General features: G+C 45.0%; 1 protein-coding gene and 1 long non-coding RNA gene across 4 annotated transcripts in view; one reads left to right on the top strand and one right to left on the bottom strand.

The window, feature by feature from the left end:
- Positions 1-7,849, bottom strand: part of ATF3 (activating transcription factor 3) — a 13,877-nt gene extending 6,028 nt beyond the window's left edge. The window contains exons 1-3 of one of the 3 annotated variants that reach the window (XM_070473906.1): positions 7,680-7,847; positions 1,460-1,502; positions 1,259-1,372 (exon numbers count right to left, since the gene is read on the bottom strand). In XM_070473906.1, the coding sequence (XP_070330007.1) occupies positions 1,259-1,372; positions 1,460-1,498 (153 nt within the window). In that variant the 5' untranslated portion in view covers positions 1,499-1,502; positions 7,680-7,847. Of the gene's footprint in view, positions 1-1,258; positions 1,503-7,679 lie in introns of all 3 variants that reach the window. The other 2 variants (XM_020870050.2, XM_070473907.1) reach the window with 2 other exon arrangements.
- A 43,468-nt stretch (positions 7,850-51,317) lies between these two features.
- Positions 51,318-117,110, top strand: LOC110150561 (uncharacterized). The gene is made up of 3 exons (XR_002317792.2): positions 51,318-51,634; positions 107,775-107,922; positions 116,526-117,110. It is a non-coding gene; the product is annotated as an uncharacterized lncRNA (long non-coding RNA).
- The last annotated feature ends 27,069 nt before the right edge of the window (positions 117,111-144,179 follow it).

The raw sequence follows: 144,179 nt of genomic DNA, 5'->3' as shown, positions 1-144,179 counted from the left end.
CCAGACACACAGGATGCCTACAGGGTTGTGAATTACAGTCACCACCAAGGAGACCAGAACACTCAACTAGGCCATTAGGTGCATCCTCTTCCCTCTAGAAAAGTCCACTTGTTAAACTGATCTAAGATCAGAAGATGACTGGATGAACACAGAAGCAGAGTGGATGAGAGGCTTTAAGGAGTGTTTCCATAAAGAGGCCAGCTTCTTCCTTGGGACAGCCCTCCACATATCCTTCCAAAATGCTTTCTTTCTTTCCATGGGCCCCACTACTTCCATGGCATCTTGTTATCCCAAGGTATTGTTTAAAATTATTTTTTGTTGGAGTAAAGCCACTTCTGTTATCTCAAGATATTTAATTAGAAAAAATTTTTTTAAATTTTTTCCTTGAGGGTCCCATGTTTCACTGTCCAGTGTTGAACTGAGCACCAGTGACCTCCTCTGAGGTTAATTAGGGTACAGCCAATGCCCGTTAATAATGTCTTATGGATACAGCATCATATAGCATCATCTTGCCTACCAGTCACTGGATGCTAACTCTCAGCCAGGCCCTCTGCTAGACTCTTAACAAATGCCATCTTATTTAATCCCTTGGATCAATTCTACGGAGGAGACATTATTACCCCCTCTACCTCCCTTTTTAGAATCATAAAAGATTCCCCCCAACTTCCTTCTAAACTCAGTTCTTTTCTGGCTAGGTCCACTACCTCTTGCCCAAAGGCACTGATCATTGCAGATAAGTGGGCCAGAAACATTCCCATCTTGCACCCAGGAGGGCAAGGCCAACAGAACAGCGGAGACCTCAGCTCCGAAGTCCTTGAGAGCCACCCCAGCATCGCCAGCAACCACCTCCCAAACTTCTCAGCACGCGGCTATTACCCCGGCGTCTTATAAAAGGTTGCCAAGTGGAGAACCGCACAGGTGTCAGAGACAGAAGTGAACTTTGGTCAGAACCTGTAACAAGGCAGTGAGCATGGCTGGCTGGTCCTTGCTCGACAGTCTGAGTTCTTGTCGTGTTGAAAACCATCACTGCACTCTCTGCTTCTTCAGAACAACTGGGCACAGACGGGGATCTCCTACAGATTCATGGCTTTCCATACCCTCCACACACTGATGGCTTCCAACACTATCTCCAACCCTGACTCTCCTCTAAGCTCCAGGCCCAATATCCAACCGTGGCCCCCTGCCTACAGCATGCCTGGCGCAGGCGAGGTGTGTGACAGGTAAGCGCGGGAAGAACGGCACCCCTGGGAGAACCCACCTCGGCTTTGGTGACTGACATCTCGAGGGGCCTGCCGCTGACGGTGACCGAGTCCAGCGCCGAGGACATCCGGTGGCAGAGGTGCTTGTTCTGGATGGCGAACCTCAGCTCTTCCTTGACAAAGGGTGTCAGATTAGCAAAATCCTCAAACACCAGTGACCCAGGAGGGGACAGGCAGGGGACGATGGCAGAGGCACTGACTTCCGAGGCAGAGACCTGGCCTGGGTGTTGAAGCATCATTTTGCTGAAAAGACACATGGAAACCCAAACTACTTCAAGGATCTGGGGGCTTGGGATCAAGTCCCCCCACCCTCACCTCCGCACCTGCAACCTCCAATACCCAAGTCCCACCTCCCACCGCCAGGGGAAGGTCCCATTAGCCCTCGGGTTTCTGCTTTGTTTTCATTTCACACCACCATGTCTTAAGTAAAACAGGTTCTTAAAATACGCAGTTCAGTGACGTGGATAAAATGCCTGGTTGAGGTTTATAAGGGGTGGCGTTTCAGGCTATTCTGAATTCACAGGAGCTGTTAGTGTTGGCTGGTGTGCATATATGCAAAAGTAGCCTCAAACAGTCCTGAAAGAGGAAGCGCATTAAAAAAAAAAATCAGAGAGACTCTTATGTAACCCCATGTGCAGCCTCTTTTTTCAAAAAGAAACTCGGACGGTATCTGAAACCAAGTAGAATCTATCTGTGAGTGGTAAGTAAAAGCAAGGAACGGGGAGCTTGAGTTCAGGAAACCTCTGAAGCCTCTCCCTGGGCAGTCGGATCCGAGTCCGCGAGTGAGGACAGTCACGGAGGCGGGTGTGCTGTTTCACCCCAGCTGAAGAGGGACCGGGGCGTGGGAATTCAGGTCACCCCTCAAGGTTAGTATTGGGGAAGCAAAAGACCCCAGAGCAAAGAAAAGTGAGGCGCTCAGAATGTGGACTTTTTTTGAGGAAGTGTTCAGCCCTGTGATGGTTGGAGGGGTGTGGCTGGGAGCACAGGGGGCTAGGACTGGATCTGGCATTAGGGAGCAGTGTGAGACCTGAGCTTAGCCTCCATCTGACAATCGTCTGGGAGCCCCTGCCGCATCGGCTCAGAGTCCCGCTATGGATCTTTCCAGAACCTGACCCTGGCTCTGGCTGTTCCCAATGCCTGCCGACCGCTGGAGACCATCTGACTGAATACGTGAAATAGGTGAGAGGCGGTCAAGGTCAAATCAAATGGCCTCTGAGGTCCCATCTATCTCCATCATTCTACAGCCCAGGGAACCCCAAGGGAAAAGGTGCGGGGAAGGGGCAGAAATAACGGGTCCACGGTTCCAGTTTGCAACAGCCCTCCGTAAATCTCTCCCTGCCAAATACTCCCTCCAGGAGTGGGCAAGCCCCTCATCCCTGCAGTCACTTCTGCAGGGGCGATGAATGTGGATATTGTCAGGGTGGGCGGTGCCCTTGGAGCACCCCTCTCCATGTGGGAACCTACGGTCATTAGCCACATCCCACCAGACAAGAAGCCCTTTGGCAAGCTGCTAACGTTTCCCAAGTGCCTCCTTCATACCAGAAACCTTACGTGCACTATCTCACTTCACCTTCATGAGAACCCTCTTAGGTCCCAGTCCCACTGTAGAGACGAGGTGACTAACATTTAGACAAGCTAAACAATTTGGCCAAAGTCACAGAGCTAGTAGGCGGCAGCATCAGGATTTAGAATGAAGTCTGACTCCAGAACTCATGCCCCCACTTTACAGAATATAGCATATGATTCTTTATGTTGCAAAAGCAAACAAAAAACCAGAGCACAGTTTTCTCGGGGGTTGAGAGCAGGTGTGGGGACGGGGGGAGGGCCCTGGAGCTGAAGGGATGGACAAGGAGACGAAACAAAAAGCTACGGAAAGCTTGAACTCTGAGATGAATTCCTGAGCTTTCTCTGCCTGGGTGCACACTCGGGCTGCCCCCTGAATTCAGGGAGTGTGTGTTAGGGCATCTTTTATCCACAAAATTCCCAGACGGGTCAGAACGTCAAGACTAGAGGCCCATTTCCTCCTCTGTCATCACTCTACCTCCCAGAACCTTCTCTCTCCTCTGTGAGAAAGAGGGCTAGTAACAATCACCCTATTTTCCCAGAGAATTGGGCAAGGCGTTGACGAAAGAATACCTGAATATGCTCTGGGAAAACATAATGCAACTAGGAAATATGTTATTACTGGGCCTCCCAGGGATCTTTCCAACCCAGGGCTGGCTCTGAGGGGGTCCAGGTAGATGGGTGGCTGGTCACTCTCTCTGATCTCAAACACTTAGTGAATAGAACACCCTGACCTCTACATCCCCCAGTGGATCCAAGATCCACTGATGGAGGCAAGAATTTCAGGTCAACAAATACCATCATTGTTGACTATCCAAAGAAACCCAGGAAATGTATGAACTGACTAATTCTCTCCCAGCCACATGTCATGAATCAGAACTGATGCTCTCCTATCAATTTAATCCCATAATCTTAGGATGTTGGGAGGAGACTTTTCTGGCAGGTACTAACCTCTGAGAAGCCAGCTTTCCAAAGCCAGAAAGACTTAAGATCCTCCCAGGCGTTTGTGTTTTCCCTACCTTTCCAACTTTATTAAAAACCCAATAGTTCAGGAATGGAATTCAGAGCTACCACTGGGCTGGCCTTTGTTTGGAGAATTGCACGGCTTGCTTCCACACAGGCAGTTTGAATTCCACTGCAGTTGAGTGTGGCTCCATTTTACCTCCCAAGTTTATTAATGAGCTTTCAGGGCTTGACGTCTGCTGTTTCGGTCTTTTTCTCCCTTCTCAGTATAAAGTCAGCAGTCCTGATGAAAGAAACTCAAGAATGCCAGTGGTATGCAATGTCTTTACGAAAAGCATTGGGTGGGCTTCCATGAAGATGCAAACTGGTTGTGAAAATGTTTAAAAGCTTTTCAGAAAGTAAAGCAATGGTATCTGTAGAGATTTGGGCTTTTCCTGCACTCGGTTAATATTCAGCTTCTTGAGATACTTTCTTTCAGTGTCCTATTTTTTTGCCTTTTCATACTGTTCATGGGGTTCTCAAGGTAGAATATTGACGTGGTTTGCCATTCCCTCCTCCAGCGGACCATGTTTTGTCAGAACTCTCCACTGTGACCCATCCATCTTGGGTGGCCCTGATGCTGGGAAAGATCGAAGGTGTGAGGAGAAGGGGACGACAGAGGATGAGATGGTTGGATGGCATCACTGACATGAGTTTGAGTAAACTCTGGAAGTTGGTGATGGACAGGGAAGCCTGGCATGCTGCAGTCCATGGGGTCACAAAGAGTCGGACACAACTGAGCGACTGACCTCAACTGAGACACTTTCTAGTTTTTTGTTGCCTTGTTCTCTTAAAAGTGTGATAAGCCTAGACTCAGCTGTGTCCCTGAGAAGAAAAATGAAGGTAAAGCTTCAGTTTTTCAGAAAGTTGAGACCCTTGAACATCTCCGTTTGGAGAAAAACATTTCAGAGGATTTTCTGAGCTGACTTTCTATATTGATCTTAAAATTGTCCAGACTTGTTACAAAGAACCTGCATTTGGCTTCTGCATCATTATCTCTAGTCAAAAATCGTGTCATATCATCAGTAGTTTCATCATTTTCAAGAAAGTGAAACTTTACTCATCTATGTCTCTGACTGGAAATTCAGCTCCCAGATTTTATTTCCTAGTAGCTGCTACTACATTGAATTTTCACTTTTAATTTTCATCTTTTTCCCACTAAGCACTGCTTGTAAAACATAGTAGGGAGCCAGTTCTTTCACTAACTTCCTATCTTGGTCTTTCTCCTAGCCCACTGGAAGTGGGCACATAGACACTGCAGTTGTAGGTGGAAGACTAGGCATCACGACAGAGATGATGCTTGCAGGCCTACCTACTACCATTCACAGGCTGAGCGCTCAGTGCTATGTTTCCTGGACCTCAGTCACCTTGTCTGTAAAGAGAGACCAGTACTGACTGCCCCAGTCCCTTCACAGAGCTGTCAGGAAGACCAAACGTGAAGGTGGATTTACACACATCCTGGGAAGCCATTATTACTGTGATGTGATCCACTTTCCCCCATTTCAAGGGGGTGGGGGTGGGGGCTCGTAATGTTCCTGTTAATGAAATTAGGTCCTATTAATCAGAAATTAACTGGAGCCCTTAAGAAACTCAACTCAGTCACAGCTTCTCTTGCACTCTGATTGACCTCTGGGCTCTGACACATCAGATCAATTCCACCCCACTCTGTGCTGGCACCAGCTTGTCTCCACTGGTCTTAAGTACTTGAGAAATAGCCAGCTCTCACACATGAAGCCATTTCTGGTTTGGTGTCCTGGCTGTGTACTTCCTCCTCCCCGGGCCGAGTAACACTTGGAACCACTGACCCTGTCCCCTGCCCAGCCCATCTGAAAAAGGAAGAAATCATGAGCTCTGTACAGTGGGATAGACACCCAAAACTAGAGTCATTTAAGTCAGATATTCATTTTGCAACGGAGTAAAATGGGGTCCAGAAAGGTAAAGTGACTTGCCCAAGGTCACCATAAAGCTGGTGAGTGGCCCGGCCCAGGTCAAGCTGTTGACCTGCTGTTCATTTTGCTCCATCACCAACAGAAATTCACCATCGTGAGGATCAACCAAGAAGGCAAATGGAGAAGAGAGCCAATGGCCAGGTAGATGAAGGGTCAACAGCCTGAGGAGCCTGTGCCCACAAGAGAGGAGGCTTTGATAGGATTAAGACAGGGAAGGAGTATGGGGATGGGGGAGGAGAATAATTGAGAGAAAAGACCAAGGGGGAGAGAGAGAATGGTGGGGTTAAGACAGGAAGGATCCAGAGGCTGCCACAGGTGCTGGGTGCTGTATTTTATCTACACTGTGCCCCTGGAGTGCTTCCTGCAGTGCTGTCTCTGAGACCATTTAGACAGTAACAACAGCAACCCAGCCGGGTCTTCATTCAGATAATCCTTACAGCAACAGCTTACCTGTTGCAGTGTTATTCTACAACAAAGGGGAACTGCAAAACAAGGGGACAGTCATACCAATTTCTCTTTCATTTAAACTGAAAGAGAGGGAGGCCCCCGAACAGATGTGACTGTCAGCCACACTGAAATAGATGCATTCAGAGAGCACCCACATTTTCTAGTGCCCAGCTTATTTTTTTCTGGCTCTATTAAGGGGTGAGCAACTCCTTCACAGGAAAGGAAGCCTACTGTGATTTGGTAATTAAATTAGGGGAAAGAAAACGGTTAGGAGGAAAGGAAGTAATCTGAAAATGGGGTAGGGGGAGCAGAGAAGGAGAACCATCCAGTGGAAAGCACCTTGGGAAGGGAAGAGATGCCCCGTACAGAAGTCCTTTTCCCCTCACTGCCTCAGAGGCTGGCCCCTCCTAGGTCGCTTTTCTTTCAGTTAACACCACTCTAGAATCTGAAAACCTTTATCCAGAAAGGACCAATGGTTACCCGGTCCAACTAGCACCTTGTGCTCGCAAACAGGCGGAGCGGCCAGGAGCCTCTATATGGCCACACCTCCCCGCTGGGGATGCTGAGGCTCCAAGACACTAAAGGCAGTGCAAGTTTCAGGGTCCCGGGCCCCTGGATCACAGATCCCATCCCTCAAAGATCTCAACTGGCTTCGCACTCTCGCTTTCCCTCCTTCCCCCCATGTGGGTCTCTCCGGATGAAAAGCAGAGAAATCCGCGAACCGCCAGAGGAAGAGACCAGAACTGGAGTCACAGGTACGAGAGAAAAGCGTGTGAGAAACTTGGAACAAGAAGTCTCCGGCACCTGTACCCGGCGCGCGCTCTCCGCCTTCTGCCCCAGGGCAGCGACAAGAGCGCGCGCCACCTCTTAAAACTTACCCAACTAACTTTCGCCGCTGGCTACCGGCGCGGTCCTACGGCCCCGCGCTCCGGGGAGGGCAGGGCGACCCCCAGCGGCCGCGCCCGCGACCCCGGCTCGCCCATTCCTTCCCCATTCATTCCGTTCCGCCCCTGGGGCAGCCGCTCCGCGAGCCCCGGCCTCCGCGCATCTCGGGAAAGCTGGGCTCAGGAGTAGCAAGTGTCCGCGCACCGAGCCAGGGATGGAGCCGGCTGGCGAGCCCGATCGGCTCGGCCACTCTGAGCACCCACCGATCTGAGCCCCTCGATCGCGCCCGGAGAGTAAGTAAACGCGAGGGCGGCGAGGAGCTGTGCTCCGACGCCAGCGGACGACCTCTCAGTTGCCAGGAACGTTTCGCGCCCCGAGTCAAAAGAGAAAGTTCTTTGCGAGAAACTTTCTAAAGCTCGGAGGAGCAGCGGTGGCTGGGAGAGAGATTCAGCCAGAGTTCTTTCGAAGCTAGAAGCTGAGGGGCAGGTGCCGGGGGGGGTGGGCACGGGGGTCGGGGACTGGTTACTAGAGGGGCTCAAAGATAATCAAAGCAAGCCATCGTCGCCGCGCTCACCTCCTGTATCCACTCGGGGCGGCCAGGGTCCGGAGGGCGGGCAGGCTCGGGGTGGGGTCTGGCTGGCTGGCTAGCTGCGGGGCCGGCTGGCGAGCACAGGGGGGCTCACGACCGGCGCGCGGGCTGGCGGGTCCGCTGGGGCGGCGGCGCAGGGTGAGCGCTGTGCAGTGCGCGCCTCTCTGCGTGCGACTGTGGCTGGCAGCGTGTTGCATCACCCGTTTTATAGCCCTCGGGCTGGCGGCGCGCCCGTACACTCTGGGTTAGCAATCCCAGGCTGACGTAATGCTATTAATAGCTTCCCCGGCGAACCAGCAGAACTAGGCTGGGCCTGAGGGCGGGAGGGGAGAGCGGGGGGCGGGGGAGGGGCCAAGGAGGAGGAGGGGAGAAGGGGGACCGGTGATGCAAGCTCTGGGAGGAGCCGGCCGCGACGAGCTCTCCCGGGACGCACGCACCCGCCCGCCCTCTCGCTCCATATCAGGACCGGAGCCGCCCGGGCTGGCCGCCAGATGTGCGCACTCCAGGCATGAGCCAATGGTGCCCGAGCCAGCGGCATGACTCCACCGCGCTGGCATCTCTCCCTCCGCTAGGCTCGGGGGGGGGGCGGGGGGCGGTGAGGTCGGAGAGGTGGGTCCTGGACGCTGCCCAGACTAGGTGAGACTGGGAAGCTAGAAACGACCTTTCTCTGAAATGCGTGGTCATTTTCTGGAGCTTCGGGAAAGTACACCCCCTCCCCTTCGCTTCCCCGTCAAAAGCCTCCCTTTCAAGTAGGGGACGGGGTCCGAAGAGAAGTGTCATTTCCCCAGTGTGGGAGAAGAGCTCAGAGGCGCCCTACGGTGAATCCACACCGTTACCCGCCGGGGGTGACCTCTGCGGCCGGGACCGTGAGAAGATCGACTTGTCAGCGACCGGCGGGCACGGTGCGCCCACGCCCGGGACTCGCAGACACCCTACATGGGCGCACACGCGGAACCGCCTCCCGGCGGCTTGGGAACCCGACGCTGAGGCCAGGGCGAGCGGCAGGGAATCTTTTTTTTAACAGCCAGAAAGCGTTTGAAATTGAGAGTGAAACGAACAAGCCCGTGAAGAGATGAGCGACCTGGAAAATCAGAGTCCCCTCAGAGAAGGGCTAAAAAGTAAGGTTGAAGCCTAGAGACTAGGAAGAAAAGTAAAGAGAAGGTGCTTTGGTCTACTCGGGCCGGGCCATGCGGGCGTCGCCCGGCTTTCTGGCAGTGTTGCGGGAAAATACACCTTCGGCTTTCGCGTGTTTTCCTGAGCCCAGAGAGGATCGCGCGGGGACCCAACCGCCCGGGCTGGAGACGCGTTAACCGCATCGCAAATTAGGCCCTGCAGCAGAAATCCTTTTCTCACTAAAGTCGGGAGGCGGGAAGGGCGGGATCTCGCGGCCCATTCTCGAGCCGAATCTTCATCAGAACTGGATCTGAATCTTAAAATCGAGTTTCCAGTTCTGATTCCCCGACCCCAGCTGTCTAGGACCAGAGACCTTCTCAACTGCTCATGGACGAATGTGGGTGGAAGCGAATGTGGCCAGTTCTGTTTGGCACCTGCGGGAGAGGGAGATCTGCGCGCCCGTGGGGTTTAGGGGTACCTGATTGCACCTGCCTTTAGGGAGAGAGAGAGACGGTCCAGGGTCCTAGTGTGGCAATTTGGGGTAGGAACTAGAAGGCTCTAGGAGCACAGACCGCTCCCACAGCCCCGCCCCACTCGGCTGTTAACAGCCGTGATGGAAGGGCCTCTCTGTGTCTATCTCCCTCCTTTACACAGAGTCCCGCACCCGAGGGGGCTCGGCCCGTCTCCCCAGCCTCTCCGATTGCCCAGAAGCTTGGGATAGATACCCTCAGAGCTATAGGTAAAGCTGAGCCCCCAGCACCCTGATTCCTCTCCCCAGAACCAGAGCCTCATCGGGACACACACCCGCCCCCCAAGCTTCGGGGCCCAGGACCCCGCGGAGAGCGGCCTTGGAGGTCGCCCCCAAACCCCAACCCCACTTCCGCCCCCGGCCCGTCGGGTAGCCTGGAGGTCCTACGCAGGGTCCTAGGGGATGCCTCTTAGGACCTCAGCGAATTTCCAGCGAAGTCGCGCGGGAAGCGTGGGGCCGTTGTTTTTGCTTTACTTTTCACCCAGGTAACGGACTTCCCGGCCCCACCTCCAAGCCCCCACACCCCGCCCTCCTGCCCACGCACCCGCAGGTAGACCCGGGGCGGCCAGGTAAACCCCGGGCGTGTCCTAATAGCCCGTAGAACACCGCGAGAGCAGGAGGAAGGGCGTTTGCAAATTTGCATGAAAGTCATTTGAGCGCCTCTGCATATCTTTTCTAGCTGCTCGTCCACTGCCCTCGAGTGACCGCCACCCTTATAAAGCGAAACAAGGAGATGGGGGAGAACCCGTGAAAGCTACCCGCTCCCGCCGCCCCCCCCCCCCCCCAGTTTTTTTTCCCCTTTGTGAAATGCCTACAGAAATCTTTAACCAGTTTACATTTTAAACTAGGAATCCATTAATACACCCAAGCCAGATTTGTGGAGGTTTATGTCCTGTCGTTAAGAGGAAATTCAGCTTGGAGCGTAGGTAAACAAACAGCCAGACCAGCCTCCGCAACACAATACCACAGAAGGGTAATTAAGCAAGAAAAGTCCACAACCCCAGGTCGGTTTATTTTTATTACCATGGTACCTCCCGCTTCTCTCGCTAAACCTGCTTCATTCTAATAATTCTTGGTTCTGAATACCCAAGTCACACCTGGGTAGAAACGCTGTCAGCTGTTCGCAGAAGTCTGAGCGTCGCCCTCCCACGGAAACTCGAAAAGCGATAAGAATCTTGACAGAGAAGTCGGTCCACCCCCTTGTGAATGAAGCTCTTATCCAAGGAAAACAAAAACGACTGCTGCGCGCCTCCCTGCCCCCAGCCCCCAGGAGGACTTCGAAACCTGCCTGGGTGGAGAGAAACACCGGGGAAAGAGCCGGGGAAGGGGACAGCCCCAGGGTGTGTGCCCCAGTGGGGTGATGATACCTGAGTTCTCTGCGTCCTCAGTTTACCCTGACTTTGAACCCACCCGTGTATCATCTAGGGGAGGGGCAGGAGAGGATTCTCAGACCACAGGGCTTCTCTGCACAAGGCAAAGAATGCCTGTCCCCTCCCTGAGAAGGAAGCCTGGGTAGAGTTATGTCAGGGGTTAATCCTAAATGAAAGAGGGTTAAGCAGAGACTTGAATACTGCTGAGGTTTTACGCTGGAGAAAACGCCTGGGGAATCCACATTCAGAACCAGCCCCAGTATGTTTTGCTGAGTGAGATAAGAATTGGAAACTTCATGTTGGGGCAAGTGCAAAAGGAAGGGGAAAAAGTTAAAAGGGGAGGGGATGGAACTAGGCAGCTAAAAACAGCCCACTGTGGCAACCAAATCTAAACATCAAAACATTTGCAGGGAGCCAAAAGAGAGGAGGGAAAAAAAGCTCAAGAGATATTTAAAGGTTTTAGCAGTTTCTTTAGTCCAGGGAATAGTCCCTTCCCACTCCTTCCCCCACCCTCCATTATTCTTCTTCAAACCTCCAGATTTTATCTGCTCACAGCTCTAGAGAGCCAAGTGAAAGGCGAGGGAAAGAGCACTCGGAGCCCTCTCCTTCTGGCCCAGCCCACTTCTGCACCTCAGGAAGGGAGTTCTGTTCTTCTCTCTTCTGCTTTCCAAAACCCACACTTTCTATAAAGTGGATTTGCCTGGGGAATTACTAACATAAGAGTCTTCTCCCTCAGGAAACACGAGGAGGCATCATATCCTGGGCTCTGAAATGTGGCAGGTGGCGCTTTGATTCGGGATTCAGCCCATCATCTTGTGGCACGTCTTCAGCCGTGTCGTCTTGGATAAGTCATTTCACTCTCTGCCTAAGTTTTGTCAGCTGAAAAACGGCCCTTATAATGGCATCTAACACATAAGGATCCCCTGAGGATGGGATGCACAGCCAGTCTTCGGTAGTGGTATCATTAATTACCAATCAAGGGAGGCATTCTGGGGAAACCCCTGAGTCTCTCCCAGAGCCCATTCTATCTCCCTGTCTGTGCGCTCAGTCGCTTCAGTCGTGTCCGAGTCTTTGCGGCCCCATGGGCTGTCGCCCGCCTGGCTCCTCCGTCCATGGGACTCTGCAGGCAAGAGTACTGGAGTGGGTTGCCATGCCCTCCTCCAGGGCATCTTCCCGACCCAGGGATCAAACCCAGGTCTCAACATTGCAGGCAGATTCTTCTACCATCTGAGCTACTAGGAAAGCCCTTCTGTCTGCCTAGTCAGTGGCAGAATTGTGGATGAAGCTGAGCTACATCCAGGAAATGACCATCTTCAGGGGAGCGGGGCTAGGATGCCTCAAAGAAAACAATAAGAGCAATCCCCGCTTTCCATCCACACATTTTCCTTCCTTTCTCCTCCTCTTCCTCCTCCTTCTCTCCCTTAACATTTCCAAGGAGTATTTCCAAGGAGTTTTACCCACGACTTGGTGCCTTGCTAGCTAGGAGGGGCTGTGAGAGGAGTATCCAAGGCAGAGATTGCATCTTTGGGGAACTTCTGGTATGTAGTCCATCTTTTGTGCCATAGACACCCACTTTGGACCACAGGACCAAAGCCTAGGTAGCAGCTTTTTGCACCCAAGAGTGGGGATCCTGGAGCCCTGGGACACCTGAGTCCCTGAACTCTGAGGATTATCAGGATGTGGGAGACCCGGGACCCAGTCGAAGTTTCCCCTCCAGCCAATGGCGTGACTTAGTGCAAGCCATAAACACTTCTTCCATGTTCCAGTTTATAAAATTTAGTTCATACTTACTATCAGCTGAAGGAGGAAATGGCAACCCGCTCCAGTATTCTTGCCTGGAGAATCACATGGACAGAGGAGCCTGGTGGGGTTACAGTCTATGGGGTAGTACGGAGCAGGACATGACTGAAGCGACTTAACACACACTCATTGACTCTTTAATATTGACTCCCTCCAAATTGTTGTAAGAAGCAGTGAGATAGGGCTTCTCTGGTGACACAGTGGTAAAGAATCCGCTTGCCAGTGCAGGAGACACCTGGGCCGGGAAGATCCCACATACCGCGGGACAGCTGAACCCATGTGCTGCAGCCGCTGAAGCCCGGATGCTCTAGAGCCTGTGCTTCGCAATCACAGAAGGCACCGCAGTGAGAAGCTCTTGCACCTCAACTAGAGAATAGCCCCTCTTGCCACAACTAGAGGAAAGCCCACACAGCAATGAAGACCCAGCACAGCCAAAACTGAATAAATAAATATTTTACAAAAGAAGCAGTGAGATAGTAGCTGTGAAAAGTCATTTGAAAATAATTTAAAAAATCGTACTTTAAAAAATTCCTTTGGGGAATTTAGTATAATATTTTTTTAATCATTATGAAAATTTGGGAAATGAGCAACAGAAAAAGATTACCCATCATCTCAGCATTATTAGCAGTTTGGTGTGTTTCCCTCTGGTCTTCTTTCTCATGCATATGATTTTTAAAAACATAATTGTGATTGGGATTGCAAGCAATGTTGAAATTTGCTCTTTTGCTTATTAAGCTGAATTGAATATGGTCTTTATTACCATAATTATTTCTTTTCAAAAGTGTTGTTCATTTTATTGTGAAATGCAGCACACACACAGATGATTATAGAACATATATACTCATTTTAATAGTAAAACTTCAAGGACCTATCATTTGAGTAAAGAAGTAGCCCACCAGATCAAGTCCTTAGAAGCCCCCATGCCACCATTCCTGATTATGCCTGCCTCTCTCTACTTCCCAGAGGTCACTGCTATCTTGTTACCATAATTTTTAATGGCCGGTGGTGGTGATATGATTTATTTAGTCATTCCCCTACCTTTAGCAGAGTGCTGCTAGAGTGCTGTATACAGTTAGCAATAGATTTAAATCTTTATTATGGGGAGAGGCATCAGATTCCATCATTGTCCAGGTTGCTTGCACGGAGTTAGAGAAGGGTCTTCATTTCTATCTTCAAGTGCTACACGAGGCGTAGTGGAGGATGGAAGGATCCCGAATGATCGTGATTACCAGTGCATTTTTCTTGGTTCTTAAGCATCCAAACAAAAAACTCCTGTAGGCACTTTTCCCATGACGCATCTCCTTAATCCTTCCACTCACTACATTGGGCTTCCCAGGTGGTGCTTGTGGTAAAGAACCCAGCTGCCAATGCAGGAGACGTAAGAGACGCAGGTTCAATCCCTGGGTTGGGAGGATCCCCTGGAGGAGGGCATGGCAACCCGCTCCAGTATTCTTGCCTGGAGAATCGCATGGACAGAGGAGCCCGGCAGGCTATGGTCCATAGGGTTGTAAAGAGTCAGAAACGACTGAAACGACTTGAGACACACGCACGCTCACTTCTTTGCCAGCTCCTTTATTTTCTGTGTATCCACCTTAGAATAGACAGTCGGGTCTGTGGCATGTGTGAGTGGCACAGAGGCAGAACAGCTGGGGCAACTGTGCCTTCCGGGCAATTGCTCCCTGTGGCACAGATCGCACCTCAGCACTGGCATCTCTATGCCAGCTCGGCAGCATGGGAGACATGAGTGATGCCAGGTAAGCGGCCACTGGAGCAGGTTCCCGGAGTCTGGTGGCACTGATTTTCCAAACTACAAAACACCAGCGCCAAAGAGACCTTGGAAATCATCTGCTTCCATCAAACCGGGCATGAGCTTGTCATGTCTTCACTGTTGGGCACCAGAAGCAGGCAGTAGATAGAAGGCATCTTGCTGGAGGGCATCTGTCTTAATTAATACGTGCCTCAAATATTGTTTTATATGAAACAAATGTGGGTATGTTGAATTTAAATATGTTGCACAAGAATTTTTAAGGAAAGGAAGAAGACATCAAATACATTTTGGGCTTGGGATGGGCTATCAAAAGTTAAACTCCTAGGACCCTGGGGGGGATTAGATCCCTCTCTTAAGTGCCTTTAAATATAAAGTAATATGAGCAAAGGCTGTTGTGTGGTGTTCACAGTGTTCCGGACTATGGGCTAAGCCCTTTATTTGTAGTTAATGGCTGTCATCCTCATAACAGCCCTATTAGGTAATTACTGCGGACATCTCCGTTTTGTAGATGAGGACACTGAAGCACAGACAGGGTAAATAATTGACAGAGGTTGCACAGCTAGTGAATGTTAGAGCAGGATTTGAGCTCAAGTAGGCTGGCTCCCAACTGGGCTTCCCTTGTGGCTCAGCTGGTGAAGAATCTGCCTGCAATGTGGGAGACCTGGGTTTGATCCCTGGGTTGGGAAGATCCCCTGGAGAAAGGAAAGGCTACCCACTCCAGTATCCTGGCATGGAGAATTCTGTGGATTGTATAGTCCATGGGTTGCAAAGAGACGGACACAACTGAGAGACTTTCACTTACCTTAGGCTGGTTCCCAAGTCGGGGTGCTTGACCATGACACCTACTGCCTCTCAGCAAATGCTCACAGGAACACTTGGGGAGCTCTGACAAGGTTCAGTGCCCTGATTGGATGCGGTGGGATGTTGGACTCACAGAAGAAAAGTGGCTCTGGTACGAACCATAAGTCGTTTTTATTTTATTGAAATATAGTTGATTTACAGTGCTGGGTGAATATCTGCTGTGTGGCTGTGATCCAGTTACGTATATTCTTTTTTCATATTCTTTTCCATCATGGTTTATCACAGGATATTGAATGTAGTTCCCTGTGCTATACAGTGAAGTGAAAGTGAAAGTCCCTCAGTCGTGTCCAACTCTTTGCAACCCCATGGACTTTGGAATCCAGGGGATTCTCCAGGCCAGAATACTGAAGTGGGCAGCCGTTCCCTTCTCCAGGAGATCTTCCCAACCCAGGGATCGAACCCTGGTCTCCCACAATGCAGGCGGATTCTTTACCAGCTGACCCACCACATGGTAGGACCTTGTTTATCCATTCTATATATATTAGTTTGACTCTGCTGATCCCACACGCCTCATCCTTCCCTCCCCCACCCCCTACCCCCTTGGCAACCACAAGTCTATTCTCTGTGTCTGTGAGTCTGTTTCTCTTCCATAGACATGTTCATTTATGTCGTATTTTAGATTCCACGTATAAGTGATATCATATAGCATTTGTCTTTCTCTGGATTATTTCTCTTAGTGTGCAGAATCATAAATTCTTACACCAGAAGGAAGCTTAACAGAAGGCTTCTGAGCTCTCTGCTTGCCCTTTGCCCCAGAAGATGCTCCATTTGCTAAGATGGGGTCAAGGTAAAGAACAGCTGCTTGTGAGAGGGATGGGCAACCTTTTGGGGGCATCCTGACTGACCACGTGCAACATCCCCGGAGCTGAAAGGTGAGTGGTAGAGGGGTGGGAGGCAGGGGGACTGTTTTCCTTCCCTTGCCTTACTCGTAAAGCCTACACATCATAAAGAACCCTGATACATCAGAAATGTCTAGAACCCGATGAAAAACGCCATCTGTCAGGTTGACTTACCGACTGATTTTAAAAGAAGTAAAAAAATCAATGGGAGGCTAGGTCATATTTAGCAATTACTATATACTGAGCACATGCTGTGTGCCAGACACAATGGTAAGCACTTTAAAAAATATCCAGTATCTTATTTCATCCCTGTAATAACCCCGTGAGGCAGGTATTATTATTTCAGCTTTATTGATGAGGAAACCAAAGCTCAGAAAGGTTGAATCTTAGGCACTTAACTCAAACACAGGTCTAATTCCCTTCAGAACTTCTGCTAACTTCCACTACCACCCAAATCTTAGAGAGTTTTAGAATGTGCTCATTTTCCTTTAGCTTTGCCTCTCTTGTTGAAAAACCTTCCCCCCCACCCACCCAAGTCTTGTTGAATGCCTGGAACCTTCTAGTTTTGACCTTACCGCACTCCTAAAGTCTCAGAAGTCTCCCACGTGACAAATTCCAGATCCCTGTGCCCTCGTGATACTATCCTGTCTGCCAAATTTGCAATTATTCCATAATTTGCTTTAACCACAAACACAAGCCCGGCTATTGACTGAGTAAACGGAGTAGGGCTTTTCGGACTTTTGTTCCGTTTCCCAAAATGTGATGAACTGAGATCATCTGATGATGAACTTGTACTTGAAACTGGAGTGGCTGAGGGTGGAGTGAGTCACTCCGGTGAGTTTTATACCTACCAGTCAATCCTTCAGATTCTGTCCTATTGCCAGATCATGTGCTCAGCAGTATGTTTAGACATCTTGGGATTACAAGGGCAATGCCAGAGTATCCTTTGCCCTTGAGGAGTCTAAAATCTTGTTTAGGTGGCAAACGAAGATGCCTGAAACAGTATCCAGCACATAGCGGTTGTTTATTTCAGCAGACGTTTAATGGGTACTTAACGATGTGCTGGGTGGTATGATGAGAGCTGCAGATACCCGGTACTGCTGCCCTGCCTGGAAGATGCCCACAGCTCATGGACAGACAGATTTGGACAACAGGTAAAGCTGATGTCATAAGGGCTAAAGTGGGGCAGGAAAGCTCTGCCCAGGAGATCTGGCAAAGGCTGATGGACAAAGTGACTTTTGAGCTCAGATGTTGAAGCTGAGCATTTTCTGGGCAGGGAGGAGGGCAGCATTCCAGGCATAGAGAGAAGCAGAGGCAGAGGCGGCGGGTGCCAGGAAGTCAGAGACGAGTGTGCCCTGCTCGTCTGTCTGTTCATCCCCAGCTCCTGGCACTGTTTCATACGCAGACTTGGCACACAGTAGATGTGTGTGCCATGAGTGAAAACACAGAATTGTGAAAACCCATAGCAGGTTTGGAGAATGGTGAAGCAGCTGTTGAACAGGCATGTGCGTGGAGGGGAAGGGGATTGGGAGCCAGTGGGTGGGGAGCAGTGTGACCGGCCTTGAAGGTTGTAATAATCAGTTTGGATTGTGTCCCAGGACAGAAGGGGAGAGGTGGGTCACAGGGTCTTTCGACAGTGGATAGACACGGCAAATGCTGTTTAGGAAAACGGCTGGTATAGGACTGGGTTGGGGGGGGACTGGGTGGGAGAGGAGGCTGCAGGCAGAGGCATCGGAAAGCCGCAACTGGTCAGGATGGAAGGCCAGATGAACCGAGGAGATGGTGGCACCCCGCTGTTGTGTCTTGTTCATCCGAAATAAAAATTATCCACAAACCATAACGCCCTTATGTGTACTGAAGGTGAACTCACTGTTAGTCCCCTCTTTCCATTGCAAAGTTGAAGTTCCTTCATGAATGTGGCACTTATCCCCTTTGGAGGGCTGTCCCTCACTTGCACGTGCTTGAGCTCAGCCGCTAAGTCTTGTCTGACTCTTTGCAACCCCATGAACTACATGTAGCCATCAGGCTTCTCTGTCCAGGGGATTCTCCAGGCAAAAATACTGGAGGGAGTTGCCATTTCCTTCTCCAGAGGATCTTCCCCACCCAGGGACTGAGTCCAAGTCTCTCACCTCACTTATATAAATATAGTGGTATAAATTTTGAATTTTTTGACAGTTTTTCAATTCTCTGATCTTAAGCTCTATGTCTACAGTCAATGATGATGATGACCACGATGGGGATGTGACACTTTAAAAGCCCCCTTTTTCCTGATGTTATTTTCTGTTGACTGAGGATTCTACAGAAGAGACACCTGCCCGGCTGCATGAAAGTTAGTCATCAAGGAAGCCCCATGTTATCTCTGCCAGCCTGGGACACACCTCCTGCCCAGGCAGATTATCTCTTTCTCTCAATTTCCAGCTCATAGTCTTGGCCTCTGTTTTCTGACCTGAAAATTTGCCACAGCCACATAAGATTACTGTGGGCAATAAATTCATTGACTTATTCATCAAATATTTCTCAAATGCCTGCTTCATGCCATGTGTTGTTCAAGGTGCTAGGAAGGCAAGAAAGAACAAGGCAGACAAAGGCACCACATGTGGCATTTAGCAGATACCTGAACATTGATTTATCTTTTTACATTTAATTTAAAGTAAAATAAGGCCAGTATGGAAACTCAAAAGGATTCTCAATTCAGAAGAACCAATGTTGTCTCCATCACACTTTTTTAAGAAGAATTAGGCAACAAAATACTGACCTTTACCAGCTCATTGTCTATGTGTTGGAAGGAAGCCAACACCTCTTTTTCCCCTTTCATTTTGGCCTCGAAAGGGGAGAGGCTGGGAGGATGGGGACCATGTATTTTCATTCTTCCATAGAAAGCTTTAGTTTTAACTTTCACATTCCCCACAGCACACCTCTGCTTTGGCTCTGCTACATGTCCTGACATGTAGAACTAAAGGAAACACGAAATGAAAATGAAACAGTGTTCTACCTGAGTCACTGTCTGTGTTTCTCCTTTATCACCAAAGCAATGCACTCCCACACAATTGAGACTGGTTCTATTTAGATTTAAAAACGTCATCTTTGTAATTAAAGCACACTACTATTGCTATAAAGTAAACAATTGGAAAACACGTTCTTAGAAACATCTCTCTGATTCATAAATACTTGGATCGTGAAGTCACAGAGGTGGAATGCTAACCTTGGTAACACGCTGATGATAAGGATCAGTAGATGCTAATATTACACAGTGAAAAGTTAGCCTTAGTCTGGAGCAGAAGAATAAGGTGGAAAATTGGGCAGTTATTTTGTAAGGATCATTTGGAATATAGGTTTTAAAAATACTTTTTCTCTAAGGTTGCAATTCACTTGGCTTGTATCTATTAATTCATTTAAGGAATACTTATTGAGTGCCAACCTCCTGACTTGCCACTCCAGGTCCTTCTCTGCCCCTCTTTCCAGCTCAGCTGGGGTCACTCCCACCAGCACTATCCATCCCAACCACTTGAGGTGCTAGTAGTTTCAGCTTTTCACTGAGACTTTCACATCACTACGTTGTTGCTTATGCTGACCCTTCTGCCTGGAATTTCCTCCTTTTTCCCACAACGCAGCCCTCTCTGCCTGGAAAATTGCTATTGTGTTTTATCTTTCAAAATCCAGTTCCAAAGTCACTTTCTCATGTAAGTATTTTTAGTCCCAACTAGGATGAGCTATGAATTTGTAATTTAAACGAAAGCATGGATCTCCTTGTTCAAAAATGATTAAGAATTTCAAACTGTGACAGCGGAGCTTTAAGCGTGGAACCTTTAAAGAGTGGGATGGCAGATCACACATTCATGGAGCCAGCCCTGGTAACATTTATTCTGTGTTTCCATAATTCTTAGTCGATACTGTTGTTTCTTGGCCATTCAACATCTATCCACCTCAATTTAGGTTTCCTAGTTTTCTTCTGGGAAAGCCACGCCCCTTGCCAAGGGCCACGGTGATTGGTCCAGGAACCGGCTCAGGACCCAATCAGAGCTAAGGAACTGTTGGGAACGGTTGACTGAGGCAACTCGGAGACTCACTCCCTTTCCTGCCAGACTTGAATGTATCAGTGAGAATCGTGGGGGACAGCTCTGAGCCAGAGGTTGCTGGGGTTGTCACATGGAGCAGGAGATAGAGAATGTGAGAGGCTGTGCAGTAAGGTGGGCCTCCAGTCACAGGTACCAAGCACTTTTCAGTTATCTGAGCCAGTAAATCCCTCCTTTTTGCCTAAGCCATTTGGAATTGGGTTTTCTGACACCTGCAAACAAGAATCCCAGGGAAACACATCTATTTGGTTCTTATACATTTGTGTATGTGTTCCCTTACTGCTTATGAGTTCCTTGGGAGCAAGAAGCTCGTTTGTTTCATCTTACCATCCCTGGGTGCTTGGGGTGGTATTGAAAGGATGAAATATCCTTTCAAGTTGAAAACGAGTAGAACGATTGTGATAGTGGATGGAGAAACCACAGTTAGTCACCTCATCTTTATTACTCTGATTTTTGTTGTGAAATCGAAGTGAAGTGAAAGTCACTCGATCGTGTCTGACTCTTTTTGACTCCACGGAGCGTACAGTCCAAGGAATTTTCCAGGTCAGAATAGTGGAGTGGGTAGCCATTCCCTTGTCCAGGGGATCTTCCCAATCCAAGGATTGAACCCAGATCTCCCACATTGCAAGCAGATTCTTTACCAGCCAAGCCACAAGGGAAGCCCAAGAATACTGGAGTGGGTAGCTTATCCCTTCTCCAGGGGATCTTCTTGACCCAGGAATTGAACTGGGGTCTCTTGCATTGCAGGCAGATTCTTTACCAACTGAGCTATCAGGGAAGCCTGTGTTTGTGGCACTGTGTACTTCCACTTAGTTTAGTACATGCTGAGTCCAGATGACCCAGTGATAAGTTGATGGATTAATTCTGCTCACAGGTGCCGACAACACTGTTTTCTCTCTCCTCAGGTAGGGGCTTATGAAGGACCTACACCCATTAGCCCCTGTGTATCCCATACAACTCTGGAAAGGGACCTGGGAAGGGAGAGTTATCTCTGTTGTACAGACTAGAATTGAAGGAAGAGCCTGGGCAGTTTTGTCAAAATCTAGAGCATCGCTGTCCAATACGATAGCCGCCTGCTGCAGGTGGCCATCAACCACTTGAATGTGGCTCATTCAGACAAAGATGTGCTGGAAGTGTAAAACGCACACTGGATTTTGAAGACTTAGGACAAAAAAAAAAAAAGAATGTAGAACAGCACATTAATTTTTACGTTAGTTGCACATCAGAATGACACTTTAAATACATTGAGTGAAATAAAATGCATTGTTGAAATGAATGTCACTCATCTAATTTTACTTTTATTAATGTGGCTACTAGAAAATTAAAAATCATCTATGCGGCTCACATTCATGGTTCGTATTTTATTTCTCTGGGATAGCTGATCGAGAGCTAGCATCCTGCCTCCTGCTCTGTTTCTATCTATAGACTCAAGCTCTCCTCTTTCTCTGGCCACCCTCATCTGAGGCTCGTCTGCCCCACTGTCTCTCCTCTGCCTTCTCCCTCCTTGATCCTCCATCCTTTCTCCCTAACGGGACAGAATGTGTAAGAGGCAGACTGACTTTTAAGCCTGATGCTTGTTGCTTTCTACTAATTTTTAAGGGCACAGAATAAGCACTACATGAACTTTGAAAAGTTATTAAGGTTGTTTTGTTTCATTTTTTAAAGAATATTCTCTGGACATTTACTTTGAAAAAATAATTTAACCTATATTTAATTTTAAAAGAAAAGTAACAAACACAAGCTGGGAAGTTACAATAAAACATATTCTAATCCTTGCCAATCTTTCCTTAAATTTGTGAAGCATGTAGGCTCCCTGGGATGGGTCTTGGCCTGCGGCATCATTTCCCCAGCTCCCGTCTGCAAGGTCTGCTGTCTGCCACTGAGCCCTAAACTAGAGGAAACAGAGTTCAACTCCGGGAAGAGGGCTAGAATAGACAGAAGGAATGTTTACTCTCATGAGAGCTTAACCATTAGCACAGGCTATCAAGACAGCCGAGAGGACTTGTTTCAGGTAGGTCTGTGTGGCTCTGAGTGTGCATCCATTTGTAGGCAACTCAAGGACTAACGGAAAATAGAGAGCTGTCCTGGGTGTAATCTGAGAGCTCAAGAGTTCCAGGAGTGGCTATTCAGTATCACAGACGGAGCAGGACTACTGGGAGCTTTGAAAATCTACAGAACAAATAAACAACAGCTCTCGGCTGAGCCCGGTGACTAAAACCACACACTCAGAGAGACATAGATACGCATGCTTAAGATCCCTTACAAAGACTTGAGAACACTAGCTTTTTTGAGGGGGAAACACTAATTTTTAAATGCCATATTATCAATGAGAAGGTCAGGCTGGCAGCACCTGAACCCACTGATCTTAGGGGTATCCCTAGAAGTGGGACTGCCAGACACCAGGCACCTCTTGCTGTGATGTACTAGGAAGCACACAGCGCATCAAGGGAACTGAACCAGAATCTAATAATACCTTAGATCTGACCACTGGTTTTCAGGATAGGGGACAGAGGAAATGATTAAATGATGCTATGAGGATGCAATCAGCAAAAGTCAGAATGGAGGAAATTCTATGAGTCAAATGACCTTGTTTCTTCAACAAATAAATAGCATGAAAAAAAAACAAAGGAGGAATTATCATAGATTAAAAGAGACTGGAAAGACTTATCAGCAACACATGGACTTTTGACGCCTGATTCAAACTGTAAATAACAGTTCAAGAGATAATTTTGGAACAAGGAACATAGCACAGCCTAGCTCATCAGATGACTGTTAAAATCAGTGTTCATTTTGTTAGGTATGTTGTGATTATTATTTTAAAAGTCCTCGTCAGTCTGAAAAAGTAATGAAATTCTGATACATATTACAGCATGGATGAACCCTGAAAACATGATGCTAAGTGAAATGAGCCCGACATAAAAGGACGAATAGTGTTTGATTTCAGTCATATGAGCTGTGTAGAACAGGTAAATTCACAGGGGCAAAAAGTAAAACAGAAGTTACCAGGGGCTCTGGAGAAGGGAGAATGAGCTGTTGTTCAATGGATATGAAATTTCAGTGTAGGATGATAGTGTTTTGCAGATGGATGGTGGTGATGTTTCCACAGTAATGTGAATGCCAATGGATCGTGTGCTTAAAAATGGATAAAATGGCAAAGTTATATTTGTGTACTTTACCACATTTTTTAAAAAGTACTTATTTATTAAAGATATACCCTAAGGGATTTCCTTCGTGGTCTAATGTTTAAGACCCAGTGCTTCTGCTGCAGGGGGTGTGGGTTCGATCCCTGGTCGGGGAACCAAGATCCCACATGCCATGCGGCATGGCTAAAAGATTAAAAAAAAAAAAAAAAAAAGATACACCCTGAGATACCCATGTTCTAAGATGCTCCTACTCTCCCTTCCCCTCTCCCATTAAAAACATGTGGAAGGCTCCAACTAATAAAAATAAATGAAAAAAAAACCATGTGGAAGGATAGATAAATAAGACTGGCAAAATATTAATCATTGTTAAGGCTGGGTAATGGGATGTATGAGGATCTGTAAGTACATGCTTGAAAAAGTCACACCATTAAAAAAATTTTTTTTAAATGTCTAGCTCTCAAGAATAAAAGAATACAGTGCAAATCTGTCAGCAAATGTAACTGGGCCCAGCTTGATTGGAAAGGCACCCGCCACGGACTGGGAGCAGGGCTCTGGAGAGCCTCTTCTGCCGAATCCCCTGGGATGCTCCATAGGACATCAGTGTCTAAGGAGTGCTGGCTCTTTCAAGGCTGCATCCCTCAGTGACAGTGTTCTCCTGACCTCTGCCCTTGGCGGGACACCTAATACCTTTCTCAACCAGATTGATAAGCGTCTAGATTATATTTTTTCCACAAGCATAAGCCAAGATATTGCTTTAGATTTTTCCTTGCCACAGTGGCCTAGTGATAATTGCTGAATATAAAGAACCTCTATTGAGCAAGAGGATGATACCAGCTGTTAAAAACACTTGGGAGGAGCCCTTGTTGCCTAAGGTCCCCGAAAATGCTTCACGGGAGAGGTTGCCTTAAAGAAAGTGAGTCTTGTAGACATACCCTTAAGACAATGGAGAAAGGCATTCCAGATAGAGGAATCAGGATCTACCAAGGCCTGGGGGCCCAGAGGAGAATGTCTCCAGGTGCAGGGACCCAGGAGGGAAGAAGAGGCTGGAAAAACTAGCTGGCATCAGATGGCAGATGCTTTTATATGTCTTGCTAGGAATTTCATCCTTTCAATAAACTGAGAGCCTACTAAGGGGCACATTCTTTGCAAAGACGAGCCATGCCCATTTCCTCCTAAGAAGTTTGATTGAGAAGAAAGATGATGAAGGGAAATGATTACCCAGTGTACAGCCTGGGACATCTGGCTGTAGGGTCCAGAGTGATGAGTTACACATTGACTCTCTAATCCTCCTCCACCCAGCTTTGCACGTATGGGTGGGACCAGGGCAAGTAAGAGACACCTGCTTAGACATTAAAAGAAGATTCCAGGCTATAAATAGAGCCTGATACAAGGAACCAGGTTCATAATAAAGAGAAGTTTCTCACTCTGTACACCTCTCCTCTTTATATAAGCAGTCAGCTCCTGTAGCCAGAAGTAAGAGCAACGAAAATCATCCTGCTCTCTGAATGTTGCCCATAGCCAATGGCAACTTCCTAAGTCTCTCAACAAGAGACCCATTAAGCTTATATTACCATTTAAAGAAGTGTCTGGAAAGTGTGTGGTTTTTGAAGGAATAGTGACACATGGCCATTGCAAAATGAACGTTTGTAGTTTGGGCTCCTGTGTTCACACTGAATTCAACTTTTAAAAATGTGTGCTTCTTCCATTAAAAAGAATGAAATAATGACATTTGCAACAACATGAATGGAAAACCATGCTGTCATGCTGAATGAAGTAATCAGACAGAGAAGGAGAAATATCACATGACATCCCTTATATGTGGAATCTAAAAAGAAGTGATACAAATGAACTTACAAAACAGAAACAGATTCACAGACTTAGAGAAGGAACTTATGGTTGCCCGAAGGGGAAGGATGGAGGGAAGAGATAGGGAGTTTGGGATGGATATGTACACACTGCTGTATTTAAATAGGTAACCATTGAGAACCTACTGTACAGTACATGGAACTCTGCTAGATATTATGTGGTAGCCTGGATGGGAGGGGAATTTGGGGGAGAATAGATACATGTAAATATGTGGCTGAGTCCCTTCACCTGAACCTATTACAACATTGTTAATCAGCTATACTCCAATATAAAATGAAAGGTTTAAAAAACCTTAAAAAATGTGTGCTTCTACATTTCCCTCTTTTAACATTTTTAACATTGAAGTAAGTTATGCACAAGATGAAAAATTTTTCCAATAGTTTGGGAGTGTTTTTAAAGAAAAGCAATAGTGTTCACACTGATACTCAGGCCATTTTTCAGAGACTACTATTTTCACTTGCCTGTCTTAAAAATTATTTTCAAAAATCATTCAAGTTTTTTGAAAAGCCAATTTCTTGGTCAGTTTAAGACACTGACTCTTGTTGACTCCTCTACATAAAATACGAGGATGTAAGCTTCCTACTTCCTGCCCCCAGCTTTCTGATTTATAATTTAATTCTATTGGTTCCCTTTGTACACTGATACATGCTTACTCCTCCAGTTTCTCTTCCACCTATGCAGTACCGTTTAACCCTCTGCAGCATAAGCTGAGGGTATTAGCCCAGTTCCCGTCTTTCAGCCTCTCTCTTCTCCTTCCCATTATCTGCTATCTGTGCCTTTACCTTTACATCCAGAAGGAAAGCATCTATAGTCAGCTCTGTCACCATCATAAGTCATCCTTGCCTTGTGGATAGTTTAACTTCAAGGGTGAAAAGCTAATAGATAGGGTTTATTGCAACTATGTAAATTAGGATTATAGATCTTCCTTAATTTATGCTGGGGTTACATCCCAATAAACCCCATCATTAGTTGAAAATATCCTAAGTCAAAAATGCATTTAATACACCTAACTTACCAAACATTGTAGCTTAACCTCACCACTCTTAAAAATGATCAGAACACATACATTAGCTTTCAGTTGGGCAAAATTGTCTAACACAAAGCCAATTTTATAACCAAGGGTTGAATATCTCATGTAATACAGTGAACACTGTACTGAAAGTGAAAAACGGAATGGTTTTAAGTGTATCAGCTGTTTACCCTGGTGATCATGTTGCTAAATAGGAGGTGCAGCTCTCACTGCCCCTCCCCAGGATTCGGACAGAGTGTATGCTGGTATCACTAGTCGGAGAAAAGATAACAATTTAAACTTTGAAATATGGTTTCTATGGAATGCATATTACTGTCAAACCATCATCAAGTTGAACAGTTGTTACATAGAACCATCATAAGCCGACACTGTCTGTACTGATGCCCGGGACCTGCTAGTATTATATTTCCTTCTCTGCTTGCTCAGAATCACCACCTCTCTGCCACTAAACGGAAAACATGCTTAGTCAAACCAGTCGCCTGGGTGATCTCTTTTGCTCAAAGTGATGCTATGTTTATCTGGCTTCAAGTTCAGACAATCACTTAAAAAAAATATAACCATGTTTACACTTTTTTGAAAAGGAAGCTATCGATCAACTTTGAAGACAACTAAAATGTGGCATTATTTTGAGCATTTGAAGGAGGGATTATGTGGATGGTGGAGGAAGAGAACTACATCCAAAATGTCCAGAGTTGGAATCAATACATAACGTCCAAAAAACAGAAAAATACGGAAGTTAGCAGAATAAGCATATTATTTATAAATACAGAGAAGAAATGGCTAAAAGAATGGAAAATAATTGCCTTTGGGGAATAGAAGTCAGGGATGGGGTTGCCTGAGCTGGGAGACTTGCATTTTTCATTTTGCAGCCTTGTAGTATTGTTGGACTTTTAAAACTTTGTACATGTATTACTTTGATAAGAATTACAATTACATTTGAAAAAAGAGTAATTATCCCTCTCATCTCACTTTCAAGATAGTGCTGACCCAATCGCAGGTGAGAGAGAGGTGCTGAAAAGAGGATGTAGGTGCTCTTTTGCGTAGGGGGGAGCCAAATGGCCTGGTGGTGATGCCCCAGGGTGATGTGATGGATTCTTCACTGGAAGACCTCGATGTTAACCCTGTCTTTTCTCCAATGTCCCTCTGATGGGGTCTGTCTGTGAGCAGGGTAGGAACTGGTATCAAGCACCCCAAAGTTTAGAATGTGCATAGCCTCACTGAAGCTGCTAATTTTCATCCAAGTCCATGCCCTGCCTGGAATCTTCATGTCCTGAGCCTCCCGAGTTTCAATTTTCCTTTAAAAGAAACTTCTCAGGGTGGGACGGTAGTCACCTGGTTTCTGGAGGTCAGATAAATTACTTAGGGGGTGATCCTCTTGATTCACATTTGTAAGTTATCTCCCTGGTTTCAGCCTCACCCCTCACTCTTACTCCAGCTAACTGGTGCCCCCAGATGCTGAGCCTCACAGAGGTCTGTAGAGAGACCTCCACCCCCACAACCGCCACTCAATAAGCACCTCACTTGCGCTCCTTCTGCTCTGCTAAGTTAATTCACTTCAGTTGCTCAGTCATGTCCAACTCTTTGTGATCCCATGAACCACAGCACGCCAGGCCTCCCTGTCCATCACCAACTCCCGGAATCCACCCAAACCCATGTCCATTGAGTTGGTGATGCCATCCAACCACCTCATCCTCTGTCGTCCCCTTCTCCTCCTGCCCTCAATCTTTCCCAGCATCAGGGTCTTTTCCAATGAGTCAGCTCTTCGTATCAGGTGGCCAAAGTATTGGAGTTTCAGCTTCAAAATCAGTCCTTTCAATGAACACCCAGGACTGATCTCCTTTAGGATGGACTGGTTGGATCTCCTTGCAGTCCAAGGGACTCCAACACCACAGTTCAAAAGCATCAATTCTTCTGCGCTTAACTTTCTTTATAGTCCAACTCTCACATGTGCCAAAAAATTGTCCCATCCCACGCCCATTCTCTGTCTTCCACAATTCTGCTGATATCTCTGTTGTTATCTATTATCCTGTCCTTTCTGTCCTTATAAGTTAATGCAATTTTTAAAAATCCCTTTGGTGTTATTTTCAAAGTGTTTGTGGAGAGAGAGAGAATGGAGATTGCCCAGTTATTTTTGAATGAGCAATGAGTGAATGAATGGTTAATGGTTAACTAAGTTGCAATTGACTTTAAAGCAGAAAGGCTGGGTTTTATTTACCATTTTCCCACTCTCTGTTATGAGTTTACATCCTAGGGTATCACCCTGTAAGCAGTACTCTGTCCCTCAGCCAATAGCTACTTCCTTGAGCCGACCCCGTAGGCTTCTAAACGTGTGGGTTGGTCACAAGAGGCCCAGGCTAGAGACTGTGGTTTGTGTCATGTAACCCACTCCCAAGGCAGCAACCCCAACTTCTGCAAAAATCCAGTTAAAGTCAGTTGTTTGGAAGGCAAAACATATTTTTCTATAGAAACAATATAATAAAGGAATATTCTAGCTTCCAGGCCAGCTTTCTTAAGCTCATAGGTATGAATATTCATTATTTATTAATGTACTCATGCCCCAAATTTATTGAACACCAGTTATGTGTGATTTGAGAACTATATTGTCACCATAAGATCTTGTCAAACACAGTCTTTTAAATACATCGCTTTGCTCAATTTTTGGAAGTTTTTAACTTCCAGATGGTCGCCCCTTTCCCAAACATAACCCTCTTCCTCTGTCCTTCCCCCAGCTCACCCCCCTCACCTTAAGAGAAAGAAGCGCAGCCGGAGTCAAAGTCAGTGCAAACGTTCATTTGTCAGACGGAAGGTCCCCAGTGATGCTCGCTGCACCCAGGGGGCTCCTGTGCCCAGGGAGGGCCCTTCTAGAAAGTAATCGTCATGCTTTCTCCAGGGTATTGCAGGGACTTGGGTGAAATTGGGAATAAGCTTTTTATCAGCTATCTTTGAGATTTCTGAGTCTTTAGCACTGACATGAACAAAGAGTCCATTTTTTAAGGCTTATGGCTAATAACCGATGGTTATTTTTTGCCTTCCCATAAAACACAAAGGTGATTGGAGCTTGTGGCCAGTGCGACACTTGGTGTGTTGATTTCACTCCTGGCTCTCAGAGAGCAGTGCTCTCACTCAGGAGGAGAGGGGACGACTACTTCGCAGGGGACATTTGAAACTGTCACCAAACTAAGTTCTTTGGCACCTTCTCCAAGGTTATTCTGGGCAGGAGTTATCCTCCAAGATAGAAAACTCATACTGATATGAGTACCATCTGAAACCCTGTACCACCAACTCTGTATCATCAACTCTGCACCATCAACTATGTACTGTAGTCCAAGAACAGTATTCCTGCCCACTGACCTGCCCCTACCCCAGATAAAACTCTGCCAGCTCGGGACAGAAGAAAGAATCAGGAGACGGAGAAATGGGGATGCTGCCTTGTTGGGTCTCCCTCCATCTCCAGTCAGGTTCCAGGCTCAGCAAATCAGAGAAACCCGATGAAAAATTGGGTAACCTCAGAAACAAGAAGACTTGCACCCCTACCATAAGTAACTTCCCAGCGAAGCCTGTGTGTGAGGGTAAGGAGGTGTGGCTGAGTGATGCATAGAGCACGGGCCCAGAACAGACTCATGGCGTGGTGCGGGAAGAGTCGCCAAGACCCTCCTGCCCACAGGCAGGACCCAGGAGAGTCGAGAGAGGCTGGAGAACCAGGAAGTTTGGGAAAAGGAAGATGCCAGAGACCATGGGAGGCCACAACAAGACTTGGATCTTTTGGGAGGAAGCCAGGGCGATGAATGCCAATGATCAGTGGCTAAGGGAATCCTACCCCTTAGCAAAATCAATATTTTGAGAGACATGAGGGCAGAGTGCAAAATTTGACCAAGTGGATAATCTGAAATTGTTCCATAATCATTAAGCTGAGCAAGTTTATGCCAAGAAGACTAGATTATGTTTCTTGTGACAAAGAAATTAATAATTACAAAATGTAATTGACTACATTTTACACCTATAAGTATGTAGCCTATAAAATTTGCTCCTGCTTCACCAACAAGTAGATTTAAAAAATCACACATCTTCATAGATTCTCTGGGGGAAACAGGCAGGTGGTACAGCAGAGGCTGAGAGGGAGCATCTGTGCTGGATGGGGTGGGATGCTGAGGGCCCTGTAAAGAAGGCTCTGTTTAAGGCGCAGCATGAAGGATGAGAAGGAGCCAGCCACACGGAAAGGTGTAAGAGTGCTCCAGGCAGAGGGAGCAGCACAAGCCGAGGTCCTGAGGCAGGAGAGAGGTCGGCTGTTTGAGGAACCGCAGGAAGTTCCGGGTGACGAGCGTGGTGAGCAAGGGAGGGAGCAAGGTGAGTTTGGAGTGGTGCAGAAGCAGGCGGATCCAGCTGGGCCTTCAAGTGCTTCTGTTGTTAGCAGCCCCAAAGCCGCCGCAAACAGAAGTCCTTCCTCAACCCATGGCTTCACTCAGAAGCCTCCTTCTTTCCGCACTCTGCTTGCGGGCCTGCCTCACACAGAGGCCCTTCTCCCCTGTGCCTCTGGAGGCCTCCCTGGTCCTCAGAACAGACCTTCCCCTGGAGAGCTTTCTTCACCTCCCCTTGTTGGTATCTGGCAGGTCAGAGAGGGGACACCGTCAGATGGTCAAAGGGCTTAAAAACGGGCCGACTCCTCAGTCTCCCTCCCAGACATTCTCATACAGGAGGCCTGGATGGGGCCCTGCCATCTATACAATTAACCAGCTCCTACAAGAGTTTGATGCAGGAGACCCGGAAGCTGCAACTGAAGAGACTCCAGGTGAAAGACAGAGGTCAGATTTAGGCAGGAAGAAGTCAGAGGGGCAACGTAAAGAAGTTTTGACTCTAGAGCAGTGAGAGAGTTAATTTTCTGTGTCACCGTGACTGGACTACACACTGCCCAGATATTTGGTCAAAACGTTATTCTGGATGTTGTGAGATGAACTTAACATTTTAATCAACAGACTGAGTAAAGCAGATTGCTCTACTAACTTGGGTGGGCCTTTTCCAATCAGTTGAAGTCCTTTGTGTTAAGACTTGAACAGAAACATCAGCCCTTCCTGGGTCTCAAGCCTGTTGGCCTTCAGACTGGAACCATACCATCAGCTCTCCTGGGTCTTCAGCTTGTTGACTGCTGATCTGAGAACTTGTCAGTTTCTATGATTGCATGAGTCAATTCCTTATAATAAATCTCTCTCTCTTGCTCCCTCTCTCTCCCTCCTATAGGTTCTGTTTCACTAGAGAACCCCAACTAATACAGATAGTAACAGTTGTTGTCTCTTTTCAGGGTGCTCAGAACTTTGTAACACAGTGGGGAAAACTAGCCTGATGGTAAACATTGTTAAGAAATTTTGTTGCGAGAAATTGAAAAGTATAATGTGACATGAGACTTGAAAAAATAATTACAGCTACTATTTATGAGTACCCTCTGGTAAGGTTTTACCTCCTCCTCCTTGTACTTATGTAACGTCTGGCTTTCTTGCATGTATAATCGCCACGAGGGCAGAGATACTGTTTCGGTCACCACCGCGTCTGCAAGAGAGAGCCTGGCACACAGTAGGTGCTTGCTAAATACTTGTTGACTCCGTCAGTCGATTTATTCCTCATCTTCACAGCAACGCCACAGGCTCAGGACTGCGATTTCCATTTTTAAAAAAAGCAAACCGATGCTCAGCTTGAGCTCTCTGATTACAACACCCCACCCCCATCCCTTCCATCCATGTCTGCCTGCTCTGGGCCCAGTGAAGATGACCTCTACGGAGAGATAACCTGGGCTTCTGGCCAGAGAAGGAGAGGCCAAGGTTAAGACCTCTGTTCCAGTGTACGGTTCCGACAGTGACTCTGTCCTCTGGGGCTGTGGCTCGTCAGGTGGCCCCCCTATTTTATGGTCTTTCAACAGGATCCAATAAAATCTTCCCTCCCTTGCCCAGCAGGCCTGGGTCGGGGGAGGGCGGATCGGCTTCCTGCTAGTACCATTTCCCTGTCCTTCCGCCTCCCCTGTTGGCTGCCTTAATGCTGCGGTGCCTCAGGTAATATTCCCTCGTTAAACTCTCCGCAGTTAAACCCCGTGTCTGTGCAATTCATTTTCCTGCTGGGATCCTGACTGATGAAGAGAAATTTGTAACAAAACTCAAAGGTGGTGGAGACAGTATTTCAACTGAGGTGTGTCTAGCTCAGAAGCCTGTTTTCATTTTGTTTTACCTCACAACCTCTACTCCCCTCTCAGAAATGGATTAAGGATGAGCCTACCCCCATAACACCCTGTAATCTCTTCTAGAACAGTCTAGGAACCTGGCATTCTTTAGACCTCCCTCTTCCCAGAGAGGCATACTGGTGGTGTGGAAGTAGGGCTTAGCCTTCTGTGGCCCCAGGAGCCTGAATTTGAATCCAAGCTCTGCCAGGAGCTATGTGACTCTGAGCAAGGGGGCTTCAGTTCTCTGAGCCTCTGTTTCCCGATTTGCAAAGTGGGGCCATGCACAGCAGGAGGGAGTGAGGAGTGAATCGACCCCCCCCCCCTCCCCGGGTACTTACACCACCAGCTCAGAAAAGTAGGTGTCTCCTACCTCTCCCCAGTCCCGGTCTTGTGGCCTGAACACGTCCCTGAAATCATTCAGCCTCTTTTTTTTAGGTTAAAAAAAAATGCTGCTCAATCGCTGCAGGGAAGCTGTCAGGGGTTTTGACTGCCAACAAAATACGGGCCTGTTTCAGAAGGAGGAGTCCAGAGACTCGGACTCAGGAGACAGATCTTTTCTTCCAAGCTTTCTTTCAGGCATTTAGTTTTGACTCTCCTGTGACATGGCCCAAGGTGAATCTCATGACCAGTGTGTTTCTTCTCCAGCGCTAATGACAGTGACTAAAATAGGGCATTATGGGGCCAGCCCACACAGCCCTCCCCCAGAGAAGTTCTAGAGGTTGCATTGCTTTACAAGGGTGCAGTGGGTTTGAGACCCATTGGTTGGCGATCCTGTTCTCTTTATAAGCCTCACAATGTGTAATTGAAAACACATTCATGCAAGCTCACTAGTATCGAGTTTGGGCAGAGGCTGGCCAACTTCTTTCCTGGTGACAGTGCAAAGTGAGGCTTAAAAAAAAGTGAGGTGAGGTGGGTAAGGGCTGCCAGGTAAAGCACAGGATGCCCAAGTAAACCTGAATTTCAGATAAACAGCAAAAAGTTTTTAGTTTAAGTATATCCTATATGCTATGGCAACCCACTCCAGTATTCTTGCCTGGATAATCCCCACGGACAGAGGAGCCTGGCGGGCTGCAGTCCATGGGGTTGCAAAGAGTCAGACATGACTAAGCAATTCAGCATGCATGCTTGCGCTATGTGGGATACACTAAAAAGTCTTCATTTGTATCTCAAATTCCCATTTACGTGGGTGTTGTGTGTTTTTATTCACTAAATCAGGAAGCCCTGTGGGGTGGGGAAGAGAGATGTTTCGCTAGCCTAAGAGAACGTTGTTTTCTGGCTCCTCATACACATTCTAGAAGCTCTCTTTTAGTCAAAAATCACTGTGCTTTTTATAACTTGTTCTATAGAAAGATGACTCTATGTAACATTTTATTAGCTGAGTATCTCAAATTCCCACTTGAGTATCTCAAAATTTCATAGAATTTTCCAGGCAGGGAATACTGGAGTGGGTTGCCAATTCCTTCTCCAGGGGATCTTCCCAACCCAGGGATGGGACCCCTATCTCTGGTGTTTGATGCATTAGCAGGCAGATTCTTTACCACTGAGCCACTTAGGAAGTCCATATAAGCAGAGAATCACAGTGAGGAAGACTTTTGTGACTTGAACAGGAAAGCAAGCCATATTTTGTTTATGTTGATTATTTCCCTCAAATCATTAACAATTATATCATGAAGTTTAATATTTATAGCAGAGCAAACATCTATGGAATGACAAGTACTTTTTGCCTTTTAAATTCAATGAGGCATGCTTCCATTGGTAAAAACAACAACAGAGATAACAGCAAAGAAACAAAAGTCCACCCCATCCAGAAGAGATGCCTTGGGCCATATGCCCTTTTCTCAGGGCACTGCTAAACCTTTTGCAGATATCAACTCAGAACTGACTTGTGTAGTCTTTGTCCCGCATTCTTAGTTCTCTTGTTCTCCACCTTGAGGGAACATTGGGGAACAAGTTAGGAAGTTAGGGGTTCTCCACCCCAGGCCGCACACCACCATCTGCCCCAGAAACCCAGGACCAAGCATCACCCTCAGAGGGCATTTCCTGTTGGGGCCAGCAGGCCCACACATTGTGTCGGTCCCTGCTGGCATCACTGAGTCACCGAGGCATGTGATAATGTTGCGTGTCATCATGCAAAAATTAAATTATGTTCAGGTCAAAAGTTTTGTCTTCCCATTTCCATGAAGAGCACCATGACACTTCTGAAAATAGTGTTAGTGTCCTAAGGATTCTAGACAAATGTCACAGTTTTCTCAGAAAGTTGGAAGACTGCAACTGTGGGATAATTACTGGCTTTTAATGTGCCTGTCCTCAGTAGTGAAAATAAAGTACAATTATCATATTTACATACTAAACTGAATATTGGGGAACAGTAGGGGGCAAAAAAGAGGATCCGCCCCTCAATAGTTCAAAATCTTTGGAGAGGAGGGATACAGGTAAGTAATTGTGTCATCGGGATAGCCTGGATTACTTAGGTAACAAACAACTCTAAACATCTCAGTGCCTTAAAAACAATTACTTTGTTTCTCGTTCACACTACATATCCATCAAGTGCAGATCCGCTCTATTATTCTCACTCTGAAACCCAGGCTGACAAAGCTGGACACCATCTGCGCAGAGCGCTGCCATCCAACCATGGATGTTCCTTTTATAAAAGAGGAATTCTGGGCTTAGGATGATTAACTGACTTAGCTAGGCAAGGAGCAGAGGCATCCTGAAACCAAGGTCTTTAAACTCTTACACCAGTGTCCCTTCTCTTCTATTGACACAAGTTATCCCTGTATTAGATTGACCATGCTCCAGGGGGACCGGGAATAAACAAAGTCCCAGGTTCAACTCCAAAATTTTAGTCATGTTTACAGTATACTGGGGCTTCCCCAGTGGCTAAGGGGTAAAGAATCTGGCTGTAATGCAGGCCACAGCATACGTGGGTTCGATCCCTGGGTTGGGAAGTTCCCCTGGAGAAGGACATAGCAACCCACTTGAGTATTCTTGCTGGGAGAATCCCATGGACAGAGGAGCCTGGCAGGCTACAGTGCATAGGGTCAAAAAGAGTGGGACACAACTGAAATGACTTAGCATGAACACATGCACGACATGTTAGTCATCATTCATTCATTCAGCTTACTATATGTTGGCATTATCTCACGCACTGAGTATACAGTGCTGACCAAAATACATACAGTCCCTCTCCTTATGGAGCTTATGATTTTATGATGGGGAAGTACATGGAGTCCCTGATGCTGGGAAAGATTGAGAAGAGAAGAGGGTGTCAGAGGATGAGATAAGTAGATGGCATCACCGATGCAATGGCCATGAACTTGGGCAAACACCCAGAGATGGTGAGGGACAGGGAGACCTGGCGTACGTGAGGTTGCAAAGAGTCGGACACAACTGGCAATTGAACGACAACAAGTACATGGAATTCACTTTCCCAAACTTGGGAAGAGAGGCTGAGGTTGCAGGGAGTTGCCTGGGCTCTAACTGCTGGAAGTTGCAGGCCTAGGGGTGTAGGAGGATGCAGACATGGCCTGCTGCTTGGGAATGAGGCAGTGATTGGATCTGCTGTGACCTTGTCATTGCCATATAGCCGTGACCCTGAAGTGCCAGCAGAAACTCTGGTTTGAAGCCGAGAAGTGGAGGACTGAGTGGGAGAACTGAGTGGAACTGAGTGGAAGAAAAGGGAAGGATGAGTGAAGAAGAGAGAGAAAGAAAATGGAAACAAAACAAACACGACTTCCACCTGAAATGAGCCTGCACATTCAATTCCAAAATACATGGAGAAATTTAATGCTCAGAAAGACAGTCAATGACGTCGATAATCAGGACAAGATTTTATTCCACATTGAAACAAACTTTATAAATCACCCCAACAAAGACTTTAGAATAAGTACATCTAAGGTATCTAAAGAGATGGATAAAAAAGATTAGGAAATTATAAAACAAACTAGATAAAAACAACACCAGGTTTATTATTGTTTTTAAAGACTCAACTAGAAATCTCAGAAATGAATAATGTAATCATTGAAATTTAAGATGCCCTGGATGAGAAAATTTATGGTCTGAGTAAAGTTAAAGAGCACAGTAGTAAGGTGGAAAGGGTGCCAGGAACACACCCAGAGTCCAGGCAGAGAAAAAGAAAGTATTCAGAGGTGTGGAGGATTGATTAAGAGACACTCATTGACCATTATCTAAGGGGAATCCGGAAGGAAAAGCAAGGAGGGGACAGTCAAGCAATATTTAAAGATCATTCTGAGACATATTCAGACTTGAAGATCTCAAATCAAAATTACATTTGAGTACCAAGCATGGAAATAAGAATAAATTCATACCTAAACACATGGTAGCAAAATTTCAGAACATTAAGGAAAAAGATAGTCCAGAGTTAATAGAGATAAAAGATGAATTAACCTGCAAAGGAATGAAAACTAGTCTGATGGCAGCCTTCTCATGACAACAATAGATACTAGAAGACAACAAATATGTTCCAAGTGAAGAGAGAAAGTAATTGTCAATCCAGAATTCAATATCCTGAGAAAGACATTTCTGACAAGCCAAGACCAAGGGTTTACCCATCACTGTCCGTCACTAAAAGAACTACTAAACTAAACTTTAGTAAATATAGGCAGCTATTGATTGCAAAAAAAAAAAAAAAAAACACCAAAAAAACCCTTTTTTAAAATATTTAAAAAGAGTGAAATTACAACTCTGAAACAAAAATAACAAGATAGGAAGCAGGATTCATCAGCTTACTAAAAAGTGCTGGGACATGAATGGAAATCTAGAAAGATGGTACAGATGAGCCTGTTTTCTGGGCAGGAATAGAGACACAGGCTCAGAGAATGGACATGTGGACACAGAGAGGGAACAGGAGGGTGAGACAAATTGGGAGAATAGGATTAACATATATACACTACTGTTTTACTGTGTAAAACAGCTAGTGGGAAGCTGCTGGAGGCACAGGAGCCCAGCTCATCCCACCTAGAGGGGTGGGAGGGTGTGGGGGTGGGCTCAAAGGGAGGAGATGAGTGTATACACACAGCTGATTCATGTTGTTGTGCAGAAGAAACTAACACAATATTGTAAAGCAATTATCCTCCAATTAAAAAAAAAAGAGGAAAAAAAGTATTGGGGCCTTTGTTGTAGTCAAAAGAACAATGGATACATAATACCATAAAAATATATTCAGTAAATAAAGTGATCAACTTAAGAAAAAAGGAACAGCAGAAAAATCTAAACTAGAACTACGAAAATCATAAATATAAGAGGAAAAATTAAATAAATATTATTTAGGGAGGATGAATAAAACCCAAAGTTGATTTCTTGAAACAACTTATAGAAATAGACAAACCTTGAGCAAAACTGGAAAATGGGGGGAAAAAAAATTAAACCCCACAAACAGAAAATTGGAATAAAAAGAGGTTAGAAATAGATTCAATGGAGATGGGGAAATCTGTAAAATAATGCTATTAAAAACTTGATACCAATAAATATGGAAATGTGGAAGAAATGGGTAATTTTTAAGAAAAAACAAATTTTGGTAATTTATTCAGATGAAATCAGAATAAAACCTTAGCTAATAAATAAATTGTTAATCAAAAGGTTTCCATCTTTCAAAGAAACAAGGCCCAAATAGTTTTACCAGATCTTCAAAAATATAAACACTGTTTAGAAACAAACAAACAAACAAAAAAAACTGTTTCAGAGAATGAGGGGGGAAGAAGGAAGAACATTATTTAACTTATTTTTTTTGAGATACTAAAGTCAGACAAGTAAAGTACAAGTAAAGAAAAATTTATTTAATCTCATTTTTCATGTAGATATAAAATCTTAAGAAAACATCATGACCAAATAGGACTTAGTCTGAAATTGAAAGTATAATTTGAAATTACAAGTCCTACTAAAGGTTAAAAGAGACAAAAAGTCTTTTCCTTTATTTTTTTATCTTAGTGTCATTTTGATAAGTGCAGAAAAGACATTTCATGGAATGCAGAATTCATTTGTGGTTAAAGAAAAATGTTTGCAAGCTAGGTATAGAAGTTAACTTTCTTTACCTGACAAAGCCTATATATGAAAATTTTACAAATATTATACCAGCTGGTTATATTTTAGAGGGATGTCCACTAAGTCAAGAATAACATAAGGATACCAGTTATAAGCCTGTATTCAGCTTAGTACTAAGGGTCTTGACTGGTCTTCTTTGCAATAGCAAAGAAAGGAGGGAGACAGAGACCAGAAGAGAAAGAAAACTGTTTTTGTTTGTAGAAAATGTAATTGCTTAAATAAAAAATTCAAGAAGATTCACAGAGAAGTTCTTAGAGTTAAAAGGTGTTCAGCAAGGATGCTAGATAAAAAGATCACACAAAATTAATATCATTCTTAGCAGCAGTCACTAATTAGAAATTATGATAGGAAAAAAAGAATTCTATCCACCATAGTAGAAATTATGTGACACTTAGCATTAAATTTATTAAAACAAGTGCAAGACCTCTGTGAAAAAAATTATAAAAGCATTATTGAACAATATAAAGACCTAAATAAATTTAGAGAAATACCATGTTCATTGTTTAGAGTATTCAGTAACATGAAAATATCAATTTTCTCCATATAGATTTATGGGCTTACAGCAATTTTAACTTTAAAAATCCTCAGGATGTGTGTTTATTTGTGTGTGATTCTTAATAATTCTGAAATTCTTGTGAAAGGGACAAGAAGAATCAAGACAACTTTGAAGAAGAGGGTAGAGAGATTTGTCTTATTAGATATTTTGATATTTTAAAAGACCATGATGATATTGGCCCAGAGGACAGATAAATAGATGAATGGAACAGAACAAAATCCCAGGAATAATCTATACACATGAGGAAACTCTCTGTACATCACAAAACAATGGGGGGAAATGGTGGGACTGAGAAAACTGGTTACCCATGTGGGTGAAAGGAGAAAACAGACTCCTACTCACCCAGCCATAAAGACTAAAGACCTAAATGTGAAAACAAGCTTGCAACTTTGAGAAGAAAATATAGGAAAATACATTTATTGTCACCAAGAAGGGAAAGACCACTTATATAATATACAAACATACAAACAACCAAGTAAGAGGGATATATTTGATTACATTAAATCAAAAGATTATGCACAAGAAAAAAAGACATATAAACACAATAGAAAGAAATTATAAAACAGGAGAAGGTATTTGCAATGCATACAACCATAAATAGGGGATAGTCTAAGAAGCAGTAATTACACAAGCTGAATTCTTTGATCACAGGGCAATAACACTATTAATAAAAAGAAATTACAACAAAATAACAATTAAAGTATAAGATCATGGCAGTTAGAAGCTAACTAAAATAAGAACACACCATATTAAAATTTATGAAATGTTATTAAAGTATCCTGAAAGATAAAATCATGGTCTTCAAGTTTTCATTATCTTCAAGGAAGGGTAAAATGAAAGCTTTCAGTCCAAGGATTTAACAACAACAACAACAAAAATAAAAACCCCCTAAAGTCAAGAGAAAGGAAAAAATAAAGGCAACAAGTTTAATGAGTTAGAATATAGGAAAATTTATAAAATTAATTCAAGGGCTTATTTAAAAAGCAATAGACAAACTTTAGAGAAAGTAAAGAAAGGAAAAACTTGCAAATAATAAAATAGAAATATAAAGAAGGGATTTAACATCATATGAGGAAATAGTTTAAACAAAAGATAACACTTAGCAAAATTGTAAGTTATGAATTTTAACTTAGATGAAATCATTTTCTGTAAATACACATATTGCAAAAATTGGAAATATTAAGCCTAAATACATTTAATCACACTGAAGAAACTAAGGGAAGAAAAGATGGAGAGAATTCCCTCCTGAGAAAAAATGTCTAGGCCTAGAAAACTGTATAGGGAAAATCTTTCAGATCTGAAGGATTAGGTAATTACTATGCTTCAATAATCATTTAAAAACATTGAAAGATGTGGAACATGTATCTAATTTACTTCACAAAGATAACCCTGATGTCAAAACCTAAAAAAGACAACTCAAAAAAAGAAAATAATGAATCTATATAAATTATGAACATAGAGAACAGATCCAAGCACAGAGTATCAAGAGAATAACCCCTAAAGGATTTAACCTAGAGTGAAAAGGTTTTATGTCTTAATATTCGAAAAAATCCAACAGTATAATATATCACATCCATCAGTTTAAAAAGAAAATCCAAATGAGATTCTCAACAGATGCAGAAAAGACAACTAGTCCTTATTTTAAAATGACCAGAAATTTAAGGACTCCTTAACAATAACAAAATATTTATTTCAAACAATCAAAACCACCTGTGAGAATCAAACACTAAGATAATAGTATTAAAATCAGGAACAAAGCAGGGATACAGTTCATTGCCAATTTTATTTGATTTTTAATTGGAAGGAAGTTCTCACCAATTAAACTGTATATATCCTAGCAGAAAACTGCTAAATGAACAAAAGAGACACAAAAGTCAGTAGCTTTTCTACATAGAAATGCTACCCAGTTAGAAGGTATAATTTAAAAAAATCAAACTACAGTAGCAAAAATGAGCAATGGTGGCATTGAAAACCTCTATTAAATTCCTTGGGATAGTTTTAATGAGAAAGTAAAGGATCTATACAATAAAAACTACAAAATGTTACTGACAAATACAGAAGAGAATTTGAATATTGTTCCATGGCAATAATGTCAGTATTTTTCAAATTAGTTTGTATCTCAATATACTTTCAATAAAAATTTCATAGATTCTTTTCAAAATTTGATATTATCACTATAATGTTTACTGAAAGAATAACTAGGTATAAATAGCAAAGAAAATGTTGAACATGGAAAGGAATGATGAGACAGTGGCCCTGCCATGTATTAAACGATTTTAAAAAGCAGGTGTAAATAAAATGGTGTGGAACTGACAAAAGAACAAATATATAAATGTACAAATCAATTGCACAGGATAGATATTCTGAAACGATGTTAACCACAAGAGCTTAATCTACAATAAACACAGCATTGCAAGTCAGTAGGGAAAAATTATTTAATAAACTATGCTGGGTTAACTATTAAGAAAAAATAAATTTAGAGATTTAGATGGCTCAGTAGTTAAGAATCCACTTGCAAAGCAGGAGACATGGCAGAAGCCATGGGTTCAATCCCTGGATCAGGAAGATCCCCTGGAGAAGGTAATAGCAACCCACTCCTATATTCTTGCCTGCTAAATCCCATGGACAGAGGAGCCTGGTGCGCTACAGTCCATGGAGATGCAAAGAGTAGGACATGGCTTAGCAACTGAGCACATAATAAAAATAACATTAGATGGATAAATAGGTAAATATATATAAATACAAAATCATTAAAACTAAAAAGACTAGAAGCACATAAAAAAGTTTAAGTCATCAAGGAAATGTAAATTGTAACTATAATAAGCCACCACTGCACACCCAACAGAAAATGGCTAACATGAAAAAGACTGACAACATCAAAAGTTGACGAGAATACAGAGCAACTGAAACTCTGATGCGTTGTTGGTGGGAGTATAAAATGATACAACTACTTTGGAAAGAAGTCTGGCAGTTTCTTATAAAACTAAATATGTGTATGTCCTCTGACTCAGCAATTCCACCCCTAGGTATTTCCCCCAAAGAAATGAAAGCATATATTCACGCTGTATGCTGTGTTTAGTCACTCAGTCGTGTCCAACTCTTTGTGACCCCATTGATTGTAATCTGCCAGGCTCCTCCATCCATGGAATTCTACAGGCGAAAATTCTAGAGTGGGTTACCATGCCCTCCTCTAGGGGATCTTCCCAACCCAGGAATCAAACCCAGGTATCCCACATCACAGGCAGATTCTTTACGTTCTAAGCTACCAGGGAAGCCCATATTGACACTATGACTCAGCAATTCCACCTCTAGGTATTTCCCCAAAGGAAAGGGAAAGCATATGCCCATAAAAGTGCGTGTATAAGAATGTTCATAATGGCCCCAAACTGGAAATACTTCAGATATCCGTCAGTAGAGGATGGACACGCAAACTGTAATATAGACACATAATGAAATATTACTCTTGACAACCGAAAGAAACTCTTGGAACACACCAACACAGATGAATTTTTTAAATATCATGTTGAGTGAAACAAACTTTACACAAAAGAGTCCATGCTGTATGATTCCATTCATATAAAGTTCTAAACCAGGCAAAACTAACTGACAGAGAAGAAACCAAACACTGTGGTTGCCTTTGGTATAAAGTGGGAGTAAGGATTTATGGGGGAGGGACACTGGGCAACTTTCTGGATGATATTAATTTCTTTCTATACATATTTTAATAGTTTAATTTGGATAAAATTCACATGCCATACAATTCACCCATTTAAAATGTACAATCCACTGATTGACATATTATGTGAATATATTAATGATTAACATATATTCATCAATATGTGCAACCACCAGCTTAAAGAGAAATCGTACCCTTTGAATTTTTAAATCTTTGTAGATTTATGCATTTTCATTCGTCAAAACTCAACGAATAATCCACTTAAGATTTGAGAATTTCACTGTAAATATGTATATAAACTTTATCTCTAAAACTTTTTTATTAGAGGGAAATATGAAATAAATTTCAGAGTTGTATGTGGGAAGAGTCATTCTTCAGAAAAGAAAATATTGATAGATCTGAGCCACTAAGGAAGCCCTGATTACTTTAAACCCAAAAATCTTTGTGTGTCAAAAACATATAAACATAACCAAAACTAAATGCAAATATCAAGCCAGAGATTATCTTTTTAAAAACTATTAGAAAAGGAGGGTTTTGTCCATATATTTGATATATGTGCAAAACATTCCAAATCATTGCAAGTATTGAGCTACCAACAGATATAAGGGCAAAGACTCTGAACACAAAGTTCATAAACTGCAAATAAAACATAACAAACATGGGGGAAATTTCTTCTTGTTTACAGAAATTTAAAATTATATCAGGAGCAATATACACATCAAAGGGCCTAGGACTTGTATGCCTTTTGATTTATTTTCCTTTGAGAAATATATTTATTCTCCTTTGAGAAGAGATATTTAATGTGAATAAGAACAGTTATGCACAAGGATTTAGCTACAAGAATGTTTATTGCAGCATCATTTGTAACACTGACAAATCTGGTGTTACACAAGTGTTTAATACAGTGTTAATTAAATAAGTTACAGTACAATACATTAAAATAACTTAGCACTCCTGCACAACCTTGTGAAATGATGTTGTAAAATACTTAACGGTGTGGGAATATGTTTACATCTTGAGTTAAGAAAAAAAGGAAAAAATAAATAAATAAATTTTTTTTAAAAAAGGAAAAAAGGCCAAAACTTCCTTGATCCTGTTAGGTTAACCCATTCCCTTGTATCCATGCTGTGGACACACAGGCATCTGGTTCCTATCAACTTTTCTTGTTCCCCATTTCCCTTTGGAAGCTGTTCTGGGAAGAAAAAATAGGCTAGTCTCAGAATTGGGGGAAAAAAAGATATTTAAAAAAATAAAAAGAGAAAGTGTAAAATACTGTTTTGGTTAACCTTTTTTTTTTTTTTTACATTTTAAATTGGGAAAAAGTATATAGTTACATGATCAGAAATTGAAACAGTCAAAAAAGGCATATGATGAAAATTCTCTGTCCAGTCCCAGGAGACTTAATTAGCTTTTCTTATCTTCTTCTAGATATATTTTTTAAGGAAGACATCTATTAAAAGGAACAAACAAAAAATAAGGAAGAGAAAAGAAGGAAGGGAGGGAAGGAAAGAAGGGGAAAAAATATAAAGGGAGAACATGGGAGGAAACTGTGCATTAGTCGCTCAGTCGTGTCCGACTCTTTGCGACCCGATTGACTGTAGCCCACCAGGCTCCTTTGTCCATGGGATTCTCCAGGCAAGAGTACTGGAGTGGGTTGCCATTTCCTTCTCCAAATGGGGGGAAATTAGCATGACTTTATTCTATGAGGGGTCTAAACAGCCCAAGTTTATTTTAGAATATATGTTAAACATTTGGACCTCAAATGTTCAACAACTTGCTACTAACTTAACAACTCTACTACATGAACATTAAATCATTTACAAATATTTATAAAATATATCAAGATCAAAAGTGAAGAGTCTTTTTGCTTGAGAAGCCTTAATGTATAGGGACTGTGTCATCCAACCCCACATTAGGGTTCCCAGCCTGGCAAGCATTAGTGTACCAAACAATGGAGTAGGAGGTGTGAGATCAGGCTGTCCTGGATATGTGGCTCTGACTGAAAGAGCAGTGGGGGTTCAGAACCTTAGGTGCACCCTGCAATCCGGATTTACCATGTTGGAGAGCATGCCTAGGGCAGCAAATGACAGGCACTGGCAGCCCACAGGTTTTCCTTCCTGGCATCATCTTCAGATGTTCGGGATAGGACCATATGTCCTGACCCTCTTTTACAACCATTTTTGGATTGATTAGTCATGAATAAACTGGTTTATATTTACTGCTTGAAGTAAGCCTAAGACTATTATGTCCATGGGTGGGGAGAGGAGAAATCAGTTAATGCAGAGAGTCCACAAAACACACAGCTGGGCCTCTCACTGAGGGCAGGTTAGGGTTCCTAGTGTAGTTCTTTGCTGGGGGCCACCCCCTTTTTTTCCATGATGCAAATGTAGAATATTCAAAGGTAGGGTAGTCAAGGGATGAGATTTGATAGACTGATTTTTACTGCTTCATCAAGGACATCCCAAAGTGAACAGGAGGATTTCTGTGTATGATTAAGCTTGCTAGCTTAAAAATAATTAACAATTTATTTGCAAACAATTTATTTATACATGAGCTTATAATTAGTTTAAGACGTGTTCTTTTTGACATTAAAAACAACCACCACCACCACCTTTAATGACCTCTTACCATGTGAATGACACTTGGTTAGAAACCCTTAGACATTTTAAAGGATGAGACGAAATGTTTTGCAGAGAAAGCAACATGGAAGCTAGAACAGAAGGACAGAATTAACTGAGGGATGGCGGCATGGGGGAAAAGAAGGAGAGGAGGCCAAGGAGATGAAGCAGGAATGGGAAGAACAAGAGAACGAGCTATCCTTGAAGCCCCAACAGATCTGGAAATCTGTTCTTGTCTGTATGAACAGGCAAGCGAATGTTTTTCCCATTGGGGGAGAAAAATAGCAGAATTAATCTTTCCTAAAAATTTCTTCTTTTATACCTTCAAGCATGTATCTGAGTGGAACTTGTATTTCCCAAGCGTTTATCCAGTCCAACTATGTATCTTTCACCTGCCATCACAATGCCTCCGACTAAGTTGGCCCCATTGTTCTTATGCCTGCAGTGATGACCTCAGTTCAAGATTCAGCAGGTGAAATTAAACCCGACAGTTCTCCTGATGCACGTCTAATACAGAAACAAAATGACTGCCTTGTTTTTGAGAGAGCCTTTTCCAAAAGAGTTTGAGAGTGGAGTACTGTACTTCCATCTGATTTCAGTGGGTAGCCCCGAGGAGGTGAGCAGTTACTTTTCCTTATTAGAGCTGGTGTGTCAGTAGACAAGTCTATTTGCTGAGGGCCCCCCCACCCCCACCCCCAGCCCTGGGCAGAAGGAACTAAAGGCAGGAAGATCAAGGCAAGAAGACCAAATAAACAGAAGAGCAGAGCTCTCAAGTTGAAAGCTCTTATTAATTCTGCAAACACTTATTGAGTACTTACTATGGGCAAGTTCCAGGTCAGACACGGGGTTGGGGTGGGGGGCGGGTACAGCAGACAGACTCTGTTCCTGCCCTCCCAGAGCTCAAGGTTCATCTTCTCCGGTAGGCAGAACAAGTGTTATTCACTTTCCCATTATGAGACCGGGAAACTGAGGCAGAGGGCAGACATAGGTCTGGATCACAACCAGAGCTCAACTTTTCTCTCCGGAGGTCTAAACAGTCGGCTAACAGAACTCAACTGGCTGTCAAACTTTTCTCTTACTAATTACACAAAGCTGCTTTAAGAAAGTATTCACTTCACCACGGGCTTCTGCTCTGCATCTTTAATATTCAGGAAATGATTTGTGCCCCTATTCCTGTCTTAGAAGAACTAGCCTATTTTTCACACAACTTTAGAATTGTTATTATTATTAATGCTGGTAATTAATCAGCTTTAAGAAATAATTTGCTGAAATCTTTAAATCCATCTTTCCTTAGAGTTGGTCATATGAAAACTAAGACTGTGAAAAAGCTTTAAAGAAAACTTTTAATACAAAATGATCAGGCATCCAGGTATTCATCTAAAAAATGCTCCATCTGGACCCTTCTTCAGGGAAATCTGCGTTCACCTGCCTTTCAAGAAATCTGAATCCTTTCCAAGGAAGAGGAGCCCAGAAAGGTTCTTTTTCCTGAGAGCATTTTCCTTATTCCTTTACTCCCTTCAGCTGTTAGCAGCAGCTGGTGCCCTCAGCGTGCTGAAGTGCTGCCTTGTAAACATTCTCTCTAATACCTCGCATTACTCATAGTTTGAAAATCACTTTGACTCCCGAAACGTAATTATGTTAATGTCAGATGAGTCAGCAGGGGGACCACACGCTGCTCCTATGGCAGTCACGCCTCCTGCCAGCCTCTCAGCTCCTGAGGCTTGGGGGGGGGGGGGGGGGGTTGCGGGCAAAGGGGCAGAATTTAAAAAGAGAGAAACCCCCTTTCGGGGAGGAGAGAAGAGAAATGAATGCTTATGGCTCAAAGAACAGCTTCAAAGAGTGGCTGATTTCATTTTAGCTGCAACATGAAAGGGAGAGTCGGAATAAAATCGCTAACCCTAGGTTAATCCTTTTACGTGAAGAATAAACAAGAATTTGGCGAGTTTCCTCTAGATGAGCTGTAATTTTTCCCGCCAGGATGGGTTGAGACAGGTCACTCTGGTGAATACACAGTCGTGATGGTATTTCCAGGGCTCCCCTGGACCTGTTTTCACACCCGTAGGAGGTGATGCCGGACAGCCCAGGAGGAGCACAGAGGACGCAGGACCATCATCCCGGGACAGCCAGAGGAAATCCGTGGCCCCGGACGCTGCCCGGCTCCCCTGGGCCTTTTAGCTTTGGCGCTGTGCCCACTGGGGAAGCGTGACCCCCCTCGGACTAGAGTTTGCAGCCACTCTCTTGGGCTGCGCTCAGCATCACTTACAAGCTCTGGATTGTTTCCCATCCCCTAGCTGCTGGGAAATGAAGAGGAACTGAGTAGCACCAGGTTGGAGGTTTTTTGGGGCCTCGGTAACCACACTGCCACGGCCCCCTGCTCTAGTCCTGGTCACAGCCCAGCCCGCCGGCAACCCCAGCGTCCCCTCTCAGCCTACCTTCCCTCTCTGAACTCAGGAAATCATTTAAATACATGTTTACAGTGCCTCCCTCCCGAGAAGGCTTCCAGGTTCCTTATCTCACCCCCGTCTCATGATAATGCCTATTTTATAAGTGGGGAAACAGAGGTCAGGGAAGGGGTGTCCTTGTGCAAGGTCACACAGTGAGGGACAGAGTCACACACTCAGACCGTGGGCCCCTTTCTGCTCTGCCAACAGAGAGCCGGGGAGTCCATACCTAGAGGACTGGACAATGCCAGTTAGGCTTAAAGGACCCCAAGAGTATGTATGATTTTACAGCCAAGTAAGATTCTTAGTTGGCTGTAATCTACAGAGAGCCAGTGACCTGCCCAAGGTCACAGGCTCAGAAAGTGACAGGAGAAGCTGCCAGACAGGGTCTCCTGACCCCTGATCCAGGGTTTTTTCCCTCTGGCCTCATTATTTCGTCACTCTGGACTTACCCCAGGTTAGACCTGGGAAGAGTCTGTTTTCCACAGTTAATCTAGACATCTACACTGCTGATTTAAAAAAAAAAACAAAACATTCTATTCCTAAAGCACAAGGCCCCACAAGAGGCAAAGATGTCAAGGAGGAGAATTCACTGGAAGGAAAGGGTTAACCGCATCCAGTGGCTTCCCCAGATGGTATGACTGATCAATACCCCAGATTAACTACGGCAATGATCAGTAGTACCCTCAAACCGTGGCTTCATCCAGGTTCATTTCAAAGGCATTTCAACATTGCCTTCATTTGACCCCACTGTAGTTACATAACCTATGGGGGGTAAAATGCTCAATCTAACCTAGAGATTCTTCAGCACCCTCACTCTAGGCCTTCTGATCCCCTACCCTTGGACCACTCCTTTGGGTGACATAGAGGTATCATGGGACTGGTGCATGGAACTCACTTTCCAACTTCTGTCCAGGGTGAGGTTGACCTTGGCCATGCTGGGTATGCCCCCCGAGCTAGAGGTTTCCTGACCAAACACCTTTCTGCCATGGCATTTCCCCTGCTTGGCCCCAAAGACAAAGAAAAGTCAAGACTCACATTTTGAGGTGGGTGCCGAAAATCCTTAGGGAGCTGCGGAACACCCTGTTTAGAGGAGGATTTCTCCTCGGCATGTCTCCCCTTCTGGTGCCATCCAATTTATCCTTGAGGCATGGTTGGTCGAGAAGAGCTGACTCCGCCCCCTGCCCCCCAAAGCAACCAACAGCTGTTACTATATTGAGTGGCAATATGATGTCATATCATAGGTGACTAACTCATCGAGCCTTCTCTGCGAGCCATCAGCTAAATATGACAGACTTCCATCATCCTGACCTTTTCACGGGAGAAAGCTGAGTGAGGGGCTTGAGGCTGCCTCTCAGGGCTCAAGTCCATGCCTGGCACTCCGTGGCCAGCATCTGTGACCGAGCATGTGAGCACACACATGTCCAGCCCCATACACAGGTGCCCTTCCTGGGAGAAGGTCACTTTCACCCCAGATGACTTTCCTCCACTGGCCTGACTTTGAAACTAGTAGCCATCACGATGTTTAACAATCAGAATCATTAGGCAAAGAATTGGGGAGGGGTCTGTATATGTTTACTTGTATAACCTAAGTACTGAGTTAGACATTTTACATAGAGTTTTTCATTTAATTTTCCAAGTGCTCTGAGGGAGACAACACAATCCTGTGGAGTTAGAGAAACTGAGGTCAGAGGGGTTAAGGACTTTCCCAAAGTTGCAGAGCTGATCGTGGTGGGGCTCAGACTCCAGCCCAAGTCTCTGTGACCCCAGGATGGACTGAACTCTACATACAGAAGAGTATCATCACCTTACCTGAGTTTTTTTTTTAAAAGACTTTATTTTGTATAGCAGTTATGCATTTACAGCAAAACTGAGCAGAAAGTACAGAGTTTTTCCCATGTGCCCCTTATCCACCCTCACCTACACTCTCCTCAACTTAGATGGACCAGAACGGTATATTTGTTACAACTGATGAACCTACACTGACATACCATAATCCCCAAAGTCCAGTTTACATTACAGTTCACTCTTGGCGATGCACATTCTGTGGGTTTGGACAAATGTATGATGACATGTATACATCACTGGATATCATAGAGTAGATTCACTGTCCTAAAAATCCTCTGTGCTCCCCCAATTCATCCCTCCCTCCCTTCTAACCCTTTGCAAGCACTCACATTTTTACCGTCTTCATGGCTTTGTCTTTTCCAGAATGTCATATAATTGCAATCACACAGTATGTAGTCTTTATAGGTTGCCTCCTTTGACTTAGTGATATGCATTTACTGTTCTTCTGTGTCTTTTCATAGTTCTCTTTATTTTTGGTGTTTAATAATATTCCATTGTCTGGAAGTACCACCATTTATCTGTCCATTCACCTGTTGAATCACCTAGCTTTAAAAAGTTCATTCTGTGTGTGCGTGCTTAGTCGCTCAGACTCTTTGCAACCCCATAGACTGCAGCCCGCCAGGCTCCTCTGTCCATGGGATTCTCCAGGCAAGAGCACTGCAGAGGGTCGCCATTCCCTTCTCCAGGGGATCTTCCCGACCTAAAAATCTCCCGTGTCTCCTGCACTGCAGGCAGATTCTCTACCCGCTGAACCATTCATTCTGCTGTGTTTCGCATTAAAAACAGAGATAGCCACAGAAACTGGTCTTTGTCTCCTGGACCTCCTACCTGCTCCTCACTACTGCCACCCACATGCACCCGTCAGGGGGTGCCACTTTGGTCCCCCTTGCTGCGCATCACTTCGCAGCCAGAACAAGCACTAAGGCAATCTGGGGAGCGCTCACACATGCACACAGCCAAAGCTTCTCACATCCCCGTCTTCCTTCAGCCCAGTGTTCGTCCTCCAGCCTCCAACGCAGTCATTCCTAACATGTCTCGCCAGTTATCAAACGGGTTTTCTTTCCTTTTTTCAATTCCAACCATCCAACCACTCAAAAGTATTTACTGAGCACCTCCTATATGTCGGTCTTAGATGGAAAGTCTCTAGAGGACACTGAACGTGTTTATGTAAATTTGCATGCAGTCATATCTATCACAGCGCCCAGCGCCATGAACAAAGACTGTTTGCTGGGGTGTGTGTGTGTGTGAGTGCGGAGACAAAAACAAAAGCAAACACAATGACTAAAAATAAGCCTGTGAGACCATCTGAGTTAGCATCATCCAATTATAATATAATTATATTGATTATATTTTACATTATAATTAAAAAACTATTGTTATATTCATAATAAAAGCCCTTACATAGCACTTTCTATGTTTTGGTATGTTTTTGTTGTTTAGTCGCTAAGTCGTCACCGACTCATTTGTGACCCCCGTGGACTGTAGCCTGCCAGGCAAATCCATGAGATTTCCCAGACAAGAATACTGGAGTGGGTTGCCATTTCCTTCTCCAAAGGGTCTTCCCAACCCACAGATTGAACCCATGTCTCCTGCACTGGCAGGCGGATTCTCTACCACTGAACCACCAGGGAAGCCCTCTAGTACTTTTACATAGATGGTAAACCTCCTTGTTGCCTGAAAACGCTGTATAAGCGGAAATAAAAATAGATTAAAGAAAGTTTCAAATAAATTTCTGGAGGGCAGATCTATAACACGTTAGTAAAGTGGAGTTAGGAATAACCAGGACGCATTCTTAACCAATGAGGATGACATCACAAAGGGCAAGTGCCATAATCCCGCCCAACCATCTTAGTGGCTCCACTGGAGGCTGGTGCTCAAGGGAGGCAGAGCTCAGGGTTAACCCTGCAGCCACTGCTAACGGGTCATCGAGGACCTGGGTGTACCGAGCCCCTGGGCTTCCGCTGTGCTGGGAGCCTGCCAGTGGCTCCCTACACCACTACGCCCACTTCTGTGCCATTCTGTTTCTCCCCCACAAAAGAAGTGCTTTGTTTTGTATCATCCACTGAGTCACCGGCACGGTTGGGAACAGACCCAGGATCCCTGCTCCTTTCTTTGCTGGGGCTGTCTGCTGGAGATCACACTCCTTCCAGGTCAGTGGCCAATTACACTGATGGTTCTTAACAACATTTAATGGGGTTTGGGGGCATAGGAAAATGATGGGAAGTAAAGGCTGGGAGATAAAATAATCAAAACCTGAAATGACACACAACATCTTGATTACTGAAGGTTTAAAAATGGCAGTCCAACTCACTGTTGTTCTCATTCCACTGGGAAATGCGCCTAAGTTGGCTCCGATGGTAAAGAATCTGCCTGCAGTGCGGGAGGCCCAGGTGTGATCCCTGGGTCCGGAAGGTCCCCATGCACATTTATGTTCACCGTTTCACCTGAGACTCCTAACAGAGGCGTGAACCGTGAAAGAAGCAGTGAGCTGCTAATCAAGTGACTAGGACTCTCTACATAACAGGCCATGTGGCCCCGGGCAGGTCACTTCACCCAGGCCTCAGTTCCCTAGCTGTAAAACAGGGGCTGGCCTGGTTGGCCTGAAGGTCCCCTACTGCTCTAAGCTTCCACATCTGCATGTCCAGCCCCAGTACAGAGGGAGAGCTGGCCAGCTGAGGCTGCCTGTGGTTTTCTCCATCTTCTCCCAAGGCTGCCATGGGAGACACACAAGGTGTTCGGTCAGAGGCTCCAGAAGAACCCGGAGAACAGGAAGAGCGGTGGGCAGTGACTTCATCAGCCTGATGGAGGGGCCGGGAGCAGGGCACTCAAAGATGAGAGCTGGGTGGTGGGGGGAGACTGGGTTTGAGGGGAGAGAGGTCAGTTCTAAACGTCTCTGGGGGGTGAGCCGGGGGAGGAAGGTACCCCTGATAGACCTGGCAGGGGTGCCCTGAGGATGGGCCTGTGACGCTCAGCCAACGACCAGTAACGACCGTCAGAAGATGCCAGTGACAGCGGCTCGCCGCCCGCCTCCACTTCCAGGACACAGGCAGCAGCGTTTGGCTCAGAACTGCACGAAGCTGTTGTCTCCTTCCGTCTTGGCATGACGACGCTGTTTCAGTAGGAATCGCTGCTTTACAGAGAGGAGATGATGATGCAGGAGGAACAAGGTATTTCTTCAGCACTGGGGCAGAAGGACACTGGCGTGCCGGACCAGGACGCATTAAGCGGGATGCCCTCTCTAGTATCCAGAAAGAAAACAGAGCCAAGGGTAGGCGTGGCAGGGCTGGGACTCGGGTGTGGTGAGCGAGGTGCCTCGAGTGCAAACCTCAAGGAGGTGCCCGCTCTCGGGGCCCCGCAAGTACAGGAAGGACTCCCTCACCTACCCTCATCTGGGTCAGGCCCTGAGGTCTTGCCCTCGTGTATCCGCAGGCTGGGGTTACTTGTGGGTTACCTGTTCAGAGGCATTAGAATTCCGTTAAAGGGGAAAAACTACTCTCCAGGACTCAGTACACCCAGAATAAAACATACGTATCACAGCCCACCTTCGTCACCAAAAACACTGACTTGGGAGTGACTTTCAGGTTGCTGTTCCTTAAGCTGTGTAGCCTAGGGAAACATGCTTAATCCTGTGCCCGGATTTCCTCCCTCATCCGTAAAATGGGGACAATAACAACCACCTCAGAGAGAAGAGAGAGTTAAAAAGAGCGGAGGGAGGATTACGAACAAACCTGCCACACACCTCAGTGGACTGTTAGTCCCCAGTGAGATGGTGATCGAGCTCAATGGCGAAGGACGGGACGGGGTTCCGGCCTCCGGGAACGTCCACAGGCAACATTAGCCTAAAAGGAGGGGTAGATACCTGTTCACAAAGTTCATATCCAGAGTTTCTTGTTCCAGGTCACACACCTAACAAGAGAATTTGGACACAGTCAAAAAATACTGATAAAACAGCCAAGGTGGCCCAAGTTGATGAGTTATAGACAGGCATTCAAACCACAGCCTTTCTCTGTCAGCAGAGGTGTAAGTGAAGGGGTAGGCAGTGACGAGCCATGGAAAATTCCTGACTTTTGGGTCAAGAGCAGACTCTGGTTAATCAAGGAGGACTTCCAGGAGGAGGTTCTGGGGCTTCTGGGCGCCTCCAATGAGGCTCAGTTGCTTTCCTTTTTTTCATTCCTATCTCAGCAATCACTTTCTCTCAGTACAAAGGGATATAAAACGGGCTCCGACTCTACGGGTGGGTGAGCGGAGTCATCGCCCCACATCTTTCACGATCCGAGGCCTGGTCCCTTTAAGGCATCGAAACTCAGTGAACATTCTAGGCTGGCCCCGCGGCCTTCCCGAGGCGCGCTGACGTCACCCTTCGGGGAAGCGGCTGACGTCAGCGCGTCCTCTGCGGGTGGGGGCGGGGCCGTGACTCACTCGGGCCGCGCCCCTGGCCCCCGTGCGCCGGGTGCACGTGAGCGCGCCCCGCGCTCGCCTAATTTTAGCTCCGGCAGCCCCCGTGGGGTCGGGTGAGGTTAAGGCCGGCAGAGGGGACGCGGGGGCTGGGGGCGCGGTTCTGTCGGTCCCTTGCTGGCCCTCCATCGGTTCTTCTGGAGGATGGGTCCCGGCCCGAGTTGCTGGAGTGCTGGCGATTGCGAGCCCAGTCCTGAGCTTGGCGTAGGCGCTCAATAAACAGAATCGGGGTTCCCTCTGGATGCGACGCGGCACTTCCTAGAGAGGGCCAGGGTTCTGGAAGGTTACCTGGGGGCTGAAGTCAGAGCAGGAGCAGGGCTCGGGCGTCAGCCGGCCAATCGCCTGGCCTCTCTGAGTGGACCCCGGGCTTGGCCGGTGTGGCCAACAGCTGGTGGCGGTGGTGGGGTGGGCAGGGAGGAAAGGCGGCCGGGACCCTCAGGGAGCAGCCGCGCTGGAGTCAGTGACAGCGGTAGGGACGGTGCCCTCAGTGGTGTGGTGGCCATCTAGGGGTCGGGCTAAGTACAGAGGCCTCAAGTTGAGGAGGCAGCGGAGATGCTCAAAAACCCAGATGCTCCATCCCGAGCCCCGGAGTACCCAGGTGACCTTGCTGGAATCAGATGAAAGCTTCATTTTAAAGAAAGTGCCCGACACCTTGTGAAATCGATACTCTCCTGTTCTTTGGGAGGTGGGGGACCGACACGAGGGACTTGAGTTTGAGTAAGTTCCAGGAGTAGGTGATGGACAGGGAAGCCTGGCGTGCTGCAGTCCATTGGGTTGCAAAGAGTCGGACACGACTGAGGGACTGAACTGAACTGGGGGGTAGCTCTGGAAAGAGGCTCTGTCATCATAAAGTGAACAGCAATTTTGACTTTTGAACAGTGGTCTGCTGTTCCTCAGTGGACCTGCATTCTTGTTGGCGTGGCATCCTCAGATTTCACAGGGATTGTCTCTTGTTCAATCGCCAAGTTGTGTCTGACTCTTTGAGACCCTGTGGACTGCAGCACGCCAGGCTTCCCTGCGTCCTTCACCATCTCCTGGAGTTTGTAGGCAGCTTGTAAAACTATTTAAGGTTCCTTTGACCTTGTTAGGTGAGGGGTCTTAGATGTTACAAAAGAATATTAAATAGAATGATAAACTGAGAATGTCAAATGGTGGTAGGGGAACTTTTTCTAATTGTTGGATCATTCGAATTTACATATCAGGTTGTTAAATGCTATAACCTTAAAAAAAAAAAAAACTTTGCCTATGTCCTTTTCTTAGAAATGGTGGAAAGTTAGTTGTGGAATAAAAGTAGCCTTGAGGATTGTAACATGAATGAATGACAAATTTGTAAATCAGATACGTAATTTTCATTTTTTTTCCCCAAGAAATACCACTTAGGCTTTGGTAAATTGGAGATTTTTTCAGATATAAATATGGAAACTGCAGGAGTGTTTATTCCCTATTCACTATCCATCTTAACAGTTTAGAAAGGACTAGCGGTTTACAGTCTTCACAACTGAATACATCCAGAGGTATGCATAGTGTTTTATATTGTTCTTATAGCAACAGAAGTTTCTTTGTCCTAATTTTGGACGGTTGCTACCACATATTCCTCAATGGTGCCTATTTGGGACTTCATTGAGCAGGTGTCAGTCTTGATGAATCATGGTCTCAGACTGAGCTAATTTCGCTTTGTGTGAGGTTATTGTTGTGTGTGTATATAATATATAAGAACCTGAACGTCAAGTTTTTCACGTTCAGACGTTAAGGTTTTTAGTCTGGAAACAGTTCTTGCTTTAAAATTACTTCACCTTGAAATGGCCCACGTGCGTCCTGAAGACAGCCTTTAGCGTTTCTGTGAAGTCTTCCCTGCCCCCACGTGTCCCCGCTTGCTTTGAGTCCTCAGCTCTTCAGGTGTTCCCTGTGGCCTGACTGTTCACTTTCTGGTTTGTTTCTCCTGCTAGACTAAACTTTTGGGTCCAATGAACTAGTGTCTCTCTGTATCTCTGGCATTTTGAATAGGGCTGGCATGTAGTAAGAGCCACACTGGTGGTGGTTTGTTCCATTGAATAAATGTGAGTTTTCCAAATCAAATCGCACATGTTGGGAGGTTTTGTTTTGTTTTAAATAGCTGAGAGGATATGGCGATGGACCTATCTTGCTGTTGTAGGGCAATCAGTTCCTTTCTTTTCCAGGTCCGCTCTAACCTCTCCCCTAGCACCACCACCACCACCCACGAGCGAGAAGCCAAGGAAAATAAAACCAACAACCAGACTCTACATTATTTTGAGATCTCAATAGTATGCTGTACTTCTAGAGTCAAGATGATAGAACCTTGGCTCTCCCGGCCAGAACTAATCCGCACACTGGCATTAGTCAGGTTCTTTTCACAGAGGAGTTGGCCAGTCTTTACTCTTAAAAAAAATGGGAATTTTAGGACCTCTGCTGTGACTGTGGACAGCTAAGACTGGTTGGTGAATGGAATGTTTACATTTGAAACAGAATGGGTTTCTGCACAATGATGCTTAATGCTTACCCTTAGAAAGGATTTAAGAATATAAAATGAAGATAATGTACTTATTCTCTTTCTAAGGTCAAAGGGAGGGGATTTTTACAGTAAAGTTTTACTAGCCAAAACTCTTAGCAAACTGGAATTGATGTCAGACACTGAATTTTACAGAAGGCTGACAGCAAAATAAGTTGCTATCGGAGATTTCGTTTTGAAAATACATACATGCTACATAACAGTGGTTACTAATATTTTCTGTAATATACTCAGCACTTTTGCAACATTCAAAATCAGATGGTCCACATTTTTACACCTACTATATTCAAGAAACAATGATGTGTATTTGGAAGATTATCTAATAAGATTTTAATTAGGGTTTTAGAAAGTGGTTCAGCTGAATGCCATACAGAGTTACAGTGGTGAGAGGGATGAAACAGAAAAGTAGCTTTTTGTTGAAAACAGAAGAGAAGAAGGGACTCTTTGCTGGTGACTAGGTAAAATTTTAACAATTCCTACTCACTTTCCTACCATCCTTCTCACTGGGAATACATCTTCAGGCCCTGTTTCACCTGTATTTTTTCCTCAAAAGAGAGTCTTCTATAATAGTAATAAAATGGACAACAACTTTCAGTTACTGAGCACTGTGCGTCAGACAGTGTGCTCGATTCTTCTTGAAGTTATTTCAGCTTATCTTTGTTACAATCCTGTGCTAAACGGATGTTTAATTATTTCCATTTTATAGGCTCAGGGAGGTTACAGGGCTTCCTTAAGGTCATATAGCTATTAAGAAACAGCTGTGATTTGAACTGAGGTTGTGTTAGGGTTCTCTGAAGAAACAGAACCAATAGGATTGTGTGTGTGTATGTAATATATGTTGTCGGTCAGTCGGTAAGTCATGTCCACCTCTTTGCAGCCCCATGGACTGCAGTACACCAGGCTCCCCTGCCCTCCACTCTCTCCTGGAGTTTGCTCAGATTCACGTCCACTGAGTCGGATGCTGTCGAACCATCTCATCCTCTGCCACTCCCTTCTTTTGGCTTCAATCTTTCCCAGCCTCAGAGTCTTTTCTGTGAGCTGGCTCTTCGCATCAGGTGGCCAGAGTACTGGAGCTTCAGCATCAGTCCTTCCAATGAATATTCAGGGTTGATTTCCTTTAAGATTGATTGGTTTGAGCTCCTTGCAGTCCAAGGGACTCTCAAGAGTCTTCTCCAAACATACATGTGTAATATATGTGCACGTGCAGAGTCACTTCAGTTATGTGTGACTCTTTGTGACCCTTCGGACTGTAGCCCACCAGGCTCCTCTGTCCATGGGATTCTCCAGGCAAGGCTACTGGAGTGGGTTGCTATGCCCTCCTCCAGAGGATCTTCCCAAACCAAGGATCAAACCTGTACCTCTTGATGTCTCCTGCATTGGCAGATGGATTCTTTACCACTAGTGCCTCCTGGGAAACCCAAGTAGTATATATAACACATACATATATTGAGAGATTTAGTATAAGGATATAAGGAATTGGCTGATAGCAAGTCCCCAAATCTGCAGGGTGTGTTGGCAATCTGGAGACCCAAGAGAGCCAAAAGTATCATTCCATTCTGGGTCCAAAATGCAGGAAGAAGCTGATGTTTCAGTTTGAAGGCCATGAGGCAGAAGAATTCCCTTTTACCTTGAGGAGAGTCAGCCTTTTTGTTTCTTCAGGCCTTCAACTGATTGAGGGCCATCTATCTACATCACACAGGGCAATCTACTTTACTTGTCTACCAATTTAAGGGTTAATCTCTTAATAATCCCCTCAAAGAAACACCAAGGATAACATTTGATCAAATAGCTGGTTAATAAATTGTTATTCAGATCCATTTGATTTCCAAAGCCCTGGCTTTTAATGTTATTTCACAATGTCTCCCTCCCACTCTAGATTTCACAAAGTTGCTTTAACCCTGAGTCTTTTCCCCCCTCACCTGCAATGCCTGTCACAATCCCTGCCCCTCTTTACTAGATAAACACTCCTAATTAGTGCAGGTGTTTGAATGTCAGTCACCAACTCAGAATCCTTTTCCGAAGAGCGCGCACAACACAGCCATTTGCTTCCTTAGAATAACTTCCCAGCCTTCGAATTAGACTCCAGACTTTCTGGTTCTCTATGCATGTAGCCTTTGAACTAACTCCCACCACACTAGCAAGTCTTACCTGACTCCGGGTTCATCCTCTCCCTTGGCGTCTTTGAGGATACCAAGCCCTGGTGGTGGAACGCAGCGAGCCCTTGAGCCTCGCTTCTCTCAGCCACCTCCTTTGAACCACCCTTTCTTATCGGTTACTTTTGACTGCCATCACTGTTACTGTCATTTCAGTTCTCTGACCTCTCTACCCCTCCCCCCAAAAGAAGGCACTATCTCTGCAGGGGTTTCACTTGGTCGAGTTCCGTCTTGTGAACCCACAGCCCACAGATTGGTTATTTAAAAGTATTTCCATGATCTATTTTATCTACTTTTAATAAATACTGTTTATAAAATTTGTTGGTTATCATACTGAAAAGAATAAAAACATTAATTTTTGCCTGATTGGCACTATTCTGCTGCATCCTAGGACACTTTATACAGTTTTCATGGATATCATTATGCTTGTTCTCCATCATTTGTTCATGAACAGTCTTAGAGCATTTGGGTTTTGTTTTTTTTTAGTTTTGCATCAGATTTATTCAAATATAATTTGCATATCTTTCAACTTATCCACTTTTAAAGGGTAGGAGTTAATAGTTTTAGTACATTCATAGATTTGAGCAAGAGTCACCAAGATTCATTAATTTTAATACATTTCCATCACTGTTTCAAAAAATCTTGCACCCATTCCCTCTAAACCTTCCAGCGGTGGGCAGCTGTTCTCTAAAGTGACTGCACTAGCTTATAATCCCAGCAGAAGTATATGAGGTTCTAATTTCTCCATGTCCTTACCAACACTTGCTAGTATGAGCATTTGTTTTTAGCTAGTTAATTGTCCTTTAATATACAGAGCATGGTCATTCCTAAAAAGTAGTACTTTCTCTCTCAGAGATATTTATGCTGTTTTTCATTGTTATTCATGATAAAAATATTAGAAAACATTTTTAATGGAAAAAATCAGATTTTTATTGATATTCTAGAGATATAGTCAAGCCTGACAAGTTTGTAAAAACTGAAAATTTTAAGATAGATTTTGGAAGATGAGCTTCTTTGAGAGAGGACAGTTAACAGATAGTTGTCACATATTTTCACTTAAGGGATATTTCATTCTTCCAAAAGTTAATTGACCAAGCACAATACACTTAAAGGGTGTTTTTTATCAAAACCACAACTAAAAATATTGATACATCCTTCTCCCATATTAGAAAAAAATCAAGTATGTATTTTTTGATTGACAAATGACATCTGCCACAAGTATATTACTTTAATCAAGGCAAGAGAATTCCTCTTCCTGTTACAGTCTGTACTAGGGTTTCCAGAACTTGGAATTACATTCAGTTCAGTTCAGTTCGGTCACTCAGTCATGTCCGACTCTTTGCGATCCCATGAACCACAGCATGCCAGGCCTCCCTGTTCATCACCAACTCCCGGAGTTCACCCAAACCCATGTCCATCGAGTTGGTGATGCCATCCAACCATCTCATTCTCTGTCGTCCCCTTCTCCTCCTGCCCTCAATCTTTCCCAGCATCAGGGTTCTTTCACATGAGTTAGCTTTTCCCATCAGGTGGCCAAAGTATTGGAGTTTCAGCTTCAACATCAGTCCTTCCAATGAACACTCAGGACTGATCTCCTTTAGGATGGACTGGTTGGATCTCCCTGCAGTCCAAGGGACTCTCAAGAGTCTTCTCCAACACCACGGTTCAAAAGCATCAATTCTTTGGCGCTCAGCCTTCTTTATAGTCCAACTCTCACATCCATACATGACCACTGGAAAAATCATAGCCTTGACTAGATGGACCTTTGTTGGCAAAGTAATGCCTCTGCTTTTTAATTGCTGTCTAGGTCATATTACATTACTCCTCCTAATTTAAATGGACTTGGTGGTCTTCGGTATGTCTGGGAGAATAAAAACAGAGGGTATTAAAGTAGGAATCATAAAACTCTGAAAAGTCTGATGTGCACTTTTGTACTATTTCACAAGCAAATTCCAGTGGCAAGGGAGTGATTTTGGTCTCTAAAACAATTCTGAGGCTGGGTCCTTTGTTAATGGTTTCTTGGGTATATTTGTTACTACTGAAGCCTTAGTAAAGAAGAAACGTTACTTATTTACCCTTTCTTTGGGGTTTTTATTTTTAATATTTGTTTATTTAGTTGAGCCAAGTCTTAGTTATGGCACACAGGATCTTCAGTCTTCATTGCAGGATCTTCAGGTGCAGCATGTGGGCCCTGGTTCCCTGACCAGGGATTGAACCCCGGTCCCCTGCCCTGGGAGCACAGAGTCTTAGCCACTGGACCATCAGGGAAGTCCCTCCTGTGTTCTTAATAGTGTTTTGTCTTTGTGTTTTTCTTTTTAACCCAGTTTTGTTTGGAAGTAATCGTTTCTTTTTCTTTGCGTTTCTTGGAAGCTGAGCTATCATTATGTTTTAGAATGCAATTGAATCTATCAAGGAATGAAGCTAGCTGATAATTCTTTGTCCTTAACTATTAATGAGGGGTTTCAGTATACTATGTAAGCAGAATTTATGGTAGTGTTCTAGAAGTTTAAATCATTGAAATTTTTAACAGACTTAGATTGTTATTTTCTGAGATTTTTTTTTAATAGCATTGCTTTAACAATATGGTTATAATAAATGTTTTGCAATCCAAATCCTTATTTTTTAAAATACAATATTTTAATATCCCATTTAAAAATATTGGTATATTTATTGAGTTATATTGGATTATTAGCATTATAAATAAATACCAAAAAGTTACTAGCCCTCCATTTATAAAACTAATTTTGTATCTATATTGTACATTGTACTTTAAATTTTATTTTATTTTAGCTGGCTAGTTAAGAGTTCAACCTTTTTAAAAAAAATCAGGCGTACTGGGGTAATTTACATGCAGTAAAATTCATCCTTTTAGGTATAAAATTATAAGAATTTTGCAAAATACAGTCATTTAATCATTCCCACAATAAAGGGCTAACATTTCCACTACTCTCGAAAGCTCACTTATGCCTCTTTGTAGTCAATCCTTTCCCTGAAAATAGAATTTTATATTAAATTAATGAAACAGTACTTAAAAAAAACATACCTGATACACTGGTTTGAGGGCCATTATTATTGTAAATGGGTAATAACTTTAGTGGGAAGGAAGATGTAATTGGAATAAACCAAATTTTGAATATATGACTCTAAAGTGATTGGCTAGAAATGTTCTAAACAAAACATAAAGCAAAAGATTGATTTTATTGTTTTTTATTCATTTCCCTGATGTATGTTTACTTTTTTCACCCTATGTCCATCCCCCCAAATGTCTCAATATGCCGAAATCCTTAAGACATTTTCTCTGGCTGGCTTGTGTTTTAGTCTATTCGGTGAATATTAGAAGTAGAATATTATTTCTGCTCTCCTGAAATAAATTATTGGCAAGGACCATGTCATCTTCATTTGTTTATTCCCATCTCTTCCATAGAAAAGAAGCTGAAATATTTGATAAATGGTGAATGAAATTTTCCTTTAACTTGGATGATTTCAAGCTGAGCAGAGAGTGATCTGAGAATGACTTGGATTTTCTCAAGTAAATATTGAAAGTATTGTTAATACTAGGTTAAATGTAAAACTCAGCTAATAACATAGGTGATAGAGTTGGATCTAAATTTGAATACTGCCTTTATCATTTAATTGTGGAACTTCAGGCAAATTCATTTCTCATAATATCAGTTTTTCTGTCTACAAAAATCATAAGAAAAAATGAAACAAAATACATATCTCATTAGAACTCTATGAGGAATAACTTGAGATTAAAACCCTTGGCACAGTGTCTTGCTCATAGCCCAAGTCTTTAAAAAAGTTTTTTATGTAAATCAACTATGAACTATACCTCATAGTTGATTTACAAAATCTTGTCAGTTTCAGGTGTACAATGAGGGATTCAGCTCTCTCTCTATATATATATATATGTGTGTATATATATATATATATGTATGTATAGATATAGCTTTCATATATATATATATATATATATATATATATATATATGAAAAATTGAAAGACGCTCAGTCATGTCTGACTATTTGCACTATTTATACGTGGACTGTAGCCTGCCAGGCTCCTCTGTCCATGGAATTCCCCAGGTAAGAACGCTGGAGTGGGTAGCTATTCCCTTCTTCATGGTATCTTTCTGACTCAGGGATCAAGCCTGGGTCTCCTGCATTGCAGGTGGATTCTTTACCACCTGAGCCATCAGGGAAGCCAATATATATATATATATACTTTTCAGATTCGTTTTCAAATTCTTTTGCATATAGTTCCTCTGCTCTGCAGTAGGTCTTTGTTGATTATCTATTTTATGTGTAGTAGTATCTATTTGTCCCAGACTCCTCTAACTTATCCCTCACCCACCTGTCCCTCTGTAACCATGTTTGTTTTCTATGTGAGTCTATTTCTGTTTTTAAATAAGTTCATTTGTATCATATTTTAAATTCCACATGTAAGTGATATCATATGGTATTTGTCTCTGACTCACTTCACTTAGTATGATTATCTCTAGGTTCATCCATGTCGCTGCAAATGGCACTATTTCATTATTTTTACAGCTGAGTCATATTCCGTTGTGTATATGTGCATACAGTGTTAGTCACTCAGTCATGTCTGACTCTGATCCCATGGACAGTAGCCCGTCAGGCTCCTCTGTCCGTGGAATGTTCCAGGCAAGAATACTGGAGTGGGTAGTCATTCTCTTCTTCAGGGCATCTTCCCAACTCAGGGGTTGAACCCAGGTCTCCCGCATTGCAGGCAGACTCTTTACCATCTAAGCCACCAGGGAAGCCCCTATGTGCATATGTGTGTGTGTATCCATATATATGTATGTATATATATATCATGTCTTCTTTGTCCATTCATCTGTTGATGGACATTTAGGTTGCTCCCATGTCTTGGCTGTGGACATGGCTGCTATAAACATTGGGGGTGCATGTATCTTTTCAAATTAGAGTTTTTGTCTTTTCTGGATATATGCCTAGGAGTGGGATTGCTGGATCATATAGTAACTCTATTTTCAGTTTTTAAATTAGTCTCCATTCTGTTTTCCATAGTGACTGCACCAATTTACATTCCCACCAACAGTGTAGGAGGGTCCCTTTTCCCCACACCCTCTCCAGGACTTACTGTTTGTAGACTTTTTGATGATGGCCATTCTGACTGGTGTGAGGTGATACCACACATAGTTTTGACTTGCATTTCTCTAATAATTAGCAAGCAATGTTGGGCCCACATGTAGAGGAGAGAATTGTCTTTAAGAACGCAGATGCAGGTGGCTGGAGCTGGCCTATGGGCTCGAGGGAATAATTACTCGACTAATTTGTCTTTCGCAAGCTTTAGGAGTTGGTGATGGACAGGGAAGCCTGGCATCCTGTGGTCCACGGGGTCACAAAGAGTCAGACACGACTGAGCAACTAAACTGAACTGACTGAATTTGTCTTTTGGTTAATTACAGGCCTTCATTTTTTTTTTTCCCCCCTCAGAGAGAGGAAAGCCAAGGGGAAAACATGTTCAGCTGCAAGTTGCATAATGTCTTTAAGATAAGAAAAAAGCAGTTGTTTCCCAAATGACTTGTTGCGGATCTTATGAAAGGATCCTTTGCTCTTAATTTTGCAATAGAGTACTGTGTTTCATGTGACTGTTTCTTATAGTATACCTATGGCTCCAAACAGTTATTAAATAAAGACAATTCTGGAAGGACTAAATAATGCTTTTTGAGGTGAACCAAGGGCATGTGAACGTCTCGTCAGGTTACTATTTATTGGTTCCCCATTAAACTTCCTGGGAGGCTAGAAGGAAGTTGGCAGGTTAGTTCGTTAGCTCTTTTATCCTGAACAATTTAACTCTTGTCCTGCACTGCCTCCTCGATGCAAAATACTCTTTTAACTTCACTTGCCCTCCTTCAGAGGCAGTTTAGCAAGTGTCTGGTTACTAGAGCACATTCATTTGGAGTTTATGTCCCACCTCAAATGGTTCTTCAAAGTATGCCTTCTACTGTATTTTCTGAGTGAAAATTTGGTGAATACAATTTTCTCTATTGCATTACATTCCCAGTAATGTCTTAGAACCTTTAGACTGGATCTTCTGGCCTTCCCATCAATCTGACTCTAAAGACAATCTAGATAGAAAATTTTCTGATGGCCTTCTTCCTGCAACAGGTAATATTCAGGTTATTATATCTCTCAAACAATCTTCCATTTATTTATTTAAGCATTTATTTCCTGTAGCTGGGGCTTATATTAATAATTAAGATTGCATTTAGTTAGAAGCTACAAAGTTTGAACAGCTAACTAGGATTTTCAGTTATCTGTCACATATTATCCTCTAACTGCTGATGAGAATTTACTGTACCACCTGGATTGTTCTTGGTTTGGAAAAATTTAACCCTTTATCTTTTCATTTGATATATTTTCCATTAATGACCATGCTTAATGAAAAATCGTGTAATTTTTATAATGCATTGAGTGATTGCCGGTATTTTAAAAAAATTATTTGTTTATTTTATTTTTGGTTGCACTGGGTCTTCTATGCTCTGCCAGGGCTTTCTCTAGTTGTGGCGAGAGGGGGCTAATCTCTGTCGTGGTGCACAGGCTCCTCACTGCGCTGACTTCTCTTGTTGCGGAGCACAGACTCTAGGCGCGCAGGCTTCAGTTGTTGAGGCTCACGGGCTCAGTAGTTGAGGCGTGTGGGCACTAGGGCGCTCAGGCTTCAGTAGTTGCGGTGCATGGGCTTAGTTGCTCCGTGGCACGTGGAGTCTTCCTGGACCAGGGATCGAACAGTGTCCCCTATGTTGGCAGGCAGATTCTTTACCGCTGAGCCACCAATTTCTTCCAATCACTGGAAGATCCAGTGATTGCCTTTCTTTAACCTATAGTGCACTAGTTGTCGACAAAGCATTAGGAAGAAATATAGTTTTTATTTATTTTATTTAATCTTTGTGCTCAGTCGTGTCTGACTCTTTGCTACTCCGTGGACTGTATCTCGCCAGGCTCCTGTGTCCATGGAATTTTCCAGGCAAGCATGTTGGATTGGTTTACCATTTCTTACTCCAGGGGGATCTTCCTGACCCCGGGATCAAACCAGTGTCTCCTGCATTGGCAGGCGGATTCTTTACCACTGTGCCACCTGGGAAGGCCCTAAAGTATGGTTAATTTACAATGTTGGGTTAGTTTCTGGTGCACAGCAAAATGATTCCATTAAATACACATACACACACGTATTCATATATATACATGTATACATATTTTCTCTTTCATATTCTTTCCCCTTATAGTTTATTGTAAGATATTGAATATAGTTCCCTGTGTTGTACAGTAGGACCTCGTTGTTTATTTTCACATAGTACTTTACATCTGCCCATCCCAAACTCCTAATTTATACCCCTCTTTCCTGATTTGTAACCATAAATTTATTTTTTATGTCTATGAGTCAATTTCTGTTTTATACACGTTCATTTGTATCATATTTTAGATTTCCTGTTGTTATTGTTGTTCAGTCGCTCAGTCATGTCTGACTTTTTGCTACTGCATGGACTGCTGCCCGCCAGGATTCCCTGTCCTTCACTGTCTCTCAGACTTTGCTCAAACTTATGTCCATTGAGTCAATGATGCCATCCAGTCATCTCATCCTCTGTCTCCCCCTTCTCCATCTGCCCTCAATCTTTCCCAGTATCAGGGTCTTTTCTAATGAGTCAGATCTTCACATCAGATGGCCAAAAACTGGAGCTTCAACTTCAGCATCAGTTCTTCCAATGAATATTCAGGATTAATTTCCTTTAGGATTGACTGGTTTGATCTCCTTGCTGTCCAAGGGACTCTGAAAAGTCTCCAGCACAAAAGTGAGTGACTTTCACTTTTCTTTGAGATTAGAATGAAAATGACCTTTTCCAGTCCTGTGGTCACTGCTGAGTTTTCCAAATTTGCTGCCATATTGATTGCAGCACTTTATCAGCATCATCTTTTAGGATTTTAAATAGCTCAGCTGGAATTCCATCACCTTGATTAGCTTTGTTCATAGTGATGTTTCCTAAGGCCCACTTGGCTTCACATTCTAGGATGTCTGATTCTAGGTGAGTGATCACACCATTGTGGTTATCCGGTCATTAGACCTTTTTTGTATAGGTCTTCTGTGTATTCTTGCCACCTCTTTTTAATCTCTTCTGCTTCTGTTAGGTCCTTACTGTTTCTGTCCTTTATTGTGCCCATCTTTGCATGAAATGTTCCCTTGGTATCTCTAATTTTCTTGAAAAGATTTCTAGTCTTTCCCCATTCTATTGTTTTCCACTATTTCTTTGCATTGTTCACTGAGGAAGGCTTTCTTATCCCTCCTTGCTATTCTTTCAGTTGAGCTCAGTCACTCAGTCATGTCCAACTTTTTGTGATCCCATGGAATGCAGCATGCCAGGTTTCCCTGTCCATCACCAACTCCTGGAGCTTGTTCAAACTCATGTCCATTGAGTCAGTGATGCCATCCAGCCATCTCATCCTCTGTCGTCCCCTTCTCCTCCCACCTTCAATCTTTCCCAGCATCAGGGTCTTTTCTAATGAGTCAGTTCTTCATATCAGGTGGCCAAAGTATTGGAGTTTCAGCTTCAGCATCAGTCCTTCCAATGAATATTCAGGACTGATTTCCTTTAGGATAGACTGGTTGGATCTCCTTGCAGTCCAAGGGACTCTCAAAAATCTCCAACACCGCAGTTCAAAAGCATCAATTCTTTTTTAGCTTTCTTTATAGTCCAGCTCTCACATCCATACATGACTACTGGAAAAACCATAGCTTTGACTAGATGGACCTTTGTTGGCAAAGTAATGTCTCTGCTTTTTAACATGGGGCTTCCCTGGTGGCTCAGAGGTTAAAGCGTCTACCTGCAATGTGGGAGACCTGGGTTCGATCCCTAGGTGGGGAAGATCCCCTGGAGAAGTAAATGGCAACCCACTCCAGTGTTCTTGCCTGGAGAATCCCATGGACAGAGGAGCCTGGTGGGCTACAGTCCACGGGGTCACAAAGAGTTGGACACGACTGAGTAACTTCATTTTCACTTTCAGGTTGGTCATAAGTTTTCTTCCAAGCAGCAAGCGTCTTTTAATTTCATGGCTGCAATCACCATTTGCAGTGATTTTGGAGCCCCCCAATATAAAGTCAGTCACTGTTTCCACTGTTTCCCCATCTATTTGCCATGAAGTGAAGGGACTGGATGCCATGATCTTAGTTTTCTGAATGTTGAGTTTTAAGCCAACTTTTTTTTTTCTTTTGCTATTCTTTGGAACTCTGCATTCAGATGGGTATATCTTTCCCTTTTCTCCCTTGCCTTTTGCTTCTCTTTTTTTCCTCAACTATTTGTAAAGCCTCCTCAGACAACTGCTTTGTCTTTTTACATTTCTTTTTCTTTGAGATGGTTTTGGTCACTACCTCCTGTAGTTCTTCAAGCACTGTGCCTCTATAATGGCTCACTGCAAAACAAGTGCTGAATGATATTTTTACTTTTTATCTTCTTTTTTTTTTTTTTTGTAAAAATGAAAATGCCCTTTGGATTTCTTTAGGTTAGTAAAAAAACAAGTACTAATGTAACTCTTTAATAAAAGGAAAATTGTGTAAAGCAAACTTTCAAAAAGTGGGGGATACCAGTATGTGGAAATTAAACAACACATTTTTGAATATCTAATTGGCCAAAGAAGAAATCTAAAGAGGAAATTAGAAATACCTTAAGATAGAGAATTCCCTGAGGGGTCCAGTGGTTAAGACACCATGCTCCCAATCCAGGGGGCATAGGTTTGATCCCTCGTTGGGGAGCTAACATGCTGCAGTCCATGGGGTTTCAGAGTTGGGTATGACTGAGTGACTGAACTGAGCTGAACTGAAGTGGGGAAGTAAGATCCCACATGCTTCACAGCATGGCCAAAAAAGAGAAATAGAAAAGAAAAGAAAGAAATACCCTAAGATAGAAATGAAAATAATATACCAAATCTTATGGGATGCAGCAAAATCAGTACTGAGAAAAATTCATAGCAACAAAGACTTACATTAACAAAGCAGAAAGTCCTCAAATAAATGACCTAGCTTTACACTTCAAGGAGCTAGAAAGATAGCAGACTAAGCCCAAAGTTAACATAAAGAAGGGATTGACAAAAATTTTAGCAGAAATAAAATAGAAAATGGGGGAAAAGAGAAAAATCATGAAACTGAGGATTAAATTTTTTTGAAGATAAAACTGATGAATCCTTAGACCAAAGGAAAAAAGAAAAGAAAGCGAAATTTGCTCAGTTGTGTCCAACTCTTTGCAACCGCATGAGCTATACAATCCATGAAATTCTTCAGGCCAGAATACTGGAGTGGGTAGCCGTTCCCTTCTCCAGGGGATCTTCCAAATCCAGGGATCGAACCAGGTCTCCCACATTGCAGGCAGATTCTTTATCATCTGAGCCACCAGGGCACAGACAATATACCAAAACTACATCATGAAGAAATAGAAAGTCTGAGCAAACTTATGAGTATTATGGAGACTGAATCAATAATCAAAACTCTCAAGTTTGATTTTGCTGCTGAATTCTACCAAACATTGAAAGAAATGAATACTAATCCTTTTCAAACTCTCCCCAAAATTGAAGGTTAGGGGACAGTTCCAAACTCATTTTGTGAGGTGACAATTACCCTGATGCCAAAGCCAGATGAAGACACCACAAGAAAAACAAAACTAAATGAAAATTTCCTCATAAATATAAATGCAAAAAATCCTCAATAAAATACTAGCAAATCAGATCCAGCAGCGCACAAATATATCAACGCATATACAGTGAACTGAACTTTGACAAGAATGCCAAGAACAGACAGTAGCAAAGGGATAGTCCCTGCGATAAATGATGCTGGGGAAACTGGATATCCACACGTGAAAGAATAAAACTGGACCTGTCTCTTACCCCATACACATAAATCAACTCCAAGTTCAGTTCAGTTCAGTTCAGTCACTCAATCGTGTCCGACTCATTGCGACCCCATGAACAGCAGCATGCCAGGCCTGCCTGTCCATCACCAACTCCCAGAGTTTACCCAAACTCATGTCCATCGAGTCGGTGATGCCATCCAACCATCTCATTCTCTGTCGTCCCTTTCTCCTCCTGCCCTCAATCTTTCCCAGCATCAGGGTCCTTTTAAATGAGTCAGCTCTTCGCATCAGGTGGCCGAAGTATTGGAGTTTCAGCTTCAACATCAGTCCTTCCAATGAACACCCAGGACTGATCTTCTTTAGGATGGACTGGTTGGATCTCCTTGCAGTTGAAAGTACTCTCAAGAGTCTTCTCCAACTCCACAGTTCAAAAGCATCAGTTCTTCGGCACTCAGCTTTCTTTACAGTCCAACTCTCACATCCATATATGACCACTGGAAAAATCATAGCCTTGACTACATGGACCTTTGTTGGTAAAGTAATGTCTTTGCTTTTTAATATGCTATCTAGGTTGGCCATAACTTTCCTTCCAAGGAGTAAAAGTCTTTTAATTTCATGGCTGCAATCACCATCTGCAGTGATTTTGGAGCCCCCCAAAATAAAGTCAGCCACTGTTTCCACTGTTTCCCCATCTATTTGCCATGAAGTGATGGGACCAGATGCCATGATCTTAGTTTTCTGAATGTTGAGCTTTAAGCCAACTTTTTCACTCTCCTTTTTCACTTTCATCAAGAGGCTCTTTAGTTCTTCCTCACTTTCTGCCATAAGGGTGGTGTCATCTGCATATCTGAGGTTATTGATATTTCTCCCAGCAATCTTGATTCCAGCTTGGGCTTCATCCAGCCCAGCATTTCTCATGATGTATTCTGCATATAAGTTAAATAAGCAGGGTGACAATATACAGCCTTGATGTACTTCTTTCTTGATTTGGAACCAGTCTGTTGTTCCATGTCCAGTTCTAACTTTTGCTTCATGACCTGCATACAGATTTCTCAAGAGGCAGGTCAGGTGGTCTGATAGTCCCATCTCTTTCAGGATTTTCCAGTTTGTTGTGATCCACACAGTCAAAGACTTTGGCATAGTCAATAAAGCAGAAATAGATGTGGTTTTTTTTGGAATTCTCTTGCTTTTTTGATGATCCAATGGATGTTGGCAGTTTGAGCTCTGGTTTCTCTCCCTTTTCTAAAACCAGCTTGAACATCTGAAAGTTCATGGTTCATGTATTGCTGAAGCCTGGCTTGGAGAATTTTGAGCATTACTTTGCTAGCGTGTGAGATGAGTGCAATTATGCAGTGGTTTGAGCATTTTTTGGCATTCCCTTTCTTTGGGATTGGAGTGAAAACTGACATTTTTCAGTCCCATGGCCACTGCTGAGTTTTCCAAATTTGTTGGCATATTGAGTGCAGCGTTTCCACAGCATAATCTTTTAGGATTTGAAATAGCTCAATGGCTGTGTGGCGCTAGAGTGGCGAGTGGCCGAGAGGAGCTACCCCACATCAATTCCAAAGGAAATAAATATGTAAACCTAATACCCTAAACTGTAAAACACCTAGAGGAAAACAGAGGGGGTAGGCTTCATGACATCAATCTTGACGTTGATTTCACGGACATGACACCAGAAGCACAGGCAGCAAAAACATACATATATACAACTACGTCAAACTAAAAAGCTTCTTCACAGCAAAGGAAACAATCAAGAGAGTAAAAAGGCAACCTGCAGCATGGGGGGAATATCTGCATCCATCTGATAAGAGGTTAGTTTATAAAATATGTGTGATAGTTAATTGTGTCCACTTGACTGGGCTAAGAGAGGCCTAGATAACTGGTATAACGTCATTTTCTGGGTGTGTCTGTGAGAGTGTTTCTGGGAGAAATTAGTATTAGAATCAGTAGAGTGAGTAAAGAAAATTCACCCTTACCAATCTGGGCAGGGATCATTCAGTCCATGGAGGGCCTGATTAGATAAAAATATGGAAGAGTGACTTCTCTCTCTTCTTGAGCTGGGACATTCATTTTCTCCTGCCCTTCAACTTCAGAGCTCCTGGTTCTCAGACCTTTGGACTCAGAGTGAATTATATACTAACTTTACTGGTTCTCCAACTTGCAGATGGCAGATTATGAGACTTCTTGGCTTCCATAACCGTGTGAGTCAATTCGTATAATAGATCTTCTCTTATATACTTATCTTTATGTCTATTGGTGCTATTTCCTTGGAGAATCCTAATACAACATATAAAGAATTCCTAAAACTCAATGTTAAAAAAACTAATAACCTGATTAAAAAGTAGGCTAAGGATTTGAATAAACGTTCTTCTAAAGACATAAAAATAGCCAACAGATATGAAAAAATGCTCAATATCACTAACCATTAAGGAAATACAAATTGAAACTACAATAAGCTATCCCCTCATGCCTTTCTGAATGGTTATTATTTTTTTTTAAAAGACAAATGTTGGTGAGAATGTGGGATAATTGGAACTTTTGCATACTGTTGGTAGGAATGCCAAATGGTACAGCTGCTGTGGAAAACAGCACAGAAGTTCCTCAAAGAATTCACAATAGAACTACCATATGATCCAGCAATCCCACCTCTGGGTCTCTTAAAAAAATCAAAATCAGGATTTCAAAGAGATATTAGCACTCCTATGTTCACTGGAGAACTATTCACAGTAACCAAGATGTGGAAATAACCTAACTTTGCTCATAGACAGATGAATGGATAAAGAAAATATGACCCATATACATATGTAATGGAATACTGTTCAACCTTGAGAGAAACTCTCTGCAATCTGCAACAGCATGGATGAAACTTAAAACACTATGCTGAGTGAAATGTCAGTCATAGAAAGACAAATACTGCATGACTTCATTAATATGAGGTATCTAAAATAGTCATACTTACAGAATCAAAGCGTGGAGTGACGGTTGTCAGGAGTTGGGGAAAGGGAAAATGAGGAGTTCTGTATCAAAAGGCATGAAGTTTGTTAAACAAAATGAATAGATTCTGGAGATCCGCTGTCCAATAAAAAGAACTGACTCATTGGAAAAGACCCCGATGCTGGGAAAGATTGAAGGTGGGAGGAGAAGGGGACGACAGAGGATGAGATGGTTGGATGGCATCACCGACTCAATGGACGTGATTTTGAGTAAACTCTGGGAGTTGGTGATGGACCAGGAAGCCTGGCGTGCTGCAGTCCATGGGGTCGCAAAGAGTCAGACACGACTGAGCGACCGAACAGACTGACGGTACAGTATTGTACCTATAGTCACTAATAATGTATGCTTAGACTTTTGTTAAGAGCACAGGTTTCATGTTGTGTTCTGGCTGCAATAAAAATTGTAAATGACCTTTGTTTGGCTGTGCCAGATCTCTGTTGCTGCGTGAGGGCTTTCTCCAGTTGTGGTGACAGGAGGCTCCTCTCCAGTTACAGTCTGAAGGCTGCTCACTGTGGTGGCGTCTCTTGTGGCTCTCAGGCTCTAGAGCACAGGCTCAACAGTTGTGGCAAATGGGCTTAGCTGCTCTGAGGCACATGGGATCCTCCTGACCCAGGGCTTGAACCCACATCTCTTGCACTGACAGACAAATTCTTTACCACTGAGCCACCGGGGAAGCCCTAAACGACTTTTTTAAAGTAATTTTCAGTTGTTGGAATCTTGTATTTTCTCCATCCAAAAGTTCTGAAGCTCTCTGCTATATAAGAATAGCACTTAAATCAATAGAAAAAGTAGTTCACTTGGATGTGAGGAGAAAATCTATAGCCATAGGAGCTTATAGCTAATAACTGTGACTCATTGCTCTCCACAAATCCATCAAATTCAAAAGCATATATTAAAACTTCAGTTAAACTAGCTAAAGCTTCTCCTGTGTGTCATCTACTTATGAGCAGAACCAATAATAGTCTTTGTTGAACTGACTGAAGCTTCTCAGTGTTAAATTCATTTTGTGAATAGAGTAGAAATAAAATATTCTTAAACACTTTAGAAACTGACGTTCAAGTCCAATTCTTTTTTTTATTTTTTTATTTTTATTTTTTTTTCCATTTATTTTTATTAGTTGGAGGCTAATTATTTTACAACATTGCAGTGGTTTTTGTCATACACTGAAATGAATTAGCCATGGATTTACATGTATTCCCCATCCCAGTCCCCCTCCCACCTCCCCAATGCTTTTTTTTTAGATCTTTGCTTTGCTTTCTAAAAGTCAACTGACCAGCTAATCAAAATATTAGCATGTGAAACCAATTCTGCTTGCTGCTTCTACTTCTTTTCCAGATCGTGAGCTCCATCAGTGAGAAACTGTGTCATTTCCTATCTGATACCTTAGAGCTTATGAAACAAAGACAGCACCCGGTAAATTCTTGAGTGAATTTGAATGACTAGCAAATAGATACAAAAGTGAAGTATTATCACCAGTATTTTGGAGTCAATCAGATAAGGTTGTCTACTCCTATCCTCTCGCCTACAATCTCTACCTCATACCCTTGAATAAGCATGGTTTAATTTTGCCTATATGCTTGGGGTGTATGTGTGTGTATATTATGAATGTTTCCGTGGGGTACCCACCTTATAAACTCACCTTCTCTTCCATCTCTAGTTTAGGATCAGAAAGATGTAAAAGACAGTCATAACTTTCCTGCACCTTCCATAAAGGTAGTGTTTCACATAATTTATATGACCATTAAATATTTTCCTCAAGATATACAATTCCTTTGTATTGAATTTATAATTTCATACAATTAATTAGTAGGAGGAAAAGACAAACATAAAAGTACTTTTAAAAGGGGGCATTGGTGGGACTCCCCTAGAGGTCCAGTGGTTAAGAATATACGTGCCAATGCAGGGGACACAGGTTTGATCCCTGGTCCAGGAAGATTCCACCTTCTGAAGGGCAGTTAAGCCTGTACGCCAAAACTACTGAGCGTGCACGCCCAGAGCCTATGCTCCACAGCAGGAGAAGCCGTTGCAGCGAGAATCCCACGCGCCGCAACCAGAGCGGGGCCCTTGCTCACCGCAGAAACTCTGTAGGCAGCAAAGAAGACCCAGCTCAGTCAGAAATAAAGAGATTAAAATGATTTCTTAAAAAAAGAGGGCAGTGACATAGGATGGGCAAATATCAGGCCACGAGCAATAAACATTCTACGGGAGTCGAGGCAGGAACACAACCTGAGCATGAACTTGGGAAACCTGGGTTCTAGGCCAGCTGCCCCTCTGACTAGCTGGGAGAACTATACTGGTCCCTGGGTCCTTGTTTGTGTCCTCATCTGGAAAATGAGGGGGCTCAGTGACCTTTAAGATTCCTTCCAATTCTGTGGTTCCATGTGTCACGTGACTTTTAAATAAGAGAGTACTTGAATTGCCAAAACTTAAGCCTTAAGCCTTTTTTGTTTTGTTCTATTGTGCCTTCACCACATCGTTGTGATGTAAACATGAGTTTTCAGAATTTCCATTTTTCAAATGGGAGTCTGAGCCGGGTGACTTTGGGTCATATGATAGATTGCCTAACCTCATTTTAGACAGCTTCCTTAGATCATCAGATGTTTAAGAGAAAAACAATCTAGTCTCTTCAAGACAAGAGAGCTTATTCTATACCACTGTTATGTTGGTCTCATCAGTTATCCCCTCGTTTTTCCAGTCACATTAAATTGAGTAACCCCACTTTTCACAGTTCCCCCACCAGCCTCTGTTATTTGCAGTGATCTTCAGAACAACTGCCAAGTGAAAATCCCCGTGCATGCTTCATAGGATAAGTCTTACCATAATCCCCCTTTTCACAAGGAACTCCCCAGTTTTGTCTCCTTGCCAATATTAGAGCACTCTTCTAGATTCTTAAATTTTACCTACTTCTTCTCCATGCTGAATCCACCTGAAATGCAGAAGACACTGGTTCAATTCCTGGGTCGGGAAGATCTGCTGGAGAAGGGATAGGTGACCTATTCCAGTATTCTTGGGCTTCTCTTGTGGCTCAGCTGGTAAAGAATCCACCTGCAATGCAGGAGACCTGGGTTCCATCCCTGGATTGGGAAGATCCCCTGAAGAAGGGAAAGCCTACCCACTCCAGTATTCTAGCCTGGAGAATTCCATGGGGCGTATAGACCATGGGTCACAAAGAGTCAGACACGACTGAGCGACTTTCACTTTCACTTTCTCCACCCTAAACACTGGATCACTACTCCTTCCATTAGCATTTTAAAAATTTTGAGGGATGGACCATTCATGCGGTTCTCAAGGCAAGAATACTTAAGTAGTTTGCCATTCCCTTCTCCAGTGGACCACATTTTGTTAGAACTCTCCACCATAACCTGTCTTGGATGGCCCTACATGGCATGGCTCATAGTTTCATTGAGTTAGACAAGGCTGTGGTCCATGTGATCAGATTGGTCAGTTCTCTGTGATTGTGGTTTTCATTCTGTCTGCCCTCTGATGGAGAAGGCTAAGAGGCTTATGGAAGCTTCCTGATGGGAGAGACTGACTGAGGGGGAAACTAGGTCTTGTTCTGATGGGGGGTGCCATGCTCAGTAAATCTTTAATCCAATTTTCTGTTGATGGGTGGAGTTGTGTTCCCTCCCTGTTATTTGACCTGGGGCCAAACTATGGTGGAGGTAATGCGGATAATGGCGACCTCCTTCCAAAGGTCCCAAGCATGCACTGCTACACTCAGTGCTCCCAGCCGTGCAGCAGGCCACCGCCAACCCACGCCTCCCCAGAGACTCCTGGACACTCACGGGCAAGTCTGGGTCAGTCTCTTGTAGGGTCTCTGCTCCTTTCTCCTGGGTCCTGGTGCACACAAGCTTTTGTTTGTGCCCGCCAAGAGTCTGTTTCCCCAGTCTTGTGTAAGTTCTAGCGGCTCTATGGTGGGGTTAATGGTGACCTCCTCCAGGTCTTCTGCACCCAGAGCCCCTGCCCCCACAGCAGTCCACTGCTGACCTGTACTTCCACAGAAGACACTCAAACACAGTTCTAGCTCAGTCCTTGTGGGGTCTCTGGGTCCTGGTGCGCAAAAGGTATGTTTGAGCCCTCTGAGCGTTTCTGGCGGGTATGGGGTTTGATTCTAAGTGCAATTTTGCCCCTCCTACCATCTTGCTGGGGCTTCTCCTTCGCTTTTTTTTTTTTTATTGTAGTGGTTTTTGCCATACATTGACATGAATCAGCCATGGATTTAAATGTGTTCCCCATCCTGATCCCCCCTTCCACCTCCCTCCCCATCCCATCCCTCTGGGTCATCCCAGTGCACCAGCCCCAAGCACTTGTCTCATGCATCCAACCTGGACTGGTGATCTGTTTCACACTTGATAATATACATGTTTCGATGCTGTTCTCTCACAACATCCCACCCTCGCCTTCTCCCATAGAGTCCAAAAGTCTGTTCTATACATCTGTGTCTCTTTTTCTGTCTTGCATATAGGGTTATCTTTACCATCTTTCTAAATTCCGTATATATGTGTTAGTATACTATATTGGTGTTTTTCTTTCTGGCTTACTTCACTCAGTATAATGGGTCCAGTTTCATCCACCTCATTAGAACTGATTGAAATGAATTATTTTTAATGGCTGAGTAATATTCCGTTGTGTATATGTACTACAGCTTTCTTATCCATTCGTCTGCTGATGGGCATCTAGGTTGCTTCCATGTCCTTGCTATTATAAACAGTGCTGCGATGAACATTGGGGTACACGTGTCTCTTTTAGTTCTGGTTTCCTCTGTGTGTATGCCCAGGAGTGGGATTGCTGGGTCATATGGCAGTTTAATTTCCAGTTTTTTAAGGAATCTCCACACTGTTCTCCATAGTGGCTGTACTAGTTTGCATTCCCACCAACAGTGTAAGAGGGTTCCCTTTTTTCCAAGAATTTATTGTTTGTAGACTTTTGTATAGCAGCCATTCTGACTGGCCTGTAATGGTACCTCACTGAGGTTTTGATTTGCATTTCTCTGACAATGAGTGATGTTGAGCATCTTTTCATGTGTTTGTTAGCCATCTCTATGTCTTCTTTGGAGAAATGTCTGTTTAGATCTTTGGCCCATTTTTTGATTGGGTCATTGATTTTTCTGGAATTGAGCTGCAGGAGTTGCTTGTATATTTTTGAAATTAATCCTTTGTCTGTTTCTTCATTTGCTATTATTTTCTCCCATTCTGAAGGCTGTGTTTTCACCTTGCTTATAGTTTCCTTGGTTGTGCAGAAGCTTTTAATTTTAATTAGGTCCCATTTGTTTATTTTTGCTTTTATTTCCAATATTTGGGGAGGTGGGTCATAGAGGATCTTGCTGTGATTTATGTCGGAGAGTGTTTTGCCTATGTTCTCCTCTAGGAGTTTTATAGTTTCTGGTCTTACATTTAGATCTTTAATCCATTTTGAGTTTATTTTTGTGTATGGTGTTAGAAAGTGTTCTAGTATCATTCTTTTACAGGTGGTTGACCAGTTTTCCCAGCACTACTTGTTAAAGAGATTGTTTTTTTTTCATTGTATATTCTTGCCTCCTTTGTCGAAGATAAGGTGTCCATAGGTACGTGAATTTATCTCTGGGCTTTCTGTTTTGTTCCATTGATCTGTATTTCTGTCTTTGTGCCAGTACCATACTCTCCTTTGCTTTTGGACATGGGGTATCTTTTTTTTGTGAGGTCCAACATTCTCCTGTCTATGGTTATTCAGCAGTGAGTTGTAATTTTGCAGTTCTCACAGGAGAAGATGAGTGCACATCCTTCTACTCTGCCATCTTGGAGTCAACCAAGTTGTGGCAAAATGTGGTCCACTGAAAGAGGGAATGGTAATCCAATTCAGTATTCTTGCCTTGAGAACCCCATGAACAGTATGAAAAGGCAAAAAGGTAGGACACTGAAAGATGAACTCCCCAGGTCAGTAGGTGCCCAATATGCTACTGGAAATCAGTGGAGAAATAACTCCAGAAAGAATGAAGAGATGGAGCCAAAGCAAAAACAACACCCAGTTGTGGACGTGATGGTGATGGAAATAAAATCTGATGCTATAAAGAGCAATATTCCATAGAAACCTGGAATGTTAGGTCCATGAATCAAGGCAAATTGGAAGTAGCCAAACAGAAGATGGCAGGAGTGAACATCGACATTTTAAGAACCAGCGAACTGAAATGGACTGGAATGGATGAATTTAACTCAGATGACCCTCATATCTACTAGAGTGGGCAAGAATCCCTTAGAAGAAATGGAGTAGCCATCATAGCCAACAAAAGAGTCTGAAATGCAGTGCTTGGATGCAGTCTCAAAAATGACAAAATGATCTCTGTTCATTTCCAAGGCAAACCATTCAATATCACATTAGTCCAAGTCTATGCCCCAACCAATAAAATGCTGAAGAAGCTGAAGTTGAATGGTTCTATGAAGACCTTCTAGAACTAACACCCAAAAAAGATGTCCTTTTCATTATAGGGGACTGGAATGCAAAAGTAGGAAGTCAAGAGATACCTGGAGTAACAGGGAAATTTGGCCTTGGAGTACAAATTGAAGCAGGGCAAAGGCTAATAGAGTTTTGCCAAGAGAACGCACTGGTCATAGCAAACACCCTCTTCCAACAACACAAGAGAAGACTCTACACATGGACAGCACCAGATGGTCAATACTGAAATTAGATTGATTATATTCTTTGTAGCCAAAGATGGAGAAGCTCTATACAGTTAGCAAAAACAAGACTGGGAGCTGACTGTGGCTCAGATCATGAACTCCTTATTGCCAAATTCAGACTTAAAATGAAGAAAGTAGAGAAAACCACTAGACCATTCAGGTATGACCTAAATCAAATCCCTTATGATTATACAATGAAAGTGACAAATAGATTCAAGGGATTAGATCTGATAGACCAAGTGTCTGAAGAACTATGGGCAGAGATTCTTGACATTGTGCAGGAGGCAGTGATCAAGACCATCCCCAAGAAAAAGAAGTGCAAAAAGACAAAATGGCAGTCTGAGGAGGCCTTACAAACAGCTGAGAAAAGAAGAGACGTGAAAGGCAAAGGAGAAAAGGAAAGATGAACCCATTTGAACGCAGAGTTCCAAAGAATAGCAAGGAGAGATAACAAAGTCTTCCTCAGTGATCAATGCAAAGAAATAGAGGAAAACAATAGAATGGGAAAGACTAGAGATCTCTTCAAGAAAATTAGAGATACCAAGGGAACATTTCATGCAAAGATGGGCTCAATAAAGGACAGAAATGGTAGGGATCTAACAGAAGCAGAAGATACTAAGAAGAGGTGGCAGCAATACACAGAAGAACTGTACAAAATAGATCTTCATGACCCAGATAATCATGATGGTGTGATCACTCACCTAGAGCCAGACATCCTAGAATGCAAAGTCAAGTGGGCCTGAAGAAGCATCACTACAAACAAAGCTAGTGGAGGTGATGGGAATTCCAGTTGAGCTACTTCAAATCCTAAAAGATGATGCTGTGAAAGTGCTGCACTCAATATGGCAGCAAATTTGGAAAACTCAGCAGTGGTCGCAGGACTGGAAAAGGTCAGTTTTCATTCCAATCCCAAAGAAAGGCAATCCAAAAGAATGCTTAAACTACCGCACAATTGCACTCATCTCACATGCTAGCGAAGTAATGCTCAAAATTCTCCAAGCCAGGCTTCAACAGTACATGAACCGTGAACTTCCAAATGTTCAAGCTGGATTTAGAAAAGACAGAGGAACCAGAGATCAAATTGCCAACATCTGTTGGATCATCGAAAAAACAAGAGAGTTCCGGAAAAGCATCTATTTCTGCTTTATTGACTATGCCAAAGCCTTTGACTGTATGGATCACAATAAACTGTGAGAAATTCCAAAAGAGATGGGACTACCAGACCACCTACCTGCCTCCTGAGAAATCTGTATGCAAGTCAGGAAGCAAAAGTTAGAACTGGACATGGAACAACAGACTGGTTCCAAATCGGGAAAGGAGTCCATCAAGGCTGTATATTGTCACCCTGCTTATTTAACTTATATGCAGAATACATAATGAGAAATGCTGGGCTGGATGAAGCACAAGCTGGAATCAAGATTGCCAGGAGAAATATCAATAACCTCAGATATGCAGATGACATGACCCTTATGGCAGAAAGCAAAGAGGAACTAAAGAGCTTCCTGATGAAAGTGAAAGAGGAGAGTGAAAAAGTTGGCTTAAACCTCAACATTCAGAAAACTAAGATCATGACATCTGGTCCCATCACTCCATGGCAAATAGATGGGGAAGCAATGGAAACAGTGAGAAACTTTATTTTGGGGACTCCAAAATCACTGCAGATGGTGACTGCAGCCATAAAATTAAAAGATGCTTGCTCCTTGGAAGAAAAGTTATGACCAAGCTAAACAGCATGTTAAAAAGCAGAGACATTCATGTGCTGACAAAGGTCTGTCTGGTCAAAGCTATGGTTTTTCCAGTAGTCATATATGGATGTGAGAGTTGGACTATAAAGAAAGCTGAGCGCTGAAAAATGGATGCTTTTGAACTGTGGTGTTGGAGAAGACTGTTGGGAGTCCCTTGGACAGTAAGGAGATCCAACCAGTCCATCCTAAAGGAGATCAGTCCTGAATATTCATTGTAAGGATGATGTTGAAGCTGAAACTCCAATACTTTGGCCACCTGATGCAAAGAACTCACTCATTAGAAAAGACCCTGATGCTGGGAAAGATTAAAGGTGGCACGAGAAGGGGACAACAGAGGACAAAATGGTTGGATGGCATCACCAACTCAATGGAGAAGAGTTTTTAGTTTGAGTTGGGAGTTGGTGCTGGACAGGGAGGCCTGGCGTGCTGCAGTCCCTGGGGTCGCAAAGAGTCAGACACTATTGAGCAACTGAACTGAACTGAACTGAACTGAAGCCAATTATCCAGAGTTGTCTGGGAGATGTGGGATGTTACTACAGGTTTTGTTTTAAGTAAAACAGCACCCCCCTCTTTAGTCCCAGCCAAGAGAGGCCTCCACCCTGGATCCTAGGTTTCAGAGGGTGTTGCAAACACACACTGCTATAGAACACCCAAGCACCTCTATCTCAATATCTGGTGCTCAGCATGACCTACTGAGCCTATAACCCTACATATCTTCTCTAGTGACCAATACAATCCCAGGGAAACACCTCATCACATCTCCTGCTAGAAATTTTGTAAGTCACATTGCCTGAACTTCAGTATCAGATATTCAGTTGGGTATGAGGAAGATTTGAGTGCAAGCAGTAAATTCATTAGGTAATAGAAAAGACAAATTCACTTGTCAAATCCTTCTCAAATATCATGAATACAATAGTTTGTTTTTTTTTTTTTTGGCTGCACTGGGTCTTTGTTTTAGTACTAGGGCTTTCTCTAGTTGCAGTTCCCGGGCTCCAGAGCACACAGACTCAGTAGTTGCAGCACACGTGGGCTTAGTTGCCCTGAGGCATATGGAATCTTAGTTCCCTGACCAGGCGAAGAACCCACACCCCTCTTCATTGGAAAGTCGATTCTTGATCATCAGACCACCAGGGAAGTCCCTACAATAGATTCTTGCAGGAGAAATACCCTTTCTTCCCACTGCAGATCCGGAATCCTTCTTTCCAGAGGTAATGCTTTTGAGTTTTTGCCACAATTCCTCTTTTTCATATAAGCCATATATAACTATTTACATAGTGTTTCTATTGTAGTTGTTATTATAAGTAATCTTGAGATGATGTAAGGAACATGGGAGGATATACATAGGTTGTATGCAAACACTACACCTCATAATATCCACAAATTTTTGTATCTATGGGCAGCCCTGGAACCAGTCAGCATGGATACTAAGGGATGATTGTATGTCTTTATTACTCATCCAGCATTGTCAGCTCATCAACAGAACACCTAGGTATATCCCTAATCAGGAAATTCTGTTGTCTTTCATACTCTGCCCATATGAAAACCACAGCTTTCACCTACTTTTTCATCTTGGATGTTGTATTAGTCAGCTTCAGTTGTCATAAGATACCACAGACTAGGTGGCTTAGACAATGTTTATTTTCTCCTGGTTTTGCAGACTGGAAGTCTAAGGTCAAGGTGCCATGGGATTGGTTTCTGAGGAGGCTTCTCTTGGTTTGCATATAACTGCCTTCTAGCTGTGTCCTCACATGGCCTTTCTTCTGTGCCCTTGCGGAGAGATTTCTGGTGTCTCTTCGTCTTATAAGCACACCAGTCTTAGATTAGGACCTCATTCTTTTGACCTGTTTAATTACCTCCTTAAAGGCCCTATCTCCAAATACAGTCATACTGAGGGTTAGTGCTTCAAAATGTGAATTTAGTAGGGGACACAATTCAGTCCATTAGAAGTGCGATATATGAAGGTGTATTTGTCGAGGTAGAAACATAGTACATGCTTTACTTAACAGTTTTTTAGCTTAATTTACATTTAGATACTTAGACATATGGCTTGTGGTTCTCCATTTGTACTTTTGACCTTGACCCTACAAACATAAGGAGGAGGCCTACAGCAAAGAATATGCTACAATTTGTGGCTAAGAGTGGCTTTCATCAAACCCAAGGGGTATTTCCAGAAGAATTTGTCAATGAATAAAGCTGTCTTTCAATGGGATGAGCTATATTATGACGTAGTAAACTCCCTGTTGGGGTTTCCTGGTAGCTCAGATTCTGGTAAAGAATCTGCCTGCAATGTCGGAGACCTGGGTTCAGTGCCTGGATGGGAAGATCCCCGGAGAAGGGAACAGCAACCTACTCCAGTATTCATGCCTGGAGAATTTCCATGGACAGAAGAGCCTGGCGAGTTATAGCCCATGGGTGGCGAAAGTCGAACATGACTGAGCGACTAACACTTTTACTTTCAAACTCCCTGTCACAGGATCTATTAAAGCAGATGATGGATGACTAAATGGCAGAAATGTTGGGAATTGATGCCCACACAGAGCAGAAGTTTAGCTAGTTGATTGCCAAGACCCCTTCCAACTTTAAAATCCTGCACAGACTCTTTTTTCTAGAAATACAGGCTCTCTTCCTTAGCTATATCTTTTTGAAAACATTAGCTTTTTAATGCTGAAATCAGAGAAGTTTTTCTACGGTTGTTAGTTTCTTCAGAACATTTGGCTTAATGTCAGCCACAGTTTTTGAGTTGCATGCGCTTTCAAAGACAAGAAGATTTTTGGCATCAAATATTTCTGATTAAGTAATAAAATTGTGCCTTAACAAAAACAAAACAAAATGCATCACTTTCTGTAAGGGTAACTCAGATATCTAACATCTAAATAAGGTATTTGTTCTGATAAAGTCACCATCATGAGAAGAAATGACAACAGAAAATACCATTCTCCAGAAAATAGCTCATAAACACATATGTGGGGAACTTGAATGTATTATTTAGCAAGAACTGACTATGTAAAGGCTGGAATTACTGATGGTCTTTGCTACCGCAGAGAGCTTTTTTTAGTAATGAGAATTTTCCTAATTTGTACAGGAGAGGGGAAACAGTGTTGTACTAAGAACTGTGAAGTATGAAAAGACCGTGATTGTAGGTCCCCTAATCCTTTCAACTCATTGTACTCGTAAGGAAACATACTCAGAGAGGAGTTACACAGCTAGTTACTAGTGAAACCAAGACGAGATCACTGGTCTCCTACTCCCAGTCCAGTATTTGTTCCATATACTACATAGGCATGGCCAGTTCATTAAACAATTTTGAACCTGAAGTGAAAGTGTTAGTCACTCTGTCATGTCCAACTCTTTGTGACCCCATGGACTGTAGCCCACCAGGCTCCTCTGTCCATGGAATTCTCCAGGCAAGAATACTGGAGTGGGTTACCATTTCGTTCTTCAGTGGATCTTCCCAACCCAGGGATTGAACCTGGGTCTCCTGCATTGCAGCCAGATTCTTTACCACTGAGCCACCAGGAAAGCCCATTTTGAACCCAGACTCCTAATATTAAGGATAAAAAGCATAGTGGATAGAAAAATGGCTTTTTTATCTAAGCAAAACAAAACAAAATTTACTTAACAAAGTACCTAATGTTGTGATGATCATTTCTGTTTCTGAGTTCTATTATTCTAGGTATTGAATCATATGAATAGTCCAGAATTCTCTGACTAGAGGACCATCAATTTCTCTCTCTCTTTCAACAAGTTGACATTCAAATTCTTCCATCCCTCTTCTCTCAGTCACTGTTTATTCTTTCTTTATAAAAAAAAAGCAAGCAAAAAACCTGTAGACATATATAACCCTTTCAACAAAATGTTCTAACACATCACAGCACTTAAATCAGAAAATTCTGTTTGAAGTTTAATATAGAGGGCTCCAAAGGAAATCCCTTGAAGATAAATATATACATATCCAAAAATATAGGAAAACTACAAAACTTCCAGTGAAAACAAGAGTTGGAAGCCATAAAAGGTAACTTCATTTGCGAAACACAGACTATGGAAGGAACTGAAACACAAAGGGAAAAGCACCAAAAACTGGAACTTAAGTTAAATCCTCCTAGAAGGGGAATGAGGCAGACCAGTACTGAAGGCTCAGAGTGGTAAAAGCAGAAAACCCAAAACAGGAAATGAAAGTCAAATGACAAAAGACAAAGGGAAATTAAGAATTCTTTATATAAGGAACTAGAGGAATAAAAAGGAAAATATTACCTTATTCGGTGTTGGAGGGGGAAAAGGCACACTCGCTAGCCCATCAACACAGAGATTCCGAGGGAGTCAGTGCTGCTCCCTGGGAACAGGCCGGCCGCCCGGTTCCCAGGAGGCCTCTGGCCTGGCATTTGTCGCTCAAGGGGAATTATCTCCAAAAGCCCCAATTTCCTGAATTGTGAGTTGAAGTTGGTAACAGTGGTTCCTAAAAGATTAATTCAGACAATGTTCATAAAGCACTAAGCATAATACCGGTTCCCAGTAAATACTGGCTGTGTGGTAGCTGTTATTAACATCATTCCAAACTTATTTCTCCAAATTTTACTCTTTCTTTATGTGATTATTTATTATAGATAATAGTACGGTAGTTATATGACCTTGAAATATATAGATAACTACACTCCCAGGTCATCATTTGTAATATTAATATGTTTTCATCAACACCCTTGACAATGGACCATTAGCAACTAATTTTCCTAACTCGAATTTATAATAACAAAACAGAAGCATCTTAAGCAGTATTACCAACGTAATAACAGTAAACCAGTGGCTTATCTGAAGATGAGACCTACACTTCTGAGTCCTGGACTCTAGCCAGGATGTCCTGCTAAGACAAAAATAGCTACTTAGTTATTTTACATTCTTATTTATAACTAATATCAAGAAACATAATCTCAACAATGATTTAGACTGATTTAATTTGTAGAAAGAAATCTACATTTGCTTGTCAGTATTAAATACTTCTTAAAAGGAATGCCTAAAGCACCATTTACCTTTGCAAACTGAGGACAGCAAACATTAAAGGTACAGAAGCCTTTAATAAATAATTATTACATATTATAACAAAAATATTACTATACAAATTCCACAAGTTGACACACTCATTAGAAAAACCTCCTGCTCTTCCGTACCCTAGAAATGTATGTTTTATTTATCTTGGCTTATTTTCTGCCCCTCCAATATACTAGTGTAAACACTAGTGATGTTAATAGCTAATCTTCTTCCTTTTTCCTTACACTTTCCCTCCCTTGCAAGTCTCTGGCTTTCAGTTATAAGACATTACATAGAAGAAGGATGTCAACTGGTGATGGGTCTATTGAGTGAGCATTTATCTATCCCAAATACTATAGTAGAGACCAGAAAAGCCAGACAACTAGAGGTGGTAAACACCCAGACTTGGGGTTCACAGATTTAGGGTTCTGGGCTCAGTAAATTTTCAAAAAAATTGAGGGGATGGGCATCAAGATGCTACCATCTAATTTGCCAAGTAAGGACATTTAAAACAACTACTACCATATACTACCATTCTTTACTAAAAAACATGAACTTTAAGAAAGTCCTAGTAGGCAGGACAAAAACATGAGTAAAGGCAATCAACAAGAAATGATACATGATAACCTTAAGACTTTTCCTCATTTTGTTGGAGACCAATAAAAATGGACTGGTCTAGTTCCGTGGACTGGTCTCTGAAAGCTGCTCCAGAGACTTCCCAAGAACCTTTTTGGGGGCAAATAAATGTAAAATAACTTCCCTGGTGACTCAGCGGTAAAAGAATCCACCTGCAATACAGGAGATGTAGGAGACACTGGTTCGATCCCTGGGTCAGGAAGATCTCCTGAAGGAGGATACGGCAACCCACTCCACTATTCTTGCCTGGAGAATCCCATGGCAGAGGAGTCTGGTGGGCTATAGTCCACGGGGTCGCAAAGCATTGGACACAACCAAAGTGACTGAGCACACACACACACAACGTATAATACAAACCTAATCAGATGACATTTATTGAGAGGTCACTATGCTCCAGACTCTGTGCTAAGGAGAGATGACCTTCTGGTGATGTTTGAGTAGAGGAGGGTGCCCCTGCCAGTATCTGATTCTAATCACCATGAAAACCAGGACGACCAGAAAGATCTCACTGGTGAGCTGCTCTTTCCAAAAACATGATCTCCATACGAAATTTTAAAACTCCAATGTAACAAAGACTTGAGTAGCTCTTGGGAGTCCGTTGTAGCGGGATCTAGCCACAACTAGGATTGTAAGTTCTTTCACAAAGGGACAGAAAGTTATCCCATTTTTTTGCCACAAGCGTCTGTGCTGTGATAAAGCACTGCTTTGACCAGGGTACCGGGCCTGGTCTGAGACCACAACAGCCAGACCGTTATGACAAACCAAAAATAGCCCCATAATCTAAATTAAGACACATGGCCAGTGACCCCCCTGAGTCACCCAGACCCATTTGTTACATACTTTATTTTTGGATAACTTCAATGGGTACTGAAAGTGTTTCATTTGCTTCTTTTTCCTCTCCAAATAAGAGGGCGAAGAAAGGAACTAAGTCATGTGGTTTTGTTTAACTTAGCATGAAGTTTGCAACCAGTATAGCTGATGTGATTCCTCAGTTTTGCAGAGCCCACGGCTAATTGGTTGGGATGATGTGTCTCTCTGGCCTCAGTAAACTGCCAAAAAAGATCTCAGCTCACAATCTGTTGCATAAAAAATTTTTGCTCCCAGAAATACATGTTTAAGAGTCCAAGATTTTTGTTGCCACTCGGGGTGAGAAAGTACAAGTAAATGAGACTTTCAGTGTGGAACAGAATGTAGTGGAGAGCTTATTTCCCTTATTTAGGCTTATTTCAGATTTAAGATGTGAATTAGTTGTCCAAGTGTTTATAATTTGTCTTGTAAATCTTGTAAATGTTTCATTTTAGTGAATGTATTATATTATTATCTCAGATTGTAAAGCATCTGCCTGCATACAGGAGACCCGGGTTCAATCCCTCTGTCAGGAAGCTCCCCTGGAGAAGGAAATGGCAACCAACTCCAGTATTCTTGCCTGGGAAATCCCATGGACAGAGGAACCTGGTGGGCTACAGTCCATGGGGTTGCAAAGAATCGGAGACGACTGAGCGACTTCGCTTTCATCCTTTAACGTGATTTCCCTGATTCTTCACCATCGTCTAGTCCTCCTACCACTGCAGATGTGTATCCTAGCGTTCTCCTTCCATTCACTGCCCGACGGCCTTCTCTCTGTTCTTCCAAGATGTCAAGGTCCTTCTCACCGCAGAAACTTTGCATTTGCTGTTTCCTCCCCCAGCACTCCTCAGTATCATCCATACATAGGTGGCTCCTTGTCCCTTAAGTCTCTATTCAATATCATTCTTTGGAGCAGCCTTCCCTGACCACCTTGGCTAAATAAACCCATCCCTGTGAGTCGCTCTCTAGTGCCTCACCTTGTCTTGCTATCTTTACAGAATATCTGAAAAGATCTTGCTCACTTATTTGTTAACGTACAGTTTACCTTCTCTATAATGAAAGCCCTATGAGAACCGGGAGTCTGTCTTATTCATTCCTACAGCCCAGCACTGAAACAGCGTCTGGCACAGAGCAGCGCTCGACAAATATTTGTTGAACAAATGGATGAATGAAAAGATAGAAGGATTCCCCAGCGTTTTCATATTTTGTGACCCTTATCCCACAGAGTTCATGACAAGATGGCGCAAAGGCTAAAGTACGTTCCTTGATTCTCTTGATAATTGTATCAATAAATATAGGCCAAATGACTCATGATGTAAGTTTTCTGGCATGGCTACCTTTGATTGCCACATCTCTACTTCACTGAAGTTTATATTGCTCAGTTGGAGAGAGCAAGCAGATAAGAACACAAATAAAATTTTAATATAAAAAGGAAAGGTTAGATGTAGTGATTTAGAATAGGATAAAGACTTCTTTTTTCCTTCTTCTGTGTAGCATGTAGGATCTTAGTTCCCTGACCAGGGACCGAATCCATGCCTCCTGCAGTGGCGGCTTGAAGTCCTATCCACTGGACCACCCAGGAATTCCCAAAACTTCTTAAAGTACAAATATCTAATTTAAATCAACAGCTAACCTAATTATTATTTGTAGGGGATAAAACCCACTAAAATCAAAAGGCCCATCTTTTTTCATTTCTAAAATATTGATATGGAAGTTCCAACCAATTGGAAAGGTAAGAAAAGGAATAAAATGATATAGCTATTTTAAAGTAAAGACAAAACTATCTTTATAGATAATAATTATCTACCAGGAAAACTTAAGCTAGTTTTATAAAGGGAATAATAATGGAGTTCAGTGAGGGACAGTTAAGAAATTATAATCAGAAATATTATTTAGAAAACATGAAGGAAAAAAGTAGCTAAGAAATGTTATAGGTGCTAATAGACTAGAGTTTTTTCCTTTTCCTAGTATCCAAACATGGTATTAATCTTAGACTATAGAATATGACTGTGGATTTTAATATAATATTGTGTTTTCCTATGAAAAAGCATAATATCACTAGTTCGTTCTGCAAACATTTATACTTCTACTCTATTTATAGTTCTGTAAATAAGACTTTAAGAACCATGTAGAAAATAAAAGAAAAGGAAGAAAATATGGTCCCTGCTATTGAAGACTTTATAATCATGTTGGAAAGAAATAATGTATGCATGTGAAATTATTAGACAATTGCTTCCGGTAACATTTATTTAGTAAATACTCATTCAGCATCTGTAATGAAAAGATCTTTTTGCAAGTTGTATGTGGAACAGTGGGAATACTTACTATAAATATGATTAGAACTCAATCATTGCCATCTTGCAAGCCATTAGGGGGAATAAGGCATACATCTTTATATTGATAAAGCAATTAAGTCAAACCTGGAAAGAGAAAGGAAGGCTTTCAGTGAATAGAGATAAAACAGATGGCATTCCAAGTGGAGGGCATGACTTTGGGTAAGAAGAGAACGTTTAGGACATGTTTGTGAATGCTGAGTAGTCCTGTTTGACTGGAAAACATGTACACAAGAAAGGGACTAGGAGGTAAGACCGGAAGGAGAGATTGGAGCCCAGGTTTCAGGATGGGGGCAGGGGGCGTCTTGCATTCACAATCGCAGAGTTTAGATTATAATTTTTGAGCCTTCAAGCATTTCAAAATAACGGAGGATTGGCACTTCCCTGGTGGTCCAGTGGTTAAGAATCCACCATGAAATGCAAGGGACTCAGGTTCAGTTCCTGGTCAGGGAACTGAGATCTCACATGTCATGGAGCAACTACGTCCGTGAGGTGCAACTTCTGAGACCACATAGTCTGAAGCCCATGTGTTGCAACTACTGAAGCCCATTCACTCTGGAGCCCGCGCATCGCTACTATAGAGCCTGTGTGCCACAACTAGAGTCTGTGCTCCACAACAAATATCCTGCATGCTGCAACTAACACCTGATATATAAATAAATATTTAAAAAATAAGAAAGGACCTTATAGCTTAGTTTTAGCAATATTTCTCCGATGGCAGCATATGGGTTGAGTCAAAGCATGAAGAGACAGAGGATGGAGGGTCTGTTAGGAAGTTTTGGAAAAATAAAAGAACAAATGAAATGTTCACATATGAAGGGAAAGTTAGTCATATGATTTAAGATAGGCAAACATGCAAGGAGATCCAACCAGTCCATCCTAAAGGAAATCAGTCCTGGGTGTTCACTGGTAGGACTGATGTTGAAGCTGAAACTCCAATATTTTGGCTACCTGATGTGAAGAGCTGACTCATTTGAAAAGACCCTGATGTGGGGAAAGATTGAAGGCAGGAGGAGAAGGGGACAACAGAGGATGAGATGGTTAGATAGCATCACCAACTCAATGGACATGAGTTTGGGTAAACTCTGGGAGTTGGTGATGGACAGGGAGACCTGGCATGCTGCATTCCATGGGGTCGCAAAGAGTCAGACACGACAGTGACTGGACTGAACTGAACTGAAACACATCTTTAAAGTATCTACTTTAAACTAATAGCTGACGTGATAATTACTAGTAGGAAAAAAAATACAATACTAAAGGCAAGAAGCCCATTTTTCCTATTTGAAAAATATTGATCTGGAGGTTCTAACCAGACCTGAATTAGTGTGGAGTAGTTTTGAGAGACACTACAAAGGTGACATTGAAGATTAAAGATGTCACCTTATTAGAGCTGTGTCCTCAATGAAAGTTACTTCATTGGGTGTGGGGTTGAGAGAAAGAGAGGAGTGCAGAATTATTCACGTTTGAACTTTTCCCAGTGTAAGCGGCATGTTTTCTTTCACAAATATTCATAGGGAAGTTAGGAGACAGGGCTGGTTTGGGGGAGATGATTTACTTTTAAACTGAAGCACAATGGTGCGATCACTCACCAAGAGCCAGACATCCTGGAATGTGAAGTCAAGTAGGCCTTAGGAAGCATCACTCTGAACAAAGCTAGTGGAGGTGATGGAATTCCAGCTGAGCTATTTCAAATCCTAAAAGATGATGCTGTGAAAGTGCTCAACATGCCAGCAAATCTGGAAAACTCAGCAGTGGCCACAGGACTGGAAAAGCTCAGTTTTCATTCCAATCCCAAAGAAAGGCAATGCTAAAGAATGCTCAAACTACCAGACAATTATACTCATCTCACACGCTAGCAAAGTAATGCTCAAAATTCTCCAAGACAGGCTTCATCAGTACATGAACCGTGAACTTCCAGATGTTCAAGCTGGACTTAGAAAAGGCAGAGGAACCAGAGATCAAATTGCCAACATCCATTGGATCATCATAAAAGCAGAGAGTTCCAGAAAAACATCTACTTCTGCTTTATTGACTATACCAAAGCTTTTGACTGTGTGGATCAAAACAAACCATGGAAAATTCTTCAAGAGATGGAATAACAGATCTCCTGACCTGCCTCCTGAGAAATCTGTATGCAGGTCAGGAAGCAAAAGTTAGAACTGGAACAACAGACTGGTTCCAAATAGGAAAAGGAGTCCATCAAGAGCTGTATATTGTCACCCTGCTTGTTTAGCTTATATGCTGAGTACATCATGAGAAACACTGGGCTGGATGAAGCCCAAGCTGGAATCAAGATTGCTGGGAGAAATATCAATAACCTCAGATATGCAGATGACATGACCCTTATGGCAGAAAGCAAAGAAGAACTAAAGAGCCTCTTGATGAAGGTGGAGGAGAGTGAAAAAGTTGGCTTAAAGCTCAACATTCAGAAAACTAAGATCATGACATCTGGTCCCATCACTTCGTGGCAAATAGATGGGGAAGCAATGGAAACAGTGAGAAACTTTATTCTGGGGCTCCAAAATCATTGCAGATGGTGACTGCAGCCATAAAATTAAAAGATGCCTGCTCCTTGGAAGAAAAGCTATGACCAAGCTAGACAGCATGTTAAAAAGCAGAAACATTAATGTGCTGACAAAGGTCCGTCTAGTCAAAGCTGGGATTTTTCCAGTAGTTATGTATGGATGTGAGAATTGGACTATAAACAAAGCTGAGCGCTGAAGAATTGATGCTTTTGAACTGTGGAGTTGGAGAAGACTCTTGAGAGTCCCTTGGACTGCAAGGAGATCCAACCAGTCCATCCTAAAGGAAATCAGTCCTGAATATTCATTGGAAGGACTGATGTTGAAGCCGAAACTCCAATACTTTGGCCATCTGATGTGAAGAACTGACTCATTTGAAAAGACCCTGATGCTGGGAACGATTGAAGGAGGGAGGAGAAGGGGATGATAGAGGATGAGATAGTTGGATGGCATCACCGACTCAATGGACATGAGTCTGAGTAAACTCTGGGAGTTGGTGATGGACAGGGAAGCCTGGCATGCTGCATTCCATGGGGTCACAAGGAGTCAGACATGACTGAGCGACTGAACTGAACTGAACTGAACCAATACATTTGAAGGACTAGGAGAATTAGCTACATGATGCGACCCAGTAGATGGTTGAAAATATGAAGATAGAACTCTGTAGGTAAATTGGACTAGGGCTAAAGATCTGGGACTATCTGCATAGAGATGTTAATTGAAACACTAGGATAATTTGAGGCCACCAGAAAGGAAGAACAGAAAATGAAGATAAACTGAGTTGAGGAGAAATTTTGGGACATACCTGTGTTTTAAATGAGACAAAAGAAGAGCCAACTGAGGAGACAGAAGTAAGTTAAAGTTGGGAGGCAAAGTATTCCAGTCACTCCGAAGGGAAGTGCAGAAAATTTTCAAGGAAGTAGTGCACAGTTGCAGCAAATTGATTAGGAAGATAGTGAGGCTAGAATTCAAGGGAAGCTATTACTGGGTTCACCAATGAGTTCCTTCTGTATTAAGTAAAAATAAAAGATGCCATTTTTAAAATTTTCACCAAGAACTTTATTGAACAGTGTCTTCATCATTTTGTTCTACTAGCTTCTGCCATTTTTCAGGCAACCTCATAATTTATTCCTAAAACTTTTTATCTTTTTGAGCAAAGATCTGTTTCAGGTGTCTTTTACAGTCTTCCAGGGAATTGAAATGTTTTCCATTAAGATAATTTTGTAAATACCCAAGTAAATGGAAATCTGAAGCTGCAATGTCTGGTAAATATGTGGGATGAATCAGAACTTCCCAGCCAAGCTGTGACAATTTTTGCCTAGTCATCAAAGAAACATGCAGTCTTGCATTATCCTGATGGAAGAGTTTTCTGTTGACTGATTTTTCTGTTTTCCATTGACTAATTCTGGATGCTTTTCATCGAGTGGTACTTTTAGTTGGTCTAACTGAGAGCAGTACTATTGGAATTAATCATTTAGTTTTCTGAAAGGACCTCATAATAGAGGACTCCCTTCCAATCTCACCATATACACAATATCACCTTCTTTGGATGAAGACTGGCCTTTGGTGTGGTTGGTGGTGGTTCATTTCACTTGCCCAATGATCTCTTCCATTCCACATTACTGTACAGTATCCAGTTTTCATCGCCTGTCACAATTTTTTTTAAAAACAGAATGCTTTTGCTACATTTAAGTAGAGAATCACATGCAGAAATACAGTCAAGCAGGTTTTTTTTCACTTATGTGAAACCCAAATGTCAAAGTGATTAACATAACCAAGCTGGTACAAATGATTTTCAGTGCTTGATTTGGATATTATGAGTATGTTGGTTATCTCCCGTGTGGTATAATATTGGTCATTCTCTATTAATGTCTTGATTTGATCGCTGTCAACTTCAACAAATCTACCCAACTGTGGAGCATCATCCATTTAGAAATCTTCAGTCTGAAACTTCACAAACCACTTTTGACACATTCAATCAGTCATAGCACCTTCTCCATACACTGCACAAAACATTTTTTGCATTTCAGTTGCGTTCTTACCTTTCTTGAAATAATAAAGCACAATACGCCAAAAAGGTTGCTTTTTTCTTCCATCTTTAACATTCAAATGGCTACACAAAAATTCACCACTTTTGAGTCTTTGAAAAATGCACGATGATATGAAAACTGTCAGAATACGGTCTAACAAAATTGTTTCAAATGAAGTTAAAGACAATTAAGTGCTACTAGAGCCATGTTATGGAAAAAAACTGATCGAACTTATTGGCCAACCCAATTCATCTGGGCAGTTAGAGTGAGCATTTCAGAGTTTGCATATGTGTGGAGGGAGTGTAGGAAGGGAAATCAAATTTGAATGGACAAGGTATGAGATAAAGATTACTCTCTCAAGAAATTCAGTGGGAAAGGGAGGGAGGACCAACCTAGACAGCATATTAAAAAGCAGAGACATTACTTTGCCAACAAGGGTCCATCTAGTCAAAGCTATAGTTTTTCCAGTAGTCATGTATGGATGTGAGAATTGGATTATAAAGAAAGCTGAGCGCCAAAGAACTGATGCTTTTGAACCATGGTGTTGAAGAAGATTCTTGAGAGTCCCTTGGATAGCAAGGAGATCTAACCACTCCATCCTAAAGGAAATCAGTCCTGAATATTCATTGGAAGGACTGATGCTGAAACTGAAACTCCAATAATTTGGCCACCTGACATGAACTGACTCCTTGGAAAAGACCCTGATCCTGGAAAAGATTGAAGGCAGGAGGAGAAGGGGACGGCAGAGGATGAGATGGCTGGATGGCATCACCGACTCAATGGACATGAGTTTGAGCAAGCTCCGGGAGTTGGTGATGGACAGGGACGCCTGGCATGCTGCAGTTCATGGGGTCGCAAAGAGTCGGACACGACTGAGCAACTGAGCTGAACTGGGAGGGAGGAAAGAGAAAAGACAGAGGTATCTGACTAGTATCTTTGTAAATGTCTCACCATTAAGCGGATAACTTGCCCAAATTTTCAAATTACACACCAGTGCTATTTAGGATCTGTCTATAAAGACTCGTGATATATTACATTGCCAACAAATAGTTCCTGCTGACCTTGTGGAGCAGCAGCATGGACTGGGTTCTGTGGAAGAAGATTCAGAAGTGTAAATATAAGGACAGCAAGAGACAGCAGGTTGAAGCAGCAAAGAACCACACAAAGCGCAGAGCCAGAAGTAATCAGCTTGGTTCCTTGGCATCAGTGACCCCATGTTCTGTGCCAGCCACTGGGATCTGGTAAAGGATGACTGTGGAGGGTGCGTATGGCCTCTGCTCCATGGTGAGATGTCTACTAATAGCTTCCAACATGGAATATTGTGGGGCTGGAACAGCAGGAGAGGTGTCCCCAGCTGGCTGGCTTTTATGAGTCAGAGGGGGACGAGAAGGCAACCTTCAACCTGTGTGACACCAGCACAAGGATTGCCTTCCTGTGTGTGTGTGCCAAGCTGGTTCAGTCGTGTTCGACTCTTTGCGATCCTGTGGGCTGTAGGCTTCCAGGCTTCCTCTGCCCATGGGAGTCTCCAGGCAAGAAGACTGGACTGGGTTGCCATGCCCTCCTCCAGGGGATCTTACCGCCCAGGGATCGAACCAGTGTCTCTCATGTCTCCTGAATTGGCAGGCAGTGTCTTTACCACTAGCACCACTTGGGAAGCCTCCCTGTGAGCCAGCGTAATTCCCTCCTAACTACAGTGGATGTCGGGGGTTTAAGGGTGAACAAGATCACAAAGGTGATCCTGAAAGCTATTCATCAATCATGGAGGTAGCTACCCCTCCTTAAAGCCTGAAGAAAAAAACAACTTTTTTTTCTGCTTGATTTTTGGTCAGTCCACCACTATTTCTCTGAGTTGAAAGCAGAACTATTCTTCTGTGTCATGATCACACCACTGATTAGGAAAAACATTTTCTGCCAAAATCAAAAATAAACACATGTTCTCAATCTCTGATTTTCACATGAAAGTCCCTCTTAAGACCAGGCAATGCTCGACCACTCACCTTTCTGGAATAGGAAGGAGGAAGAGCTCACCGTAGTCATCAGAACCAACCCACTCTTTACCCACAGACTGCAAGGAGGACACAGCAGCCTTCCCAGATGCCCTGTCATCTTGTCATCTTTGTCATGAGACCAAGACCGTGCTTCTGGGAGAATCCATGTGATTCAGAAAAGCTGGTTGAACTTCACCCTTCTTAATACCACTTGATATCTGGCCTTTTTCTTAAAAGCCATTTCATTTTTAATATCAGGGCTAATTAAGCAAATTAACCTCTAAGATCCTTTCTAAGTTTAAAAGATATTACAGGCTGGGAGTTAGCTGGTGAACTCTCTTGGGGGTGGGGGGCACTATTAGCTCATTCACTAAGGAAAGTCTCAAATACAAGGACATGAGGCTTCCAAAATTCAGGAGAGCATGGCTGTATAATGTTCTGTGACTGTATAATGTTCTACCACAGGCCCCTGTTTCCTCAGGATAAATGGGGAACAGAGATGTCCACTGAAGACTGAAGGCTGCAGGTCTAGGCGATAATTGAGTGGGCTCGTGGGAGTTCTTCCATTTCTGGTACTCCAGAATGACATCCTTGAGCTTAATGCAATATGTTACACATCTTCTTTGGTTAAAAGTTTACCAATAAACCCAAATTTTCTGGAAAGTTCTGAAGACTTGGAAACTGTGGAATTAGTATGAGATACTCAGTGAAGAGTGGCAAAGAATCCTGTCATCCAACGAGTCTTTAATATCCATGAAATGGATGTGCTAACAGCTGTTGTCAAGAAAATCACAGCTATCCCCACGAAGGTGCCAGGTTAGTGAGTTTGGAAGAATCCACGGCATGACATTTCTATTCAATATGGATCAGATAACTAACTTTAGAATTTCTCCGGGGTCACCTGGGACTTTTAGTGTATAAACTCAAGGGGGAGGATTTAGGAAAAGACCTGCTTCCCAGGAGCAAAAACAACACAGTCTTCTTAGATATCTCAGCTTAATCATCTCAACTCTGGAGAAGGGACCAGCTGGTGAGCGTGTGTTTCTGGTCTTCAAGTTTTACCTAAAAATTTGTATCAAAGACTCAAAAGCAAATGGTGCTGTTGTGCTACGGTGATGAGCACGTTGGAGATAGACACAGAGATTTCTTTTGGCATTGCTGTTCCGGCAACTCTGGGCTCATGGCTCAGGGATTCAGGTTGTTGTCGACGAGATGAACCAAATTCATACACTTTCAGAAAAGCAGTCTCTGTTCCTGAGTAGCATCTAGATTCCCTTAGCAGAGGCTGAAGCCAGGAAGAATTCTCACTTTCATTTATAGTGGGGCGTTTCCTGGTTTCTTTACTTTTTTTCCTTCCTTCTTTTATGTCCTTGGCCACCTGATGCAAAGAGCCGACTCACTGGAAAAACACCCTGATGCTGGGAAAGATTGGGGGCAGGGGGAGAAGGAGGTGATAGCGGATGAGATGGTTGGATGGCATCATCGACTCAATGGACATGAGTCTGAGCAAACTCTGGGCGATGGTGAGGGACAGGGAAGCCTGGAGTGCTGCAGTCCATGGGCTGGCAAAGGAGTCGGACAGGACTTAGAGACTGAATGAGCAGGTAGTCCGGAATGGGAGGGGTAACGTCCGAAGGGGTGGCTGCTTTCTCTGTAAAGCTTGGAGAGAGCCGGTGAGAAACCTCTAGCACACGGGGAGGGAGAGCTCTGAGTCTTTACACTCTGGCTTTGTTCCCGTTCAGTCTCTCGTTTGTGTTGTTTATTTTCTCCCCCAAATTGGTGCGTGAGGCTTATTTTAATTCAGTTTCATGTGGACACAAATATTACCGGGACTAAAGCACTATTGCTGGACTTGGGAACATGGGTCTTTCCCTCTGTCCAGATCTAGAACAGGAGGGCCGGTGGAGACGCAGCAGGGGATGCTTTGCTCTGACTGAGCTTTCCCTAGAGACTCTCCGGCTTGCTCCGGCCACCTGATCAAGTCTGGAGTTACAGGGTTTCACCTTGCCACCTATTTCGGCGTGAGCTTGATAAAGCACATGAATTCTGAGAGGTGGCTGTGTGTCTCAGGTATTCAGTTACTACCAGGGTAAGAGGGGGGAATGATGCTCCCCTTCTCTCAGGGTTGTTATGAGAATCACGAGCTAAGATATTGGAAAGTGCCTGACACAGTGCTTCTCAAGAGTTCGGCTTTTGTCAGCTTTTCTCTGAGCTGCTGAAAGCACTCTTTCTCCTGAAAAGTGCCCGAGGACACAAGTTAGAGTGACACATTCTCTTAGTATCATGAGGAATACGATTAATGGGAAATGACTTCAGTTTACTGCATCTTCTAGTAATCCTGTGATGCCATCGCAAAACAAAAAGCACATGACTACTCGTAAGCCCGTGGTACCTGAAAAAGAAATTGAATTTGACTCAGAAAATCAGGCCGTACAGCTAATCGCTCTGATCCAATAATGCTGCCCTGCAGAATGGCATCATCAGCCCTGGGACACGGGGATGGGGGAGGAGGACGAGCAGGGAGACTGAACCCTCAGGGAGGCAGCTGCCCAGACACTCAAGCCAATGAAAAATTCATAAGGAGATGTTTCATAGCCAATGTCTGATCTCACTGCTGGGGCACAAGCTGGTCTGAGCCAGTCAATAGTGTCCATCCTCCTGAAAGGAACTAGTGATTGTACGTTTATGAGAACTGGGAGGTTTCCCAAGCCAAGACCAGTTTCTGGTTACTTGGTATGTGTCACCCTTAAAAATATAGAACTTATTTTGAAAATGGAACCCTAAACCTTTAAGAAATTATACAGAGAGGAGGCGGAGGGGTACTTTTCAAATCTGCGTGGGGGAAATGCTTGAATTCTCTTATAAGTTGAACTAAGGACTGGTTTTTAAGTTGAACCTACTTTTTTGGGATACCATTCTTTGTATACAGTTTCTTTATACTTAGATCTAGAATTCTGAAAATAATACTTTCCCATACGTGTTAAACTCCTTCAAATACAAATGGAAATGTATGAAAATGAAATCATAAAAAGAAAAATAAGTGGAGTCAACTTTATCCTTATACATGACTAAGTTTCAGGTTGTTTTGATTTTAAAATGATTTTAAGGATCATAGAAACTTCAACTTCAGTTTGAGGGTTTGATTTTTACACAGGCAATGGTGTAAAGGCAGAAGTGTAAAGGTATAGAGGCAGCAACAGGAGTCTTAAAGGTTATGTGCTCACACGTCTGCTGAGGATTTCAGGGGAACCACACCACAGTCTGGTTAGATGGGAAACACTCTAAGAAAAGCAGGGCTTCCAGGTGGGGCTAGATTAGAGCCCTCCCTGAGGTCTTCAAAGCAGATCCCATTGAATACCATCTTGCCCACCCTCACTCACAGATGCATGAAACATCAAGTGCTCACAAAGGAAAAGTCTCGGAAAATCAACCTGTGAAGTAGGAAGGCAGGAGAGGGAGAGGAGCAGAATGGGATAAGGAGTTTCCTCCTCTTCCCGGTGATGGTGTCAGGAAAGAAGCTGCACTCTTGCATCTGTGTAAAGAAAAAATATTTCTTGTGATGGTCGTGAAAGTAGCACCACATCATTGTAAAGCACAGAAAGTAAAAAATAAGAAAATAAAAACCATCCATAAGCCTGCCATCCTAAAATGTCTATTTAACAAGAAGGAGTATTATCTTCCAGGGTGTTATATCTCTCTAGATATAGACATAAAGATATACTGTGTTGGAATCTTACTGTAAAGCGTTTCATATCCTGAGTTTCCATGTATGTTTATCTTGTAATCATTTTCACATGTCAGAGTTTTCAGATGTGGTATGTTATTGTTCTGTTGTTTAGCTGCTCAGTCATATCCGACCCTTTGCGACCCCAGGGACTGTAGCCCGCTAGTCTCCCCTGTCCATGGGATTCTCCAGGCAAGAACACTGGAGGGGGTTGTCATTTCCTTCTCTAATTGTTCTGTTAGAAATCTGTTAGAAGTATGTGCCATTCTTCTATGTTTTAATTTTATTTTTTAAAATTGGAATGTAGTTGCTTTACAACGTTGAATTCGTTTCTGCTCTGAAACACTGAATTAGCTGTATGTACACATACACTCCTTCAGGGTGGAGCTTCCCTTCCACCCCCGCCCTACTCAGTCATTCCTCTGTTGACAGGTGGGTGATGCACTCTCAAGTCTCAGGAGTTAGTTCCTGCAGGTGTATACAGCCTGCCCATCGATGTGCACTGAGCCCGATCCCACCTATGCTGAAGCCGGCCCGTTTCCCCACTTATCCTTAATCCCTCCCAGGAGGCAGAGGGGCAGAGTGGGAAGAGTTTGGGCTTTGGGGACTGCCAACCTGCGCTCCATACGTGGGCTATGACCCAGTATTGCTTACCAGTCGTGTGACCTTGGGAAGCTTGTTAACTAAGCTTCAGTCTCCTCACCTATAAGATGAGAATAACTTTATAGAGTGTTAAGATAATGATCGAATAAAAGAATGTATGTGTCAGTTTCCTCCCCTCTGCCCTTTTTCAGTGATCAAGCTTCTCCAAGAAGCAGCTATAGAGCAGTGTTTAAGAGCTTGAGCAAGTGATCTCGGCCCTCTGTGCCTCCGCTTCTTCATACGTGTTTTGGGAATAATGGTACCGATCGCTGCAGTTGTAGGTTTTTAGCGAGGATTCAATCAGGTGACCCACAGAAGGCACTCGCTGCCTGCACAAGTAGGAGCACAATAAATGTTGGTTCTTCTTCTATTATAATCTTGCAGGACCCTTCACGAACATCACTTCATTGTTTTCACCAGAGCGTGAGCTCCTCTATGGGTCCCCTAGGGGATGGTCAGTTCAACCTGTTAGCTGCCTCTCGGAGTCACTGTCTGGTGAGCCTCCCAACAACCCAGCAGCAGGCCTGGGCCCCGCCTCATGGCAGCCACACCCTGCAGCGGGCTCTGGCCCAGGCACCCCTAGCAATCTCTGCCTGACCAGTACCGGACCGAGGAGCCTTTGGAGGGAGTGGCCTGAGAGGGAGAGAATACCTTGGCCACAGCTTGGCATTCGGGTACCAGTCAGAGGGAAGAAAGTTGGGCTGTGAGAGAACCTCCTCAGAACTGAGTCAATTTTCAGAAAAAAGGCCCTGAGGGGAGAGAGCCTCAGGGAAAGGCCAACACAACCTTGTCCCCGTCTTGGGCCTTTCCTGGGGAAGCCTCTCCATTTCACAGGAAGTGCTAAGATTCTTGCCCTGGCACCACCATGCAGGATTACAATGAGAGGAGAGAATTCACCCAGAACCCGGGACGTGGTAGCCATCTTGGAGGGCGTCTGCCCTGCCCCCAGCCCGCCCACTGCACTCCAGCACAGGGTCTGAAAGCGTGGTCCCTGGATCAGCATCACCTGGGAACACAGGAGGAAGGCAAGCTGTCGGTCCCACCCCAGACCTACTCAGTCAGAATCTGGGGGATGGGCTTCCCAGCCATCAGCACTTTCATGTGTGGCTTGTCCCTCAGAATTCAGCCCAATGAAAAGATCAACTATGGGCACAAATATTTATGTATTATTACAAAGATGTTCATCTCGGTGTTATTTATACAGCACAAAATAGAAGCTTGGAACAACCCAAATAGCCAAGAGTATAGGTTGAACAAATTGTGGTATATCCATATAATGGAATATCATACAGCCACAGAAATGACATTTTAATAAAACACTCAGTGTCGAGGGGGAAATGGTACCAAATAATGTTAAGTGATAAAAGATGAATACAAAACAGTATGTAAAAATTAAACCCATATGTGTGCATAGAAAAAAAAATCTAGAAGTAAACACAAAATGTTAGCACTGGTTATCATCTCTGGGTAATAGTACTGGAGAGTGTTTTTATTTTTTATTTTTCTTTGTACTATTTGGTATTTTCAAATATTCCACACTGAACATGTATTACTTTTACAAAAAGAGAAAAAAAAGTAATGACAGTATGTGAACTTGGTTGGTCATTTTACTTCTCCAAGTCTCCGTTTCTTGTGCCTCCAGTGGCACCTGCATAGGCCCCCTTCCTCCAAGCCCAGTGGAGACAGTGTGATCGTTGGCAGCTCCTCCCCAACAAAATATATTCTGCAGTGATCTCCACTTTCACTGTATTGTTTATCACGAATCAGAAGGATCTAAGGGCTGTTTCATTTCTTTCCCATCCTCTGACAGCCTGACTTTGGGCACAGCAGTGACTAAGATGTTGTAACTGGAACAGGCTCAGAGGTGACCATGCCAGTCCCAGACTGCAAACAGATACAGCAGAAGAGGACAAGAAGCAGGCCACGAGGGGCCCATTAATGTGCAGGGGAAATGGAGAGGGGCTCAGCTGTGTACTGGGGCTGGCCGGAGTCGGCCACAGGCAGCTCTGCCATGGTGCCCTGAGGACAGAGCAGGCTCTGGCAGCCAGTGATCCTTGGAGGTCAGCAGGCCTGGCTGTGGGCTGTGGGCAGATTCAGGAAACCAGAAAATAACACCGCAGCCCAGCGCAATGCCTGGCAGATACAGGATACTCCATAAACATCCGTTGAGTGGAGGAATAAGTGAAACTGCATCATGGTCTCTGGAGATCAAGACCGTCCATCAGAGGATGGCTTCAGGGCCTGGGGTCCAGGCACAGAAGAGCTTGTAGGGAACAGGGCTCAGGGAGACAGCTCAGCTACGTGTAGAGAAATATGGTGTCAGTGGGGAAGGCAGGAGCCTTGGAGTCCAAGCCAGGCTTGAATCCCACCTCCATCACTAAGTGACGAGGTGATCCAGGGGAGTTTGCCTAACCTTCCTGGCCTCACTTCGTCCCTGGCTTCGTGGGGAGGACTTCCCCACCTTGAAGGGCTGTTTTTGGATGTTTCCATGAGATGCTGGAAAGCCTGTGGACAGTTACAGGTCTGCTCCCGTGGCTGGCGGCAGCCTGAACACAGATTAAAGCGGGAACTGGGACCCAGGCTAGCGCCAGTCGGGCAGGGCATGCTGCCACTCGCCCAGGAACCGAGGCAGGTCTCCGGCACCGGCATCAGCTCTGGTTGGCAGCAGAGGCCGCAGCCTCTGCACTGCCTGGCTCAGAGACTGGTCAGTGCAGTGTGGAGAACGATCCAGCGATGAGCTGGGGGAGACAGAAGCTGGGGAGACAGAAGCTGGCCCAGAGGGCTAGGAAGCTGGAGTAAGGTGAAAGCGTGGCCACCCAACAGGATCCTCAAGGCAGAGGATATAAATTGGGTTTCTCCTTCTCAAGGGCAGGTTTGGGATCTCATTTACTTGAGGTGACCTGTCTCCATGAGGAGTTGGTGCAGCTCTTTGCTGGGCGCGCTCAAAGCCTCCTCAGACCTCCTCCCTCGCACACACCGTTTTCAGAATGGCTTCCTAATGGCGTCGCAATGACCTGAGGCAACTCATCTTCAGAGATGAGAGGCCCTTACCCCTTACAGGCATGCCTCCTTCTCATACCCTCTGGCTCGTCTTCCTGGAGCTTTCTCGTGGCCAAGCCCTGCCCTCGTGTCTTTGGGTTTACCTTTACTTGGAAAGCACACTGTACTCATTGTTACGTGGATAACCCACCACCCTGTCATTCCCACCAGTGTCTTGGGCAATGTTTGCTGGCAAAGCACTCTCCGCCCTCTTCTGACTGCCTCTGACATGATCACCTCTGCGTCATGTCAGCCCGGGGCCACCCGAGCTTACCTGGTGTGGGGGCTGCGTCTCACTGTCTATCTGCCCTCTGCAGATCCTAGCACAGGCGCTTGATAGATGCTGGGTGAAAATAAGGAGGGAGGGGGCATAGCAGACACTGTGGATTGGCCGCCCACATGCCTTTCATAATCTTCTCCCCTTGTGTTCTTCTCCTGAGGAGTTGGAAATAAAATACATACTCAATTTTCCCAGCTACTCTTACAGCTAGGGGTGGCCAAGTGAAACAGTTCAATGAGGTGTTAGGGCAAGTCTTCAAGGAAGACTTACCCAGATAAGAGGCACACCTCTCTAAGAAAAAGCCTTTGATCCTTTGGCCCTTCCGTTTTCTTCCTACCTGGAATGAAGACATGATGCCTGGAGGCTCAATAGCCATCTTGCAACCATGACGCAACAAGCAACAGTCAGAATGGCCAAGTGAAAAAGAATAAAGTACTGTGTCATTCTTGATGGTATTGTTATGGGAAACACATTGACTGAAACTATCCACCCTGATCAGGCGCCATATTAACCATTTGCATGAGTTATTTTACAACAGGAGGTCCTGAGAAGGAAGGTGGACCTAACAAACCACCACCAACTGGAAGAGTTCAGGAAACATCAAAAGGAGATGCCAGGTGTTCTTCCACCTCCCAGAATCCTCCTTGCTGGCATCCTCCTTGACTGAGCAATGCGTGCACCACCACCAGGAAGGACCCTGAGTCAGAAGGATTGGCCAAAGACAACCCAGAAACTAATCCCGTCACCATAAACCCGGAGACTGCGAGCCTCGTGGCAGAGCAGTTCTCCTGGGCTCCCTCACCCTCCTGCTCTCTGCCCAGGGGGCCCCTTCGCAAGTCTCTTGCTTTGTCAGCACGTGTGTCTCCTTGGACAACTCATTTCCACATGTTCGACAAAAGCCCACTCTCGGGCCCTGAAAGGGGTCCCCTTTCCTACAAGAACAGCGTCACTGATGACCATTATTCCTAGGCGAACCAACCTCATGGCTTGTTTGGGACCGAGAGGTATCTAGAAATGCAGGACTTTTGATGCTGAAACAGAAATGGTCCTGGACAAATATGGACTTTGGTCACCTATCCTATTCTATCCGAGCCCCGGACTGCTTATTTCCAGAGATTTCTTATTATACAGTGAGAAAAATAAGTCCTATTTACCTCAGACATTGTAGTCAAGGTTTTCTGTCACTTGAGTGTGTTAGTCACTTGGTCATGTCCAACTCTTTGCAACCCCACGGACTGTAGCCCTCCAGGCTCCTCCGTCCGTGAGATTTTCCAGGCAAGAGTACTGGAGTGGGTTGCCATTTCTTTCTCCAGGGGATCTTCCTGACCCAGGGATTGAACCTGGGTCTCACGCATTGTGGGCAGACTCTTTACGGTAGCCACCATCTGTAGTCGAAAGCATTCCTGTGGATGTACGTAAAAGTTGGTATTTCTAAGATTCAGCAAGCAGGCATACAGAGTTGCAGGTCATTTGAGGGCTAGTGTCACAGCAGGCGGGCCGCTAGGCCTGAGCAGAAAAATGGGGCAAGGACCAGATGGCAGGAAATCAGGCATCTTGTAAACAGCAGGGGTCCATAGTCAGACAAAGGAAAGCAGGCACCTTCAGACCAGCAGGAAACTACACATTTTGGGTGATAAGGGTCTGAGTAGCAGACAAAGCTGGGGGAAGGAGGGAATGTCCTGTGTCCAAATGTAACCTTTTGCTCATTGTGCCCTCATTAGATAAGATTAGTCTTACAGATAAGAAGTACTCCACCATGCTCTGATGGGAGACACTTCTGACCTAAGCTAAATGGGGACAGAAATCCCTCCTCCCCTTGGTCAAATGGAGCTGGGATGAAAATGAGGAAAGTCGACCCCCAAACTCTGCTTTCCCCAGTGAATATTCCAGCCCTTCATTTGTTGTTGTTCAGTCGCTCAGTCATGTCCCAGTCTTTGTGACCCTGTGAACTGCGGCACACCACGCTTCCCCGTCCTTCACCATCTCTCAGAGTTTGATCAAATTCATGTCCTTTGAATCAGTGATGCCTGTCCCTCAAACCCGGCTAGGCAAAGAAGCTCAGCGGGGCAGCTCTTCACTTGCCTGATGCCTTCTCTCCCTCCCTCTGAGAGTATATCTTTGCTTAAATAAACTTTCACTTTATTTTCTTAATCTCTCTGCTTTGTCTCCAAATTCTTTTGCATTGAAGAAAAAAAACCTCAAATTCACCAGCAACACTACGTACCTTCACAGAGCTTATCTCAATTGAGTTTTATAATGATCTTTTATGATAGGTTTTGTTATACCCATTTTACAGATGAAAAAACTGAGGCACCTGGTAGCTCAGATGGTATACTGTCTGCCTGCAATACAGGAGACCCAGGTTTGATCCCTGGGTTTGGATGATCCCCTGGAGAAGGAATTGGCAACCCACTCCAGTATTCTTGCCTGGAAAATCCCATGGACAGCGGAGTCTGGCAGGCTACTGTCTGTGGGGTTGCAAAGAGTTGGACACGACTGAGTGACTAACACCAAGAAGTTTAGCCCAACTGGAATCCATGTCCTGTGCATTAATGTCATATGCCCTTCTCCTCCATAGCCACTCTAACTCATTTTCTTTTAACTCAATTTGTGATCGCTTAATGTTATTCAGGAGTGGGCAACATTCTTTTTGAATGAATGAAGTCACTGTGAGATGCAGCATTGCCTTCTCTTTATGGTTTCTTTCTGGACAAGTCAAAAAATCCTGGTGATATGACTTATTTCTCCATCACGACTGTTAATGGATAAGAGAGAATTGGTTTACATAGATTAAAAGATGTTGTTTAAATTATTGTTGAATGATTCAAAAGGTACAAAGGGGAATGTCGTAAAAAGTCTCCTTTCCATCCCTGTTGCTTTATAGATGAATATTAGAAAAGCTTCCATCAGTTTTAAATTGATGGTTTTTTTCAATGTGGACCATAATGAATAGCCCCTTAAATTTGTATTCAGCTTTAGAAAAGATAAAATACTTTCAAAGGCACAGTCTCTCTCTCTCTCTTTTTCTTTCCAGCTGATTGAGGGAGTTTTCTTTAGATTCCATTCATAATCACAGCTTTTGGCAGATCTTACTTCCCCCTCATCCTCCCAACCCTACCCACTCCCTTCCCCTTTCCCAGAGGCCAAGACTTCCCTCTGGGTCCCTCAGACCCTGGCTGGTACTGAGTCTCCTGAGTCCTCCTGGGGACAACCATAGGCTCTTCATATATTCTTTGTATCACTTGCTGCACCAGGAACAAGTCTCTCCCAGAAAGAAGCTCTGAAGACGCTGTTGATGGGCCCACTGGCTGGCCAACCTACTCTTGCACATGAGTGGCCTGTGAAATACCCTCTTCAATCAGCACGTCTGACTCATTTTCTCTGATGGTTTGCATATCTGTTTATAGTTTGTCCCTTACTAAAAGTTTTGCCTACGAAGAGTCTCTAATATAACGGGAAGATATTATCATATTCATTGAAAAAACATAATTTATCTATATCTATGTATACCTACATCTAGTGAAAGTGAAGTCGCTCGCTCAGTCGTGTCCGACTCTTTGCAACCCCATGGACTGTAGCCTACCAGGCTCCTCTGTCCATGGAATTTTCTAGGCAAGAATACTGGAGTGGGTTGCTATTTCCTTCTCCAGGGGATCTTCCCGACCCAGGGATTGAACCCGGGTCTTCTGCATTGCAGGCAGACACTTTACTATCTGAGCCACCATGGAAGCCCACCTACATCTATGTGTATCATATAATTAAGACTCTCATTACAAAATCTATGTATAGAGCAATTTCTGGAAATAACTCATTATTTCCTTTCTCTCTTAGCTCAATTGTACCTCTCCCCCAAGGTGTCCTCATCTCAGTTCGGACGCACCAGTTTCCCAAGCCAGGTTCCTCAGTGATCTCGTCCTCCACTCTCTTTGCTCCAGCCCCACCACCAGCACAGCTGGCTGCCTGTCAATCCCAGCTGTCAGTAAGTCCTGTCTGTTCTTCTCTTTGGCTCTCTCACATCTCCTTGCTTTTCTCCATCCCCTCAGCCACCTCCCTAGTTTAGCCCCCACCGGTTCATACCCAGGTGGCGCTAGTGGTAAAGAACATCTGCTAGTGCAGGAGACATAGAGACCTGGATTTGATCCCTGGGTCTGGAAGATCGCCTGGAGGAGGGCATGTGAGCCTGTCTTTGATCCCTGGCAGGGCAGTGCTTCCTCTTCACGGCCCTGACCATGTGACATGATGATGTGTTTGTGAGTCTGTCATCTCCACCCCATCATGACCCTTGAGAACAGGGTCCAGAATACTGACTCCAGTATCCTTGCCTGGAGAATCCCATGGATGGAGGAGCCTGGTGGGCTACAGTCCATAGGGTCGCACAGAGTCGGACACGACTAAAGTGACTTACCACGTAACACTGCACATCTCATACCCAAATTTTGGTAACATCCTTACAAAGAGGCTCCCACCTTCTCTGTCTTGCTCTAGCTTGATCCATTCTCTACATTTCAGTCAGGGTCCTTTTGCTTTAAAATATGAAAAAACAAAACAAAACAGTCTTGCAACACACCCCACTTACAGGTCCACTTGTGTTCCATTATCCTCAGGATATTGCTGAATTCCCTTCTCAGCCTGGCTCTGGCTCTTCTCCAGCCCCTGGCTCACCTTTGCATACACTGCCTGTCACCCACAAGCTGTTCCTGAGCCCCTCACCTCCTGCCCTCACCCTTCCTTACCTCCAGGCCTCACGGGGCTGTTCTGGAAGCCAGGAGCCGTCCCCTGCGCGGATTCCTGCGGGTCCTTTGGGTCTCAGCCTCACCAATGTTCAACAAATAAGGTTAAGATGTAAAAAGTCAACCTAGTTAGCTGTATAATGATCCTGGGTTTTCCTCATCATGTATATATTGACCTGGTCACTCCATCGACCATTCATTCTCAACCCACTCGAGAGCTGCTTCCTTCACAAAACCTTCTGGGACTATAAACTGAACAGACAGGCACTTAATGCCGTTCTGTTTTTGTACATTGCCATTCAAAGATTCCATAACAGATCTCACTTTCCTACCAAATTGTAAAGTCCTGGAAGACAGGGACTATGATTTACACTTACTTTGAAATTTCTCTGGGCATCTGGGCAAAAAACCTGGGATTGCTCCATGAATGCTGGGTGAAGCAACCCTCGAGACCGGGAAAGGCAGTGCCCGTATCCCTAACCTCAAATCATCCCCAGTGAGTCTCTTAATATATCTCTTCCATCTTCATTCATCATCTGCTATGATATTGGCTTACAGTCTTATGCTGAGAACAGATTAGATGCCATTAGCCTGGGTTTATGATTCTCTGAGAAGAGGTAAGACATGATGCTACCAGGAATGTAAGGGGATTCCCATTAGAAGTCTCTAGTTCTAATCAACCTTTGAATTTACTGTTAATTAACTTCTCACCCATGGAAAGTAAAAATGTCATCTGTGAAGCCCCCTGAATTGTAGATAGAAGAAGCAGGTCTTTGTTCCATCTCTACCATGCATCAGCCTTATGACGTTGGACAAGTCACCTATACATTTTTAAAACCTCAGTTTCCCCATCTTTAAAATGGGAATGATAATACCTCACAGAATTACAACTGCTCTCACAGGGGTATTGTAAGGATTAAAGGGGGTCATGAATGTGAACTTGATTGGTAATATGCAAAGTGTCATTTAAAACTCAGAGAGCACTTTTAACTTTATTACAAATGAAAGTTCTTGCCCCTCTATTTCATTCACAGCATTCACAATCCAGACACAAGCTCTCCACCAGGAAGTGAGCTGTACTGATTTTAAGGAGAGAGAGTGTCCTTCATCTCCTATCTAGGAGATCTACTGCAATCACCTTCTCAGACCCCTGTAAATGTTGGGATGGTCGTGTCTACCTCCCTCAGGGCTGCAGGTCCTCAGGCAGGCATCTGCATGCCATGGGAGCTGCCCACCATGCTCAGACCCCAGGGGAATGGCACCCACCAAGGAAGCTGCCCAGGCCCAGCTCCTGAAACACTAGCTCTTTCCAGGGAGAATTCCCTATTGCTGGCTGTCCTCTTCAGAGAGCTCTGCTTAGATTTGTCAGGGAAGGTGGTTACAAAATGCAAACAACAAAAGCGGGCCCCGAACCTAAGATCCTAAAAGAGAAAGGGAGAAGGGGACTCTGGAAGGAGAGACAGTCACGTCTACACAACCGGCAAGAATCCAACCAGTTATCAGAGTTCACACGTGCTCAGTTCAGTTCAGTTTAGTCTCTCAGTCATGTCTGACTCTTTGTGACCCCATGGACTGCAGCATGCCAGGCCTCCCTGTCCATCACCAACTCCCGGAGTCTACCCAAACTCATGTTCATTGAGTCGGTGATGCCATCCAACCGTCTCATCCTCTGTCATCCCCTTCTCCTCCTGCCCTCAATTTTCCCAGCATCAGGGTCTTTTCAAATGAGTCAGCTCTTCCCATCAGGTGGCCGAAGTATTGGAGTTTCAGCTTCAACATCAGTCCTTCCAATGAACACCCAGGACTGATCTCCTTTAGGATGGACTGGTTGGATCTCCTTGCAGTCCAAGGGACTCTCAAGAGTCTTCTCCAACACCACAGTTCCAAAGCATCAATTCTTCGGTGCTCAGCTTTCTTCAGTCCAACTCTCACATCCATACATGACTACTGCAAAAACCATAGCCCTGACTAGACAGACCTTTGTTGGCAAAGTAATGTCTCTGCTTTTTAATATGCTGTCTAGGTTGGTCATAACATTCCTTCCAAGGAGTAAGCATCTTTTAATTTCATGGCTGGCTGCAGTCACCATCGGCAGTGATTTTGGAGTCCAAAAAACTAAAGTCAGCCACTGTTTCCACTGTTTCCCCATCTATTTGCCATGACATGATGGGACCAGATGCCATGATCTTAGTCTTCCGAATGTTGAGGTTTAAACCAAATTTTTCACTCTCCTCCACCTTCATCAAGAGACTCTTTAGTTCTTCCTCACTTTCTGCCACAAGGGTGATGTCATCTGCATATCTGAGGTTATTGATATTTCTCCCAGCAATCTTGATTCCAGCTTGGGCTTCATCCAGCCCAGCGTTTCTCATGATGTACTCTGCATAGAAGTTAAATAAGCAGGGTGACAATATATAGCCTTGACATACTCCTTTCCCGATTTGGAACCAGTCTGTTCCATGTCCAGTTCTAACTTTTGCTTCCTGACCTGCATACAGGTTTCTCAAGAGGCAGGTCAGGTGGTCTGGTATGCCATCTCTTTCAGAGTTTTCCACAGTTTATTGTGATCCACACAGTCAAAAGCTTTGGCATAGTCAATAAAGTAGAAATAGATGTTTTTCTGGAACTCTCTTGCTTTTTCAATGATCCAGCAGACGTTGGCAATTTGATCTCTGGTTCCTCTGCCTTTTCTAAATCCATCTTGAACATCTGGAAGTTCATGGTTCACGTATTGCTGAAGCCTGTCTTGGAGAATTTTGAGCATTACTTTGCTAGTGTGTGAGACGAGTGCAATTGTGTGGTAGTTTAAGCATTCTTTGGCATTTCCTTTCTTGGGATTGGAATGAAAACTGACCTGTTCCAGTCCTGAGGCCACTGCTGAGTTTTCCAGATATGCTGGCATATTGAGCATTTTCACAGCATCATCTTTTAGGATTTGAAATAGCTCAACTGGAATTCCATCACCTTCACTAGCTTTGTTCGTAATGATGCTTCCTAAGGCCCACTTGACTTCACATTCCAGGATGTCTGGTTCTAGGTGAGTGATCATACCATCATGATTATCTGGGTCAGGAAGATCTTTTTTGTACAGTTCTTCTGTGTATTCTTGCCACCTCTTCTTAATATCTTCTGCTTCAGTTAGGTCCATACCATTTCTGTCCTTTATTGCACCCATCTTTGCATGAAATGTTCCCTTGGTATCTCTAATTTTCTTGAAGAGATCTCTAGTCTTTCCCATTCTATTTTTTTCCTCTATTTCTTTGCATTGATCACTGAGGAAAGCTTTCTTATCTCTCCTGGCTATTCTTTAGAACTCTGCATTCAAATGGGAATATCTTTCCTTTTCTCCTTTGCCTCTAGGTTCTCTTCTATTCACAGGTTATTTGTAAGGCCTCCTCAGACAATCATTTTGCCTTTTTGCATTTCTTTTTCTTGAGGATGGTCTTGCTCCCTGTCTCCTGTACAATGTCACAAACCTCTGTCCATAGTTCATCAGGCACTCTCTCAGATCTAGTCCCTTAAATCTATTTCTCACTTCCAATGCATAATCATAAGGGATTTGATTTAGGTCATACCTGAATGGCCTAGTGGTTTCCCCCACTTCCTTCAATTTAAGTCTGAATTTGGAATAAGGAGTTCATGATATGAGCCACAGTCAGCTCCCAGTCTTGTTTTTGCTGACTGTATAGAGCTTCTCCAACTTTGGCTGCAAAGAATATAATCAATCTGATTTCAGTGTTGGCCATCTGGTATGTCCATGTGTAGAGTCTTCTCTTGTGTTTTTGGACGAGGGTGTTTGCTATGACCAGTGCGTTCTCTTGGCAAAACTCTATCAGCCTTTGCCCTGCTTCATTCTGTACTCCAAGGCCAAATTTGCCTGTTACTCCAGGTGTTTCTTGACTTCCTACTTTTGCATTCCAGTCCCCTATAATGAAAAGGACATCTTTTTTGGGTGTTAGTTCTATGCTAAGTTGCTTCAGTTGTGTCCGACTCTGCGACTTTACGGACCGTAGCCTGGCAGGCTCCTCTGCCCATGGGATTCTCAGGCAACAATACTGGAGTGGGTTACCGTGCCATCCTCCAGAGGATCTTCCCAACAGAGGGATCAAACCCGCGTCTCTTACATTTCCTGCATTAGCAGGCAGGTTCTTTACCACTAGTGCCACCTGTGAAGCCCAGTAATCAGAGGCCTTGAGTCAAAGCCTGTCTCTGCTACAAAGTGGCTGTGTGACTTGGAGAAACTCACCCAACCTCTCTGAGTCTGTAAAATTACATCCTGTGAAATGAGTATACTAATGTCTATCTTCTGGTGTTATTTAAGGATTAAGTTTGTATGAACTTCACCAAAGGGAGAGTACCATGTGACTATGAACCAACCATAAATTTATCTGTCTAAAGGACTTGTTCATAATAGCCCAGGTGAATTGTGCATCTCTGGACCTCTGTGGGGTTGTCCATTAAGAGACTTTAAAAGCAATTCCAAGAATCACCTCCAGGTGTGAGAAGGCATCTCCCTCCCGCAGGTGAGGGGTGTGCCATGAATGCCAGTTGGCTTCCACAGGTACCCGGAGGCCACCCCCCACCCCCCGCCTTGGTTCCCTATGTATCCCCCGTCCCTGAGAGGGCCCAGTGGCATCCCCCCACGCCTAGATGCACTCTAGGCTTTATGGTTCCCAAGGCCCTTCTACTCTTTCTTTGTCCCAGTAAACCTGTTAGGTTAGCAGAACAGGTAAACCTTCCTTCACCCACACTGCTTTTTATGGATGACTTGCCTGGGGCCACAAAGCTCAGAAGGAATTCCTCTGCAGCCTGTAACCACCAGCCTGAGGGGTCAGCTGGGACTTGAACCCAGGTTTCTAACATCCTTGCTGCCCACAGCCCAGGCCAAGAGCCCAAGCTCAATGAAAGCCCTCTTGGCTGCAGTCTTGCGAGTACACAGACCCTCCTTCCCCACGTTGACACAGAACTCCTTGGCAACCCCGGCTAGACCTGGGCACCTGTTTCCACCCACGGGTTTTTATGTTCTTACATTTGTTTCCAAGGGGACCAGTAGGCACTTGCGCTCCCTTCTTTGGTCCCCTCGCCCTGTGGAACTGGGAGCGCCCTGTTGGTCTCACGCCATGATGAATGGGCTTCCTTGGGCAAGCGGGCAGTGACTGAAGCCCTGCCAGCCTGTGGGCCCTCGTCTGCAACAGCGCACTCAGATGCGATTAGCCCAAGTGTCACAATGCTTGGCAACAGTTCCGGGAGGCAGCGAGGGCCTTTGTTCATGCCACCATCCTGTCAACTGGCTACAGTTCATTTGGCTGCCAGGCTGCTTGGCCTTTTGCATCATCCCCACTCCCTCCTCCCTTAGCTAGTGGTTAGTCCATCACCCCAGATTTTTCAGGGAAGATTCAGGGGGTGTGGCTCAAGTTGCTGTGTCTTATCCTAAAACAGCTCTGGCACCGTCTAGACAATGAACAAATGCTGCATGGTTTAGGAGGGCGGTTCCCGGGGGAACCTCTCCTGTGAGTTGGTACAGAGGAGAAGGACCATGTGTGGCAGAATTTGGCCTAGCACCCAGGCACTTGGGTCTGTCCCAGAAAGTGTTGTATTTGGGGTGGGGAGGAGGTTTCACCATTTGTTGCTTCAACACATTTTAATGGAACACATATTATGTGCCTGCACTGTTCAGTCACTCAGTCGTGTCTGACTCTTTGTGGCCCCCTGGACTGCAGCACGCCAGCCTTCCCTGTCCGTCACCAACTCCCGGAGCTTGCTCATACTCATGTCCATTGAGTCGGTGATGCCATCCAACCATCTCATCCTCTGTCGTCCCCTTCTCCTCCTGCCTTCAATCTTCCCCAGCATCAGGGTCTTCTCCAGTGAGTCAGTTCTTCACATCAGGTGGATAAAGTGTTGGAGTTTGAGCTTCAGCATCAGTCCTTGCAATGAATAGTCAGGACTGATTTCCTTTAGGATTGACTGGTTTGATTTCCTTACAGTCCAAGGGACTCTCAAGAGTCTTCTCCAACACCACAGTTTAAAAGCATCAATTCTAGCACTGTTCTAGACCCTGGGAATAAAGCAGTGAACAATACAGATGAAAGTCCCTGCCTTACGGGGCCAACATTCTGGGATGGGAAGGGGAGTGAACAGGAGAGCCAGGCAAACAAACCTAGAAACAGCTGTTAAAGGATGCTAGAAGAAAATTAAAACAGGCAAGAAGAACCTGACCACAGGGGCTGCTCTTCTCAGCTCCCATAGCACATTCAGCACACAATGGGTCCCCATCTGATCCGCCCAGCTCTGCTGGGCTGGGTCTGACTCCCACACCCCGTAGCTGCAGTTGATGGAGGCTGCTAAGATGGAAGAACCTCCCAGAATGGCCTCCTGCTGGCAGGAGTATCCCCCAGGATCCAGACTCCACCCAGTGCGGCCCCCTCCACCCACCCCAGCCAGGATGTCCTCTTCTGGATTTTTTCCTCCTCCCTCCCCCAAATGTAACCTGGTGAGCAGAGCGAGCTTCGACTGGGTAACACAGATACTGACTATCTAATCGCAGCCATTCAGACATTCAGACATGCATAATCTAGAGGAGATCTAGTGCAGAGACTAGTGGAGAGACTGTTGATAACAAACAGACCACAGCCATCTAGAGAGCTGGAGATCCAGCCTATGCAGGGCCAAGGCAGTGCTTTCTGTAAGGGGCTGTCCTGTGTGTTACAGCATGGCCAGCGGCGTCCCAGGCCTCAAAAATATCTGCAGAAAAGGAAAGAGATATTCCCTTCGGCCAATCGCCCTTCACTTGAGAACCACTAGCTTAACTCAATGTCACTCAACTCAGTGGACCTAGAAGGACCTTTTATCTGGGGAGGACTCTGAACACTGCACAAAATTGGGTTATTCTGAACACTCCGGAAAGTGGTGCATCCAGTTGAAGCCCACGTTCCCTACTACAGGGTCAGGGTCTTGGGATCTGGGCCCTGTGTGGCCCTCTGGCCATACCCCACACCACCGAGGTCTCTACCTTTTACTTCGGTCAAGCCCAACAGTTTGCACCAGCCTATATCCACTCTGCATTGAATGTCCTAGGCCTTTGCTTGGGCTACTCCAACTGTCTGGAATGACTTCCCCGCTGTCCTTGCTGTTACTGAGTCCAAGCTCACTCTGCTTGCCACAAGACAGGTCAATGAATCCAAGGTGCTGGGATCAGGAAGGGACTTTATTCAGGAGCTGGCAGATGGAGAAGTTGGCAGGCTAGTGCCTCAAAATAACCATCTTGTCAGGGCCTGGTTGCCAGTTCCTTGCATAGATCTGAGATGGGGTCGGGTGTCAGGGGAGGTGAGGAACTCAAGTACAAAGACCATTCAGTCCTTGCAAGTGTCCCTTAGAAGGACGAGCCTCAGGCCGGAGGATGTATCAGTTTCCCCTCCTTACAGTCCTTCACAGGTGGGCCGCTCAGGTTATCTCCCTGAGGCAGGCCATTAGGTATGTTTATAAAAACAAAAAAGGGTGAAAGGCACAGAAGCAGATCCAGCGCAAATTGAAAAGGAACCCTTCGGGTTACAGCGCCTGGCTCACCGAGTCCTTCTTCAAGGTGCACTTGGAGGGGCTTCCCTGATGGCTCAGATGGTGAAGACTGCACTTGGGGGTCACCCCCTGCAGGAAGCCTTCCCTGATGTCCAGACAGGACAGAGGACCCACTTTGTTCACCAGTTCCCTTTGCACCTGATGCTTGGGCCTTCCCTCCTAGACAGGACCTGAAGCCCTCTAGCCCAACCAGTCCTATAGTATCGGTTGTTTGGGGTTATGGGCCCACTTCTCCCACTTGACCTTCAAGTCAGAGACTCTGTGATTTCATCTCCAGAACCTGGCTAAGTGTCTGATGCAGAGTAGATGCTCCATAGACGGCGAAATGAATGGACAAGTGAACAGAGCACAGAGATGGATGAGATTCAGAGCGAGCACAAGAGAATACCTGCTTGGAGGAGGGACAGAATCAAGGGGGAATCGTGTTTCTACAACAGAGGAGGGAATGATTAAGCAGCCTGCCCTTTATTCCTCTTCCCTTCAGGCTAAATACTTCAATTGCCTTAACCTTTCATCCCACGTCCATCTTATTTCCCAGCCCTCTAATCATCTTTGTCTTCGCATTCCTCCATGCCTTCCTTGGGATTTCCAGGGGCCCCTTTGCGTTTGATGTGTTGTGTTCAGAGTGGCAGGAATACGAGCCTGGTTCCCCCTAGAGCATCACTTCCACTTAATTAGCGCGGGATTCCACAGTTCCCAAACCTCACCACTGCTGGGCCCGCTGGCTTCGGGAGAAGCCCTGCCTCCGGGCACCAGCAAATGGTTTACACAGAGAAGTGAGGAGAGAGAATTGAACTGGTGATTATGCTAACAAATTTCCTTTTCTGTGTCAGGACTGCTCCACGGGAGGGCCCAGCTTCTAGGACAGGAGGGTGGGCCAGGCCGAGGTGCGGGATGTGGCAGAGCGGGTACCAGGCCTCGAGAGGTTGGGTGCTCTGGCCTGGGATGTGGACAGTTCGCGCTAGAGGAGGCACCCGAGGGACGTGGCACCTTGGCAGAGTTACTGCCTTCAGGAGAGTCAGGGGCAGAGTGGGGTCCAGGGCCTTCTCAGATTCAAGCCTCTCGGATCCACCACCGTCCTGGGAAGCTGCGATGGACAGACGGAGGGACAGGCCCAGGGTCACCGGGAGCGGCTTGCAGAAGGATTGAAAACCCAGAGCTTGTAACTCCCAGTCCGGAGGGCTTCTGAGACCCCACAGTCCCTTCTCCTGGATCAGAGACAGAGAAGGCAGTGCTGGAGACAGGAGTCCTTTAACGGCCTGATGCCACGTGACACGCCAGGCAGCCTCAACTCTCAGACTGCCGCCCCCCAGGCCAGGCTGTCGGCCCCTCCCGTTAGCAGCGGCCTCAGCCAGGTTGAAGCCGTGCTTTCTGGAGTCCCCCTCACGCTCCTTCCGTCCAGCCCATCTCAACACTCCACACCCTGTGAAGCCCGTCAGCCTTCAGTGGCCCAGCAAGTTCCTGCCACGCTGGCTCCTGTTTATCGCTGGGGCTGGCTGGTCCATCAGACCATCATCGGTCAGTCAGCGAAGGCCTGTTGAGGGCCGGGCACTGTTCTGGGTGATGGAGATGCAGTGGTGAAGGAGGCCGGGCTCCGCTCTGGGGGCCTCGCTCCCGTCCTCATGGTGGGGGCCAGGCAGCTTACTGCAGAAAGAGGCAGAGGACCCCTGGGCTCCACTGGTGCCTCGCTCTTTAATCAAGTCCAGCACCACCGCAGTCCAGCTTCAAGGGGGCAGTCCTGAGGAGGCTGCCTGGCCAATGCCACCTCTGCCCCCTACGGCCCCCCGGGAGGCACGGAAACAGCAGGAGTTAGCCCTCACTCACACTCGTACATCCGTCCACACATACACTCACACATCCAGACGTACACATCCACATATCCATACGCATTCATGCACACACATCCACACACTCACACATCCATCCACACACACATCCATCCACACATACACTCACACATCCATACACACACACACATCACATACACACACACAAACACAGACATCCATACACACACATACACGTACACATCCACACATCCACTCATACATCCATACGCATTCATGCACACACATCCACACACACACAAATCCATCCACACATACACTCACACATCCATACACACACACAAACACAGACATCCATATACACACATACACACGTACACATCCACACGTCCACTCACACATCCATACGCATTCATGCACACACCTCCACACACACACACACACATCCATCCACACATCCACTCACACATCCATCCACACATCCACTCACACATCCATACGCATTCATGCACACACATCCATCCACACATACACTCACACATCCATCCACACACACACATCCATCCACACACACAAACACAGACATCCATGCACACACCTACAAGGACCCATTCACACACACACACTCAAGGATGCTTAGGGTCCCTGGAGGAACACAGGGTCCACCATTTCTGCCCCCGGTGGTGGGCTGAGGTCATTGGGCCTGGATGTGGTTTGGAAAATTGACTGCTCTGGCCGAACTCGGTGCCACACTGCTGGGAGGCCCCGGGGGGCGGAGAGATGACCGGCACAGCAGGACACCCAGGCGCAGGCTGTGGCGTGGGGACTGCTCCAGGCCTGGCTCACCGGAGCGGGTGCGGAGGGCACGCGGCAAGGGTTCGGTAAACAGCAGCTCCGTTGGCCCCCTGCCGCCTCCACAGGAAGTCCTCCTCCTGCCCTCTCGCGCACACCTCCTTGGCGACTGTCCAGAGTCCCAAGAGTGAGCTGCCCGGGAAGAATGCAGTGACAGAAATACTGCTGCGGCCGGGCGTCCTGCTGGCAGCTGCTCTCGGCCCGGGCCGCTCTCCCCCGGGAGCTGCGGGGCCGGGTGTTGCCCGCTCTGCCGCGCCCCTACTGGTGGGCGTGGGGAAGTCACCGGAACTCGCCCAGCCTCGGTTTCCCACCTCTGTTGGCTGGGGATAAGAAGGCCTCCTCGAATACCAGTTGCGAGTATTAAGGGAGGAGTGGCCACCCTTCTTCATTCTAAAGAAAGAATGAGGGACTTCCCTGGTGGTCCAGAGGCCAAGACTCCGCACTCCCAACACAGGGGGCCCCGGGCTCGATCCCTGGTCAGGGAACAAGATCCCTCATGCTGCGACTAAAGAGTCCGCAGGTCACAGTGAAGATGGACAGTCCCGTGCGCGGCAACTAAAGCCCGCACAGTCAAATAAATAAATATAAATCCCGGGGGTGGGGGGAGAGATTTAAAAAGAAAAGAATGAGAGGATGGAGTGCCAAAGGAGAGAAGGACAGGAAGCCAGGCGGAGCTGGTGGCGGGCTGAGGGAGGCACGTGGCATCTGGCCCGAGTCAGCACAGAATCCTAACAGCTGCCGTCCTCACTGCCTGCTGGCTGTTCTTAAAGCTCTGAACCCAACACGCCTCAGCGAACCTGCACAGAAGCCTCTCGAGTTAAGTAGTATCCCATTTCACAGATGAGGAAAAGAGAGGCCAGAGAGATTAAAGAAGCTGCCTAAGGTCATTGCCCAGCTTGGAACAGAGGTGAGATTCACCCCCTCCTCCCCCTCGTGGTCCTCCACCTGCGGGGCCTCCCCAGTGCTGCCTGAGGGCCTGAGTCACTCCAGCCCTCATCTGTGAAGTGGGTGTGAGCATTCCAGCTCTAAATGGAATGTGTGACAATGACTGGAGGGTCCTCACCCGCCTCCAGCCCTGAGAGGGAAGCACATTATAAACAGGGGATTACCTATTGGCCCCACTGCCCTGAGCCAGATCTCTGGTCCTGCCAAATTGTTGGAATGGTTCAGTGACAAGTGTGCTCTTAGGAAGAAATTTATGGTGCCTTATTCAGAGTGAGTCACCGAATCCCTGTGGTGAGAGGCTCGGGGGAAGGGCCGTCTGCAGACACAGGCTAACTCCCCCTGGTCCCAGCTGCCCTGGGCCCGGCGGCCTCCCCGGGCCCGGCCAGAGGCTGGGTGCTGTCCAGTGAGCTTGTGAGCAGTGGGCAGAGGGAGACAGCCTTCAGACAGGCAAAGTCGGTGCCCCGTGGTGAATCTGTACACGCCCCAAAGGGCTCCAGAATTCACTTTCTGCCTGCCCTCGAATTTCCAAGGGTGTTGTCAAGTCAGGCTCCGGGTCCTGACTCTGAGTCCTTTCCAAAGGCCCTCCTAGAACTGGATCAGCCAGAGAATATTTCACAGTTTGGGTGAATCCTCTTCTGTGCCTTTGACTTCTAAGAGAGGAAGGTGATTAAAAAATTAAATTTGAGACAAAGATTTAGCTTAGTGATTGCAGTTCTGTTGGGATTGTTTTTTTTTTTCCTTTAAAGACTACACACAGCCATGTTCATGAGGGAAGTCCCACCCTTAAACGTTGACGCTTTTGGTCGTACATGTGACTGTTAGAAGGACCAGGATGAGAAAACGTCTGTCGAGGAAGAGCAGGTGATCTCCTTAGACAGTGTCACTGGAGGTCACCAGACAAGGCTGACCGCCCCTGTCTGCTCCTGGGTGCAGTGTGAGAATTTCTTTGATGCACCCAAACCCACAGGTTAGGATGGAGCACGCACACAGGGCCCAGGATCCATGGTCTGCAGACCCAGCATGGACACGGTGAAAACCAGTTCACTTCACGGGTGATCACTTGTGTAGTCATCCAGATTTTGCAAACAGCTAAAGGCCAGGATGCAAAAGCAGACCACTGGGCAGCAAAAAGGAGTCCATAGGGTTGTTCGTCCTGAAGCTCACCCTCTCTGCCAAAGGAGAGCCCAGCAGGCCTTTTCAGGTACTGTTGACTCCTACTTTAATCATAATGCTAACATGGGAAACACCTTTATCTCTCAGTCCAAATGGCACGAGGAGGAGATAAACCGGAAGGACAGAAGAGCCTCTAGAGCTGAGATGTCCAGTATTTTGAGGGTGAGTGACCTCTCTGAGGATCTAAGCTGTGAACAGTCTCCCCAGAGAGGCTTTCATACCCGTGTACTCTGCACCGTGTCAGGTGGCTCTTAGCCCCTGGCTCAACCACAACACACAGATTCCCCGCTGGAGATACTGGGCAGATCTGTGAGCTGACCGCTCGGACCCTGGGGAGAAGACACAGCGGCTTTAAGCTGCTGCCAGCCCCCACCTGATAGAACAAAGGCCCGCGTCGCTGACAGGTGGGCTGTCCTCCCAGGGGCCTTGTCAGAGCCCAGGTATGCTTGACGCGTCCACCTAAGCAAGCGCGGATGCACGTCAACACTGGTGAGCACAATAACTGCTATCAAAGGGTTTACAAATGATGTGTCAGGCGCTCCTCTGGTGCTTTGTTTTAATACACTGAATCCTTGCAAAAGCCCTGGAAGGTGTTTCTGTAAGAGCCTGGACTTAACCTCTGTGTCTCAAATTCCATCTCCAGGGTTAAATGACTAGAAATGTAATATTTTCCCAGAAAAAAAACACTCACTGGTACTATTGAACACTTGCTTTGTGTCAAACATTGTGCTAAGTACGGGTTTCCCATGTATTCATTTCTTATTTTACACAAACCACACTTTACAGATGAGGAAATTCAGCTTAAGAGAGACTAAGTGACGTGCCCGAGGTAGCAGGGCTGCAAGCAGTGGAACTGGGATTTGATCCAAGTTTCTCCACTTCTAAACCCTTTGATAGCAGTTATTGTGCTCTATGGGGCTCCCAAGTGGAGCTATTGGTAAAGAATCTGCCTACCAATGCAGGAGACGTGGGTTCAATCCCTGGGTCGGAAAGATTCCCCTGAAGGAGGAAAACAGCAACCCAATCTAGTATTCTTGCCTGGAGAATCCCCATGGACAGAGGAGCCTGGCAGGCTACAGTCCACAGAGTCACAAAGAATTGAACACGACCATGGACGGGGGAGCCTGGTAGGCTGCAGTCCATGGGGTCGCAAAGAGTCGGACTCGACTGAGCAACTTTCAGTTTCACGCATTGGAGAAGGCAATGGCAACCCACTCCAGTGTTCTTGCCTGGAGAATCCCAGGGACGGGGGAGCCTGGTGGGCTGCCGTCTATGGGGTCGCACAGAGTCGGACACGACTGAAGGGACTCAGCAGCAGCAGCAGAACACATTGTGCCCTACTCCTCTCTCCAGTTTGGGGTTACAGTCTACATACTCACATATACCTAGAACAATGGAGGTTTAGTTAGCAAAATTCTCAAAAGATCTTATGTTCATATCCAGCACACAGACCCTGGTGGTGTGGGTGATATCTGTATCACTTCCAGTTAAACATGGAGGCTTGATCTCCTACATTTATTTTTCTCTCCCTCCATCATAGATTTTTTCTCCCCGTGTAAAGATGGCTACAACAATTTTTCTTATTCCTGAATACACGTCCCTTTACAATACAACTTTGCCACTCTTCTCATCAAGAGAAAAGGTCTTGAATCTGGGTTGACTTGTTTTGACCTGTAGAATTCGGTGGAATTCTGTGTGACTTCTAAAACTTGGCCTTAGGAGACCTTGCAGCTTCTGCCTGGAATCTTTTGGAACATTGCTCTGAGATCAAGAGGGAGGGGATATGTGTATACATACAGCTGATGCACTTTGTTGTATAGAAAATAACACACCATTGTAAAGCAACCATACCGCAATAAAATTTTTTTAATAAAAATAAAAGAAAGCCCCAGAAAGAGAAAGACCCCTAGCAGACAAAGGAGTGGTAATTAAAAGGGTATCAAAATTCTCTCCAGATACACTGAAGAGAACATAATACCTTTAAAAATAGAAAAATACCTTTAAAACTCTGAAAGAAAATGATTTTCCACCCAGAATTTTATAATCACCCCAATGATCAATCGAATGTGAGGAAAATAAAGATGTTTTTAGACAAGCAACTCTCAAAACGTGGGTTTATCATAAAAGAGGGAGCCGTGGCACCCAGGAACAGGCATGCATACACGCTCAGTCGTGGCTGACTCTTCCCAACCCCATGGACTGTAGCCCACCAGGCTCTTCTGTCCATGGGATTCTCCAGGAAGAATACTGGAGTGGGTTGCCATTTCCTTCTCCAGGGGATCTTCCCAACCCAAGAATCAAACCCATGTCTCCTGCATAGGCAGGGGGGTTCTTTACTGCTGAGCCACCAGCCAAGCCCAAGGCTCCAGCAGAGAAGAAGAGAGAGGGAAGTCTCTGCACCAACAGCAAGGAGCCAGCCCAGACTGCGCCATGGAAACTGCACGGGAAAGGAAGTTTCCAGAGTGAGGGACACAGGGCAAGGACTGGGCAGCACTGTTGAGCAGCAGGCAAATTACTGCTAGGGACTGACAGAGCCATTGAAGGAACTGAGGGAAGTTGGTGTAAGTAGAAGAAACTGAGAAATGGAAAGGGGGGGGGGGGGGACTATTTATCCTTTCTTTAAAAAACATTTTTATTTACTTATATAGTTGTGTTGGATCTTAGTTGCAGCAGTGGGACCTAGTTCCCTGACCAGGAAAGGAACCTGGGCCCCCTGCATTAGGAGCATGGAGTCTTAGCCACTGGACCACCAGGGAAGTCCTCGATTATTTATTCTTGAAAAATAAGAATGTACTGTAAAAGGCATTTATGTGAACATTTTAATCTCGAGTAAAGAGAAGGGAAAAAAGCAGCCACTGAGTTGGGGGGTGGGGGTGCTTCCCAGGTGGCTCAGTGATAAAGAATCCACTTGCCAATGCAGGAGATGCCAGAGACACAGGTTCGATCCCTGGGTCAGGACGATCCCCTGGAGAAGGAAGTGGCTACCCACTCCAGTATTCTTGCCTGGAGAATTCCACGGACAGAGAAGCCTACAGCCCATGGGATCACAAAGAGTCAGACATGACTGAGCACGAAGGCACCTTCCCCGAGCTGGGGAGCAGGGCAGAGCAATAGAGAGCGGTGAGCTATGGACCCTGGATTTCACTATACCTTTTAGCCCTATTTGATTTTTTAACTATGAGAATTGATCACTTTAATAAAAATTACTTTTCACGCAAAAATAAACAGCTTGGGCTCTAGAGTCTGATTACCCAGGTTCAGATCTCTGGTTATTCTCTTACTGGTGGCAGGGCCTGGTTCGAGCCACTGGCCTTCCTGTTTCCTTATCTACTTGGTAAAATTGAGGTAAGGGTTAAACATACTGTCTGCAAAGGGCCTGGCACAGAACATAAGCTCAATAAATCACAGCCAGTATGATTTGTAAGACTGCTGAGAAATTCCATGGTAGAGTGAAAGCAAACTCCCCTGCCCCAGATATGGGAGGAATTAAGAAAGCCTGAACAATATCACCCTTGCATTTGCCAGTAAGTTCTCCAGCTGTTGTAAAGCCGCTCCCACCCCACCCCCTCCCTGTCTTGGTCAATAGCGATGTCCTAGTCTACCTTGCAGAGTGACTTAGGAGGCACTGGACATGCAGCAGAGAGTGGCTTTTCACATAAAGGCCCAATCCATTGCCAGGGACCTCTTGCAGGCGTTCCTTCTGATGCAATCGTCCCACACAAGCTGTCTCTGTGGGAGGGGTCAAAAAGCAGCTCCAGGATGGGGCATTGGTGCAGGGCAGGGAGAAGGCAGCTCCAGGCTCCCCTGGGGGAGGGGAGCACACTGCATCAAGCAGAAAGTCCAGCCCCTGGCCTGCCAGGGTCCCGGGCTCAGAGCCCCCACAGTGATCTGGGGCCCTACTCAACTAAGGGGGCCTCCAATGAGGACCTGGGGATGAGGATGCTGACTCCCTGGCCCAAATATATACACACACTTTTTTTTTTTCCATTTATTTTTATTAGTTGGAGGCTAATTACTTTACATCATTGCAGTGGTTTTTGTCATACATTGAAATGAATTAGCCATGGATTTACATGTATTCCCCATCCCAGTCCCCCCTCCCACCTCCCTCTCCACCCGATCCCTCTGGGTCTTCCCAGTGCACAAGGCCCGAGCACTTGTCTCATGCACCCAACCTGGGCTGGTGATCTGTTTCACCCTAGATAATATACATGTTTCGATGCTGTTCTCTTGAAACATTCCACCCTCGCCTTCTCCCAGAGTCCACAAGTCTGTTCTATACATCTGAGTCTCTTTTTCTATTTTGCATATAGGGTTATCGTTACCATCTTTCTAAATTCCATATATATGTGTTAGTATACTGTAATGGTCTTTATCTTTCTGGCTTACTTCACTCTGTATAATGGGCTCCAGTTTCATCCATCTCATTAGAACTGATTCAAATGAATTCTTTTTAATGGCTGAGTAATATTCCATGGTGTATATGTACCACAGCTTCCTCATCCATTCGTCTGCTGATGGGCATCTGGGTTGCTTCCATGACCTGGCTATTATAAACAGTGCTGCGATGAACATTGGGGTGCATGTGTCTCTTTAAGATCTGGTTTCCTCGGTGTGTATGCCCAGAAGTGGGATTGCTGGGTCATATGGCAGTTCTATTTCCAGCTTTTTAAGAAATCTCCACACTGTTTTCCATAGTGGCTGTACTAATTTGCATTCCCACCAACAGTGTAAGAGGGTTCCCTTTTCTCCACACCCTCTCCAGCATTTATTGCTTGTAGACTTTTGGATAGCAGCCATCCTGACTGGCGTGTAATGGTACCTCATTGTTGTTTTGATTTGCATTTCTCTGATAATGAGTGATGTTGAACATCTTTTCATGTGTTTTTTTGCCATCTGTATGTCTTCCTTGGAGAAATGTCTGTTTAGTTCTTTGGCCCATTTTTTGATTGGGTCATTTATTTTTCTGGAGGTGAGCTGGAGGAGTTGCTTGTATATTTTTGAGATTAATCCTTTGTCTGTTGCTTCGTTTGCTATTATTTTCTCCCAATCTGAGGGCTGTCTTTTCACCTTGCTTATAGTTTCCTTTGTTGTGCAAAAACTTTTAAGTTTCATTAGGTCCCATTTGTTTATTTTTGCTTTTGTTTCTAAAATTCTGGGATGTGGGTCATAGAGGATCCTGCTGTGATTTATGTCGGAGAGTGTTTTGCCTATGTTCTCCTCTAGGAGTTTTATAGTTTCTGGTCTTACATTTAGATCTTTAATCCATTTTGAGTTTATTTTTGATACACACACTTTTTAAAACAAGCATATGAATGGGGCAACGACCAGAGAGAGACAGGTACCCTAACATGTTAACCAGAGTTCTCTCTGAAGGGTGGGATTTGAAGTGATTTTCATTTCTTCTTGCTTATCTATATGTTTCAACTTTGGTAAAAAAAAGATCATACATTCCCTTTGAAGTTTTAATTAATAATGATGATAATAAAGAAGGAGGCGATGAATCCCTGAAAGGGAGTGGGTACATGAGGAGGGAAATTCCGCGGCCCCTAAAACTAGGGACCGAGAGCCTTCAGCCAGAGGGACTGGGTAACAGTGGAGAAAGTGCGGCTCCTCTGCCAGTCAGTGTTCCAAGAATTCAGAGACCCCCACTTGGGAGAGGTGCCGATGCCAGGGCAGGGGGTTGGGGGTGGTAGAAAACGGCTAAACTTCAGTAAGCTGCAGCGTGTGCAGGTGCTGTCTATGCTATAACTCACTGAATCCCCAGAGAGACCTCATGGGGTAGGGTTGCTTGTCATCCAAGCTTAGTTTCTCCAGTCAAACAGCATGATTTTCTGTCTTCCATACATGACCCTTGGTTTCCACTTCCTTGGAATTTTGTCTCCATGCCTTCTTTCAAGTTCTTTCCTCTTCCTAAATGCCTTAATGTATGTGTGTGCGCGCACACTCACTCAGTTACATCCAACTCTTTGCAACCCCATAGATTGTAGGGACTGGGGGCTCTGAGCCCAGGACCCTGGCAGGCCAGGAGCTTTCAGGGATTCATCACCTTGTTCTTTATTATCATCATTATTAATTAAAACTACAAAAGGAATGTATGATATTTTTACCAAATTTGAAACATATAGATAAGCAAGAAGAAATGAAAATCACTTCAAATCCCATCATTCAGAGACCCCAGGCTCCTCTGTCCATGGGATTTTCCAGGCAAGAATACTGAATTGGGTTGCCATTTCCTCTTCCAGGGGATCTTCCTGATCCAGTGATTGACATCTCTTATGTCTCCTGCATCGGCAGGCATATTCTTTACCACTGAACCACCTGGGAAGCCCATGTTAGTATATATAAAATGCTAAACAAAGTAGTGTGCAGTGGAAGTGCCTAGTCATAGTAAAATAAGAGCTCCACTGCTGGGCTATGTGCAGGCTCACTGAAAAAGGACCCGTGGGCTGGCTGGAGGTGTGTGAAGGTCAGAGTCTGTCTAGGATGCTGAGACTGCACACCTTGAGGCCAGGGGTCCCCACACCCCAGCTGCTTCCAGAGCTGGTTCCGTTAGATCCTAGAGATCCCAGGAAAAATGCAGACTTGGCCATTACTTCTGGGCAGGCAAAAAAGAAATGTTTTTCAAGTTCCCAAGAGATAACTGGAGGATGACAGAGATGTCAATTAAGGACCACCCTTCCCCTTCTCAAAATCATGTATGTCATTAGTATTCCAAGCACCTATTCCCCTGTTAGCATCTATCACAGAGGAAAGTTAAGCATCTCTTTGCCCACAGAAGGAAAACCAGTGGGAGAATAAAGCCAGCCACCATCTCTCCAGCCCAGGTGAGGACCTCTGGCCCTCCTCCTTCCCTGGGTGGGGCCTGCAGAAGGCTTGCTGCGGCAGGGCTGACAGCCTCCCTAGCCCCACCCCGCACTGGGACCAGCTGCTTCAGGCCACCTGCAGAAGACCCCACGCAGTGGCAGCTCAGGTAGGAGCCTGGATCCCATGTGCATCCTGGACAAGAACTGGGAAAGGGTTTCCTGCTACGATCCAAGCACAGCTCCATTCTGCATCTTATAAGCACAGGTACCAGAGTGGAGGGCTTCCCAGGTAGCTCGGTGGTAAAGAATCCGCTTGCCAGGCAGGAGATGCAGCTCCATCCCTGGGTCGGGAAGATCCCTTGGAGAAGGAAATGGCAATACACTCCAGTATCCTTTGCCTGGAGAATCCTATGGACAGAAGAGCCTGGCCAGCTACAGTCCATGGACTCGCGAAAGAGTCGGACATGACTGAGTGACTAAGCAACAATAAATTGACCTCCAGACTCATACTCAATTGCCCACTCAGCTCCTCTACTGGGCTGTGTGATGGGCATCTCTTTCTTCATGGGTCCAAAACTAGTAAGTTCTTTATCTTTTCTGCTCCCATAGTCTTCTTCACTTGAATTCATGACAGTTCCATCATTGTTCAAGCTGAAAACCTTGGAGTCACTCCTGACTTCTGTCCCTCTCATACTCGCACCCACTCCATCAACAAATCCTTCCACACACGTGCAGATTCTGACCGCTTCTCCCCGTGTCTCCCTCGCCCAGGCCCCCGTCAGTCCTGCCCTGGTTTGCAGTAGTCCCTCAATGGTCTCCCTGCCTGCACTCTTGTACCGTGTTGTGAACATCCCAGGACGGAGACTGTCCCGTGAAGACAGGGGTCAGGGCAGTGCCCTTCATCAGGGCCCCGTGCTATCTGGAGCAGTGGTCCATACTACCTTTCCACCTGCACTCCTAGGGTTCGCTCCCCCACTCACCCCCCTCCAGCCACAGTGGCCTCAAACTCACCAGGCATGCTCCCAACCTGAGGGCTTGGTGTTTGCAGCCCCTCTCTGCCCGGACACCTTTCCGGGTTTCCACGTGCTCACTGCCTCTCCTCCTGGGCACAGCCTCATTCCTGTCTTTGTGCAAAAACTTCCTTTTCAGTGAGGTCTTCCCCAGCCTCCTTGCACCACCCTCCTCCAATTTCTGTCCTGTGTTTACTTTCTTTTTCTGCATGATACCTATCACCAAACATACTATAATATTTATTTATTTTTTATTAACTTTTAAATATTTTTATGTCTTTATTTTTTTAATAAAAGTCTTTATTGAATTTGTTACAATGTTATTTCTGGTCTACGCTTTTGGCCCCAAGGTATGTGGGGTCTTAGCTCCCCGACCAGGGATCGAACTCTCACCTCCTGCATTGGAAGGCGGAGTCTTAACCCCTGGACCACCGGGAAGCCACATAATCTTTATTTATTTGGTTTACTGTTTGTCACCCCTACTGGGTAATCAGTGTTAAAGAATCCACCTGCAATGCAGGAGACACGGGTTTGATCCCTGGGTCGGGAAGATCCCCTGGAGAAGGAAATGGCAATGCACTCCAGTATTCTTGCCTGGAAAATCCCATGGACAGAGAAGCCTGGAGGACTATAGTCCGAGGGACTTCAAACAGTAAGAGGAGACTGAGCATGATTGAGAATGAATGGGAATTTAAGTCCCTAAGGTTAGAGATTTTTACCGGACACACAGTTAAGTGCTCAACAAATACTTGTCAACTGAGTGAATGAACAGGAATCAACTGTTCTGGTGTGTCTGTGTCAGCTTTTGCACAGAGCCAATGAAAGGAAGAGCAAGAAAACACCTTAGACGGTCAAGTTCAGGTCTTCCTTCAGTTGAAGGACACTGAACTCTAGCAAGGAGGCAGATATTCCAAACATCACAGCACACTGACTTTAGATCTGGGCAGGGAATGGACCCCCTCAGCTTTCAAACAGAGCCTATCCTCTGGCCCTCCCACCACCCACGGAGGTCACTCCATTCTGACAGCAATTTCCAGTCTCCTGAGCTGTAAAATTAGAACAAGGAACCTACAAAAAACAAAGAAATGAGCTATGGGGCAAGGGTATTTTTAGGCTTGCTGGTTTCTAAGTGCACACATATAGAAAGGTCTACCCATATAGCTATATATAGCGGCCAAATCAGGAAGTCAGTTGAATGGTGGGTCAGCTTTTCCGGGGGTGGCTGAGTGGGCCTGTTGCCACACGATCAGTTTCCAGCCAGAGTGGCCGATTCCAAGGAAACTGACCCTGCTGAGTCATCTGGATGCTGCATTCCTCACATGGGGTGCTCAGACAGACTCAGAGGAGTCAGGTCCTCCTTTTCCTTCTCCTCAATCAGCCAGAAGTTACCAGTGAAACTCCAAGGCCCACCCGGCATCTTATGGTCAGAGGCTCCCCAGTGCTGGCTTGCTGTCTTGGGGGCAGGTGGGGCTTCCGAAGGGGGAGGCTGAGCAGTAACCTGGAGCCTCTGTGTGCCCAGTTGACCGCAGAGGCCTCCTGGGCTCTGGTCCCTTTGTCCACCAGCGACTTCCTAAGACCTCAGACCAGATCTGAAAGACAAGACCTGGATTAGCATAAAGCACTCCTAATGGTCAAACTTTCTGTTCGTCACGTATGGATCTCATTTTATACAACTTACTAGGGAAGTACTCGTAAAATTGTCTCTAGTCCAGTCAAAAAATAAAATTTTCTCCATTTTACAGTTGGAGAAACTGAGGCAAAGTGTGGGTAAGTGATATACCATCCAGGTCTCAGCTTAAGTGGTAGAGCCAAGCCATCTAGTTCCACAGCCCTCAGACTAAGCTGCACTGGCTGGAGTGCAGGAAACCTGGGTGTGGGGAGAGTACTTCTGGGGCTTTGAGATTCGTGGCTGGATCTAGGTATTGATGCTGCAGGCCTTTGACTGGACTTTGAGCTAAGTGATGAACGTGTAGCAAGCACATCGGTTGCTTATGAAAAGGAATGAGGGTAAGTCTGTTCCTCTTATCTGGGAAAAGCCGAAGGATGGATCCAGAACCTTCATGGAACATGCTAGAAACTGGGGTTTTACAGTAGCTGTAACAGGAAACCACTCGACAGGGTGACATGCTGTGGAAATAGGGGCTAGTGTCCCTCTGCAAGGCTGGAAAAGGGCCAAACACCAAAGTTGGGGTAGATCCTTGCCCTCATGTGGTTTATGTTGTAATGTGGGGACACGAACGAGGACCACAAACAAACGCGATAACTAAGATGGTTATAAAGGGGCTAACCAAAATAAAACAAGGTAATAGGAATGGTTATGGGCTGAGCTGTGTTCCCCCCAAAGCTGTTGAAGGCCTAAGCCCCAGAGTATGACCTTATTTGGAGGTAGAGTCTTTATGGAGGTAACTGAGTTAAAAAGAGATCATTAGGGTGGGCTCTAATCCAATATGACTGGTATCATTATAAAAGGGAAAATGTGGAGACGGGCACACCGGGAGCACTCCATGCGAAGAGGAAGAGCGCTCAGTGTCAAGAACACCAAAGATGGCCCCATCCTCTGGAAGCTCGGAGAGAGCATGGAGCATTCTCCCCAGAGCCCTCAGAAGGAACCGACCCTGCCGGCACCTTGATCTTAGAAACTTCTAGCCCCCAGAATAGGAGACAGTAAATCTCTGCTGTTTAAGCCACCGGTCTGTTGTGCTTTGTAATGAAAGCCCTAACAAACTAATGGGCTCCCCTGGTGGCTCAGATGGTAAAGAGTGCAATAATTACTGCCTGCAATAACACAAGATAATGAAATGGGAGACCTGGGTTCAATCCCCGGGTCTGGAAGATCCCCTGGAGGAGGAAAATGGCAACCTGCTCCAGCATTCTTGCCTGGAGAACCCCACGGACAGAGGAGCCTGGTGGGCTACAGTCCATGGGGTCTCGAAAGAGTTGGACAGGACTGAGTGACTAACACTTTCACTTTCAACAAGCTTAACACACAAAAAGAATTACTTTAGCTAACAGATCGGGTTAGGTCTATCTGAGGAGGTGACAACTGGGCTGAAGCCTGAATGTTGAGAAGGAAAAGCGGCAGAAGATCCACACCGCAGACACGGGAGCTAACTCGGCATATCTATGGAAAGGCCCGTGTGGCTGGAGCAGGGCGAGTGAGGGCAGAGAGAATAGAACCTTCATGGAACGTGCTGGAAATCGCGGTTTTACACCAACTGCAATGGGAAACCATTCAATGGAGTGATGTGAGACTCGACTTTTCCCTTTAAAAGATCCCTCCAGCTGTTCTGTGGAAAACAAGCTTGAGGACTGGGTAAGGGGAGACCAGTTAGGAGAGCGAGGTTCACGTTCAGAGGAGAAATGAGAACTCCTGGCTGAGAGCGCTGGCAGAGGAGAAGGGAGAAGTGCTCTGGTTCGTGATGAACTTTGGAGAATTCCAACAGGACTTGCTAGTCCTGGGGCGAGAGAAAAAGGGAGTTATGGAAGACGACTCCTGGGACTTTGGCGTCTAAGCAGCTGAAAGGACTGTGGTGCTTTTCACAGTGGGAGTGGATAGAGTAGGGAGTTTCTTGTTGAGAAATAGCCAGTCAGCTCCCACCCAAATAAGATTTATAAGATGAGGCCCAAACAAAGATTAATGAGACATAGACCCCCCTCCTAGAACTCAGGGCTTGAAGGAGGCAGACGCATAAATAAATCATACGAATACACGACGTCAAGCAGCTGGCTACACACAGCTAGGAGTGACTGGGGAAGTTGGCCAAAGGAGGAAAAGGTTTCTGTTTTGCTTTTTCAGAATAACTTCAGACTTCTATAAACATTGCCAAAACAGTACAAAGAATTCCCAAATACCCTTCACCTAGTTTCCACACATGTTAATACTGTACAAATTTACAGCACAGTCATCCAAACCAGGAAATTAGCATTAGCTAGAAACCTCATTCAGATTTCATCAAGTTCCCCATCTGGTCCAGGAGCCAATCCAGGATCACCCGCAGCACCCAGTTGTCATGTTTCCTTCGTCTCTCCAGCTGGGACAGGACCTCCATCCTGCTCCGTCATGGCCTTCATGCTCTTGAAGAATGCCAGCCGTTTTCTAGAATGTGCCTCCATGGGACTTTGTCTGCTGTGTCCTCACGTTGTGCTTTTTTTTTCAAGTTTATTTTTTATTTTTGGTTGCACCGGATCTTTCTGCTGCACAGGCTTTTCTCTAGTTGTGGCGAGCAGGGTCTACTCTCTAGTTGCGGGGAACAGGCTTCTCATCGCAGTGACGTCTCTTGTTTGTGCCGTATGGGCTCTAGGGCTCACAGACTTCAGAAGTTGCAGCATTCAGGCTCAGTAGTTATGGACATGGGCACAGTTGCTGCGAGGCATGTGGGATCTTCCCAGACTAGGGATCAAACCCACGTCTCCTGCATTAGCAGGCAAAACTCTTTGCCACTGAGCTACCAGGGAAGCCCTGGGTTGTGCATTTTGACAAGAACACCGCAGAAGTGATGCTGTGCCCTTCTCAGTACATGACATCAGGCAGCACACGAGGCCAATAAGCTGTTACTTGTTGATTCTGATCACCCAAGTCAGCTGGGGTCTGCAGGTTTTTCCACTGTAAAGTTATTCTTTTGCCCTTTGAGTTAATAGGCATCTCAGGGGGAACTACTTTGAGATGATGTAAACATCCTGTTTCTCATCTTATTTTCACCCACAAATGTTTGTTTCCGCTGATGAGTCTTGCTTAAAACAATCACGACCGTGGGTGTCTGCCAAGGGGTGGTTTTCTATTTCCTTCACGCCTTCGAATGTTCAACAGTCAGAATTTTTTCTGTAAGAAGGCTGTCCCTTTTCCCTTATTTGTTTACTCAAATATTTACTATATCATTACAGACGTATTATTTCCTATTTTTTCCTCTTATTCTATAAGTGATAATCTATTGTGATCATTTTTGTTGTTGTTGCTCAATCTCAAGTTTGGGAGTCAGGAGCACCCCCCCCCCCCCCCCCCCAAGTTGGCTTCTGTGTTCAAGAGGAAAATTTTGGAGCAAAACTTAGGACAAAGTTATGACGGGGAGGCAGAGGGAGAAGGCAGAGGAGAGGCTTCCCGGCCTGGAGGGCAACCATGGGCTCAACACCCAGTCCTCTCTGAGGATGCTGGCCAGCCTCCGGGCTGGCTGTTCCTGACCACGAGGGCCAGGAAGAGGGAGCCACATGCCTTGCTCAGGGGGAGCAACCTCCACTGAAGGTGTCCTGCCTCTAGCAGGACCTCCCCAGGGACTAACCAGCAGGCTGCCACACGTGGGCTGTTACGGCATCTGCCTGGATCTGCTCGAGAGGAGCCTTCCACCGTGGGCACTGATACACCCTCCCCGCAGCCACTTCCTGCCTGACGCTGCTTTGTCAGAAAAGCCATCACCCAGAGCTCTAGGGGTCCCCACTACTCAGCCCGTGACTGAAGGGCTCCTTTGACCTCCATGCCTGAAGGGATTGTGTCCGGGGAGGTGGCCTGACCCTCAGAGCTATGGAGTGATGAAACCACTTGGCCTGGAGACCATCTAAGCGAGACTGGCTATCGTTTGGACTGGCTTGTTCCTTTTTCAACCCAGGGCCTTGGTAAAGTCTTGCGGGGATGCCCAATAGGTAAAGTAGGTGGGAGCGGGCGAAGAGGGCAGGGGAGCGGCCCTTGGATTTCCATCAGTCTGCTCCAGGCCCTTCTTGACAGAGATGGAGCTGGGCCCCAAAGGGAAATGGTTTATCTAAGGTTATGGGGTCAGTGGGTGGCTAGGCAGGACCAGGACTCAGTGTCCGGAATCCTTGTGTCCTTCTCACCTGGCACGTTCCCAATCCACTGGTGTCTTGTTTATCGATGACTGATGAGGCCACAGCCTGGACTTCCTTGTCCGTTTCCCTTGTTTTCGAGGCAGGCAAAGAGATAGAGACCAGTCTTCCAGGCCCTTCTGTGGCAGGGCCTCTTGGCAGGTGAGCAGCACTGACCCTTCACCCTCAGGGAAGGGGAGCTGTCCTGGGTGGTTTAGCAAGTCAAGGCCAAACTCACCTGGCGGTCTCGCCTAGCTGGAGGCCCATGACCTCACCCAGACCCATCGCCAAAGGGCTAGAATATGGGTACCATTTTTTTCCTTCCCTCACTTCTCTTCCTTCAGGATGGGAAGCATAATTTTTTCCTCTTTTAAATTTCAAATTAAAATCTTTAAGATAGGTTAAGCATTCACATGACTCAGAATTCAAAAACTACAAACATCATACTGCAAGAAGTCTCCTTTCCAACTCTGCCCTTTGGACTTCCCCTCCCTGGGGCAGTCACTGTGGTTAGTTTCTTGTGTAACTTTCCAGAGACCTTGTCAGGTTAGCAAACTTTTTCTCTAAAGGATCAGATAGTAAAATATCTTCAGCTTTGCAGGTCATAGGGCCTCTTTCAACTCTGCCAGTGGTGGGAAAGCAGACACAGATGACACAGAAATGAACAAACGTGACTGTGTTCCAATGAAGCTTCATTTATGGACCCTGAAATTTGAACATTATGTAATTTTCACATACCACAAAATATTATTCTACATTTTTCCAAACATTTAGAAACGTGTAAGCCACGTTACCTCACATGCAATACAAAAATGTAGTATTTCAATGTTCAGATAAACCGTAACATATTCAAACACTATTCTGTTGGTGGACTTTCAGCCTAGTTCCAGGCCTAAGCGATCACATAAAATATTGCAGTGTAGACACTTGCCCATACCTCATGCCACATACAGGTGACGTCTCTGTAGGATACATCTGGGGACAAGTTTGATCAAATGTGAACAGGCTTTCTTCTCCTCCCAGGCTCCTCCACCCCGTTCCTCCTCTCTTTAAACTCTTCATCTTGCTCCCTGAGTACTAATCAGTTAACATCACATATACTCAGAGCTTCACAAGCTCGAGCCCTGGCACGTTTCTGCAGAGATGCTCTAACCGCCTGGCCCTGCCCCAGGCCAGCCCCTGAAGCAGTTCTCACCTGAGCTCTGGACTCCTAGTGGGATCCTGACTTGACTCTCACTGCTCCAGCCCTTCCTCAGGGAGGCCTCAGGGGATGCATCAAAGTCACCAGTCTATTTCTCATGGCTTCCCGTTGGCTTCCCCAAGGGAGGCCAGCGTTCACTGTGCAAGAAAAGCCACGACCCCTAGAGGGGCGTTTAAGACCACCACCCCACCCGTGGTCTGACTCTTCCTATGACAGCTTCCCTGGTGGCTCAGATGGTAAAGGATCCGCCTGCAATGCAGGAGACCTGGGTTCAGTTCCTGGGTTGGGAAGATCCCCTGGAGAAGCGCATGGCAACCCACTCCAGTATTCTTGCCTGGAGAATCCCATGGACAGAGGAGCCCAGAGGGCTTCAGTCCACGGGGTCGAAAAGAGTGGGACACGGCTGAGTGAGTAAGCAGCACACGACACGACAGCTTAGCGCCTAAGGGAGCAGAGCATGGAGCCAACCTGGGCTCAACCCTGGCTCTTCTCAGAGGTCTGACTTTGAGAAACAAACTCGTGCTTGGTGAAAGCTCAGTTTTCTGGCCAGTGAAATGGGCAGAGCAATAGTCCTCACCTTCGAGGGTGATTGTGAATTAATCCACAGAAAGCTCTTAGAACTGTGGCTGGCACATATTACACACACAGTGTGTGCTGTGTCATTGTCTTCTTTTTAAACTCAATCATAGCTTTCTCTCCCACACTCAGCACCCGCGTTTCACCTCCTCAGGCCCCCAGCTCTGTAGCCCTACTAGACTGTGGCCGTTTTGAGCTCACCCCACGCCCAGTGACCTTGCTGCATTTTATCCCTGCTGCGCCTTCAGGCTGGGCAAGCCCTCCCCACCCTGCTCTCTGCTGAAATGCTACCGGTTTCCCAAAGCCCAGCTCAGAGGCATTTTCCTTTCAAGGCCTCGGTCTCCTCCTCTCTTGTGTTTCCCCTTCCTTCTTAACTTGTATGATTGCCTTTCCACAGCCTCCTGCATTCATGTGAGAATCGTATATGCTTTTGCCATCCCTCAAACTCGACTACCAACTGCCTGAGGATCTTATTCATATCCGAGTTCCCTGTAGCACTTAGCACAGAAACTTGAATGTGGGAGTACATAAATGCCTTTAAATTTAATTGCAAACTTGAATTCATTGGGGATGCAGAATGTGGACATATGAAGAAATACTTATGCTGCCCAAGGTAGGACTCATTGCTTCTCCATGGTCTAGAAGTCACACTCATATAATCAGAAGGCACCAAGTTTCCCCCAAACCCCACAGGCAGGCTGGAGACCTGCAGGCTTCTGCTCACTCATTCCCTGTCATTCTGCCTTTGATTCAACAGATGCTACAGTCCTGCAAGGGCTTTCCTGGTGGCTCAGGGGTAAAGCATCTGCCTGCCGGTGCTGGAGATGCGGGTTTGATTTCTGGTCCGGGAACATCCCCTGGAGGAGGAAATGGCAACCTACTCCAGTATTCCTGCCTGGGAAATCCCATGGACAGAGGAGCCTGGCAGGCTATTGTCCATGGGATCACAAAAGAATGGGACATGACTTAGTAACTGACCAACAACAACTAAACAACAGTCCCGCGAACAGTGTTTGCTTGGCAATCAGCATCCAGCTGCCTTTCATTCCTCCCATAAGATAAGGACCAGGTGAAAGAGAACCCAGTTGTGTGCAGGACCTCATTAGCTTTGGGGTGCAGCTACCCGACGTGAATCAGAAACTTTCTACTCCTCACATAATGGGACTCCAAAAAATCTAGATTGGTAGGCTACTTTGCTTATAACCAAAAATCTCTCTGAATACAGTTGTGACTATGAGTGTGACTGGAGCTCAGAGAAAAGAGCAAGGTCACTAAGCCATATATCTGTGGGGACCATGTTGGGTTACATGTAATAGAAATCCCAAATACCCAATTTCTTCTTCCCTTGTGTAACATAAATCCTGAAGTCTTGTGAACCATGCCCTCCATGACCCAGGCTCTTTCTGCTCTTCTGCTTTGCCATAAGATGTGACTTTCATCTTCAAGGTTACCGTATGGTCATAACATGATCACTGTGGCTCCAGATATCATACTCACTCTAGACAAGAGAGAGGAGAAAAAGGCAAGGGGCAAAATGGCACAGTTGAGTCCACTTCCTTTCAAGAGCTTTCTCAGAGCCCCTTCAAGCAACTTTCACTTATTGGACTGCCCAAAAAGTTCTTTTTTTGGTAAGATGGCTCTAGTAGCATTTAGTTGTCTTTAACTTCATTTGGAACAATTTTGTTACACTATATTGTGATAGCTTTCATATTAGCATGCATTAAAAAAAATCATCATTGGTCCATTTTTGTGTAGCCATTTTAATACTGAAGATGGAAGAAAAACAACATTTTTGGCATATTATCTTTATTACTTCAAGAAAGGTAAAAATGCAATGGAAATGCAAAAAATGTGTTCAGTGTATGGAGGATGTACTGTAACTCATCAAAAGTGTCAGAAGTGATTTGCAAAGTTTCTTGCTGATGTTTTCTTGCTAGATGATGCTCCACAGTCTAGTAGACCCGCTGGAGTTGATAGTGATCAAATCGAGGCATTAGTTGAAAACAGTTAACCGCAATACACCACGAGGGAGATAGCCAACATACTCAGAATAGCCAAATCAAGCAATGAAAATAATTTACACCAGCTTGGTTATGTTAATTGCTTTAATATTTGGAGTCAACATAAGCGGAAAAAAGCCTCTTGATTGGGTCTCCATATGCAATTCTCTACTTAAACGTAACAAAAACATTCCATTTTTAAAACAAATTGTGATGGCCGATGAAAAGTGGATACCATACCATACTGTGGAATAGAAGAGATCATGAGGCAAGTGAAATGAACCACTACCAACCACACCAAAGTCCAGTCTTCATCCAGTGAAGGTGATTTGTGTATATGGTGGGATTGGAAGGGAGTCTTCTATTATGAGCTCCTTCTGGAAAACCAAATGATTGATTACAACAAGTACCACTCCTGATCAGACCAACAGAAAGCAGCACTCGATGACAAGCATCCAGAATTAGTCAACAGAAAACAATCTTCCACCAGGATAATGCAAGGCCTCATGTTTCTTGGATGAGCAGGCAAAAACTGTCACAGCTTGGCTGGGAAGTTCTGATTCATCCCCTGTATTTACCAGCCATTGCACCCTCAGATATTACATTTAGTTTGGTCTTTACAAAATTCTCTTAATGGAAAAAATTTCAATCCCCTGGAAGATTGTAAAAGGCACCTAGGAACAATTCATTGCTCAAAAAAAGATAAAAAGTTTTGGGAAGATGGAATTATGAAGCTGCCTGAAAAACGGCAGAAGGTAGTGGAACAAAATGGTGCACACATTGTTCAATAAAGTTCTTCGTGAAAAAGAAAAAAAGTGTCTTTTATTTTTACTTTAAAACTGAAGGAAGTTTTTGGCCAACCCAATATATCTCCTTGGCCATACCTGTGTCCCATGCACACCATCACTTCAAAACCTAGTTTCTTAGCTGGAAAATGTAGTTTCTTAGCTGGGTACTATGCTCCCCCAAATAAACTTGTGGTTTTGTTAGTAATGAAGAAGGGGGGAGTAGAGATGGGGTTGGGAGTTATCTCTATCTGCCAAAATTGGGACAGTCGAGGAAGACTTCCTGGAAGAAATGGACCACAATAGGATCCAATAAGAACTTACCTCTTGCCAGGCACTTCAAGTCCAGGTGGGGGAGGGGAGGCTTCTGTTATCTTCCAGTGAGAGGAAGCAGTTCCAGTTTCCCTTTTAGAGATAAGGAAAATGAAAGCTAAAGCAGTTCAACAGCTCACCCAGGGTCATGGAAATGGCAGTTCAGATTCAAAATCCAGAATCCGCCTCGCTCCCTTGTCCCTGCCAGGCTCCGTGCGGATGTGAGAGGAAGGAAAGAAGAGGCTTCAGGGATGGGGAGGCTCTCGGTGTTTTTCCAGAACAGAACTCTGACAGGGTTAGGAGGAAAAGGGAGTGGAGAGGCCCAGATTGCTCCAAGTGGGTATTTCCAAATATAGGGGTTATCTTACTTATCTATGGGCTAATTGCCAGAATAATTGAATCTGTTTTACACTTAAAAAAAAAAAAAGCATTAGCATGAAATAAAAATCAGAAATCAAATGGAAAACTGAGGAGACACGCGGGAGATGAGAGCACCGTTCGATGGGGTCCCAGAGACAGGGTCAGGGAGAGGGTGGGAGTACCAGCGGGGCAGGGGCGTCTCTGCTCTGGCCAAGCTCCTCCGGCCACCTGCCAGCGCCCGGGGCGGTGAGACCTGGCGACATTCCAGCCCGGGGCTGGTGGCCAGCAGGGACGCACGGTGCCCTCCTCCGGGGGCCTCGCTCCTGTCCCCCAGTCCCTGCGAGGCTCAACAAGTGGAAAGGGAACTCGACTCCCCCGCTTCCACAGAGCTGTCTCTAGACCAGGGAAAGCCTAGGGCCTCGGGTTTCACCCCAGATTTGGGCCCCTGGTGCTAGCGCCTGCCGGGAGGCCAGGCAGTGGCTGTGCTCGCGCGCCCCCTCTGGGCAGGACCTGGGACTGCACGCAGGGTGAAGCGGTCAGAAGTGTCTCCGTCTCCTTAGGAGCTGGGTGGCCTGAAGCAAGTTACTTGACTTCTCTGACTCTCACCTTCTGCACCTGAGAACCAAAATAATCCTACCTTGTGGGACTTAAGGGAGGAAAAAGACAAGGTGTTGTATCAATACATAGCCTTGTATCAACACACATGTAACCTACTAATTTTATTAACATAATTGTTGTTATTGCTGCCCCAAACCTAAAATACGGAAAGAGGGACAGGTTGATGGGTTGGCAGGGGAGGCTGGAGATGATCAGTTACTGCCCTTTCCAAAGAAGATAATTCCCGTCCTTTGCCTCGGTAAATGCATAGAAGGGCTGAAAATTGGAAAAAAAAACAACACATATTCCAACACTATATGAATTAATCAGTAAACAGGGGCCTGGTAAGCCCCCATGATGTGCTCAGCATACTTATAAGCTCTCTGACAAATGTATAAAAAGTAGAGTGAAAACTCAGCTAATCCAATCATCGAGAAGTTGTGGCAGGTTAATTTTCTGGACACCTGAAAATTTACCAGCCCCGCACACTTTAAGCACTTTTATTTTTTAAAAAATGTTAAATACTTTTGATGAGAATATTTTTAAGCACACTATGCTCATCTCTGACTTCCTAGAGAGTATGGAATACATTGTGTGCTGTCCCATGATATGATGATGGTCCTGGATCCGCTGGATCATAGAAAAAGCAAGAGAGGTCCAGAAAAGCACCTGCTTCTGCTTTATTGACTACGCCAAAACCTTTGACTGTCTGGATCACAACAAACTGCAGGAAATTCTTAAAGAGATGGGCATACCAAACTTTACCTGCATCCTGAGAAATCTGTATGCAGGTCAGGAAGCAACAGTTAGAACCATTCATGAAAAAAAAAAAAAAAAAAAGAACCGTACATGGAACAATGGACTGGTTTCAGATTGGGAAAGGAGTACATCAAGACTGTATATTGTCACCCTGTTTATTCAACCTATATGCAGAGTACATCATGCGAAATGCTGGGCTGGAATCAAGATTGCTGGGAGAAATATCATTAACCTCAGATATGCAGATGACACCACCCTTATGGCAGAAAGTGAAGAGGAACTAAAGAGCCTCTTGATGAAAGTGAAAGAGGAGAGTGAAAAACCTGGCTTAAAACTCAACATTCAAACAACTAAGATCATGGCATCAGGTCCCATCACTTCATGGGAAATAGATGGGGAAACAGTGGAAACTGTGAAAGACTACTTTCTCGGGCTCCAAAATCACTGCAGATGGTGATTGCAGCCACGAAATTGAAAGACACTTGCTCCTTGGAAGAAAAGCTATGACCAAGCTAGACAGCATATTAAAATGCAGAGACATTACTTTGCCAACAAAGGTCCATCTAGTCAAGGCTATGGTTTTTCCAATAGTCATGTATGGATGTGAGAGTCAGACCATAAAGAAAGCTGAGTGCTGAAGAATTGATGTCTTTGAACTGTGATGTTGGAGAAGACTCTTGAGAGTCCCTTGGACTGCAAGGAGATCAAACCAGTCCATCCTAAAGGAAATCAGTCCTGAATATTGGAAAGACTGGTGTTGAAGCTCCAATACTTTGGGCACCTGATGCAAAGTGACTTGTTGGAAAAGATCCTGATGTTGGGAAAGACTGAAGGTAGGAGGAGAAGGGGATGACAGAGGATGAGATGGTTGGATGGCATCACTGACTCAATGGACATGAGTTTCGACAAGCTCTAGGAGTTGGTGATGGACAGGGAGGCCTGGCGTGCCACAGTCCATGGGGTCACAAAGAGTCAGACGTGACTGAACGACTGAACTGAACTGAACTGAACTGGAGACTGTGGAGTAAGGGTGGCTGTTTATTCCATGCTTATGGTTCCTGGGCACCACTCTATTTTCACACCTGCATTTATACTTTTTCTAGGTATTCTGTCACTGTCAGCCTTTCGTGTGTTGATTTTCTCTTTTTAAGCCTCTCTCTACTGCTTCTACTTTATTGCTTTTAATCTTCTCTAAGTTTGGAGACCAGGCACAAATCGTTCATCTTTTGCAGCTCATCTCAGTCCAGGTATGGGAAATATTACAATTTATCAAATACCTACTATGGGGCCTGTATAGCCACCCAGGTGACGTAGTGGTAAAGAATCCACCAATGCAGGAGACACAGGAGAGGCAGGTTCAATCCCTGGGTCTAGGAGACCCCCTGGAGGATGGCAACCCTCTTCAGTGTTGTTGCCTGGAAAATCCCATGGACAGAGGAGCCTGGTTGTAAAGAGTCGAACACGACCTAGTGGCTGAGCACTATGTGTTGAGCGTTTTACCAGCTGTTTTGCAGCCATTATTTCATTTTTCACAGCAGCCCCGTGAGTTGGACATTTTTATCTCCATTTTACAGATGTGTGGACTGGGGCTCAGAGAATGTAAGCAACTTGCCCAAGGTCACACAGCGGCTGGTGAGGGGCCAGGTTAGAATTCAGATGCAGTGTGTCCGGCACAAGGAGCATCCACACAGTTCCTGCCGTGCGTCACTTCACTACGTCTGTGGTCAGTCGCATGCTGTTGCCTGTCGCTTGTTATTTTGTTGGGCTATGAGAGCTTTGTCTTCCTAAGTAGAATGTGAGCCCCTTGAGAGAAGTGACCTGGCCGCCCACTTACATACTGCCCATACCATTGCCTACTGCCAGGATCCAGGTGGTCAGCAGTTGCTTTGCAAAGAGCAGGAGCCTGGAAGACAGGGGAGGAGAGAAGGAAGCAGGCCGTTGCCTCTGGGCACCCAACCTCTCATGCCTCCCTATGGCCCAAGACCTTCAACTTGCCCCAGGCACTCACTCAGCGCCTGTGGGCCACTCTGGTGGGAGGCAGGAGAGGCTCCCCAGGCCGCTGGCATCTCCCTGGGGACGGACAGACTGACCACACGGACGCTGAGCCCGGGTGAGACCCCAGAGGGAGGGGGCCGTCCAGCAGGGAAGGCGGGTGTTGGGTCCAGGGTTTCTGCTAAAGAAATTCTAGAGCTGGTGCCTCTGAGGAAACTCCTTCTTACACAGCTGCTTTCCTGAAAGGAGAGTGAGTGGAATTCCAGGGGACCCAGGTTTCCAACCCGAGCAAACCAGGCCAGCACCCCAGCAGGTCCTGATTTTGCTAAGTAATGCTGGCTCTGAATCTTCGCTTCTGTGACTCCAACTTTTGAGGCAGAAAAACAGCCCCATCACATGACTTACAGATTTTTCCCTGACGGGACACTTTCTGTTTGTGTTTTGGTTCTCTGGCGGTGGTTCTGAGCTCAGAGGGGAGCCCCTCCCCACCCCACCCGACCCCGCCGTGTGACCAGGGCACGCTCAGGCAGTATCACGTGACCACGGCTGCCCGCGAGCCAAGCATTTCTCCAGGTGACACCACGGCCTTGCTGACTGCCCAGGTGTTTCAGGGCCTCCCGGGCCGACACAGAATTTGCATCACTTCTGATGCTTGGCTCCCGATTTGTTTGTCTTTGGTTAATGGTAAATCTGGATTGGGGTCGAGGGAAGTTGTTGAGACAACCAGACAGTAAACACGTCTGACAAAAGCCTGGCGGCGCCGGGACCTCCAATCCCCCTGCCCCTCCCCTATGCCAGGAGTGATCACAGGTCTTCCCGGCCCTGCCTGAGGCCCAGAGATTGTGATCCGGACACTGCTACATCGTCCTGGGACATAACTGCAGTTTGGGGACCTCTGTGCACCAGCCTCCAAGACCCAGAGCCAGGCGTTTCTGAGCCCTAGGCTTTTCCACGGCTCTTGCCTCACT

This window comes from Odocoileus virginianus, chromosome 11 (genome assembly GCF_023699985.2).
Source record: "Odocoileus virginianus isolate 20LAN1187 ecotype Illinois chromosome 11, Ovbor_1.2, whole genome shotgun sequence".
Taxonomy (NCBI): Eukaryota; Metazoa; Chordata; class Mammalia; order Artiodactyla; family Cervidae; genus Odocoileus; species Odocoileus virginianus.
This window is presented reverse-complemented; position numbering and strand designations above follow the sequence as displayed.